We start from the raw sequence: 141931 nt of genomic DNA on the forward strand, positions 1-141931 counted from the left end.
TCAACACAAGGAAGCTTCCGGGTTCACCATGACGCTCAAGAGCTTGGGTCAGGCCTGAAGTCCCTGTAGGGACCCTGCACACTCCCAGACCCCCACACTTCTCCCTAGAGGGCTGCCCAATGTCACAGTGAAGGGCAGTGCTGACAGGGGACGCCGTGTCCCAGAAAAATGTGACTCTGGACACACACCTCAGATTTCACAATGTTTTTATTCACAAACACAAACAAAAAGCCTTACGTTATACTCAAAGCAGTGCGCCTAAGGGCCATGAGGTCAGGGGGGGACACTGGGATGGACAGACGCCGCAGGAAAACACCGGGCCAGACATCAGGACACCGGGACACAGGCAGCCCCCACCTACCCACTCCAGGGCTTTGGGCAAACTTCCCCTCGGCGGCCCTCTGTTTCTCCGTCAGGAAAATGATGGCCTGTCCCAGGGGAGCTTTATTTTTTTAATTATTATTTACTAATTACGTGTTCTTTTTAAAAAAAATGTAAAATGGATTTAAGTGATGTTAAAATTTCCCCATCACTTTGCCGCTTAGATATTACCGATGCTACTATTTCTACGAATCTCTCTCTGGACCTGTGTGTGTGGGGGGGGGGTGTATGTCTGTGTGTGCACACACCATGTGTATGTGTAATTTTTAAAATGAGATCATACCCCACCGCCTGCTCTATAGCATTTTCCATTTAATACATCACGAACGTGCTGCCTGTCGTGCGTATTTACACACACGTGCATACCCGCGTGAATGTATGCGCACCTGTTTACACCGATTACCGGGTGCAGAGTTTACCTGTCCTTAGATGTGTGTGCATTTCTATCGGGCTATCAGAGGTAGTGCCCAGTAAGTAACAGGGAAGGAGTGACAGCCGGTCTGATTGTCCCCTGGAGCTCCTGAAAACGGAAGTGCCCTTTGAAGGCCTTGCATGCTCTCAAGTGTCTCCCACTGAAGGCTGCACCACCCTCCCAAAGGCAGTGCCCACGGAGGGCCCCAGAGTCCCTTCCACCGCCTGAGGCACTGGAGCCCAGAGAGCTTCCCCCGCTGCGATGATGGGGCCCCTGGAGGACACCTGTCTCTGACAATAGCCTTCAGCACCCCAGAATCTAGAGCTGTCAAAGCATTAATTAGGCCATGCCCTCAGATGCTGCCTCAATGTATAGACGAAAGAGAACAGGGACAAAAGCCATCTGCTCCAAATCACGCAGTGGCCGGGGGGCAAAGTTCGGATGGGTAATACTTTCTAATACCAGAAGAGGGGCAAGGGCAACGAGCACTGATTTTGGAGTCAGACTGTGTGGGGTTCTCATCTATTTTCCCCTCATTTTGAAGGTATTCTTAGTCCCTTACACCTGAGAGTGACAGAGTTTATCAGCTTTTTCCTGAGAACAGGGTTTTCAGAGAGGGCGAGGGTTCAGCGGTTCTGCGAGGCACCCCTGAATGATGCCAGCAGCTACCCCCGCTCCCAGGGCTCAGTCCTCCCCTCACTGAAGGGGGATCAGCAACCCGCTGCTTTGGGCTCTTGCGACACTGACATCGTGTCTCAGAGCAAACCCTCGTGGGCAGCGGGTTCAAGGCCACAGCTGTCCCTCTTCGCTGCTGCCTCCTCCCTGCAGCCCTCTCCCCCCAGAGGCTTAAGGCCAGGTGGGAGCCAGGAGGTTGGCGGGTCAGGTTACCTGTCCTCTGCGGTGAGAGAGAGAGAGAGAGCATTCATTTGCTCAGCATCCCCCGGGAGACCAGAGAAACGCCAGTTATGGGTCCCCACGGGGTCCTCAGCGGCTGGGCCCAAGCCAGGACTCTAATGGGCCCGCAGGGTCCCATCACTGAATGGAGGCTGCTGAGGGGTTCACCCAGCCCAAGGGACTCTGGAGTCTGATGGTGGTCACCTCGGCCAGCCTACCTTTCAACTCGCGCTTCAGTCGCCACGGGGACTGGTCTCGGTTGCCTCGGGGGCTAAGCGGAGGGATGGGCTCCTCTCCTTTAGGATGTCGTGGCCTTGTTGGCAAACCGCTTGGCACAGAGCGAGGGCACCATGCTTGGCTCATTGTCTGGGGGTCCCCCAGGCCCCCATTGTCCCTGACTTCCTGAAGGCCCAGACACACAACCCAGGCACACACAGAGGAGCCGGCCAGGTGGAACCCATCAAGGCTTCCCCAGCCCGATGCCGCCCTGCGCCTGCGCCAGGGGTGTCATCAGTGGGAGACAGGGCACAGGTGGGCTCCCGCACACCTGCGTGGGCCTGCCGGGCAGACGCCGCGGGTATTTCAGGGCAGGGGCTCGCCACAGCTGCAGCAGTCCGAGGCGTCCAGTCTCTGCAGGGAAGCAGGATGGAGCTTGAGGCACAGGTAGGACGGGACAGGATGGCGGTCAGGATGGGGAGGGTGAGGCAGGGGGGGACATGGGGCAGCCGGGAGGGTGGAAGTGGGGCGGTGGAGGGGGAGGCATCCAGGTTTGCCCAAGGCACAGGTGGGCCAGGGCAGGATGGGGCATGGAGCGGGGTGGGGGGATGCTGGGGGGACGAGGTTTGGTGGGGGGGCTGAGGATGCAGGTAGGAGGAGAGGAAGGCAGGGGAGGTGGAGAGGCCCTGCTCCTGCAGCCCAGGGGTCCTGCCTGAGCTTCCAGGCAGACAGGCCCCGTGTTGGCATAGGCAGTGGGGAGGGCCTCCTGGTCCTGGTCCTGGTCCCGGTCACAACTCCCCTCGTCCAGAGCCCCAGGCCCACTCCCCAGCCCCACCCCCTGCCAGCCCCCTGTGCTCCAAGGCCCCGCTTTCCCCAGCACCAAGCCCCAGGTGACATCCCCGGAGACCTCAGAGGGGAGTCCCCTGTTCTGCCGCCCTCCCCCCTCATCAGGGGAGGCCTCTGTCCTGGGTCTTGGCCTTTCTGGGGAAAGCCCGGAGGCCCAGGGAACGAGGGGCGGCAGAGGAGAACCTATGCGATGCCCTGCTCGGCGTGAGGACTGAAAAGCAAGGCAGCTTTCTGTAGCCTCGGCACTGGGAAGACAGTATGAGCCAAAGAAAGATGACCGTATGTGGATGACTGTACAGCAGAAATTGGCACCACACTGTAAATCAGCTATACTTTAAAAGGTTTTTTTTTTTTAATTTAGAAAGAGAAAAATAGCAAAAAAAAAAAAAAAGCCAGGCTGCAGAATTAGGTAACAGGCCTCAGGTGAAGACCAAAACCGGACCTTCAGAAGCCTGCATTTTGGCTCCAGTGGCAGCAGCTGGCTTGGGACCCCTCGCCCACTTCCCACCAAGCAGGGGCGCCGGGGGTTTCTAGGTCTCTCCATCAGACCAGCAGGGATTCCTTTGCCCATTCTCATTTGTAAATAGGTACTGCGTTCCCATGGTTTCAAAATAAAAAAGCACAAATAGGTACGCACTGACCCCTGTCACCCTCTGTCCAGCCCCCAGCGCAAGTAAACATCATGTTTTTAACCTTTTCTAGAACTTCTTCAGATTCTTTTTTTCCCCTCAATTTGCACACTCAACCTAAAACAAAGACATCTTTCCTTATCAGCATATATTTTTTTAATTTGTAAATAAAACACTCTTAAGGGTCCTTGTCCATTTATCCATTAGGTTGTTAGTTTTTTCCCTAGCCTCTAGGAAGATTAACCCCTTATTTGTCTTTTCTAGAACTTGTGGTTTATCTTTTTCCACATAGTATATCATCTTTGAAAAATATATATATTTTAAATTATTACGGCTTTCTGAACTGTGAGTTATCATTAGAAAGCCTTGCTTCTGACAGATTTACAGAGGAATATTCACCCCAATTTCCTTCTGATACATTTACAGCTTTTCTTTTTTTACATTTACATCTCATAAGCATTTGGAATTTATCGCTGCGAATGATGTGAATAAGAATCCAACTTTGAGATTTTTTTTAATGTATTGTTTTTTCCTAATAATCTATGGATTTTTTAAAGAGTATAATATTCAACCCTTGGTGATTTATTTAAGGCATGAGGCGGAGCCAAGATTTTACTACCGTTCGCTTTTGCTTTGTTTTTCTCCAAATGACCAACCAGTTAGAACAACATGTAATGAGAGAAAACAAACTCTCTTTCCCACTCCCTTAAAGCCTTTATCTTTTCCCGTCTAATGTTCCCACATGTGTGTTTAGATGAAAAACAAATTATTTTTTATCTGTAAGCTTATCTGTACGCTTTTACATACATACATAATTTATAAAGATATAAAAACATTTTAAATAATTGTAAAACAGTGCTAAATTGTTTTATCTGTAAGCCTTCAATATGTTACCATACCATTGGCTTTAAAAACCGTATCACATTTCCAAAATGGAATTATTCATCCCTTCTTTACGTGCAGAAAGAGGTTCGTCCAAAGGCGCTCCCGTTAATAAGAAAATCCATTCCCCTGAAGGGTCTTTTTTGCCAGGGTCCCAGTCTTCCCCGCCGCACATCTTTATTCCGAGAACTTGGCCCTCGTTTAGCGTAGAAAGACGGAGGCCCCTGTGACAAGGGCTGATGATCTGCCCTAGGATTGGGAGCACTTCCTTTTCTCCTTGATCCCGCAAAGGCTTAAAAAAGGGGGGGGGGGTGGTCCTCACTTCCTGCGTGAGTTCTGTTTCTCCTACTTCTCCTTGGATTGTGCCCTGTGATAGGACAGCTCTATCGATGCTGTACTATCTGGCGCCAAATAATTATAACAGCAAAGCATCTGGGCTTTTATTTCTACCACGCTGTGCTTTCGTTCCGTGGTCTGGCTGTGTTCCGCCGTGAATCCAGCCTTTTCCGACCCGGTGATGTCCCAGCACTTCCTCAGCTGTACTTCCCTGGGTGACTCCGTCATCCCGAGACCCGGAAACCCTCTCTGAGCCCCTAGTCCTCAGGGCGTCCTACTCCACACAGGGTGGAGCTGGATTTGTTTTCTGATCCAACCCGAGAGTCTTATTCTGTGAGTCTATTCTGTCTGCCTCTAGTGTGGCAGCGGTTTGACCTTCACCAAACAAGACATGAAGATGGTAAACAGATGGTAGATAAATGAAAAGATGCTCAATATCGTTAGTCTTTACAGGAATGCAAATACAAACCACTATGCAAATGAGATACCACTACTCACTATAAAACTGAAATTCAAAAAAATAAAAACCAACAATATTGTAGTTCCCGTCATGACTCAGCTGTAACGAACCTGACCAGGATACATGAGGCCACAGGTTCAGGCCTCGCTCAGTGGGTCAAGGATCCGGCGTTGCCATGAGCTGTGCTGTGGGTCGCAGATGCAGCTCGGATCCTGTGTTGCTGTGGCTGTGGTGTAGGCCAGCAGCTGTTGCTCCAATTCGATCCCTAGACTGAGACCTTCCATATACTGTGGGTGAGGCCCTAAAAAGACAGAGGAAAAAAAAACAACAAAAAAAAGCAATACCAACTGCTGGTGAAGATGCGGAGGAACGGGAACTCTCCCGCACCATTGGGAGGGCAGGATGGCCCTGACACTCCAGGAGACAGCTGGGCAGTGTGTGATGCCAACTCATTCTCTGGAATAAAATTTACTGTTCAGGATATTTAGAGTTACTTTTAATTCATTTCCAGGGATTTTTGCTAAAGGAAACAAGGTTCAAAAGGCCCCCAAGGGTTACACGGTGGATGCTGTGCAGACAGCAGGATCAGCTCATCCTCCCAGGAGGAGGGCATTCTATCCTTGCTTTTTCCAGCCAAGCTGGAGGCGTCTCAGTGCGTGAAGCCAGACCACCACAGACGTGGGCTCCGCCAGCTCCAGGCCGCAGCTTGTCCCTTCTCGCCTGCTTCTGGCCACTCGCCGCCCCTGGCCTTGAACACCCTTCGTTCCTGGGTGATGATCACACCCACTCCCTAGGAATGCCGTGAGAAATCAAGGAGAACAGAGTTTGAACCTTCCAGAACACTCCATCGAATAATGTTTCCATGGGAAACCCTCCCTAGACTGTATTTTCAGCACCTCTGATGCTTTCATCAAGGATTCATGTTGGAAGAAGCAGAAAAGTGGCCATGATGGACTTGCTACCGTCAGTCATGGGGCTGAAATTAGGACATCAGGGAGCATCTCAAAAGTGTCCCCCCCCCCCCCCCGCAAGCCCACCTGCCCAACGGGATTTCACTTATGTGCAAAAACTGCAGTTTTGCTTCCTCAGGCTGAGGTTCAATGTTAAGATGATTTCATTGACAATTCAAACTCTTTTTTCCCCAAGTAATAATACCTGAAACTCATCCGTTTCTCCTTAAAAAAAAAAAAAAAATCTTTTCGACTAATGCTTAAAATTTTAACAAACGAAAAGTCTAGTGAAAGGCCGGCAGAGCATGGGTGTGGCCTTGTCCTGAGCTGGTTGCATCTCACGCTGCAGGCAGGCTCCCTTCTCTGGAACAGAACCGCAGAACCGGCGGGTGGTCGTACCTCGGGAGTGTGCCCTGCCGGCCGGGTCTCTGCTGGCTGTGACCTTCTAGGAGGCTGACCTCTCTGCTTTGCTTTGACAGTTTCCTGGGTGGAGCTCCCCTGAGGAGGAGGCCCTTGGCTCAGGGACCAGCCAGCCGGGCCCGAGAAGGCTCCTAAAGCACAGCACCCCGGAGGGAGCCGCCGTCAGCTGGCGCTCGGGGCTGCTGGGCGATGTCCCCTCCCCGCAGGAAGCGGGCCCTGCAGGTGCATCCCCGCTGCCTGCACCCTCCTCGCAGGGCCTCCCGTCGCCCCGGGCAGGGCTCAGCCCCACGGCCCCCGTCAGAAAGAGGCGGCTCTCCACCATCCGGGCCTCTGGGGTGTCCAGTGGGCAGCTAGGGTCCGACGCAGACCCCTGGGCTTTCGAGGAAGATCCGCCCGTGCCGGCCTCCTTCACGCCACGGCGGCGGCAGCGGCGGCAGCAGCAGCAGGACGCGTCCCCCCAAGCAAGGAGAGGGCCACCACACTTAGGGTTGCCGGGGATCCCAAACAAGACCAGCAGGAGGCGCCGGGACCTGAAGAAGCTGGCGGCTGCGGTAGGACCTGACCCCGCCCCGCCCCCGTCCGCCCCGCCCCCGCCCTGGGTCCCCGCCCATGGCCCCGCCCACCGGGAAGCCGCCAGCTGGAGGCAGAGAGGGAGGGCTGCCCTTTCCCCAGGGATGCGCCCTTGGCCTGGGCATCACGAGGTCATCCGGGCTGGAGGAGACCATCCAGCTCAGGGCCCTGCCTGTACCCCGCCCTTTCCCCTCCCTGGGGGTCCCCATGACCCCATGAGAAGGACCTTGGCTTGTGCCTAAACTAGGGGCCTCCCCCAGTTCCCACGTGCTCCCCAGACCCCTCAGTCCCTGTAACCTTCCTGCGCCCAGGGTGGGACTCCCCGAAAGCTATTTGCTTGGTCCTCATCTCAGCTGCAAACCCCGCCGCCCCGATCCTGCTCTCTGTTCTGGCGGAGCCCTGGGGTCTCCTGCTCTTCCTGCTGCGAGCTCTGCTTCCCAGCCCCTCAGCGGGTCCTTCTAGTGACCTCATGTTCTAGGAGTTTCTCGGGAAGGAGCCATGGACGCTTCTGCCTTGTCGTTCACGTGGGTTTACTTACAGCCTCTGCCCCTTTTCAAATTGGGTTATTCGCCTTCTGGCTATAGAGTTATCTATTTCGGATATTAATCCCACGTCAGGCATATGATTTGCAAATATTTTCTCTCCTCTCACAGGTCCCCTTTGCATTTCGTGGTTTCCTTTGCTGAGCAGAAGCTTTTTAGTTGGATAGCGTCTTGCTTTCGTCTGGGTTCCTTTCGTTGTCTTTGCTTTGGTGTTGAGGGACGTCAGGGCCAAGACCATGGCCAAGGATCTCACCCCGATGTTTTCTTCTAGTTTTCTGGTTTCAGGTCTGACATCCAAGTCTCTAATCCACTTGGAGTAGGTCTGTGTGTGTGTCAGGGGGTGCTCCAGACTCGCCGTTTTCACACGTGGCAGCCCAGGCTCCCCAGGGCCGTTTACTGAAGAGGCCGTCCTCTCCTCACTGTGTGTTCTTGGCTCTTTTGTCATAAATTGACCACGTACCCACGAGTTTATTTCTGGGTTCTGTATTCTGTCCCTTTGATCGATGTGTCTGTGTGTCAGTGCCATATTGCTTCTAGTACAATAGGTTTGTAATTCAGTTTGAAACCAGGAAGCCTGAGGCCTCCAGCTTTGTTCTTTCTCAAGATTGTTTTGGCTGTTTGGGGTCTTTTGTGATTCCATATGAATTTGAAGATTGTTTGTAATTTTAGGATCTATTTTTGTAAAAAAAAAAAAATGCCCTTGGAATGTTGATAGGGATTGCGTTGAATCTGTAGATGGCTTTGGGTAGCATGGGCATTTCAACAGTGTTCTTCCAACCCATGAGCACAGGCTGTCTTTCCATTTATTTGTGTCATCTCCCATGTCTAGTGAAGACACCCTGTCTCAATTTTTTTTAGCCAGCTGCTTCAGCCGTCATTGGGTTCTACCTTCCAGAGTTACCTACTGCAGGATGACTTGACTTACCAGGAACTCCCTTGTTCCCATAAGCCCCTCTTCTTGGCCCTCCCCCTTGCACCCAGCCCTCTGCTTGGCTTCACTTGCCTTTCTGGGGCCGTTGCTGGTTGAGTGGGTTTTTCTGATGCCACCCTCCACACCCTGCCAAGCTCCGAGGCATGGCGGTTGTGGTTATAGGAGCAAGGACTTACCAGCTGATCAGAAGCTCCATATGTGTTGCTGGGCTGCCTAACCGTTGCAGGACAGCTGCTTCCTCTCACTGGTCAATTTCCCTGCAAGCTAATGTCCCCACCTGCTCCCAGGAGAGGCCTGAGCCTGGCTGGAATATTCTGGAGCTAAAGAGGGGAAGGGGCCTGCTGATTTTTGGTGGGGGGAGATTGCCCCAAACCTACCTGCCCTGGGTCCCCAGAGGAGCTGGGCAGCTCCGTGCCGTCAGAGGCCATCTCGGTCCAGCTCTGGGACAGAGGCGTGAATCCACCACAGGGCCACGCCCTCCCATTCTGCATCTTGCCCCAGGGGCTTGCTTCTCCTTTATAGTCCTGGGGTGTGTGGAGGACCGGGTCCACAGTGGGCCTGCCATCGATGGCCGGCGGCCCCCAGCCTTCTTCCTTCCACTTCCACGCTTCTCCTCTGAGGTTGTCCAGTCCCCACATCACATGCCACTGGATGTGGCTGCGTCACCTGAACCCCACCCACTCCAGTTTCTACTCCGCCTTGTTCTGCAGCCTGAATCATGCTGTCCTGGGGGCCTTCCTCCTCGGGGGCCCTGAGTGGCCCTGGACAAGCCCCACAGCCCTCATGTTCCTGGCTCACACCTGGCTGGCCCCTCCCTATCCTGTCCCCGCCCCCCAGCAACCTCTCCATACCCTTGTCAGACCCAGATCCTGGGGTCCTGCCCACATATCTGTCCTCAAACCAGGATCCGGCACTCTGGGTGCTCGCCGGCTCTGTCATGGGGTCACGGTGCCCGGCACGCAGAGGCAGAGCCGTGGAGGCCGGCCAGGCCAGCTCTCACTGGCGAGGCCTGGATGGTGCCCGTGCAGGGGTCCACAGCCCTGGGTGGCATCTGCTTTTCCTACCCAGCTGGTCTCTAGCAAAGACCAGTGCTCCCGCAGAGCGCACCTCAGAGGCGCCTTCTCCTACACAGTTGGAGCGAGCGAGGCAGTGGGAAATCCGCCTGCTTCAGAGCATCGAGGAGGCCACCCAGCATGAGCTCACCGTCCAGGAGGAGTGAACTCTCCGCCCCGGGACCAGGACGCAGCTGTGCTCAGGAGCTCCTGCTGTGGCCTGATCTGCTCAAGTGTCCGTCCGTCTGCCCATCTGTCTGTAAACCCTGCACCTTCCTCGGGGCTTGCCCTGGGTCCACCCTTCACCTCTATTGTGCCTCCTGGTGGCAGCGGGAGAGGGGGTGCAAGGAACTGGCTGAGGCTGTCACATCCCACATGTGGCCCTCGGGCCCCATCTGAGAGGAAGGGCTGCAGAGCGCAGGTGCAGACAGGGGCGGTGGATGCCCACTGCCACCCTGGGCAAACCACTCCCCCACTCCCCGACTCTGCCTTCTTCCCCAACACAGCTGGGTGAGCCTTCAATGCTGGGATGACACAAGGTGGGAACAGGACCAAGTTTTGCAGGTAATCACCAGGGAGGCAGGCACCCCACCGGCTGCTGAGGATGGGGCTTCACACCCAGCAGGCTTAGAATGCCACTCCAGGAAAAAATGCCACTCCAGCCAAAGCGGTGGCTCTCCACTGGAGGGCATGCTGGGGGTTTGCAGGTGCTGGTTCGGTTCGCAGGGGACGGGAGAGCTTTGAACCTCGCCCCCTTCAGTGTCACCGGCTGTCTCCTGTCCCCGCCTCCCTCGCTCTAAAGTGGAGATCACTGCCTCACTGCTTAAAATAAGAATCCCGCCAGGAGTTCTCTGATGGCCTGGAGGGTTAAGGCTCTGCAGTTTCACCTCTGTGTCTCTGGTTGCTGCTGCGTGGCGAAGGTTCAGTCCCTGGCCCAAACCCACCACCGCCAGCCTCCCAGGTCCAGACATGTTATGGTTATAAATACAGAGCTAGGTTTTATTCTTGGAAATGCTTTCATTCCTCACTTTACCTAAAAATTGCTTAATTTCTTTCCTTCTAAAAACCAAAGAATGCTTTTGTTTCTAGAGCCACCCTGGGCTATAGATGTGACCTGGCTCTCCGCTGGGGTGCAGATAAAGCCTATGGCCAGGGCAGACTCAAACGGGCCCTCCGCAGTCTCAGGCTGGCCTGGAACAACAGGACAGGGCAGATTCCAAGGGCAGGCAAGGTTGGGGTAGGGGTGGCTCAGGGTGCAGGGAGGCTTATTCTGGAGCTCGGGATGGGTGGAGGCATTCGGGTCAGGAACTGGATGGTCCTGGAAGAGCCTGCCTTTGTGTGGTGGATTCGAATAAAGGGCATCATGAGATTCCTCACGAGAGGGGTTAGATGCAGGCTGGGGGCTGCAGTTATTGGAGTCGTTGCTTCAAATTTCACCTGCTGATGCCCTTATAGACATAAGAATGTATTTACTGTGTAGTGTGGAAAACATTTAAGTTTTATGAGCTAATTCCCCCTTTAGAAGCTGACTATTTAACTTGTTCGCTTTTTCCTTTTTTTATGATAATTATTAGATTTAAAAAAGTTGATCTTTTTGTTTTAGTTGAACAATTAAGCAGCAGAAAAACTGCATACAGTTACACAATGTGAAGATAAATGCTTCGGTGTAATTCCTTCCCAACTTTATTATCAAAAATAAACTGTTTTCATGAGAACTGTTTCCAAAATCTGTGTCTGAGGCAAAGTGATTCAGATGTGTCATCAAGGGACTTCTATCTCTGCTTTTCATCCTTAGAAAAATTCCAGTTCAAAATGAGTTCAGGGAGGAAGAAAAACAATGTAGGGCCTTTGGGGAAGCCTGTTCTTGAAAGATGGGGAATTAGAGGGTCTCATGCAAAATTACTTTATGCATGAGAACACTTCCTAGATACTTTTGCTGCTTTTTCTTCTCAACTGAAAAACATATACAACCCGCGGTTCCCGTCATGGCTCGGCAGAAACGAACCTGACCAGCATCCATGAGGACGCAGGTTCAATCCCTGGCCTCACTCAGCGGGTTAAGGATTCAGCACTGCTGCGAGCTGTGGTGTAGGTCGCAGACACGGCTCGAATCCTGCATTGCTGTGGCTGTGGTGCAGGCCGGCGGCTACAGCTCTGATTTGACCCCTGGCCTGGGAACCTCCATAGGCTGCAGGTGTGGCCCTAAAAAAGCAAAAAGAAAAAAAAGGAAAATGACGGTCTCACTGCAGGGTAAGTGAAACAGGCAGGACTGTCTTTAAACTACCCACACCACCATTTGTTTTTCCACTTAAAAGGGCCACGGAGCTTAGTCAAGCAATTTTTTCTTCTTTATTTTTGTTAAATAAGATTCCAGAAAGTATAGTGCAAACACTCAGTAGAAAAGTTGCAATTAAGAAATGTACATTCACATTTAACATTTCAGTCCATTCACTGGTTTTTGCTTTTTAAATAAAAATAGGACAAATTATTCAATTACTTGTCTCAATTTAACAATCTTGGAAAAGACTGGAAGGTGCTCTACAGTGTTCAGTTGACGTAAAAATAGACCCGTATTGATTATACAAATCTATCACGAGAGGTTCCCCAGTGATATTGAGTTGGTGTCCTTCTGGAACAGACATCTGGTTTCCGCGTCTAAAGAAGCATTCTCAGCAAGGTCTACTGATGGGAGAACGTGTCACCCAGGCCCACTCTGTGCTCCCGGGCGGGACACGGAGGGACACAGGGGTTCACACAAACCCTTCTCAGACAATCAAGAAAGTCCAAGCGGGGGCTTTGGGTTTACCTTAAATGAGAGATGGTTGTAATTGTTACATTATCTCTGCTTGTGCAAGGCGGTGTGCAATCAGTGTGAAGGAGAGATGGGGGGGGGGCTCTGCAGGTGTGCAGGAGATGCAAGGCTCAGGGTCCAGGATCCGCCGTGGCGGGACGCTCTGCGGCCAGCCGGCAGACGACCCGTGGTGGCCTGGGCCTGTCCCTTTGCACATGCTGCATGTGTTGGAATCCAAACGAAGTTTCACACACTTGGGAATCTCACAGCATGCGATGCTGAGTGCGTGTGGCTTGCGGGGCCGCAGTTTCCAACGGGGAGGAAGGCAGGACTGCAAGCCTCTCTGGGGCTGATGCCCGGGGAGCGCCCTACGGGCAGGTGCAAGAGGCCGTGGAGGCTTCCTCGGGACTCCCGGAACATGGGAGTGGTCCCCTGAGACGTATGCTTTGTGCCTGGGCCCAGGGTGGCGTGGGGGTTGCTGGTGGGAGGCAAGAAACAGGTTCTGGCGGCCAGCGGGCTCGCTGCCCACCGCGTGTGCGTGCGGCGGGGAGTGAGGGCCCGCAGACTCGGCCCTCTGACTGCTGGTCCTGCCCGCTGCCTGGCACACGCTTCTGACGCCCAAGAGGTGGCCAGACCTCCCAGGGTGAGTCTAGGGATTCCTCTCTGCTTAAACGTCGATTCTCCGTAAGTGACTGCCATCGGTTTCGGAACCGCCACCCTTCTGAAAATGAGCTGCTCGGAACCACAGCTCCTGGAGGGGCAGGGGACACCTGGGCTCGGGGGCTGTCGGCATCTCCCCATCATCGTGATCCCCACCACACCCTCTGCACATTCTCAGTGAGATCTGCCCCTGGGTGTCCTCCTGTCCCCAGGAAGGGACACTACACCACGTGATGAGGACATTGGCCGGCTCTGGCCAGGAGTTGGGGGCTGGCTTGGCTCCTTGTGAGGGGAGAGGCGTGTGCAGCTTGGGGGTTCCAGGGGGCCTGGCTCTCCCCCTGGCTGATGTCAGAGAGGCCTTACAGGAAGAGACAGGACGACTGTGCTCCTGGCCGAGGGAGAGGCTGTTTACTAAGACACGATGGCAGGTGGTACTGCGGACATGGCTTCAGGACAGAAAGTGTAACAAGACAGGGCGAGGTGGGCTCCTTTGGGCCCCCACTGTGTCTCTGCTGGGGATCAGCTGTTCAAGCAGAGGCAGGGCTCAGCCGCGAGCACATGCCCTGTTCTCATCTCGCCACGTGAGGCCTGGGTGAGGATGACCTTGTGCCTGGGCACATCCCTGGATGGGCTGTGGGGCAAGCCCCCGGCCTGAGGACCCACCTGGCTGCTCAGAACCAACCTGCCAGGCACCCCCGCCACTTGTGCATGCACGGGCTAAGGGCTCCATCAACACCAACACTTCACTGAGTTCATGGTTAGCTACGAGGCGCCCAAGAGAACGGACACCCAGGGGCTTGGGATGGATGGGACCCGGATGCCTCCTGGTCCTGCGCTCAGTGCTGTGCAACTTTGTCCAAGTCTGTCACCTCTCTGAGCCTCTGATTCCTCACGGACAACGTGGGGCGTGTAAGCAGGCCTCCCTCTGCAGACTGTCTGGAGGAGAGCGGGCTCGAGGCCGGGAAGGCGCTCCTTGCGGTCACAGGCAAAGCCCATCAGAGTCATCTGCTCACCAAAGCCCCCACAGGCCTCCCCTGTGCGTCTCAGCTACTACTGAACCCAGGGGTTTCACAAAGGAAGGAAGAACTGTGTCTACACGGACTGTCACCGGGGGGCTGAAGAAACAGAGCCGTAACAGCGAGAGGCCAGGGGCGGCCCCAGGTCGGTTTTCTGACTCCCAAGGTGTTTTTTCCAGCCAGCTGTGAACCACCCCCCGGAAGACACTGTCTGTTGTTTTGTCTTCACACCGCACAGCGCAGACTGAACCCCGACCACCAAGTGGCTCCCCAGGGAACTGGGAGGGAGATGGAGGGCCCGTGGGCTCCTCCCTTCAGAATCCCTGCACCCACACCCACCTGCAGCTCTCCCCACAGGCCTCCGTGTACCCAAACCCAAACCCAACCACAAAACCACCACGCGAGCTACTCAAAATGGGGCCAGTTCGGTGCCGATAGCCACCCGGGACTTCAGTACTGAGACTGCAGAGATTCGAGGAAGGAAGAGAAGGAAAAGAAGACGGAAAAGAGACTTTCTTACTCGGGACTTCAGTACTGAGACTGCAGAGATTCGAGGAAGGCGGGGGGGGGGAGGGGAGGAAGAGAAGAAAAGAAGACGGAAAAGAGACTTTCTTACTCCCCAGTAGCCGCTGGAGCCAGAGGCCCAAACACCACATGGACCCAGTGGGGGCCAGGCCACCTCTGTGTCCCGCCGCTGCTGGGTAGCTGCTGCCCTGCCCCTACCCCCACCTCCTCCCTCCAAGGTCAAGATTTCTGGGGGAAACAGAGTCAGGGCATCAGGGACGGTCTCACCCAATGCCCTGGGGGGCAGTCATCTCTGCCCAGTTAATTTATTCCCAATATGAATCGACCCTAATCCCAGGAACAAATAATTGATTTTAATTTTGCTTAAACCACGCGCACGCGTGCGTGCACACACACACACACACACACATATACCCCGATTCAGATTAATCATGGCCCCTCTGGCAGAATAATTATATTTTATCTTCGGGAACAGACATCTTTTCAGGGATATTAAGGAAGACGAGAGTCTGAGTCGTGACGGGGAGTCCGATTGTTTAGGAAGGTCTAGGAGGTCTAGGCCCCAGACGGGGCCGGAAATTGGGTTTGCTAACTTTGTGAGATGGAAGGGGGAGAGGACAGATTTCCTCACCATCACAGGACCTGCCTCTAGTCCGCATAAGCACGAGTGGGAGACAAAGGAAACTTCCCGAATCATTTCCAAAGCATCCCGTGGCTTCCCGGGGTGACGATCCCCAGGAGCTCCCCTGTGTACCCTCTGCCTGGGCTGTGCCCACACGGCCTCTGACCTGAGGGAAGATCTACGTCGGGTTCCAGCCGCTGGGGCCCATGGCTGCTTTGACTGCCAACCTGCTTTGACACCCACCCCTGCCCCAAGACCCCCCGGGCCCACTCTCCTGTGCTCCTGCATTCAGCGGCTTCCGCCCACCGTCTCCTGCGCCCGGGGCCTGCCTTTGGCTCCCGGCCATCAGTGCACACAGAATCGGGGATGCCCATCTCACTGTGCAGGACCGGAGGGTGGGGGACCACTGGCTGTCAGCATCCCTGGGGAGGCCACCCCCCCAGGCCTCAGACGGGACCACCCTCAAGGTCCCGAATCCACCCTAGAAAGACCTAACAGCTCCATCCCGCACCCGGCCAGGGCAGTGGGTGTCTAGCCTGGCCCTGTCTCAGGACACACGTCATGGGACAAGGGGTACTGCGTCTAACAGGAGTTCCGTGGGTAATATCTATCTCTTTGTTGCCCCCCAGACTCAATTTGGAGGCCTCCCAACCCTCAGGCCTGGGCCCCCGGGCCCTGCCTGCTGAGCTCTGGGCCTGGCAGCCCCCAGAAGACCTTGAATCTGATTTAGACCAAGCCCCAGCCTAAAGTCTAGTGTAGACAGATGCAAATTCAAGACACCACAGGAAGAAACGTCCCGCCTTCCAGCATCCACAACAGAACCAGGGGTATCCGGCGACACGAGGGACAGCGAGCACAGACTGCCAACTTGCAAAGCAAACGGCAGCTGGGGAGGCCGGAGGTCAGGGCCCAGGGACACTGCCCTGTCTTCCAGCTGCCACGGGCCACAGCTCACCTCTCATTTATTTCACCAAGCCAAGTGTTTTGAAACCAGCTGCCTCTATGGCGTTAGGATTTGGGGGCCTTGTTTTGTTGTCGTTTTTTTCATTGACGCCGTTATAAAACCAGGGGCAAGTCAGGTTCTGGAGGGCGAGTTACACACAACCAACGGGTCTGCAGCCTTCAGAGTGGCAAGCGTGACTGCAGAGCTGTGACCCTCCCGTAAGAGCACTGCTCGGGGCAGGTCACATGAACTTGCATTTCCTGGGCCGTGGGCACACGGGCAGGGCCTGCCACGTGAGGTCCCAGTGCCTGCCGCGGGGAAGGGCCCAGACGGGGGTCCACTGCCGGGAGGAAACCTAGCCGCACAGCCGATCGGCCAAGCCAGCCCTTCCTTCCCAAGTGGCGGTCAAAGCAGCGACGGGGAGGACATCAAGGTCACTGCTGGGACGACAATGCAGTGTTCCTACCAGGTGGAGACAAAGCACGGCGTCTCGGAGGCTGGCTGGATCCTGCCTCAGCCTGCACATCCGCCAGGGATGAGGGTGTCAGCGCCCCCCCCCGGTGCCCTTCAATTTGGGGAAACTTGGACACCTGGCTTGTCTGCTTTGGACCAGACCTGCCTCTACAGTTTAGTTAGTGTTATTGCTTCTAATGATAGAAGGTATCGGAAGCCCCGGTGGCTTTGGAGTCTGATAAACACGGCAGGCTCGGGGTGGGGGTCAGGGGCCCGGGTCTGGGGAGCGGGGTCCTAGAGACCCCGGAGCCGACCAGCCCAGGGCAGGGGCCACGGAATCACGGGGACATTCGGGGCTGCGTGCGAATCTACTGAGGTTGGGTCCAAAAGGCGTGCGAGGGTCGGAAGGGGACACACGGACAGGGTCATTCCAGAGGGGTGCAGCCCCGCCAGGCAGGGCGTGATGCATCTGGAAGCTCACACATCAGCTGATGTGAGCTGTTCACACGGCGTGTCGGGCTCACCTTCCTTTGGTCAGAAGGGAAGGGCAGCCCCTGTAACCGGTGCGCTATTTACACAGCATCTTAAAATAAAGAATTTAGAGAGAATTCTACGCGGAAGGCTCTAACATTTGTACACGAATATTGTACACGGTTAAAAATAAATAAGGCAAATATCATACAGTCTTATCACAAATAAAAAGGACGTCGTTGGCCAAACCCCAAGGAACGCTATGGCTGACGGGCCCCTGTGCCCACAGGAAGCAGGTAGGGTTTGGAACTGCTGATGATGGAAGAGGTGCTGCTTGTCAAAGGGGAGGCCTCGCCGCCGTCTCAGAGCAGCTGAGGCCCCGATGGCTTCCCGCGGCCACGGGGACAGCGGGCCACATGTCCCACGGCTTTGCCAGCGCACACGGAGGGTCCCGTGGCTCTGTGGACCCGAGCACGGCGGGGCTGGGCTCTCACCCCAGGGCTCAGGTCCATCCGGCTCTGGTTGGTGTGAATTCAGCGCCCGTGGCCGTGGGAGTGGCGACCCGCCGCCTCGCTGGCTGATGGTTAGGGCGTCCTCCCTTCCACCGGCCGCAGCCCCTCATCTTTAAACAGCAACTTCGTGCTTTGAATCTTCCTGAAGGCCCTGCCTGCCCCGTCCACTTCTAAGGGGCCACGTGGTCACACTGAGCCCACATAGCTGGCCCAGAATCCAGTCCCCAGCTCACAGCCCCGGCCCTGACTGGCCCCAGCAGAGCTGCCCTGGCCGTGTGACACAGCATCCATGTGACACAGCATGTTCACAGGGTCGTGGGCCACCGCGCTGTCCACCCCCTCCTGCTCCGCCCTGGGGTGGAAGCTCGGCCGTGACAAGCAGGCGGGGCGGCAAGGCCCTGGCCCGGGTCTCAGCCCCCAGGAGCAGGTGGGCACAGACATGGGCACCTGCACGGGCCACCTGTCCACTGGGCGCTGGAGATGACCCAGTTTCCTTCCCCGGAGGGAATGGCTCCCCGTCTATAAGGGAGAAGGGCAATTCGGCTGCTCATTCAGGGCCCGTCAGAGGAAAGACACAGTCCACCTGCCCAACTCCATCACTGGCCTGTCCACACACAGCCAGGTGGCCAACTCTGCTGGCTGTACACACACAGCAACAAGTCACACACCCACACTAGGGGTGGCCCCGGGGACACCGCCAGCCACTCCCATGGGGCTCAGTCCAGAGTGAGCCCCTGTTCTAATCCTGAAAAATCAGGACCCTCAGTGGCGGGGGGGTGGGGGGAGCCCTTGAGGAGCAGTGACACCTGGGACCCCCAGGGCTCTGGCTCGACAGAGCAGATCCCCTGCAACCCTAGGCACCCCGCAATCAGCTGCTGTGGGACCTGTGGGTCTGGGGACAGCATCCCCCTACTGACTGGCCCATCCAGAACCTTCCTTCCAGTTTCAAGCTGCTCTCCTTCCTGGAGTCAAGAGCTGAGGTCTCCACGTCCAGCTATGTCTGGCCAGTCCTCTCCCACTGGCCCTCCCGGACCCCTGCCCGCCAACAGCTCATCCCAGTCTCACCCTTCATCGCCATGGCGACCACGGAGAAGCACAGGCAGGAGATACCCAGACTTGTACAGAATGACTTGCAGTCACTTTCCCTGCAAACTGGAGCAGGGACATCTGTCTTATAGCCAGAAACTAACACCAAGATTCCATGTCCAGGGGACCGGCTCTGCCAGAGAAACACCTTTCATCCAGGAAGCTTCTCACGCTGTGAGGTTCCCTGGTCTTCAAAATCAACCAAGCCTTGCACTGTTGTTCAAGAACCCAAGATGCCACAGCAGAGAGGTGAGAAATAACAGCAACTGCCGTCTCTGCTTTGAACAAACACAGTGACTTGGGCAGAAAAGGGAATGTCCAGGTTTCACGGAGCCGATACCCTCGGGTGGGGCAGGTGGAGGACACACAGGCAGAAAAGGATCTATGCTGGTTCAGAGATGTGGCTGCAGAGCCTCCAAGAATTCCAGAAGACCTGCCTCTGGCTCTTAGCGAAAAAACAGTCTTGAAGAAAGCCAGTGGCCACCATCATCCCTGCTATGGAACAGGAGCGTCTCAATTCTTCCCAAACTGTCTGTCTAAGGCCTGTCCAGCTCTGGCCCTGCCGAGAGAGTCCTGACTCCCACTCCAGCTCCACAGGCCACTGCCCAGAGCTGGAGCCGCCTCCACAGGACCCCTGCTGGGCTGACGCCAATCCGTCTTAGGGCACACTCGAGGGGGGGTGCCCCGGTCCCTCTGCCAGCCAGATTCCAGGGCTCTTGCTGTAGCCTGCAGCCCTGGCAGATGTCCTGAAGGTCCGGCCTCCTGATGCTGACCCAGGCAGCCTCCTTCTGCCGCCCAGGAGAGGCGGGAGCAAGCAGAGTCGCCGTGAAAGCCTCGGCATCCACACAATTAGGTTCTCCCCTCACCCGAGTCACTGCCAAAGGCTTTGGCCCATGCTTGGACAGTGCCCCTTCCCTAGCCTGGCCACTGGCTCCCGGCCCTGCTCTGCTGGTGGGGCTGGTCCCTGGGGGAGCTCCCCAGGGCCCCCCACACCCCAAGCATTCATGCCTTGTGCCCCCAGTGGCCCATGGGAGCTCCGCTAAGCCTCCTTCCCAGCCACTCTGGGGGGCAGGTGCTGGCCTGGGGGGCAGGGGACGACCCCCGTGCCCTGCACAGCCCCCAGCCCGGCTCTGACGGGGAGGCCGGCTGCTGGGGGCACTGGGGGGTGGCCCGTGGCCGGTCTGGCCTGGAGGCCGGCTCTTCCGTAGGGACACATTTTCCGCTCTGAGTTCAGGGACCTAGCTTGGGAGCCGTTTCCATCGGTCCTGCCTTCCAGGAAGTATGTCAGCATCTCACCCTTGCCCTTGACGCTGACTTTGCCTCGGCACACAAAACGGTACGTGCCCCGTCGCAGCAGCCGGTGAACTTCCTCGGTCACCTGCAGCAGAGAAACACGGCATCACGCTTGGTCAGGGGGGCGCCCAAGGAAGGGCCCCTCCTCTCCCCACACTGCCCCCCAGACCAGGACCTGCCCCCCGATGGCCTGGCCTCCGGCCTCCCTAGCTTAGCCTGGAAGCGGAGTCCTCTGCTCCGCCGATGGTCACTCTGGTGTCATCCTGCAAACAGAGCAGGGGACTCGGAGGGGCCCTAACGGGGTCCTGGACAAGCAGGAGAGGAGTGTCTGCCATGAGAAGTGCCCAGAGTGGACAGGAAGCTGGACAGGGCCCATGCGGAGCCAGCTCCAGGAGCTGGGGTGTGAGTTCCATGGTCACCCCACGCTCTAGCCAGATGCCTGGACATGGAGCTCCAGCTGTGGACAGAGAGAGGCAGGGCCAGTCCCCTGGGCCAGGGCTCTCGGCGCCCATGGTAGCCTCAGGTGTCTTTGAGAAGCCGGGAGGGACCAGCAGGTAGCCCTCGGGGCCCAGGTGAGGTGACTGTGGGCCTGCCAGGGCCCCCTGGGGCTTCCGTGGGCCAAATCGTGGGAGCCACTAGCCCAGAAAGGGCGGTGGTGACAACAGGGACAAGACTTAACAGCCCTGATTCTCAGGTTCTCAGCCAATAGCTGAGCCGGAAGACTTCCTGCCTCACGAAGTTATAGAAACGGTGAGAGAGGAGCAGTGCTGCAAATCGAAGAGGACGTGACGGTTGGGCGTCTCCGGGTCTCACGCTGAAGGCCTCTGTCCTCCCGGCCTCCCAGCTGCTGCTCCTCCGCAACCCGCCCCTCCTCGCCGTCACCCATCACTGGCATCTTTAGTTAAAATGACGCAGCCCATTCCCAGAGCCCCAGGTCTCGTTCCGGGGTGTCAGCCCCCGGCAGCACTGGGCAGATGGCTCTCTTTCCCACTGCCTGGGCTGGAACCCGCCTTTGGCCCGCGTGGCTCCACACTTGCTAGGCATCAGCCTGCCTCGCGCAGGCCCACCACCCAGCGCCCTCTCTGGACAGTAAGGGCCCCACACGAGGGACCTGGTCGGCCTTGCCACGCCTCATCAGGGCGTCTGGTACCCTCCTAAGTGCTCACTGAACTGAAGGAGGAAGGGAGGAAGGGAAGGAGAGACCCAAGCGCTGCCTTAACCCCGCCTGGGGCAGCTCAGGAAGCAAAAATAAGCACAGACTATCAGCACCTGCCCAGCTCCAGGGACAGGGAAATCCGCCAAGGGTTCAAAAGCACTGGGATGGGGCCCTCGGCTCCCCTCATAGGAAAAACACCACCACTGCCTGATCCAGTGTAGACAGGAGGGGTTGGAACCAAGAATGCCCAATCCACAGAAATGGTCAAGGAGGTAGCATCCCCCTTAGTTAATTAATTCCGACAATGTCTGTTCATCGACAAGGAAGCGGCTGGTGCGCACACAGGGGGGCTGGGGGCTGGGGGCTGCTCGGCGTTCTGGAGAAGGTTCCGTGGCTCCTTGCCAGGGCTGCTGCCACCCACCCACCGGGACGGAGAAGGACCCTCACCAAGTCCACCCCATCTCTCGGCCTCGGGAGCCGGTCAGGTGGCCCCTCTCAGACCTTGGAAATGAGAAGAATGCCATCCGCTTACAAGAAGCGTATCTAGACCGCGACTGCTACCTTCACAAAAACTCAGCAGTCAAGAAACAGGGCCAGTGCCGCAACTCCCAGGGCGCTGGCCGGTTGGTGGCCCCAAAGCTGCCAAAGACCCCGACCCAAGGCCGCACTGGGGCCAGGGCCACATGGCCTCACTCGGGTCCCCAGCAGGACTCAGAGCACCCCCAAAGGCCCTTGAGGAAGTGAGCCACAGACTGGCCGGTGACACAGAGGAGACGCCATTGCCACAAAGGTCACCACTCAGATGCCAGGTGGCGAAATGCAGGGTGATGAAAGCTCCACTTTGCGCTGTCCTTTCACAGCTGAAGCCGTAACTCATCTGTCCCAAGAGTCCTGGGCTCCTGAGAACCTGACGTCCAGCTGGAGCCTCGAGACACACACTGACACAGCCTCTGCGTCCCAGTCGCGTGGTGAGCTAGCTCCTTCCACTGCTTTCCTCTGCTTCGGGAAGAGTCAGAGGTCATAAAACACCCATTCGTTGCACAAAGAAACGCTGGAGGTCACGTTGACCCCCCACCCCCACACACACACGGCCCCACACTCAGGAAAGCCAGGGCCCGGGTGTCCTTCGGGGCCGCCTAGGAGCTGGGGGTGCATGCCCCCCGCCCCATGCGCCCCTCAGCCCTGAGATTCGAGCCAGGAAGTCCCAGGCTGGGACTCAATCAGGACGGTGCAGGATGCTACCACAGTGGGTCCTGGAGAGGGTCCAGGTCAGGTGATCAGAGACACGTGGTCCCCAAGAAGCCCGATTCCTGGCCCTCCGCCTGGGGACCCCTGTGTCCCCGCAGAGGCGAGCTGGGAACCCTTCCTGGAGGTCTCGGTGAGGCCCTGCCAGCGGGGAGGACACGCCCTGCAGCCACGTCAACCTCAGTGTCCACGAGAGAGAGGGCTGGGCCCCACGGAGGCATTTCCAGGGATGCACCTGCTTGGCCCCCACATGGATGGCCAAGGTGGAATCTGGGTATTGGGACAGTCAAGCTGCCCTTGGCCACCTTGCTCCTCAAAAGACGGGGCCCTGGACCTCCCGGGGCTTCGGTCTGCACAGAGCCCTCTGGTCTGCCTCTCCTGGGACTTCAGGGGAGGCTCTTTTTTTGGAATTTTGACATAGAAGCAAGAAGGCTCCCAGCAGAGCACCGACAAAAGAGAATTCCATTCCGGCAGGTGATAGCTGATTAGATATTATCCTCAGGAAAAAGGGACCGCTTTTTTTTTTTTTTTTTTTTTTTTCCTTTTTAGGGCTGCATCTGCAGATATGGAAGTTCTCAGGCCAAGGGTGGAATCGGAGCTGTCGCTGCCGGCCTTCACCGCAGCCACAGCAATGCGGGATCTGAGCCACATCTGCGACCTACGCTGCAGCTCACGGCAACGCCCACTGAGCGAGGCCAGGGATCGAACCCGCATTCTCACAGAGACAGTGCTGGGTTCTTCACGGGCGGAACCACAGTGGGAACTCCAGGACACCTCTTCACAAAACGCTGTCATTAACATCTGAGTCTCTCGGTCACTTCTTCAAGGAAAGCACCCCAGGTCTCACTAGGACCGGCAAAGGGAAGGGTCCTCTCCTGAGCCGTGACCAAGAACCCCTAAAAGGACCACCCAACAGTGGGGCATAACTGTTTCTCCCTTAAAACAGGGAAGAGGAGCGCGACGGGCTGGAGGGGAAGCTCCTCTGGCCAAGGGGGGGTCGCGTGGCCAGGCCAGGTCACGTGGGCTGCCCCACGGAGGGAAGGCTGCTATTACCAGGCTGGCAAACACGAGCAGAGCCCCGCTTTTGCCCTGCCCTGTCCCAAGGGTATGGGTGCGGACACCAAGTGGAAAGGAGGGGCCTGGGCTGCAAAGACCTCCCTTGAGGAGGGAGCTCGCGGGAGGTCCATGCGGGGCCGGGGGTGCAGAGCCAAGGGAGGGCACTCGGCCCGTGAGGAGTCCAGACGCAGACGGGCCGGGTAGCCCAGCAGCTGGGAGGGGCTCGACGGGGTGGTGGAGGCCCTGCCGAGGCAGAAAGCGCTCAGAGGAGGCTGGGGGAGCAAGACGGTTCTGAGCAGAAGAGTGGCGGACTCAGATCCGATTTCAGAATCTCAGAAATGGATGTTGGTGCCATTCAGCAGCTGGGCTGGAGAGTGGAGGGGGCTCCTGCCAGGCCCCCCAGGGGCAGGACCAACTCCTCGGGAAGGCTCTGAGAAACCTGCTGAAAGATCCCATTAGAAAAGGAACAGTGGGAGTTCCCATTGTGGCTCAGCCGGTGAAAAACCTGACTAGTACCCATGAGGACACAGGTTCGACCCCCGGCCTCGCTCAGGGGGCTAATGATCTGCCGAGTCTGCAGCATAGGTCGCAGACTCGGCTCAGATCTGGTGTTGCTGTGGCTGTGGTGTTGGCTCCAGCCGCAGCTCCTATTCCACCCCTGGCCTGGGAACTTTCATATGCTGCAGGTGTGGCCCTAAAAACTAGAGCAGTGTCCTGGGTTCTGGGATGGACAATGTGGACACACTTGGCATCACGGAGCAGTGCACTTAAAAACAGCTAAGACAGGAGCTCCCTGGTAGCTCAGTAGGTTAACTGGCATTGTCCCTGCTGTGGCGCAGGTTTGATCCCTGGCCCAGGGACTTCTGCAAGCTGCAGATGCAGCCAAAAGGGGGAAAAAGGAGAGAGGAGAGCGAAGACGGTCCATTTTCCATTATGTGTATTTCACCACAAGAGAGGTTTCTCCCCAGGTCTGCTGGGTGGAGAGCCCACCTGTGTTCTAAGCAGCAGGAGAGCTCCAGGAAGATTCTGGGCTGCCTGTCTTTTAAGCAGGTGCTAAAGGACCCACCAAGGTACCTGACCCAGTGTTAGTGCCCAATGAACGCCGGGCAGGGGCTGCGGGAACGAAACAGGCATGACAAGGGAGGGACCCAGGCTGACAACCTCCTCCAGGACCGCGCCTGCAGGGGCCGCACCCTGGCGCCTCCCTCAAAACCTGCGGTGAATGCACGTGTCTGACAGGGTCTACGGAGGATGCAGTGAGCCTCTGGGACGGGGCACAAAGGCTGGCACTGTCTGAAAGGTAGTGAGCCACTGCTGGGCGCCCAGTCATCAGATGCCACTGCCCCAAGGCCAGGCCGCAGCAGGCCCTGCTCACCCAGCGCCGCCTTCGCTGCCCTGTGCCCCCTGCCCCCCGGGTCCCCAGGGGTCCGCCACGTCCAGGTTCCAGCTAAGCACCCTTGCACGTTTGTTCCAGGAGCAGAACCACACTCCCGCAGCCCAGGGAGAGTCGGCCACTGTCTTCTAAACCTTCGGTGCCAGCTGGTGTCATGGCACCAGCTCTCATCCCAAGTGAGCCACCCACAAGTGTACAAGTCAGGTGGTCGCACAGCACCCACCCTTCGAATGGCGAGGAAGCGCCTTCCCCTCTAGGGAGCTGTCACTCACCATCCCCAGCTGTCACTGCCACTCAGCAGCCTGACTCTGCACAGGGCCACCTGGGGGCCAAGCCCCAAGCCTGCAGACACACTGAGCCACACGGCTCGGTGTCCCCACCCGGAAGAGGCAGACAGGGCAGGAAGGACACAGCGCTTGCCTCTTCCGCCTCCATCTCCCGCCTGCAGGATGGGCACCTGTGCCTTGGGGACCCGGCAGCGCACTGACCTGGATTCTGCCCTGGACGCCGGTGCTGTCCATCCGACTGGCCACGTTGACGGTGTTTCCCCAAATGTCGTACTGCGGCCTGCGGGCCCCGATCACCCCGGCCACCACGGGGCCAACGTTAATGCCTAGGAAACAGTCCCAGCGCGGTGTTAGTGGGGCGGCTTCTGAGGGAGGAGCTGCCCTTGGTGAGGTCAGGGATTTCTGGGTCCCTGAGCACAGTCCCCTCCCTAAAGCAGGGACTCCCCCCACTCCCCCAACCTCAGCTCCCAGCCTCTGCTGGCACATCACCCAGTCAGGAAGCAGTCCTGATCTGGGGAAAAAAATCCTACTCCTGGAATAGCGACCCATTGCTGAGTCCTGCTGCTAAGAAGGCTGACCTCTCAGTCTGTGGGGCCACAGTGTGTGACCCCACCCCCAGCTCCCTCTTCCAGAAAGGGCAGTAGGTCCCATAATCCCAGGCAGGGATCCTTCAGCTCTTTGGGGTGTGAGGCCCAGAACTAAGGATTTCAGGATGCTTGGAAGGAGCGTGGAGGTCCCTTTCCCTTCCCTTTATGTGGCTCAGGGTCCAAGTGGCCTGCAAGTGACACAGGCCCAGGGGCCCCGTGTTGGCCCTGCGGCCGTGCCTGGGCTGGCACCACATCCGACCTTCTGCCTCCGTACCGGAGCATCAGTTGTGCTGAGCTCAGCCAAGCACGTTAGTTATGTTCCAGACACGGGCCCAGTCAATCCCCCCGAAGCCTGGGCAGCGGGCACCAGGGTCTTTAGGAGGAGCGTGGGGGGCAGAACTGGACGGGGAGACCTGGGAGCCTCCCCAGGCTAAGGGGATGTGGGGACGCAGGAGGGCCCTTGAGAGCTGGGGGAACACAGAGAGCCCCCCCACCACCAAGAATACCGCAGTCCACGTGGACCAAACTGAGTCAGTGTCCAGCCTCCGAGTGACCAGGCACCCAGGCCCAGAGGCCCAACTGGCCTATGGGCTCTCAGTGGGGGGGGGGGGGGGTAAGAAACCGCATCTCCCTGGGGTCCATCTATACCGCTCCACATCTATTAATCCGAGCCCACAGCCCCAGAGGAGAAGGGAACGCTGGGGGTGAGATGCAGAGGGCACCCAGCACCGCCTGCAGCCTGGGCACCAGGGCTGAGTTAGCGCTGGTGTTTAAGGGTATCTGAACTCCACATGCTCTGGCAGACACCTGCAGCCACCCTCACACTCACTCAGCTTCTCTTCCTAGGGCCGCCAGACGTTTGAATTATGAAACAAGCATGTGTCCAGATGAACTGCATTCCAGACTAGGAGGAGAGGGGTGGAGGAGGGAGGGAGGGAGGAGGAAAGAAGGAAAGGAGGAACTCAGACGTCTCTAGGGAGTTCGCTCTTGGCCCAGCAGGTTAAGGATCCCGCATTGTCACTGCAGCAGCTTGGGTCGCTGCTGTGGCGCAGGTTCAATCCCTGGCCCAGGAACCTTTGCATGCCACGAGCACGGCCAAAAAAAGAAGAAAAAAAATAGACTGTGGAGATGGTGAGGGGGAAAAGGGCAGCTGCTTGTGGGACTGAAGATCTAAAACGGCAAATATTTCAAGAGGAGACAAAAAAATTTAGATTTTTTTCTGTGGACACTAATTTTAAAATATTGATAGCTAAAATTAAAAAAAAAAAAAACCCTCATAAATCTCTAGTCTATATCCTGAACTAGTAAAGAATTTTCTGGTAAACTATCTTTATCCCAGAAAAAAAGTGAGTTTAGGAGTGCCTGCTGTGGCTCAGCTGATTAAGAACCTGACATAGTATCCGTGAGGATGCAAGTTCAATCCCTGGCCTCGCTCAGTGGGTTGGGGACCCAGCGTTGCCGTGAGCTATGGTGGAGGTCGCAGATGTGGCTCAGATCCTGCGTTGCTGCGGCTGTGGCGTAGGCCGGAAGTGGCAGCTCTGATTCAATCCCTACCCTGGGAATTTCCATATGCTGCGGTTGCGGCCCTGAAAAAAAAGGGGGAGTTTAAGACCTAAAAAAACCCCCCAAAACCCTGCAGTTTGAAAAGTTAGGGAGGAACTTAGACCCCAGATGGTTCCCCTCCCCACTGACAGGCGACGGGAGGGAGCCCAGGAGGACAAAGCCTTAGTCCGTACAGCTGGCCTCCTGCACAGCCAGGGCCCCCGTGTTTCAGGCCTGCAAACGAGGACATGGGGCCTCTCCCCCCAGCTAAGTGTGGGCCCAGAGCACACTCATCAAGATTAGATCAAGATTCCTCATGCATTTCATGAATCAGACAACTCGTCAGGTCCTAAGTCACTGGTTGGCACACTCAGCTAGCTGCCCCTAAGCTGGTAGGCACGCCCAGCTCTCCCTGCATCCCAGGGTCTCCTCTGGGTGGCGCCATCCTCCTTCTGGTGAGACAAGGGAGCTTGGATCCCCGCTTCTAGGGGGAGGGGGAGGGCCTCCAGCTCCCGGCAGGTGCGGGAAGAGGGCACGGACCCAAGGGATGGGACGGCTGGCAGTCACGTACCCACACGGAGCACGAAGTCGTTGTAAGACTGGTAGTTGATCTCATCCAAGACATCAAACATCTCAATGGCAAAGTCCGCCAACGTGCTGAGATGGGAGGAGATGCATTTCTTAGCCTGGAAGGGAGCAGACACGGTTTATTAGGCTGGAGGGGTGCAAGGGCAGAGGGGGCCAGGACACGCAGCCAGTGACCTGCAGAGGGGAAGAGTCTGTACCCCTGCTGGGATCAGGGACTTGACCCCCACATCAACCATGCAGCAGCCTGCTGGCTGGGACTGGGGCTGGGGGCTGGCTGGGTGGTTTTCATCAGGGACTGCCTGGCACCCTACAGCTGCCCTGGGCGGTGCTTGGCATCCCATTCTATGGGCAGCAAACCAAGACAGAGGTGGAATATTACCGCCCAAGGCGGAGACTGAGGCCGCTGGAGCCCAGGCAGAGCCCTTCCGCATGAATGGCGTGGGAGGAACCCCTGCAGTGGTAGACCAGATGTCCTACTCCAGTTCCAACAGTGTTGTCGTTCGTTTGCTCCAAGTGAGCAAAGCAGGGTGAGCGTCGTGGGTGTGAGTGTGCGCTCACTGCGGGAAGGAGGTGCTGCCCCCCTCCTCACACAGGTCCATCTCTTCCCCTGCGTTGTGCGGAAAGATGCCCTCTTTTGTGAAACAACAACAGTAATTTTTTTTTCTTTTTTTTCATGATTCAAGCTTTCCCATTTTTCTCTTTTTAGAGATATTTTCACAGTTCCCAAAGTTATGGAACTAATGCTTAAAAAACTTAACTGATGATTTTTTTAAATAATCGTTTTAGATTTACTTGTAAATGAACAGCTTAGAGAGGTCCCATGTTCTAGCCCGTGGCCCCCCCCCCCCCCCCCCCCGCCCACAGAAAGTTTGTCCTCTTGTTAGTATCTTGCTTGGGGTATGGAGCGCTTGTGACCACTGCTGAAGCTACAGTGATTCATCATTAACTAAAATCCAGTTTACAGGAGGGTTCACTCTATGTGCTATATGGTCTCTGGGCTTTGACAAAGGGAGAATTTCATGTGTCTGCAGTTTCAGCAGCATATAGAATCATTTCACTGTCCTCCAAACCCCTAGTAGTTTTCTGTTTCGGAAGGTTATTAATTACTGATTCAATTACTTCAATGGACATAAGCCTATCCAGAGCATCTACTTCTTATACAAATTTTGGCAGATTATGTCTTTTAAAGAATCGGTCCAGGAGTTCCCGTCGTGGCGCAGTGGTTAACGAATCCAACTAGGAACCATGAGGTTGCGGGTTCGGTCCCTGCCCTTGCTCAGTGGGTTAACGATCCGGCGTTGCCGTGAGCTGTGGTGTAGGTTGCAGATGCGGCTCGGATCCAGCGTTGCTGTGGCTCTGGCGTAGGCTGGTGGCTACAGCTCCGATTCGACCCCTAGCCTGGGAACCTCCATATGCCGCGGGAGCGGCCCAAGAAATAGCAAAAAGACAAAAAAAAAAAAAAAAAGAATCGGTCCATTCCACCTAAGCTATCAAATTGGGGGGCATATTGTTGTATTTTTTAAATACAAATTGAAAAGAGTAACTTCTAAATATTTTATTTTCTCATCGCCCATAATTAATATACAGAGATAAAACAGAAATTTGTATGCCGATTTTGTATCCAGCAAGTTTGGTAAAGGCACTTAAAAATTCTAGTAGTTTTCATATTTTAGCACTGAGTATCCTTAGGACACAAGCAAAATATGAAAATGATGGTTTCGTTCCTACTTTTGAAAAATACATAAAATCTTCCATTTACTTTTCTTCTCTTATTCGACTGGCTAGGACCAGTATCATGGAGTTGTCTAAAATAGACTTTAGTATTTTTTAATGTCCATTGGTTTAGTGAAATGACCCCTCCTTCATTTCTAATATTAATAACTGGTGACTCTTCCCTTTTTTCTTAGCTAGTAATGGCTAGAGATTATCAATTTTATTGATCTTTTCAAAAAGTCTACTTTTGGTTTTATCGATTTTCTTAGTTTTCTCGTCTCTGATTTCATTGATTTGGGCTCCGACTTTTATTATTTTTTCTTCTCTTGCTTCAGGTTTGCATTACTCCTTTTTCTCTACTTTCCTAAGGTGGAAGCTTGGATTATTTATTGTGAATTGGTCTTTTTCAATGTACAAATTCAATGATGTTAATTTCTCTAAGCACTGTTTTTTTGTATCCCCCAAATTTTGATAAGTTGTATTTTCATTTTCATTTAGTTCAAAATATTTTTCAACTTCTCTTGAGATTTCTTCTTTGTCCCGTGTGTCATTTAGAAGTGTTTCGTGGGAGTTCCTGTGGTGGCACAGTGGTCATGAACCCGACTAGCATCCATGAGGATGTGGGTTCAATCCCTGGCTTTGCTCAATGGGTTAAGGATCCAGAGTGGCCATGAGCTCTGCTGTAGGTTGCAGGCAGGTCTTGGATCCGGTGTTGCTGTTGCTGTGGCATAGGCCAGGAGCCAGAGCTCTGATTCGACCCCTGGCCTGGGAACTTCCATATGTGGTGGGTGTGGCCCTAAAAAGATTGGGAAAAAAAAAAAAAAGAAGAAGAAGAAGAAGCCTTTTGCTTCATCTCCAAATACTTTGGAATTTTCCAACTGTTTCCTAGCAATAGATTTCTACTCTGGTCTGAGAATACAGTTTATATGATTTCAATTCTTTTGCACGTGTTGTGTTTGACGGCCTAGAATGTGGTCTATCTTGGTAAATGTTCCATGTGAGCTTCAAAAGAAGCTTCTGCTATTGCTGGATGAAGTAGTCGACAGAGGTCAATTACATCCAGGCGATGGATGATGTTCAGTTCAGATCTTTATAGATTTTCAGCCCACTGCATCTACCCGTTACTGAGGGTGGGGCACCGACATCTCCAACTAAGTACTGGATCCATCTATGTCTCCTTGTGGTTTTCTCCAGCTGTTACGTGCATAAATATTAAAGATTGTTAGGTCTTCTTGAAGAATTAACTCCTTTTTTACTACACAATGTCCCTATTTTATTTTGTTTGTTTGTGTTTTTGTTTTTGCCTTTTTCAGGGCTGCTCCCACAGCATATGGAGGTTCCCAGGCTAGGGATCTAATCCAAGCTGTAGCTACCAGCTTACACCAGAGCCACAGCAACATGGGATCCGAGCTGCGTCTGTGACCTACACCACAGCTCAGGGCAACGCTGGATCCTGAACTCACTGAGCAAGGCCAGGGATCGAACCCGCAACCTCATGGTTCCTAGTCGGATTCATTAACCACTGAGCCACGACCAGATCTCCCCAGTGTCCCTCTTTATCCCTGATAAGTTTCCTTGATCTGCAGTTTACTTCATCTGAAATTACGATATCATGCAGCTGTTTGAGTTTTTAATAGTGCTAATATGGGTATTTCTTTTTATTTTGAATGCACCTGAGACTTTAAAACATGTTTCCTGCAGAAAACCTAGTGGCGTCTTGTTTGTTAGCCACTCTGTCGGTTGCTGGGTTTTAATTGCCATGTTTAAACCATGCACATTTAAGGTGCTTATTGTTATATTTAGCTCAGTACCTGCCATATGTATAACTGCTTCCTATTCATGGCACCTTTTTTTTTTAACACCTTCCTCTCTTTGTCTGTCTTTCGTGTAGGGGCAACCTGAAGACTCTAGTCACAATCCTGCACCAGGAAAGGGGGACACTCAGTGGTGCCAGGCTGCCTGGGTGGGCGTGGGGCTGGTGGGGAGGGGGCAGGGCGGGAGGATGTCCCTGAGACCAGCCTTTGGTGTGGACTTTCCACGGAAGGTTGTGTCTAGAAAGAGCCAGCCACGGACAAGATAGCCTGCAGGCAGCTGCCCTAATCCAATGCAGAGGGCAAGCCGAGGCCCAAGGCGAGGAGCCTGGCCGTGGTCTGTGGGCAGCTGGGGCAGAGCTGGGACCCAGTCCCTGAGCGGGCACGCCTGACAGCCGGCACCCACCTTGGCCCCGGCCGTGGGCGCCAGCCCCACAGCAGCCATGTAGGTGCTTCCGATGGTCTTGATCTTCTCCAGGTCCTTGTAAAAGTCCTTGTCCATGAGCTTTGTTTGAAACACAAAACTGTTAAACGTTACATAACATTTTAGAGACGCCACGGCAGTGTACAGCCGCCAGGAGCAACCGCAGAGCAGATGGGCACGTTCTGGAAAGCAACGGTGTCTTCTTCGTGTGGGCACGAGAGACGTTCTGGGGCTGAACGAAGAAACGCAGGGCCTCGGGGGCGCCAGCAAAGGCATTTAAAAGAGGAGCCAAAGGTGGGGGGGGGCCCAGGCAAACACACCCCAGTCCTCCAGCAGCTGAGCTTGCGACCACCCAGGAGGAGGGCAGGGTCCATGGTGAGGGAAGCTGGACTCACACAGATGAGACCCGGATGTGGCAGGTGCAGAGGTGTCTGCCCGCCCATCCTGCAGGTGAGGCTGCCCACCTGAGCCCAGCATTTACAAGGCAGAGCGTGGGTGCCAGGACTGCCCCCCGCATCCCAAGGCAAAGCCCCTTCCTCCACAGTCACGGTCCTATGGGATTCCCAAGGACCCAGAATGCATGCGCTCCTCCCTGTGCCAGCGCCGCGCGCGGGCTACACAGGTGGACGCACTTCTGCCCTCGGCTGGAGGAGGGCCCCCGGGGGTCAGGACCGTGGGGGGGCCCTTACCTCGTCGAAGTCGGCAATGATCTCGTTGAGGAGGCGCAGGCACTCCACCCCCATGTTGTTACCGTCCAGCTCGATGTAGAAGTCGTTGAAGTTGGGGATGGAGGCAAACATGACCCCCACCTGCGAGTAGGACTGGTAGTACAGGTCCTGGGGGTCAAAGGCTGGGTCAGCCACTGGCACCCACAGGGCGGCCGGAGCGGCATGCAGGGCTGGCCCTGGGGACGGATGGACGGGCCCCGCGGGCCAGGTCCCGAGACATGGCTGGAACCCATGGCTGCCGGACACTCTGGGACCCCGAGCCACACAAGGAGGGGCTCGGAGGATCTAGGACGACCCAGTGTTTTTCAGCTCACAGGTGCGTGTGGAGCCCCCTGTGGGGGTGGGGGAGCAGCAAAGCGATGGGCTCTGGACCCCTGGGCCCAGAGGGATGAGATAACGAGGCCTGGAGCTATTTCCGGCCAAAGCCGGTCAAACTGAGCCTGGCGTTTACACCTCTAAGACCTAAAAACCCAGCCCGAGCTTCTTTATGTCTGAGCCAGCTCTTGCGAGCTCTGCTCTGTGCTGTTTGGGTCGTCCCAGGGCTTTCCTGCAGCGGGTCGTGGCCACCAGGATGTTCGGACCAACCCAGACCGCACGGACCACGCAGAGAACCACCCACTAGCCCTGCAGCCGGGCATGCGCGGCCAGGCCAACCACGCGGGGCACAGTTTCTACGGCACATGCAGACGACTCAGCCAGGAGGGGGCCCCCCAGACGGAGGAGCCAGGCCTGACAGGCGCTTCTCCCCCTTGTGGGAGGTCTGCCGAAGCCCTCGCCCTTCCTGGTGGGGGAAGGGGATGCTGTGCCGTCCTGAGATCAAAGAGGAGGACACGATCATTCTGGCCACGTGTCAACCCCACGTCCCGGGAGCCTCCTGATGGCCCAGCCTCATCCTGTCCTTAGGGCTGCGCAGAGGGGGCCCCTTGACCTCCGTGCCGCCGAGGGCTTGGAAAGGGCCACCCTTCGCAATCTGAGGCAGAGGTAACAGGAGGCGCCCTCTGGGTCAGACCCCCAGCTGGGCCCTGCAGCCACGCCACCTCCCCCCCGAAACCCAGCCGGGCTAGTGACAGAAAGCAGGTGCCGCCCGGGCCGCAGGCTCACCATGTTGCGGGGGTTGGACATGAGGAAGTGCTGGGCCACGTGGGCCGGCAGGAGGTTGAAAAGGATCCTCTTGTTGTCCAGCTTCACCCTCTCCATGTCGTCCCGCTCCTCCTCGGCCTGCGGCGGGGACCTCCGTTAGTCACCGCCCGTCCGTTCACACGCTTCCTTCGCTCACTCCACCACCGGCCACGTGACCAGAGTCCCTCCTGGACCAGACCCTGAACCTGTGTCCCACCCGGGCCCTGACTCGGGGCCTCTGCGCAGTCTCAGCAAGAACCCTGCCCGGTCAGTTTAACCCGTCACCCCATCCTTGACATCCAACCACCCCAGACGTCTGATGGGGCTCCTCATCTTCGACCTCCTCCAGGCGATGCCAGGTCACCTTGGCCTGCCCTCAGCACGACTCCCGTTAGATCAGTTTAGCCACAACCCCCCTCACCACTGATGTCTCCTCTTTTTTTTTTTTTTTTTTTTGCCTATTCTAGGGCTGCACCCGAGGCACATGGACGTTCCCAGGCCAGGGGTCGAATCGGAGCTGTGGCCGCCAGCCTACACCACAGCCACAGCAACTCAGGATCCGAGCCAAGTCTGTGACCTACACCACAGCTCATGGCAATGCCGGATCCTTAATCCACGGAGCCAGGCCAGGGATCGAACCTGCAACCTCATGGTTCCTAGTCGGGTTCATTAACCCCTGAGCCATAATGGGAACTCCTGATGTCTCCTCTTAATAATTTCCTATCCCCTGGCCCCACCCTGTTCCTGGGCTATAAACCCCCGCTCGCCCACACGGTCTTTGAGGCTGAGCCTCATCTCCCCGCCCCCTGCGAGAGGCCCGGCAGGGGTCCCTACACCTGAGGCCATGATCCGGAAGAACACCTGCCTGACCCTCTTTCACGAGAGGGTCATTACTCATCACACCTTTAACACCGGCTTCCTTCTAACCGTCCAGACTAAACACCAAGAGCGCCAGTGGTCTACGCCAGGCTCGTCTCTGCACCCTCACCAGAGTGACTAGATCAATGCTATGGGTCCTGATCTGGCTCAGACCAGGGTGAGCTCTGCCAGGGACGTGGGCATGCACAGAGTCCGAGATTAGGGTCAGCGGACACAGCCATGTGGGAAAGAAAAGCTCCAGGAGGGAGCTGGGAACCTCTCCTAAGACACGTACAATTAATTTCCTATTAAAGAGAACTACCACATGATCCAGCAATCCCACTCCTGAGCATCTATCCAGAGAAAACCATAATTCCAAAAGACACATGCACCCCAATGTTCACTGCAGCACTATTTACAACAGCCAAGCCCTGGAAGCCACCTGTATGTCCGTCAATGGAGGAATGGATAAAGAAGATGTGGTACATACACACAGGGGAACATTACTCAGCCATGAAAAAGAATGAAATAATGCCATTTGTAGCAAGACAGATGGACCCAGAAACTGTGACACTAAGTGCAGTTAGACAGTGAAAGACAAACATCATATGATATCACCTATATGTGGACTCTTTAAACAAGGATACAGGAGTTCCCGTCATGGCTCAGTGGTTAACAAACCCAACTAGTATCCCTGAGGACACATGTTCCCTCCCTGGCCTCGCTCAGTGGGTTCAGGACCCGGCGTTGCCATGAGCTGTGGTGTAGGTCGCAGACATGCCTCGGATCCCACATTGCTGTGGCTGTGGTGTAGGCCGGCGGCTACAGCTCCTTTTGGACCCCTAGCCTGGGAACTTCCATATGCTGCAGGTGAAGCCCTAAAAAAGACAAAAAAGAAGAAGAATGGATATGTGTCTATATATGACTGAATCACTTTGTTGTTCAGCAGAAATTATTACAACCTTGTAAATCAACTATACTTCAATAAAACTTTTTAAAAATAAAAAAAACTCCAAAAAAATTTCCTATTAACATGTGTTCACTGATGTACACAAAAGAAAGTCTTTGTTAAAGTTCTTATACTATATGTGAGGTAACATACCACTCGAAGACAGACTATGATAATATCCATTAAAATAATACAACAGGAGTTCCCGTCGTGGTGCAGCGGAAACGAATCCAACTAGGAACCATGAGGTTGCGGGTTTGATCCCTGGCCTCGCTCAGTGGGTTAAGGATCCGGTGTTGCTGTGAGCTGAGGTGTAGGTCACAGACACAGCTCAGATCCTGCATTGCTGTGGCTGTGGTGCAGGCTGGCAGCTGCAGCTCCGATTCAAACCCTAGCCTTGAACTTCTATATGCTGCGGGTATGGCCCTAAAAAGACAAAAAGAAAACAAAAAGAAAAAAGAAACAGGCAAATCCACAGAAACAGAAAGTAGATTAGTGGTGGCTCAGGGCTGTGGGATGGCTAGAAATGGGGAGTGACTGCTAATGACTATGGGAGTTCTTTGGGGGGGGGCCCTAAAAATGTACTAAAGTTGACTGTGGTGTCAGTTGCACAACCCTGAGAATATACTGAAAACCACTGATTTGTAGGGGTTTTTTCATTTTTATTTTTTATGGCCACACCCACAGCATGTGGAAGTTCCTGGGCCAGGGACTGAATCCCAGCCATGGCTGTGGCAACACCGGATCCTTTACCCCACTGCAGCAGACTGGGGATCAAACCCGCACCTCTGCAGTGACCGGAGCCACTGCAGTCGGATTCTTAACCTGGTGTGCCACAGCAGGAGCTCCTGAACCCTACACTTTCTATGGGCGGGTGAGTCCTGTGGGATGTGAATTACATCTGAATTTACTACAAGTCTAGGGTGCGCCAGGTGAGATCTGGCATCTTCGGGAGTTTCCCACACGCCTCCCAAGGGCTTCCTGGCCACCCCCCACCCCACCCCAAGGAAGCAGAGGGGCTCCTCTTGCCTGAGCTGCCCAGAGGTAGTCCAGCCGCAGCTTGATATCCACCTGCCGGGCGTGCAAGGCCAGCGCACATGAGAACAGCAGGATGGCCAAGATGGGCTCGAAGCTGCGCCCAGAGACGGCGCCGCCCCTGGGGAAATAAGCCCCCATCAGTGCCAAGAACACAAGACCCGTCCCCAGCGGGCCCCTCAGACATGACCCCCCTGGCGGCGCCCAGGACGAACCCCGGCTGAGGGCTGCATCTCCCAGGAAACCCGACGTGATGCTTTCGCACTAACAGGCTTCTCGTCAGCCAATCAGAGCACAGGGCACCCCTCGGCGTACCTACCCCACGGCCTTCGTGTACCCGCTGAGCTCCAGGACCAGGATGTAGGACGTGGTGAGCACGGCAAGCAGGATCATTTTCGGCAGGGAGGAGACGCGCAGGAACGTGACCAGCGGGAGGGTGCCCACGAGGCCGCAGAGCAGGGCGTGCGGCGCAGACTCGCAGGGCGGGGCGGGCAGCATGGGGGCCCGGCCCCCCGATGACAGGACCACCAGGGACCCGTTGGGGCTGGAGCTCCAGGTCCAAGGCAGGCAGCCCACCTGGAGGGGGATGGAGGGACCAGGCGCGTGGGAGGGGGCCCTCCTCCCCAGCCCCGGGCGAGCTCCCTCTCTGACCCACTCCTTGAGGGCCACCAGCAGGACCTCAGACACTCCCACCCCCTGAGAGCCTTTCTAGACTCCTGACCAGAGGGGCAGCCGGATTCCCAGGGCCTGGCCCAGCAGGCACGAGACCCCCTACCATCCTCTGAAAGCACTCAACTCCATCCCGCACCCCCCACCCCCCCACCGCCTCCTTCCTGTTTCTCTGCCCCAGCTCCTGGGCTCTGCCCTCTGAAGGGCAGGGTCTCCCATTTCCAGATCACATGTCCTCCACTGGCTAGCCCCCCCCCCAGCTCATCTCCAAAGCCCCTGTTTCCCTCCCCAACCCCGGGGCCGGCCCTCTATGCGGCCCCTGAAGATGCCCCACCTCCCGGCAGCTCTCACTACACCGGGCCCGCGGCCAGGCGGAGATGCTCACCACGCATCCTTGGGCCACGGAGTAGATCAGGACCACTATGAAGATACATAAGACTGTGCGGATCTGGATCGTCAGGCACCCTGGAAAACACTGAACACCACGATACTTGTTGCGGCATACGGAGGTTCCCAGGCTAGGGGTGGACTCAGAGCTGCAGACGCCGGCCTGCACCACAGCCACAGCAACTCGGGATCTGAGCCACGTCTGTGACCTACACCACAGCTCATGGAAGACGGGATCCTTAACCCACTGAGCGAGGCCAGGGACCGAACCCACATCCTCACGAATGCTAGTCAGGTTCATTACCACCGAGCCACAGCGGGAACTCCCTGTGACGGGATTTTTAAAACAACTCTGGTGACCAAGTCGCTCATGGCCACGGTAAATCATTCACAATAACGACGTCCAGAGCCGCGAGAACACAGCTGGAGTCTCTCCCACTATTCCCCCTCCACACCCATTTCTTGGCTGTTTTCAGGTAATTAATTTCCCAGGTGGGAAAACTGCAAAACCAAAAGAAGGAAAACTGATGTGTCTTTAAATGAAAAAGCAGCAGCTCCCACCCCTCCCCCACGCTGTGACATTGATCGGCCTGAAGTTCACTGAATAGACCAACGCCACATCATCATAATCTGGCCTCTTTCTGTCTCAGAAATGGCAAGCCTTCCCAGCTATTTGTGTCTTCTTTTACATGCCTTAACTAAGTTTTATATCGTTACAGATATATACAAATATGTATTTTTATGGGATTTATATACTTTTTGTCAAGTTATTAGAAATTCCATTTCCAGCCTATTAACTTTGCATGCATTTTGCAATACCCAACAAATGATTCAGGAATGAAAGAAGTTCTTGGACTCATAGGTCTGAAATTAGAAATGAAAACAAAAGCAGAGACCGCAGGGACCTTACAGAAAACCGTGAGCAGCCAGGGAGCCCAGGGCCATCCGCGCAGTTAGACCTCCCCTCCCACCCTTGAAGCCAGGATCATCACGGCCCCTGCCCTACGGAGGAGGAAATGCAGCCCAGCACCTCCAGCCAAGCTCACTCATTCTCCAGCCCAGGACCAGAGCGGTCTGCCCCAGCTCACACGGCAGAGGGCACGGATCTGGGTACCTGATTCAGGTTCTAATACCGTTGTATTGTCCTCGAAACCCACGTCTCCTCTGTGCTTGCTAGAAGAGCTGTTCTGCGGTGGTGCCAGGCCCTGTTGCCTGCCTGACCCAGCTTCCTCACTCCCCTGACAAGTCTCATCTCCCACTGAGCCCCTGGGCAAGACCAGAGCTGCACTGGGGAACCTATGCCCCCAGCCAGACAAAGCACTGGACAAACACTGGAGATGCTCCTTCTGTCCAGGTGGGCCTTGGGAGTCCCCAGGGCACCAGTGGGAGTGAAGCCTGGCCCCTGGTCCCTTGGGAGAGGGGGAAACGCCCTGGACCTCATGGCTGGCAGGGGTTCAGAGCCTGAGCCAAACTTCACAAAGGACCCAATGGTGTGATGAGGCCACGAGGCAAGGGGATGCCCAGCAAGACCCTGTGCCCTGCAGAGAAGAGAAGGTGTGCAGTGTGCCGTGAGCAGGGCACAGCACAGGGAGGCGCCTCCCACGTGGCGGCGGGAGGCGGGGTAACCGTGGATGGATGGTCAGTCTCCATGCGAGTGACACTCTGCCACTGACCCCGCTGTGCCTGAGCCATGTGGCTGCAGAGTCTAAATGACCCAGGCAAATGGGACAACTACACAACCCCAACCTCTCTGCTCAGCCACGCCGCACCCCTGGCTTCTCAGAGCTGGTGTGTGTTAAGGGCCAGAGAAGCACAGTCCAGCGTGGCCCCCAGGACCGTGTGCTCCCGCGAGGGGGTGCGGGGCAGGACCTTCAGAAGCTTCCAACCCAGCGTCAAATTAAGAACCACGATTTACACTGGGGCGCACAGACACCCGCAACTGAAACAAATCAACTTCCAGGAAGCCCTGACTCCAGCAGATGCAGGGTGACGTCTTCACTCATTCCATCCCTTTTGTTCACACCTCACAAAAAAATAGACTCCACAGCACCCCCCAAACCCCCCCCACCCCCAACCACCACCACCCCCAACCACCACCACCCCGGGGAGCTGAAATTTGAAGTTTAAAACTACTGACTTAATCTCTGCTACATAAATGAACTCAAACCCACACAGACGCACTGGGGAGCCAGTGGGGCTGAGGTAGAAAATGCTGTGACACGGGCACTGGGACACTGGGCGGGAGCAGGTGGAGAGGGCAGGACACTCGGAGGGCTCGCGGGAGCCCTTGGTTAGTTTCCAGGGGCCATGTCCTCGGTAGAGGCTCCCTCGCCCCCGCACAGGCTTTCTAACTTTCCACCAAAGATGTCCAGTTTATTTTTATTTATTTTTGTTATTTTTTGCCTTTTCTAGGGCCGCTCCTAGAGGTTCCCAGGCTAGGGATCAAATTGGAGCTGCAGCTGCCGGCCTAAGCCAGAGCCACAGCAACACGGGATCTGAGCCACATCTTCAACCTTCACCACAGCCACGGCAACGCCATATCCTTTAACCCACTGAATGAAGCCAGGGATCGAACCCACGTCTTCATGGACACTAGTCAGGTTTGTTCACGTTGAGCCCAACGGGAACTCCAAGGCTGTCCAGTTTAAGCAGGAATCTCACCACCACTGCGAACCTCCTCCCTGCCTCCCCGCACCCTCGGGCGGCTTCAGGGTCTAGGGTGGGCTGGGGTGGGGGGCCTCTCTTCCTCCCCCGAGGCCAGCCCTGCCAGGGCAGCAGAGAGGGAAGGAAGCCCGAGGCAGGATCCCCGCCCTCCCAAGCGGGCATCTCTGCTTTGCTTGGAGGGCCAGGAAGGGGTGACTGGGGCGGTGGATGGGGAAACAAAGCTGAAATATGACCATCTGCACCAGGCTGGGGTGGGAAAGCCAAGAGGGAGGTGCCCAAGGCACACCCCAGCCACCCTCCAGCCACGCCATGCTCACGTCCCCAGGAGCTGGCGCGCCCCAGAGAGCAAAGGGCACCTGAACCTGCCGTGGCCCCTCCTCCCTCCCGGCCTGGTCAGCCCTGCCCACCCCCCACCTCCCACCCAGGGCCAGCAACGCTGCAGGAACACCCTCAGCCACAGCCCAGCCTCAGCTGGGTCCTCACATCCAGGCCGTCTAGCGCTGCTCCTTTCCAGCCCTCAGGGGGACCCGGGCACCTGCTCCCTGCCCTCCACCCACAGCCCTGCAGAGCTCCTCCCCCAGGTCCCCGTCCCCTTGCCTCCAGAAGTGACAGGACGGGTCCCCTCCCTTTGTTTCACCAGCTCCTCTTCGAGTTTTAAGAATGTTTAGGAAGGAGTTCCCATTGTGGCTCAGTATCCATGAGGATGCAGGTTCGATCCCTGGCCTCGATTAGAGGGTTAAGGATCCAGCGTTACCGTGAGCTGTGATGTAGGTTGAACTTACGGCTCAGATCCCACATTGCTGTGGCTATGGTGTAGGCGTGCAGCTGCAGCTCAGATTCGACCCCCAGCCTGGGAACTTCTATATGCCATGGGTGCGGCCCTAAAAATTTTTTTTAAAAAGTTCAGCTGAGCCCATCGTGTGCCAGGCCCTCCTTCCTGAACAGCTGCTCCAAGTTCCTATCCCTTTCATGGAGGGAGACACTGAGACGCAGCCCCTAGCAATGGGGCAGCCAAGTAGCTGGGCGAAGACCCCGGGTGGCCCCAGGGCTGCTACACCGGCCGGATGCCTCCATGTCACAGAGGAAGGCACTCTGCCCAGCTGACTCCCAGGCTCTTTCAAAGGCACAACAGACTGCAGCCCGCCTGCAGCGCTGGGCTAAAATCACACACTTGGGAAAAATGGTCAGGCCCACCGGGGAGGGTGAGGAAAGAAAGGTGGCTGGTGATCACCTCTGCCAGGGAAACTGTCCACCCGGCACACGAGTTCCCAACCTTAAGGACAAATGGGACAGGTCTTGGAAATGAGGTGAATAAAGCAATCTTATTTGAAGTGGGAAATTTCGGTTTACCAAACCAGACACTCATCTATGAAAACAAAGAACTGAGGATGCGGTTCAAATAAAGAGCATTTTTTTCTTAAATCAAGAAGTTGGAGTTCCCGTCGTGGCTCAGTGGTTTACAAATCTGACTAGGAGCCATGAGGTTGCGGGTTTGATCCCTGGCCTTGCTCAGTGGGTTAAGGATCCGGCGTTGCCGTGAGCTGTGGTGTAGGTCACAGACGCGGCTCGGATCCCTCATTGCTGTGGCTCTGGCATAGGCTGGTGCCTACAGCTCCGATTAGACCCCTAGCCTGGGAACCTCCATATGCCGTGGGAGCAGCCCAAGAAATGGAAAAAAAAAAAAAAAAAAAACCAACAACAGAAGAAGTTAAAGGATAACAAAGAATGAAGAATTTAAATAAATAAAACTAGGTCCAGTCATCTCAACAAGCAGCTGTTTTCAATGACTGTGCGAAATAACCCTGCATCTGCCAGATGTGACGAGTGCGGGTCTGATGGGGACCTGGGATGTTTGAAAATGCAGCTCAGGATGCGAGAAAGGTGTATAGGACCAGGACAGAGCCCTTTCCCAGGAGTCATGGATGGCACAGGGCCATGAGCTCAGCCCCGGCTCCCAGCTAAGCATCTTCCAGAGTGTAGACGCCCAGTGTATGATGGAAACACACAAGCTCCAAGACTCTCCATCTGGAGAGCACGGCATCACAAGTCACCCCCTGTGTTCCTTCACTCACTCATTCTGTGTCCGCAGGGCAGGATCCCAGGGTGCCAAGCAGCGCCTGGCATGTGACAGGCTTGATGAGCTCCTGCTACTTGGACAACCCTTTCCACCTGCCAGGAAGGCGAGGGGATGAACTGTCTCTTTCCCTCCACTGGTCCTGCAAGAAGGCAGGCAGAGGCCACCCACCTACCAGTCCAGGTGATGCGCAGGTACAAGACACACATACACCTGTACCTGGACCGGGTAATATGCAGGTACAGAACACGGGCACACATACACCTGGACCAGGTGAAGGGCAGGTACAGGACACACCCTGCACGTACCTGGACACGGGTGATGTGTAGATACAGGACACAGGCTACCAGGAAGCAGACGCAGAACACCAGCAGGAGCAGGACAGCCACGCTCCTGGGAGAGAAGACACGCAGTCACTGCAGGCTGGGCTGGCAAGGCGTGCCCGAGAGATGCCCAGGAACCTGCCCTTCCTCTGCTACCCACCACGTCCCCGGCCCCCAGGAAGAACCAGTGGTCCCTGGGGACCTATCCACCCTGACATCTAAGCCAGGGTCTCTCCAGTCCTGAGGGCCTGAGAGGCGCTTTCCTCCTGCAGGAAAGACTGGGTTTGCACACACTTGGCTGCTGGGCTTCACCTGAGAAGGGTTTTTCTAACAAAAGCTGGATCCCCAGACCGGGCCATTCAGATGGCCACTGTGGGTCCATGGTATCGTGGGGTGGGGGGACTGCTTCCTTGGGTTTTCTGGAAACTCAGAGGAGGATTGCTCTACTTGGGAGGTTTATTAAGAAAAGTGGAGATTTTTACGGATCTTTCTGCCCCCCCCGAAAAAAAACCCAAAATTACCACTCACTTTGACTTATGATAATGAAATGCTATAAAAATGACTATATTTTTGCTTCTTTCCAGAGGCCCCTTTTTCTCATTTTAGTGTTTCTGAAAACGACAAGGACCTAGAAGTCAGGGTGCCCACGTGCTGCCCGTTCTCTCCCACAGACGCGGTCATGCCGTCGATGGCACACCGTGTGGACAGCGATGCTGAAGACACATGATGACGGAGAACGGAGCACACGGGACATGAAAACCCGAGTGAGCAGCCCACCCGTGTGCCGTCGAGTGCCCTCAACAAGCCCCACAAGCACACGGAGAGCGGGTGTGGGGCTCCGGCCATCCCCAAAGGCTGGGGCACCAGGGGAGAGCGACCGCAGGCGTCGAACCTGAACGTGAAAAGGAAAGGACGCCTGGTGACCTTCTCCTTTGACGGATGGGCCCAGAACGGCACTTACTGCGGGATGATTAGAAGGTAGACAAGGCCGAATAAGGCGGCCAGGATGAGGGCCAGAACCACGGCGCTGGTGAAATACTCGTCCTGCAGCTGGTGGTACTGGAAGACACAGAAAGCCACCGTCAGCTGCCCGCTTCCCGGACACACCAAGGTCATCCCAAGGGCGCCAGGGCCGCCTAGAACCCCCGCAGCGGGAAGGGCAGCAGCCACGTTCACAGACAGCTCAGCGCCTCGGACCCCCGCCTCCTCGACCCTGCAGCACCCACCTTCCGCTCTCGCTCAGCCTGCTTGTACTTGAGGGTGAAGAAGTGCAGGTCTGCCATCTCCAGCTCCATCTGGCGGGCTTCCAGGAGGCGGCCGATGTACCTGTTGACGCGTGTCCCGGGGGTGGCGTGGACGACATTGGTGGAGAAAGACGAGCGGTTTCTGAGTTTCTCCGAGGCTGTTCTCAGCGCCCTCCGCTGCCCGTCGCGGAAAGAAAGGAAGGGAGAGCATCACAGCCTCCGCTTGGCAAAGCAAACAGCTCTCACGCCCCCTCCTCCTGGGTCCTGGCCCGCTGCGAGGTCTCGGGGGACGGGGTTTGGAGGTCTGAGATGCGACTCTGGCTCCACCACCTGCTGGTGGGGAGAACCCAGGTGAGTCATCTCATCCGTGGTGTTGGGGTTCCTGTGTCTGAAAGTGTGGTTACAGGGCACCTGTGTGGTGGCACCGCCTGAAGGGTGATGGGTCCCCATCCATGTGCAGTGGAAAGTGTGTCCAGCACAAAGTAATAAAGAGGTTTTTCGAAAATATCAGTAAAATCAACAGATCTCCAGCAAGCATGACAACAAAAAAGAGAGAAAGACGCTAACAAATTCAGGAAAGAAATGTAATTTTACTGCAGTTCCTGTAGACATCAAAAGGATAATAAGGTACTATGAACAAGAGTACACATGTCCATTTGACAGCCTAGCTCACTGGCCTACCCTTTGAAACAAACTACCACAACTCACCAGGATAATTAGAATAGCCTTATAATGGCTAAGGAAAATTAATTCATAATTTTAAAATTCATGACAAAGTCATCTCCAGGCTGCGAAGGTTTCACCAGAGAATTCTACCAAGCATTTAAATAAGAATTAACACCAATTCTATGCCATGTTTTCCAGAAAATAGAAGAGTCAACACTTACCAACTCGCCTTATACTGCCAATTTTATCCTGATACCAAAACCAGACTAAGAGCATAAAAACGGGAAAAATACCTTTGAGACTGTATCCCTCATGAATACTGATGTAAAAATCCTTAGCAACACATTAGCAAATAGGATGGTACGATATATAAAGAGAAGCATATACCACGGCCATTTCTAGAAATGCAAGATTGTTAAAATATTTGAATATCAGTGCAATGCATCATGTTAGCACCAAGTTAGCCACTACATGGAAAACCATACAGTCACAGCATTTGATACAGAAAAAGCACTTGACAAAATTCAGTACCCGTTCATGATACAAATGACCAGAAAACTAGGAGTGGAAGAGAACGGCCCCAGCTCGATGAAGAACATCCTGAGAATACCCACAGCTAACATGACCCTCAACGGTAAAGGATGAATGCTTTCTCTCTACAATCTGCAGCAATGCAGAGATGTCTGCCTCACCCTCCTATTCAATATAGTGCTAGAACTACCCCCCAACACACACAACCAATTCAATAAGGCAAGAAAAGGAAATAAAAGGCAAATAGATCAGAAAGAAAGAAATGAAATGGTCCCCATTTGCAGAAGACATGCTAGTCTACAGAGAAAATCCCAACAGGAAGAAAAAAAAAATCCTAGAGCAAATAAGTGAGCTCCACAAGGTCACAGGATACAAGATAAACATAAAAAAGCAGTCTTATTTCTTTACACTGGCTATGAGCATGTGAATACCAAACATAAAACAGTACACCATTCACAGTCACTGAGGAAGTTAAATACTAGGTGTAAATCTAACAAAACGTGTACAGAATTTGTACGAAGACAGTACAATGACAATGAAAGAAATCGAGACTCAGTAGATGGGCAGGCATACAATGTTCATGGATTAGAAGACTCAGCACAGGGAAGTGGTCAATGCCCCCCACACTGAAGTACACAGGTTTAACATAATTCCCAGAAAATCCTAGCCAGATTTTTTTTTCTTTTGTAGATAGGCAGGCTTATTCTAAACATTAAACAGAATGGCAAAAGGCTAATTTTTCTTAAAAAAATAAAGAGGGATCACTCTACTGAGTTTAAGTCTTACTATATAACTATATCAGTCAAAACACTGCGGTGTTGGCCGAGGGACAGACACACAGATCAGTGGGACAGAACAGAGAGCCCAGAAATAACCTCGAACAACTGATGGTCAACTGCTTTTTGACAAAAGTGCAAAAAGCGAGTCAGTGGAAGAAACACAGCTTTTCTTTTTTCTTTTCTTTTCTTTTAACAGATATGTCTTTAAACAGAAAAAAATGCTTTTCAACATTTTTTACTATAGTTGATTTACAATGTCATGTCAATTTCTGCCGTACAGTAAAGTGACAAAAATACATACATATATATATATATATATATATATATATATAGAGAGAGAGAGAGAGAGAGAGATGCATTCTTTTTCTCACATTATCCTCCATCATGTCCCATCACAAGTGATTAGATATAGTTCCCCGTGCTATACAGCAGGATCTCACTGCTTACTCAAGAAACACAGCTTTTCAACAAATGGCACTGGAGCCATTGGAGATCCATTAACAAAAAAAAAAAAAAAAAAAAAACCTTGACTCAAATCTCACCCTTAACTCAGAATGGATCATCAGTTTAACTATAAAATATGAAAAATAAAATCCAATTGGAAAGCAGGCAGAGGCATGAGAGGCAGTTCACCAAAGAGGAGGAGCATATAGACAGAAACTAAGCATCTGAAAGATAGTGACACCACTAAGCATCAGGGAAATACAAAATAAAATCTCAGTTAAGGTATCCCCACATACTCACTAGAACAATATTTTTTAATTAGATTTTTTTTAAAAAGACTGACAGGACCAAGTGCTGGCAAGGACACAGAGACACTGGATCATGTCTACATTGCTGATGGGAATGTGAGATGGTACAGTCACTCCGGAAACCCGTTTGGCAGTTTCTTAAAAGAAGAGCAACCACGACCCATCAATGGCATACATGGACATCGATACAAAACATGAAAATGTATGTCCACCTCAAAATCTGCACCTAAATGTTTAATAGCCATTTTAATTGTAACAGTCAACATTAGAAATAATCAAAAGGTCCTTCAACAGGTGCGTGGTTAAGCAAAGGTGGTTCATCCCAACCCCGCCACCAGCCGGCCACGGAAAGGAAGGCGCTATTGACCCCAGAAACATCCTGGAAGGACCCAAGGGCATAGAGCTGAGTGCAGAAAAGGCCAAGTTCAGAAGGTCACACACTGTGCGATTCCATTCCTGCCACATTCTCCAGTGACAAAGTTACAGGATGGAGAACAGTTTAGCGGGGTCCCGGGTTGAGGAGGGCTGCCAGGAGGAAGCAGGTATGACCATGAGGGGACAGAGAGACCTCAGCGGCGAAGGAAATATTCGGTATCACGGGGTGCAGAGGGCGACCTGAACCCACCGTGCGATCAAGCAGCACAACCTAAGCACACACGGCGCCCCAGTGTCGGTTTCCTACTCTGGGTATCAGACTGCAGTTACGGAGGATGCAGCTGGGCGAGGGTACCAGAACCTCCCTGTACAGGATGGTGGACTCCATGCTCACCTGTGCGCCATGGGCAGCATGTCAACTCTACCTCCAGAAAGCTGTAAAAATATGTTAAGTAAATAAACAAAACCCAAGTCCCTCGCAATCTCTGCTTGGAAATAAATCATGGCTCTTGGGCAGTACCTGTCTCCAGTCTTTTCCCTACGCAGATGCCTGCCTGGAATGTGTATTTTTACAATCACATTTCCTACTCCACAGGTCCTCCTACCTCCCCTGGTCGTGCAAGAAGGGGTACAAGCAGGAGCGGAAAGGAACTGTGAGGTCCGCCTTCAGCTCTCGCCTGCTCCTGGGCACCCTCTCTCCCTCTGGCACCTGACACACTTGTAAACATTAAAGAAAACAGTTGTGGAGGTCCCGTCATGGTTAAAAACCCATCTAGTATCCATGAGGACGCAGGTTCGATCCCTGGCCCCACTCAATGGGTTAAGGATCCAGTAGGCAGAAGACGTGGCTCAGATGGGGCGTTGCCGTGAGCTGCAGCGGGGGCTGGCAGCGACATCTCCAATTTAACCCCTAGGCTGGGAACTTCCATATGCCACAGGTGTGACCCTAAAAAAAAAGAAAACAGCTGATGTGGTGTCTGTGAGCCGGCTGGAGGCACAGGCAGGCAGGGATCACAGTGGCCAGATTTCAGGGCTTGGTGCTGCTTTGGTGTGGGCGGGACTGACTTCTGGGGGCCAGCGTTGTCCTCAGCCCTCAGGCAGCTGGACAGTGGGACCCAGAGCTGTGCTCTCTCACCAGGTCCTACAGGGCACCTGGATGCAGGGGCCACCTGCATTCACCCCCCTCCCACGATACTTTTCTGATTATTAAACTGTGGCTCCTTCCATGAGACAGAATGTTAACCATGGCCACCTCTTGGCAGTGGAATTACAGATCCCCCCCCCCCCCACCATCATGCTTTTCTCTTCTTTGCCACAACAGCAAAATCAAGTTAAAGGAAAATGTGACTCATTTTGAAGTGGAAATTGGCTCTCTGAGGCTCTTTCTTGACCCGCCAGAGGGAAGGATAGTGGTTTAAGCACAAGGACTTGAGAGCCAGGGGCTGTGCAACCTTGAGTGAGCAGCTTAACCTCTCTGTGCTCCATCTTCCTGGTCTGTAAAATGGAAGCAACAGTGGCCACCGCATGAGCTCTCACGAGGATTCAGACTGTTCACACTCCGAGGAGGGATGTCTGGCCCAGAGCGCGTCCTCCAGCTGCCAGTACTGTCCTCAGGGGCGACTATAGGAGGGCTCTCCCACTATCGCCACGGAGTCAAAGTCAGTGGCAAGGGCTGCAGAGAGCACACTCTCTGGCCTCCTGAGCCCCGGGCCACGATGGAGGCCCCAGAGAGGCAGAGACTCAGGGAACTTCGGGCTCCTCATGGGAAATGGGGCGGGGCGGCAGAGGAGGATCCTGGGAGAATCCCAGCAGATGTCAGCTGTCAGCTCCGCCCGGCCCCCGAGGGCAGGAGATGTGAATACCTCTGTTTGTTGCAGGGAGGGCTGATGGCGAGGACGTGGAGAAGTGGGCACAGAGCCGGGCAGGGCAGAGCTGACTTCTCCTCCTCCCACACTCCTCTCTCAGCGCATCTCATACCCCTGAGGTCAGGGTGTTCCAGTCCCCTCTCGTGTCTGGGGGCCACTCCTCCAAGGCGGAGTCCCTCATGGCCACGGGTCTCCAGGGGGGTCTCCAGACACTGGGAACCCGTCGGGGGTGCACTCTGCTGCCTCAAGCCCTCCAGGGTCCCTGATTTAAGCCTGAGTTTGAGAAGCTCTGCTTTTACCAGTACCTTTCCTGTTTTTCACAAACCAGGTAGGTCACATCCACAAAAACTAAGTTAGGAGCTGACTTAAACCAAAGCCACTGGGTTGCAAACCACATCGGGCCATTTCCATGAACGCCCTGATGCCAGGGCCTCAGGTGCAAGCGTGGAGAGAGACCACTGGCAGCACACGCCCCCCCCCCGCCCCCCACATTCATGCTCCCCTCAGTCACAGAACCCAAGCTCTGTAAAGGCAGTGACCTTGGCCACCGCCCTGCCTTCTTCTCCATCCCATCAACGAGGGGTGGCCAGGGGCCCGAGTCTCAGCCAATGAACTACATGCGGAAGTGCTGCTCGGGCGCATCCTCGGGGGGATGGAGCTAGGCCTTGGGCCAGCTCTGCTTTCTCCCTGCTGGCCGGAATGCACATGCGATGACTGGAGCCCCAGCATTCATTTCGGGCCACACCAGGCAAGTCAGAATAATGAAATAGAAGGCGTCGGGTCAGGTGCCTGTGAAGCCATCACATTAGCCTCCAGCTGCCTGCTCTCTGGCATCACATGAGAAAACTAACCTCGACTTGCTCAAACCACCATGACTGGGGTTTTCTTCACACGCCATGAAATCCGCTGCCGGTTAGTACCAGCCCCCAAGAACACACATCCCTGAAGTGGCTTTGTTGGATGCCATGGCCAGTCTGCTGCTCCAGACCCAATCAGCCCTCTACCTGCCATGGATGCGGCTGTTTCAAGAACACGGGTGGCAAACTGGGGGACTGGAAAGTGGGCATTGCCCCAGCATGGGGCTGAATCCTGGCCTGGGGTAGATGGGGCAGCCGTGTGCGTCCTGGAGCGGAGCTGGGGCGCCCAACTTCCTGAAGCAGATCAGCAGCCAAGATCAGCGGACATGTCCCCAAGCCTGCAAAGCACAGAGCTGTGTCTCATGCTTCCTCTCGTGCCTGACACCCCAGAAGGCCATGTTCTGAGAAATGGCCTCTGCTCAGCATCGGCCCCTCTGGGGAGCTGGTGGCAGGAGGCTGCCCCCTCCCAGGTCTTGCCCAGCAGCCCCCCATGTATGCCGCTCCCCACGGGGCCCACTGAGCAGCCCTGCCATCCACCCTCACCCTCCAATGAGACAGGGACATCCCAGGGCCTTGATGCCACCACGGCACTTCCTAGGAAAGACTCATCCGTCTAAGAAAAGACAGCTCCTCTCCACCCTCTTCCACAAAGAAGCCCTTGTATGAACCTCTCCCGGAACAGAGGGAGCAGAGGCCAGGCTGGGCCGCCCGGGGGCAGGGGCCAGGCTCATGCCTCCCAAGGGGCGTCTTGTTGGGCGGTGGCCAGGGCCTCAGCAAGGCAGCCACAAGGAGTTCTCTCCCTCTTCTCTGCAAGAGCCTGTGTAAGTAGTGGCACGGCGCCTCCTTCAGTGACTGGCGAGAGGCACCGTCAGAGACACCCGGGCTGGGAGTTTCTCCCTGGGAAGCTGTTGGTAAGACCTAAGTTCCTAACAGAGGAGTATTCAGATTCCACTTCTGCCTGGGTCTGTTTGCTTTTTTTTTATTTTATTTTTTTTTAGGGCTGCACCTGCGGCATATGGAGGTTCCCAGGCTAGGGGTCGAATTGGAGCTGGAGCTACAGCTGCCAGCCTATGCCACAGCCACAGCAGGCCAGGTCCAAGCCGCTCATGAGACCTATGCTACAGCTTTCAACCTTCGTCACAGGATGCGCAAAGACACGAAGGGCAGGGAACCCATACCACTGGTTCCACCGCTTCCTGGGCTCCATCCTAGGCCACCTCTATCAGCTGCCAGGCTCAGAGGTGAGGACAAAGTACACAGAAGACAGAATGGGAGTGAAGAGGCAGACCTCCTCCTAAAGCAGATGCAAGACTGACACCTTCAGGGGAGAACGGCTGCAGGGGAAGGGGCTGCTCTGGGTGGGGTCACCCGAGGGGTCGCTCACGGCGTCCTTTCCAGATGCCCCTGATGGTAGCTGGCCCTGCCTGTGCATGGCCTCCCTTCCAGAAGCACCATGGACCCCACCACCACTATCCACTTGTCACTGCCCTGTCTTCACCCTCCGATGCCCTCCCTCGGTGCCAGCACTGCCACCCTCCCTATTCTAGACCTATTTTCACTAATCACAAGGGGCGACAGGGCACAGAGCAGAGCAGCAGAGGCCCAGGCTCTGGTTCAGCCCCCAGACCGCGTAGCACCTGCCCATGTGGGCTGTGCTGCCTCCTGTCTCCCCAGCCGGGGGCCTGCCAGGCCCACAGAGGCTGCCCAGGGCAAGGGGTCAGAGATGGAGACCGAGGCCCGAGGACACAGATTACACAGCTTTCAGCTGGGATGTACTGGTGGCTGCTGACCGGAGGCAGGGGGACCCTCCCAGTGCAGGGAGCTCTGTGCAAATAGGAAGCCTCAAAACCGCACAGCGAAGGTGGGCTCTGGCTTGGATCCTGGAATGGGGGCACAAGGGGACAGAAACGGCAGTAGAGGGTGCAGACCCTGAGAGACAGGTGCACCCAACACTCTGCAGCTCCCTGGGAAGCTTCGTCCAAGGCGGGAAGGGGCAGGCACCAGGACGAGGCTCATCTGCACGGGGCCAGAGGGGTCAGGGCCTGAGTTCGGCCCGGCAGATGCAGGGACAGGACCAGAGTCTGACGGAGGCGGTGTAATGGGGAGAGAAGCCCACTCGGTGCGGGAGGGCCCTTGAGAGCAGAGCACAGGCCTGGGCGGTAGTGTCCTCAGTCTGAGGCCAGCCAGACAGGGGCAGAGGTGTCCCGGGCATCAGAGACTGTCAGGGCTGTCAGAGCAGGGGTCTGGAGACCCTTAGTATACAGGGGAGATGCTGTAGGGATGGTGGGGACAGAGGACGAAACGGGTCACCACCGCACCTGCTCCCAGGGAAGGAGACAGGGCCACAAGGCCAGGGCGGTGAGAAGCTTGGACGCAGAGTTATCCAGGAATCCAAAGGTGACTCCTGATGCTGGCATGAAAGGAGGGAGGGCAGGGCCCTGCACACAGCCAGTCTGCCTGCTGGCCAGAGCTGGGGTGAGGCAGGATGCGGGTGACTGATGGAGCTGCGGGCTCCTGCAGTTCCTGGGGGAGCCAGGAGAGGGGGCTGCAGACACCAGCCAGAGAAGGAATCATGAGATTCCTTCCCAGCGTAAGGGAGCCCCCTCAAAGGGAAGGAGGGGGGCTGCTGGTGGTGCTCTGAGGTCCCAGCGGGGACACAAGGAGGCTGCCAGGTAGAGAGACAGACACTAACTGTGTGGGTTCGTCAAGCAGAGTTTGAATCCAGGGGTCACAGTCTCCTTAGGTCAGCAGGCTCTGCCCAGGAGAGCCTGGACTCCCGGGCCTTCGGAACCCCCCTCCTCGGGGAATAAAATGGGAATGATTTGCTCCCACCCCCTCTGCACCCCAGCTCCTCGAGGCCTGGGGAGATGGGCCCTGGCCGCAGGCTCCTTGACGAGGGCTCTGCAGGGCCCTGGCTTCATCTCAAATGTGATTTTTGGTTCACTGTGGATTCTCTTTGAATACCTTTGATTTCTTAAAATATTGCACTAGTATGTACCCTTGATGCTGAGTTTTAGACTCGTTTATATTGTGCAAACCACAACCCCCTCCCCCGTCCCATCCCTGGGGGGTCAGGTCAGTCCGGGGGTCGGGGAGCGGGGACACTGCAGATAGAAGACATCAATGAAATCACTGTTTCCACTCCGGCAGGCTGGCAAACAGGAGCGCCTGAGCCTTCTCCTGGTACAAATTCTGGGTAAATGTACTCACGCACACATACTCTGAAATGCCACTGCTGAGCTGGCAAGAAAGTAAGGAGAATGACCAGAGGTCAAAAAAAAAAAAAACGTCAAGACAGCACCATCTAGGCCAGGGCATGGCGTCATCACCCTTTCCTGGGGCTCACAGAAAAGCTGGGACCCGGGCAAGGTGGGCGGTGAGGCCAAAGCCCTCAGGCTGAACCCTAGGCCCCAAGAGGCTCCATCGGCCAACACAGACCAGCGAGATGCAGAAGGAGCTGGCCTGGCTGAGACCCCGCTCGGCACTGGGGGCTCCAGGAGTGAGCATGCAGGCAGCTCCTGACCCAGGCCAGCATCTGCCACCCGGGAGTCTACAGCCCCTAAGGCAGACACTTAGTCCAAAGCCTCCTGCGGGGCTGGCAGAGGAAAGGCCAAGCTTCTTGAAGGAGTTCACCATCAACAGAGCTCTTCAGAAATTTCCAGATCAAGTTTTCCCAAAGAGGAACTCACAACCAAAAAAAAAATCCCTCTAGAATAAGGCACCATGAGAGAGAGTCCGCAGGATTTTGCCTTTTCCTGAAAAGCTGCTAAAGCTGAGGTGAGGGAATTCCTTTCAAAGGCACAAAACCCACCTGGCAGAGAAAACAAGCATGCAGAAGGCAGCAAGGCACCCTCAGGGTCCCAGGAACACAGGTGACAACGAAAGCGAGAACATTCAGGAGGTGCAGCCAAGGCTGCCAGGGCAGGGGCTGGAGGGACCGGGGAAGGATGCTCAAAGCCACCCACGAAGTGGTGGAGTGTGGGCTTCACCCGGGGTCCGGGGACACGGCCCTCCTGCCTCAAAGGACCACGGTCGTACCTGGAGGGGATGGGATTGGGGTCTCTGGCTCAGGGTTAGAGACCCCATGGATGCAGCAGTCACTGAGGAGCTCCCTGCCCCCACTCGGCTCCAGGCACTCACCCCAGGCCCGGCCCCACCCCAGCGGCAGACTAAAGACATGGGAAGGCGACACTGAGCGACCAGGAAGAAAGACAGAAAATACACAGGACTGCCCACAAAAGGAACCTCGGTCAAGTGCTAGAGGCCATGGGCCATCAACCAGAGGGACTAAACCAAGCAAAAGGGGCAGCTGATATGGGATCCAGGAGGCCCACCACCAAGGGACGGCCAGAGGCGCTCTCCACGGAGGTGAAGGGCAAGGCTTGGGTGATGCCACCCCGAGGCGCTCCAGGGCATGGAAGAGGGAGGTCAGAGGCTCCAGAACCCGCAACAGAACATGTGACCCCCACGCCTATCCTGAGAGCGGAACTAAAAGCAGCTGGGAGATTTCTGCTTGAATTCACCAATAAATCGAAGGGATGCCACGTTGGAAAAAAAAAAAAAAAAGATAATAAAAAGATTTTTGCAGGAAAGCAAAAGCAGCCCAGCTCCGAAGAGCATCTGCAAGACTATGAAAGGGGAAGGGCTGACGGAGCAAACTGCAGCAGGACGGTCTGGGGAGGACAGACGGACGAGGACTCAGGGTGAGGTGGACAAGCGGCGCTGGGGCCACCTACCTTGTCGTCGTCCTCGCAGGTCATGACGTTGGAGAAAGGGATCTCCGCCTTGAACATCTTCCGGCAGTGCATCAGCTGCACCAGCAGGTAGCACACGGTCTTGAACTTCATCCTCTTGGCTGGTTTTATGTCTGAGAGAATCAGCCCCGGAAATATCTGCGTAGACGTGCGGCAAAGAGAAACTGGGTGAGTAGACACACACACACACACACACACACACACACACACGCACACACATGTCCTACCTCTCTGTAGGAAGCATGAATGTGATGGAGCAGGGAGATCAGGGCTCGCTTGCTCAAGGCCTCCCCCTCCCCAGACACAGCAGGGAACAGAACCAGCACCCCTGCTCCAAAACAGGCAGCCCTCAACTGCACCCGACACCTCTGAAAACCTGAGAGGTGCCCACATCCTGGGCCAGATTCATGGACATCGCCCAGCTGGGTCAGCCCTGCACTGATGAGTGTCACCCACTGTCCCGCAAGGTCCCTCCTGCAGACCTCCCTGTGTGCCTTTCCCTTTTTTTCCTCTCCTTCTCATCCCCAACTTCTCCAGAGGAGCTGCTCGCTATGGAGACCTGGTCATCACGCCCCCGCCTCCACCCACAGCCACGCCCAATGCTGTGGTTTGATTCTGCAGGATGGGTGGGGTGGCATCCACGCAGGTCACTGCGGCTCCCACGCCTGGTTGAGGACCTCCCGCACCCGGGCTGTGCCTCGCAGGCCTCCCTTCTCAGCCCTCACCCTCCGCTCCCAGGCTCCCAGGTTGACTCCGGCTGGTCACCCAAACCCCCTCCTCCAGGCCACGTTCACACCTGCCCTTCCCCTGCACCCCCACTCCCTTTCTCCAGTGCCTCCCTGAGCCCCATCTCTCACCCCTGGCCAGTGCCACTCTTGCCCATAGTCCCCAGGTCACATGGGAGCCACTGTACCCCTAGGCCTGGAGAGCACTGGCCCATGGATGCACCAGGACAATGAAATTCGACTCTCCCTCGTATCTGACCTGCTTGTGTCCTGAAGGAGCATTGTGGCCGCCTGTGTCTTAAGGCCTTCACATGAACCCTGCACCCCTCACCGGAGCCCTGAACCCCTCACCAGAGCCCTGCCCCCCTCACCTGGGCCTTGCATCCCCCATCCGTGTGCACCCCCCATCTGAGCCCTGTACCCCCCCCATCTGAGCCCTGGAAGTGGCTTAGCCATCCTCAGTCATGTCCAGATCACCTTTCCTGAGCAGACTGACCTTGAACGCCCCACACAGGACAGTCACAAGCCTCCTGTGTGGGAGTCACAGCACCCCTCAATCCATAGCGCACCCCACCCCTGACCTCCTGCAGAAGGTTCTCCAACTGATTTGCAGGAGAAGCAGCAAAGGCCCAGGGAGGTGCGGGGGGGACTCAGGTCGGCCCAGCCCTTGAGGACCCCCGGGCCCGACTCTAGGCTGTGCCCTCTCCCCCCGCCCCCCGACGGCCCTCCCCACAGGTGCAAAAGGCCGGGCCCGGGGCACAGATTAGTGGGGACACCCTCCGTGTCTGCAGAGCTCAAGGCCTGAGGAGAAAGGAGCCATTCGTCCCTGAGCAGCTCCTCCCGTGCCGGGGCAGTGGTGGGGGGCGGTCTGGAGCCCACCTTTCGCCGATGGGAGGGCACGATGAAAAAAGTCTCGATGTTGTGAGTTTTCAGAAAACTGTTCCTCTCGTGGCCGTGGCCGGGCTCCACCTCGTAGTCCCCGTTCAGACACGCCAGGGTGCTCTTGGTGATGTGAACCTTCCTGCAAGAAGGAGGCGGAGACTTGGAAAAGAGCCTTGGCGCCCCGCTCTGGGTCAAGGCCGGGGCCCCCCTCGGGGCCGCAGCTGGTTGACCCCCAGCCTGGGAAGCTCCATATGCTGAGGGTGTGGCCCTCAAAAGACAAAAAAAAAAAAAAAAAAGAAAGAAAGAAAGAAAGAAAGAGAGAGCAAGAGAGACAGAAAGAAAGCAAGCAAGCAAGCAAGCAAGCAAGCACTAGAAATCCATGGACTGGAGTTCCCGCTGCAGTTCAGCAGTTAACAATCCCAACGAGTATCCATGAGGATGGGGATTCGATCCCTGGCCTCGCTCAGTGGGTTAAGCATCCGGTGGGCTTTGCCGTGAACTGTGGTGTAGGCACAGAGGCAGCTCGGATCTGGCGTTGCTGTGGCTGTGGCGTAGGCTTGGCAGCTACAGCTCTGATTGGACCCCTAGCCTGGGAACCTCCATGTGCCGAGGGTGTGGCCCCCAAAAGACCAAACAACAAAAAACAAAAAAGAAATCCACGGACCAGTGAGAAACCCACCCCCGTTCTAGAGGGAAGCCTCTATCTTCCCTAGTGCAGCTCTGAAGCCGCAGCTCTTTGCACTGTTAAGTCTAAGAAAGCAAAATGAGAAGCCACCGTCAGCACCGGGGACAGCTCCTCGTCAGCCTTCCCGAACTTTCACTCTCCTCCAGGCTCTCCACGGCTGCACGGAGGTTGGGAGGCTTATGGGGCCAGGGGTCTGAGCCAGCCCTCAGGAAGCCCCTCCCGTGTTGGTGGGGGGCTGAGATGGCCAGGCTGCCCTGGGTCCCCACACAGAAGGTCGGATTAGCATCCCTCACGCCTGCCCTCGGGGTCCCCGACTTACCCAGGCAGCCCGGCGGCTTCCATGACGTTGGCCAGGGTCACGTCGTTGGACCACACGTCGTACTGCCACTTGCGCAGGCCCAGGACCCCACAGAGGACCCTCCCGGTGTGCAGCCCCACACGCATGTTCAGATCCACCTCAGTGGCCTCAGCCACGGACCTGCAGCAAATATGGATACAGGGCGCAGGGCTGGGCCCGTGGTCCACTCCCGAGAGGTCAGGGCACAGGGGAGCAGGAGCTTCTCGTCAGCCTGACCCTGGAGCCGTGACCCCTGATGGCTCCCCCAGCTCCCTGGCCCCCGGCCATCTCACGAGTCATCATGCTTCCCCTCCCCCCTCCCCACCCAGGGCAGGCCCAGGAGGGAAATGGGCCCTAAGGCCACCCGGTGAGGCCACCCTCGAAGTGGGTGCAGCATCACAGGAAGCACTCATGCAAGGAAACGGGAGGTGGGTTTAAAAGCTCCTTGGAAGTTCTATGATCCAGCAATGCTCTCCCCTGGGCATCTATCCAGAGAAAACTGCAATTGGAAAAGACACCTGCACCTCAATGTTCACTGCAGCACTATTCACAGTAGCCGAGACACAAAAGCCACCCACGTGTCCATCAACAGAGGAATGGATAATGGAATATATATACATGTGTGTATGTGTGTGTATATACATATACGTACATACACACACAATGGAATATTATTCAGCCATAAAAAAGAATGAAATAACGCCATTGGCAGCAACATGGACGGATCTAGAGATTATCAAACCAAGTGAAGTGAGACGATAAAAGACAAATATCATATGATATCGCTTATATGTAGAATCTAATAAAAATAATGCAAAAAAAACTTATTTTAAAAAATTTCACAGATTTCAAAACCAATATTATGGTTACCATAGGTGAAACTGTTGAGGGCAGGGAAGAATTGAGAGGGTGGGAATGACACATACACACAACTCTATAAAAACAGATGACTAATAAGAACCTACTGTCTAGCACCAGGAAATCTGCTCAGTAGTTTGTAATAATCTACACGGGAAGAAAGAACGGATACAGCTGTGTGTTTGACTGATTCACTTTGCTGTACGCCTGGAACTAATACAACATTGCAAATCAACTATGCATACTCCAATAAAATTAAATTTTTAAAAAATTCTTTATTAAAAAAATAAGCTCCTTGGAAAGAGATTCGCCGCAGTCCTGTAGGCGGGCCATGCTCAGAAGTCCCCTCGGGGCCCATGAGAACGCCCTGCACGGTTCCTCCAACCCCAAGATGCCCACAATGAAATGAGACGCAGGAGGCGCAGGATTGGCCTGGGACTGCCCAGTCAGAGCGCAGGGGACGCACCGCAGCCACAGGGAGACCCTTTGATGCTGTTTGTCTTTATTTTCCACTTTTCCCCAAAAGGCAAAATTATTTTATTTTTTAAAAGTCTAACATGGAGTTCCCGTCGTGGCGCAGTGGTTAACGAATCCGACTAGGAACCATGAGGTTGTGGGTTCAGTCCCTGCCCTTGCTCAGTGGGTTAACGATCCGGCATTGCCGTGAGCTGTGGTGTAGGTTGCAGACGCGGCTCGGATCGCGTGTTGCTGTGGCTCTGGCGTAGGCCAGCGGCTACAGCTCCGATTCGACCCCTAGCCTGGGAACCTCCATATGCCGCGGGAGCGGCCCAAGAAATAGCAACAACAAAAAAAAAAAGTCTAACATGCATGTTGTCTGGAGTTCCCGTCATGGTGCAGTGGAAATGAATCCGACTAGCATCCATGAGGATGCAGGTTCAATCCCTGGCCTCGCTCAGTGGGCTAAGGATCCTGCATTGCTGTGGCTATGGTGTAGGCCAGCAGCTGTCGCTCCGATTAGGCCACTAGCCTGGGAACCTCCATATGCTATGGGTGTGGCCCTAAAACAAGACAAAAAGAAATAAAATTAAAAATAAAATAAAATGTTTTTAAAGAAGCAACGTGGGGCCCAGCTGGTGTGCTCCAGGGGACAGAACTGCAGCGAAGCCCTGAATGAGGGGAGGGCCCTCCATTGTGCCCCCAATCCCAGCCCCAGCGGGTCCAAAGGCGGCCCAAGGGCAGGCGTGTCCACAGGGCTCTCCGCCAACCGTGGGCTTCCTAGCAAGCCGGGCAGGGAGGCTGAGAAGAGGCTCGGGGACAGCGCGGCCCCACGATCAGGACACGGGCCAGGAGTGGTAAGAGGCTAGGAATCTTCATCAGAACAAAATGCCTGTTACCAGGACACAACTCGAGTCCACAAGACCGCAAAGGGGCTGGTGAGGGGCTGGTGACGAGAGAGAAGGAAGGTCCCAAAGCCTGAGCGCCACCCCGCTGACAGGGAAGAGAAAACAGCCGGGAACCAGCAGCAAGGCCAGATGCAAACAGCCTAAAATCCCCAAAGACTCCGAAACGAACCCATGATCTCTTCACAGGGGGTTACTAAGGCCCCCTGATCATTCACCATCGTCGCAGGAGCAGCAGCGTGAATGTGAAGCCGACACCCACTGGCACTGTGGACGCCGGAGCCCCCTCCCCAGCCCTGGGAGGCGGGGGGCGCTGAGAGAAATGTAACTAAGTAAACCTGCAAAAGGTATTTTTGTGCGTTTTAAGCATCTACTTCTGCAATCACGAAAGGGCAAAGGGCACGGGGCCTCCTGGGGCCCAGGGCCCCGTTCCTCCCGCAGGCCTTCCTGTCCCGGCGTACAGTGTCCGGGCCCACGTTCAGCCCCACGTGGCCCAGGACACTCCTCCAGCTCCCTCCATCTGTCACCCCTTCCCGCAGGCTCGCAACTGGGGGGACAGCAGATGTTCAGTTAACTGGACAAACAAGGTTTCCCCATCTCACAGCAAAGGAACCCAGGGATGTGAGGACACAGAAGCACCCCCTCAGGGATGGGGAGCCAGGCATCCAGGGGGTCTGTCTGCCGCCTCGGGCGGGAAGCCCCCAGCCCCCTCAGGAACAGCTGCGCCTGGAGACTGACAGCTTGAACCCTCGGACATGTTGCTCCTGTACCAGACCTGACTGCACAGGAGCCGTGTCCTCCGGGGTGACCTAATATTCGAGGCCAGACAGAGGGAGGCTGGCACTGGGTGCGGGAAACAGGGCAGGCACAGGTGTCACGTGGCACAGCATACCCACTGGTGGCGGAAGGTGGGCTCGGGCCTGGGTACCCTGGGGAGGGGCCATGGGACTTAGGAGACCCGGGGTGCAGGGCCTGGTAGGACCAGGCTCAGCAGCTGAAATGCCAGGAGATAGAGCTGAGGGGACCCCCTTTCGAGGAGCAAATGCACCTCGGAGCAGAGCAAGGCCAGCAGGTCAGCACAGCCCCACACGGTCAGCGCCAGACGCAGGGCTCCCTGGCAGAAACCTCTCCTAATCCGCAGACGTGCAGCCGGGCAAGGTGAAAATGGGAAGGAAGGAGCGGGCAGCACCAAGGAAGGCCCAGAGCCCCGCAAGAGAAATGTCACTGCAGAGGGACCCGACAGGCACAGAGGCTCGAGAACGGATGGGGCACCAGGCACCCCCAGGAGGACCGGAGCCAGTGTCACCCACCTTCAGGGACAGAGTCCAGCTGGTTCAGCTTCACAAGCCACCTGCTTCTGCTCAGTCAGGCCCACGTCAGGGACTCAGAGCTCCTACGTGACCCATCCAACTGTCACCTCCACCTGGGCCCACAGAAGCAGGAGCCTCCCGAATACTAACGAGGGAGCTGACATCCGTCTCCTTATAATTTCCAGCTACAGAACCTCGTTTTACCCCTAAGGAGGTCACACCAAACCAGAGGAGGGGATACACAACATATGCTGTGTTTATAATGTGCTGTATGAAATGACGTAAGATACGGGATATGATATGACGTGATATAGGAAATAAATAAGGTGCAACGTGATGCATGATGTATGCCATGAACTGATGCAGCATATATGTGATATGTGATATGCCATGCGATTAGGACGTGATGTGACATATGTGATATATGAAACGATGTGTGAGAGGTGATATGCTGTAATGTGGTATGTGTGATATATGGTGAAATGTGATACATATGATGTGATGTATGATATGATGTGATATGAAGTGATACAGCATAAACACACGTGATGTGCTATTTGATTATAATGTGACGTCATATGATAATGATGTGACACAAGACACAACATGACACGCTTTCCGACCACAGACGCTACTGCCAGGTTTCTAAGTCTCCTTGAAGCCAGGCCTCTTCCCTTGCTCCCCTGGCTCTGACCAGCCCCTCCTCCAGTCCCGCTTGGCTTCTTTTCTCCAGAGCAGGGGCTGCATGACCTGGCGGGGCCTGTCTACCTCCAATCCTAGACCGCAGCCAGACCAGCTACCACGGGCTCTCCAGGCAGAGCAGGCGCCAGGGGTTCGATTTGCCCCAGTGATGCCGACACGCAGCTGCTGTCTCCCGGGAAGCGGGTACCAGGCTGAGCAGGCTGGTGAGGTGCTGAACACTCGGCTTCGACACAGCGCGTGCAGACGTGTGGACCCTGCCATCACCCTCGCAAGGACGGTACAGTCAGCCAGCTGTTCAGCTCCATCTCCTGCCCTTCTGGTGCTATCACGTCTCTGCTCCTGAGTGGGAAACTACACCAGGCCCTGGGCCCCCACCTCGCTGAGCCGAACTCATCTCTCCGTGCAGTCTCCATGTCGGAATGTGGGTCTGTGCTCCGTCCACCAGCTCAACCTCCCAGCTGCACACCCTCCTTGACCAGATGGAAGGCTCCCTGCCTCGCCCTCCGGTCACTGACAGGGACAGTGAGGACAGAGGCTGCCTAAGAAACGGGCAGCCAGCCCCAGGGTTCCAGAAATACTCACCTGCCCCCTCAAACCCTCTCTCCACAGAGAGCATCTGACACCTGGTCCCCTGCCCGCATGGACAAGCACACGTGATGCCTTTCCGACTGGAACTCAGCTGGGTTCGAGCCAATCCTTTCCCTCAGTTGGCTCCCTAAACATCTTATTGGGCTAAGCTAGAAAGGTCACTTCTTCTGGTCTGACTAAGGCACACCTGACAAGACCCGCGATCACCACGGACAAAGAAAAGCAACGCCGCCAAAAGGCCAAGGAGCCACAGCTCCCCAGAGCAGGTGGGTTCCTCCACCCAGCGCCTTGCCAGGTGGCGCTGGTTCTCTGCAGCCACAGCACCCGTGACCCACGCGGCACAGTCGGGCCGGCCCCGCCCCCAGGGCCCCGCCCCCAGGGCCCCGCCCCCAGCGCTCACGTGATGGTGTCGATCATGTCCAGGCCCATCTCCACGCAGCAGTGGGCGTGGTCGGTCTTGGGCTGAGTGAGGCCCGACACGCAGTAGTAGCAGTCTCCCAGGATCTTGATGCGGCGGCAGTGGTTCTCCTTTGGATGAGAGGACAAACGACATGTCAGTGACACACCTGGGCTGCAGGTGCACCTGCACCTCTGCCACTGCTAATACACTGACCATCAAGCTTGAGGCATGACCAACGCAAGGGCACAGGTGACACCCCACAGTCAGGATGCCTTGGGAGGGCAGGTGGCCCCTATGGCTAGGATTAGAGTTTCCTTGGGGACCCCGCACTGCCCCTACCCCTGCACTCAGGCCTCTTCCCATGCACGGATCCACCCCTCCTGCCCTTCAGTTCACCCTACAGATCTTTCAAGGTCAGGAGGCCACCCCACAACCGGGGAGCCAGCTTCTCTCTCTGAGGAGGCGACCTGTCTCCCAAGAGGGGCTGGCACAGCACCCCTCTTGACTGTCAATGTAGATCACCTTGCGATGGCCCTTCTGGAACATGCTAGACTCCTCTCCCACCCTGGGAAGAGCAGCTGCACCCATCTCAGGGTCCCTGTGACTTTTAACCCAGAGTCAAGGTCCACAGGACGTGTGAACTGCGATTCCGAAAGACTCTCCTTCCCAGGCCTGAGCCCTGACCTCACGCCCACAGGGAACACCCCACGCCCACTCTGGGAAGGCATCCAACAACAAAAAGATCCATTCTCACACTTACACAGCAGTAAGAATGCCAGCACCCATGCCCCATCATGTTAAGGACAGAGAGAAACCTCAGACGCTGATACACCTGCCCGGTGCTAATCCGTCAGGATGACTGATGATTACAATGGGGAGTGTCAGTTTTATTTCAAGGACAGCATTTAAATGGCAGTTCTAGAACCTTTCATTTAAAGCATCCCTTTACGCTCTTAAATAACTGAGAATCTCACAAAAAGTCTTCATGCAAGTGGGTTATAGATACGGATATTTGCCCTATAAGAAGTTTCAGTTGATTTTTTTTAATGTATTAATGCATTTAAAGTAACAATAGCTCCTGGGCATATAGCCAGACAAAACTACAATTCAAAAAAATACATGCACCCCTATGTTCATAGCAGCGCTATTCACAATAGCCAAGACATGGAAACAACCTAAATGTCCATCGACAGATGAAAGGATAAAGAACCTGTGGTACATATTCACAATGGAATACAACTCAGCCATAAAAAAGAACAAAGTAATGCCATGTGCAGCAACATGGGTGCAACTAGAGATTCTCATACCAAGTGACGTAAGTCAGAAAGAGAAAGACCATATAATATCACTTATATGTGGAATCTAAAATATGGCACAAACGAACCTATCTAGAGAACAGATACAGACTCACAGACGTGGAGAACTGACTTGTGGTTGCCAAGTGGCAGGAGTAGCAGGGGAACGGGATGGACTGAGAGGGTGGGGTTGGTAGATGCAAACTATTACTTTTAAAATGGATAAGCTTGAGGACCTACTGTACAGCCCTGGGAATCATATCCAATCTCCTGGGATAGACCATGATGGAAGATAACATGAGAAAAAGTACACACACACACACACCTGTATATATACATACACGTATATGTGTGTGTGTGTATATATATGTATACGTATATACACACTTTGCTGTACGGCAGAAGTTGACACAACACTGGAAATCAACTGTATCTTCATTTAAAAACCTTTAAAAATAAATAACAATAGCAAATCCATTACTGAGTAACATAAGCAACATTTTATGGAAAATTATGCATTTCCCCAGACAAAACCATTGGTCACAAGGAGGCACTGTTCTCACGTTTGCAAGTCCGCAGGACCCATCTCCATAGGAGACGGCTGGCTTCTCGGATCTGCCACTCCCAACAGGCTGCTGCTGAGCTTGCGGCCGTCTGAGAAGGAGCCGGCTTCGCGCAGCCTGTCCTTGGATGAGACGGACCTCGCCCTGGAGACGGACAGCCCCCGGAAAGGGCCCTTAAAGCCCAGAAGGCTGACCCGCCCCTGAGAACACATTCTAGCTTAGATTTAAGTTTTTTAGGCTGCTCTTTGGTTCCTTACAGAGGAGCCGGCTCCTGCAGGTTTTCTCGAATGCCAAGAATTAATGCAGTGCCCGGAGAGAGGAGAGTTCTCAGCCCTCACTATCCACGTGCTCACACAAGCCCTGCACTTCTGCAGGACACTCTCCACGGGGCAGGGCAGGAACCAGGGCCAGTGACCCCGCTGCTCTCCAGTGAGATGGCCCGGCCACCACCCCGTATCAGGGGAGAGGGCCCAGATGGCTTGGTGCCCAGCTCCTCCCAGCCCCGGGCCTCCCTTAATCCAGAGACACTTGGTCAAAGGGGAGGACGAGAGTGGACACTTCCACCTGTCGGGAGGGCTCAGGGGAAGCCCAGTGACTGGGTCTGCTCTGTCCTGAGCCCCGAAGGCTCCCCCTGTGGACAGGGCACTGGCCTCCAGGAGGTCCAGGGTCTGGCCCCTCAGCTCCATGTGACCAGGAGCAGCCACTTAGCCATCAGGACGCCAGCCTCCAGGTCTGCAGAAAGGGTTTTCCCAGCATCCCACGGGCAGGCCGTCCTGGGGCTGACTTGTCCTGTGACGGCATCTGGGAGCCCGGGGCCAGACGGCTGGTGTGGATATTCACCCTCTGGAGCCCAGGGCTGGGCTTCGGCTTCTCTAGGCCAGCAGGCAGCACCGGGCTCTCCTGACTCCTCCAGGATCTGCCCCACCTGTCCCCACTGTCCCTGCCAGGACACACTGTGCAGGCAGCTCCTCCCCCCTCTGCTCCCCGTCTTCACACTCAGGCTGCCTTCCCTGGACCCAAGGGCCCAGGTTGAGATGTGGGGGGACTCCCAGGGCCCAACCTCACCCCCGGCCCCCGGAACAGAGACCCTCGGCAGAGCTCACAACCCCCGACTCACTGGGCTCTTCTCGGCACCCGCCCCAGTTTGGCTCCACAGTGTCCCTGGCCGACTCCAGGGTCCGTAACCCCGGCCTCCTGTTCATCTCTGCGCGTCCCCAACAGGCCTGTGTCTGGGACCGCGAGGTGCTTGGTACGAGGCCACTGAGCAGGCAGGTGCGCGTGATTGATCAGGTCACACATCCAAGGGGCAGGTCGTAAGAGGCAGCAGTGCCATCAGACTCGAAGGCAGATCAGAGGTGGAGCTGCGGCCAACAGCCACCCTGTGAGCCTGCCTATCACATCTGACACAGAGACTCAGAGTAGCCGCCACAGAGAAGGAAGTCACTGGGGGGCTGGATGGGATCGCCGATGGCGGGCCCCTTGGGACAGGAGGCATTGGAAGCACAAGGGGTCAGCTGTGATGAAGGCAGGTGGGACCCCGGAGAGCCTCGCGAAGGACCTCACTGCTCTGCGTGGCCGCTCCCTGAGTCAGGACGGGGGCGTCCAGCAGGTGACCTCCAGGCCACGGGTGTCCGGCAGGCTCACAGGTGGACAAGGGGCCACTGCATTGAGGACAGCTTCCTAAAGCACAGCCGTCCTCAGCTGGACCCGTCAACACACACAGGCCTGGGCGCATAATCACAGCCCGGCAGCGACAGAGGTGTCCTTGGCGACCATCCTGAGAGGGTCCGTCCTGGACCCGGCTCCCCCGCAGGGCGGCCGACATGGCCCCGAACAGACAGGGGACGTGAGATGCTAACCCATCGCCTGATTTGCTCATCTCAACGGTCCTGGCTTTTGTTAGCAAGTTTAAGAGACCAAAAAAAAAGTGTTTTCCATTGCTCTGGGCGTTGGTTACAAAGCTGTTCCCTGTGAATAGAGAGAGCCAGCACCTGGCGTTGCCCTGGGGGAGCGTTTGTGACACCCGAACAGCTGTTTCCCAGCCAAAGCAATGAAAGAAAACAGAGGAGGAGGTCAGCCCGGGCGGGCTGGCTCGGGAGGGACAGGAGGGACAGGACATAATGACAGAGCGCCCTGAGAGCGCCAGAGGGGCTGCAGAAGGATCCAGGTGTTGTCTGCACACTCATAGGTGAATTCTGGACCTGCCTGGTCCCGCCCGAGAGGACAGCAGAGACCCTCACGCTCAAGGGCTCTGTGATGCTGCCCACCCGGCCCCAGGCCCCAAGAAGGCACAGAGAGTTCAAGGAATCAGAAGGACCCCCCGCAAGTCCTGAACCCAAAGATGCCCAAAGCCCTCTGAGGCCGGCTCTGAAACAGGGGAGTCCAGAGAGGCCAGAAGCCAGCACGTGGACCCCACAAGACACCTGGATTCTGGGAAGGCAGCCCCAGGGGGAGGGGAGGGGCAGAGGGAGATCTGGAAACGTCCCAGTGATTGCACCTGATCCCCAGGTGGCAGCACCCAAAACCCAACTAACTGCGTGGTAGGGGGCATCAGTGGGAAAACAAGAGAATTAAGAAAATGTGATTTCTCGGTGGCTGTCTCGTGTCCTGAAGCAGCATGTCTTTACCCTGCTGTGTCCACACAAAGCTGAAAAGAAAGGCACCAAAATGTAACCCATGGCTATTGCTAGAAGGAAGGAAACATACCCATTTCTACTTCAATTTTCATAAATCCCTCCTGCTCGGTTCCTTTTACACACGCGCCAGCCCCTGTGATAAGCACCGAGGAGCTGAGAAAAGGGAAGGGTGAGAGTCTGGGGCTCCGGGGAGGGACCACCCAGGAGCCACAGAGCTGGGGTCCAAGAAGCCGCAGACATCTGTGGGCAGCAGGGACCAGCCGACTCAGCACCAGAAGTCTCTCCAGCCTCATTCACGCCCAAGAGACTCAACAGGCCCCACTGAGGCGAGTTCTCCAGTAATAAAAAGTCACGCATACGCATCTGGTCCTGGTACCCAACAGGAAAATGCAGGGGCAACCCCAAGCCAAGCACAGATGCCTAACTGCACGGGGCAGGGGATACGGAGACCGTGAGGCAGGCCAGCCTTCTCCACGTGTCTTGCCTCCAGCTCGGCTCTGCACGCGGGACGGAGCCATGCACATATTTCATGTACCAAAAAGAAAAATTACAAGTTCCCACTGCGGCTCAGCAGGTTAAGAATCTGACTAGTAGCCATGAGGATACCGGTTTGATCCTTGGCCTCGCTCAGTGGGTTAAGGATCCAGTGTGGCCATGAGCTGTGACATGTGTAGGTCACAGATGTGGCTCAGATCCCGCGTTGCTGTGGCTGTGGTGTAGGCTGGCAGCTGCAGCTCCACTTAGACCCCTAGCCTGAGAACTTCCATTTGTCGCAGGTGCAGCCCTAAAAGGAAAAAAAAAAAAAATTAGGTGTCAAACAATGATGCCTAAAAATCCCAACCAAAATGAAATAAATCTAACTGCGACCACACTGGTAGCACGATCACATGGCAGAGGGCTATTCAAGGCACGTGAAAGCACAGCCAGCGGGATATAATTCAAGGACAAGATAACCAAAGGAAGCACGAAGGAAATCTGAAAGTGCCTCTGATGGTCTTCTTACAGGTAATAACACTGGCGATGCTATTTTGGATCAACTGTATATAAAAAGATGAAAGGAAAAATTATTTTACTGCCATTAGGGTTTCCAGCATCAAAGGAAAAGAGACACAAATACAAAAATCACAGGAGCGAAGTTAAGTGAATTGGAAATATCAATATGCACGCAGACTTTCTTTTACTTTTTCTAAAAAATATCTTCCATCTCTGTCTCCTGTGAAATTCCAGGGCCAGCAACAACCCAGATTATGGGCTGCAAAAACCATTTCCCCCTGAAAGAAACCAAGGGCTTCTCTGAGACAAGAACGTGGTCAGAGGGAGCAGGAGGCAACCTCATGGCTCACCCCTCTGGAGGGTTCGAGTCCTGGAACGTGACAAAGACATGGAAAGAATCAACATTTCCTGTTTTTGAGGAAAAACCAAGTAGCTGATGGGCGAATGTGCATGTGTAAAGAATCACTAGCTAATGAATGTACAAGAGACAACAGGATCGGAAACCCGCCACTGCATAAACCCAGGGAATTCAGATCCACTCTGAGCTTTCGAGGAGCGGCTGTGACCCTCGGGTGTGACATCCCGGGAAGTGGAGGAGAACATGAGAACCTCAGATCCACGTGCCCTGGAGCCAGGGGGCCAGCGGGGCACACGGGCCGCCAGCCGGTGCTTTGGGAAGGATCACTGCTCTGGGTAAAGGGCCCTTAACACAAACGAGCGAGGAGGGGCAGAGAGGTCGGGGAGAGAAGGTCAGCCGGTTCAGGGGCCTGATAGGGCGGGAGAAGCCCAGGGCACACCCGGCCCGGGGTGAGCCGCCGCAAAGAGCAGGAGGGCTGCGCAAGCTTAACAAGGAAGAGGCAAAAACCAGAAACTCTTGACACATCCCCCAAGTGCAACGTGTGTGTTCATCTAGTTTCGTTTTCTTTTGTCTTTTTAGGGCCGCACCTGCAGCATACGGAAGTCCCTGGGCTCTCGGGATCGAATCGGAGCTGCAGGCCTATGCCCAGCCACAGCAACGCCAGATCTGAAGTGCATCTGCCACCTACGTTTCCGGCTATGCCGGATCCTTAACCCGCTGAGCAAGGCCAGGGATCAAACCCACATCCTCAGGGACACTATGTCAGGTTCTTAACCTGTGAGCCACAGTGGGAACTCCTAGGTTTTGTTTTCTGCATCCTATCATGGTCTGACGTCTTGGGGGTCTTGCTGGCGGGGAAGGACACTCCATCCCCCCAGGGCTGGCGTATTCCTCGAGAGAATAAAGAATTTGTTCCTATTCCACCCCTGGATCAGAGCCCACACCTCCTCTGCAGGCTCTCACACTCCGGCCACTACCCCCACCCTAATCACCAGGGCAGGGAACAGACAGCAGGGGACACCCTGCAGCCTGGAGCCCTCACTTCCACACTGTCCAGCCCCACGTCTGCCTCATCTCTAATTCCTACGGAAACCCCCATAAAGCCCAGCCACCCTCTCCCAGCCCCTCTGCCTCCTGGGTGCCTGGTGGCCCTGAACAGCCTGGCGTGTCCCCTCCTTTAGGGACCGTGACTGATAAAACTTCCTCCAGTGACTTTAGCCTCCGTCTCATCACTCCGTCCCCTCCGTATGTGAGAACCACCCCAAGGGCACAATCCAGACACAGGTCCATCTCAGTTGAGTCCCGAAAGGAACAAGCCAGCTCTGAAGAAGAGAGATGAGTGAGACAAGCAGTGTCGGAGCCCAGAGGGGGCGTTAGGAATCTGGAACTGTGGTCAGCGCGGGTGGGTACGATGGGGGCGCTGAGGTAGCACTGGCTGAAACGTGCTTGATGGAAGGGCCACTCACCAAGGATGCACGGATGCGGTGCGGTGATGGGTGGGATAGGGGCGGGAGGGGGTGGACCAAAGGAGACTGACCGGACCTTAGTTACCGTCCAGGGGGGACTGCGGGCGCCTGGGGAGGGGGTGTTATGTTACTACTTCTATCTCTGTGCGTGTGTGAATTTTCCAAAACCTCTGAGGTCAGGGTTTATGTCTGACTTGTTCATGTTGCGTTCCCATCACCTATGACAATTCTGGCACACAGTAGGGACCCGGCAGCTGCTTCCTGACGGCTGAACCCAACTATGAACATCTGCCTCCTTGGTGACACAGGAAGGGACCCCACCCTCTGTACCTGCACGCACTCCAGGCCCCCCTCCTGGCCACCCTGCCCCTCCCTCCACCTCTCCACTCAGGCCTCCAGTGAGCCTTGCTCCCCACACCCCACTCCCCCCTCAGCCTAGGGTGCACCTGCCCACGAAGGGGCCATGGCACAGCTCTGAGCCACTGCAGCTGCTGGAGGGAGGTTTCCTCCCAGCGTTCCTGCAGGTGGCCTGATACAGATGCCAGCCAAACTCATGAGAGTTCCAAACATCGACTGGTTTCTCCAGAAACTATGCTTATTCCCCGCTAATCAAGGGATAATGAAAGATGTCCAGGTTCATAACAAAGGATGCAAGAGGTTCAGAAAACTGTAACTCACAACCCAGCAAGAACCACGTTTATTCTGGAAGATTCCATTCCAACCTTTTCTCTCTGGAGCTCACCTAAGTGTGAGCACACACCGTGTGAAAACTGAGATGCTACTCTAGATGCTAATTCACAGCCTGCTTTGATCTCCTGGAATCGTACCCTTGGGTCAGTTTTCCAAGCTGAGCAGCCGTCCGCCTACAGCCGTGCTCACCATGTCTGGTTCCCATCTCGACCACACTCTAGCAAACAGCTTGTGCAGCGAAACCGGCTCAGGGTCTCCCCTCCTGAACTGAGCTCTGCCCCCTCCCCAGAGAGGTCCTCTTATGTCGTCGAGGACAGCAGCAGGGGCACAGGTGGCTTTGCTGGAGGAAGACCCTCCAGCAGTCACAGCTGACCCGCCAGCACTTGCTCGGCCTGAATGCAGCCAGTTCTGTGCGGCTTCGCAGGACCAGAGTGTCGGAGCAGGAAGGCTGGACCCTGTGAGGTGAGTCCAAGAAACATCTCCAGAGGAGGAGAAAGGATGAGGGGAGTGGACAGGAAGGATGGACGTGACCGCACACCGAGTCAGCTCAGAACTGGTGGGGAGCCCGACCCTCTAACCGGCTTCCCTGGGTCCCTTTCAGAAACATCCAGAGTCACACAAATAACTGAAGAGTCGTGCCCTCCCCAGTACAGGTCCCGGGAGTCAGCCTTCAGGAACTGAAGCAACATGGCCAGGCGGTCCACACAGCCATGCGAGTGGTCCTGGCGTCTGCGGCCAGGGGCCCGGCTAGAGGATTCCTACACGAGGCGCCCAAACCGTGCAGTTCTGCCCTCACCATCCTAAGCCAAACGCCGCCTACACTGCTGCCTGAGTGGTGCTGGGTCCTCATGGCTGGAAAGGCTCCCACAGTATCCAAGTTCAGGGATGGCACAGACCATCAGAGCCCGAGGGCAGGCGTGCCCAGAGCCCCTCGGGGGCTCAGCACACCCCCAGGACTGCCCAGACCGGAGGGGTGCCCCCGCACCTGTCCGAGCTCACTAACCGCCCATAACATGTGCGGATCAGCCTCCTGATCCCGGGGCACTGCCTGCACTGGCCTAAACCCAATGCATCCCTTCTCCCATGCTGGGTGATGGGGCTGAGAAGTGACAGCCATGTGACAAGCTCTTGCTGGGACAGCCATGTGATAGCCCCTGAAGGACTTCTGGAGTCACGACCAGAGCTGAGAACTGGGGCCATGACCAGCTCGGGTGGCCTGGCTGAGAAGAGGCCAACTGGGCCTCAGGCTCATCTCTACAGCTGGCACACCGAAAACCCGCTGTACTGCTCCACGCTGCCCCTGGAACCAGCCAGAGGGACATCCGCTCCGGGTGGCCTGTTCATGTTCCCACTGACAAAACCGACATCCAGGAGTTCCCATTGTGGTTCCAGGGGTTAAGACCCTGACACAGGGTCCATGAGGAGACAGGTTTGATCCCCGGCCTTGCTCAGTAGGTTAAGAATCAGTTTGGTGTTGCCACAAGCTGTGGCATAGGTCACAGATGTGGCTCGGATCCCACCTTGCTGTGGCTGTGGTGTAGGCCAGCAGCTGCAGTTCCAATATGACCCCTCGCCTGGGAACTTCCCTATGCTGCAGGTGCGGCCCTAAAAAGAAAAAACAAAAAAAACAGAAAAACAAACCCTGACATTCAGAGAAGGACCCTGCCCCCGACAGGTGGTGGTGAAGCAGGACTAAGCCTGGGACAGGTGTTTCTCTACAAATTCCCAGGGTGTGGCCAGCTCCCCAAATACACACACGGACGTCAGAGTAAACACAAGCCTAAAAGGGATCCAATAAATGGGGCAAAGGTCAAGAACAAGCTGCCCATCTGTGTGCATCGGCCGAGCATCGGGATAAATCGACCGTCAGCTCCCGTGGAGACAAAGACAAACATGCCGTGTTTGTCTGACTGCCCGGCAGGGACCTTGGTAAAGGAAGATGTGTTTGCATCCCTGGGGTCCCCACTCCCTCCCTACCGGCCACTCGGACACAGGACAGGCACACACACGAGGGAAACGCGGCCAGGTGCTCCTCGGCACAGGATGCAAACAGATGAGAGTGAAAATGTATTTACGACACCCAATGTCAAGGCGCAAAAGAACAGAGGCTAAAAGCAAACAAATGAGAAGGGAAGGAGGCCACTTTCCTGTTGAGCTTCCTCACAGGCAGATCAACAAGAAGGACAGAAGATCCGGCCCAGCACAGTGGGTTAAAGGATCCAGCGCTGCTGCAGCTGAGCCCACATCAAAGCTGCGGCTCAGATTCAGTCCCTTGCCTGGGAACGTCCTTATGCCACAGGTACGATCGTTAAAAAAAAAAAAAATCTCAAATCAATGGCCTCAGGTTTTACCTTTGGAAACTACAAAAATAAGAGCAAATGAAACCCAAAATAAGCAAATAATACATAGAAAATAAAGGAAATCAATAAAATAGAAATAGAGAAACATGAAACCAAAAGCAAATTCTTTTTAAAAGTTAGTAAGATTGACAAATCTGTATCCAGAATGGTGAGTAAAAAGAGAAGACACAAATTACCAAAATTAGGAATGGGAGAGATGCTATCACAACGGATGCTACAAATAGTAAAAGGATAACAAGGAAATATTGTGAAGAGTCTAATAATTTTTACAATTTAGACTAAAATGTTCGTTTCCTTGGAAGATTAAAAAAACGCCAACCTCATTTGGGGGAAAAAAAAAAGTCACTTGATTAGTCCTACTGAAAGTAATTGAATTTGGAGTTAAAGACATCCACAAAGAAAATTCCATGCACCAGTAAATTCTATCACACATTTAAGAAAGAAATACTACCAATTCTACACAAACTCTTCCAGAAAACTGAAGTGGAGGAAATACTCCCAAACATTTCCATGAAACAGCATTGATACCACATAAAACAACATAAGAAAAAAAGGGCAGCCCTAAAAAGAAAAGAAAGGAAAGAAAGTGATCACTGGACCACATAAAGACCAAAACCTCTGCCGTCCATACAACACTGCTGGGAAAATGATCGAACACGCCCCATGCTGCAGCCGGGAAAATATCTCCACATCGGGTGAGCGACGAAGGACGGGTGGAAAACCTCCAGACTCCTGGGCCTTCCTGGGGGGCTGGGAGCAGGTGCCATCCTGAGAGACCTGGAGCGGCGGTGGCAGGGACCTCCCGGGGCAATGGACGGGCAGGTGGCACTGGTCTCCACCCAGTCACTGACCCTCAGGCACCAGGATGCCAACCTCAAGCTGCTGGGGAGACAGAGTCCGGCGACAGGGCAAAGAGGCCAGGCCCTCTGGTGGGCAGCCTTATGCTCAGAGAGGGGCCCTGGTGGGCGAGGGCGAGGAAGGAGCAGGCATGGGAAAGCTCCCCAGCAGCATGTGAGAGCCCCCGGGCCGCCGACCCCCCACCCCTTGCCCGCACTGCACGAATCGCGCGTCATGACCCAAATGCAAACGGCACCGGAGGCACCGCGCGACAGCCGGTGGCACGCGTGGGCACAGACAGCACTCAGGCCCGCCCCTCTCCCACGCTTCCCGAAACCACAAGCAACCCTGTCGGTGGGGAGGACGCCCAGGATCCCTCTCCCAGAAGGCGAACGGCACTTGCTGGCACCAACCACAGCCTGGCTCCCGGGGGCAAGCCCAGGGTCCCCCGGATAAAGGCCCCCAGGTACTGCAGACAGACAGCTCTGTGCCCAGCAAACGACACGACCGCTCTGCCTGCAGGTCAGGGGCAAAGGCTGGGGCCTGTGTTCCGTGCCCTGCCCAGGGGCCAGCCCAAGTCTGTGGCCCACATCGTCCCGGTCCCCCAGCCTCACACACACACCCCTACGATGTCCCGCGTGACTCCCGGCGCCATGTGAGCCTGGCCTCACTGGGTCCACTCCTCACCCTGCTCGTTGAGGGAACGTCACTCTTCCTTCCAAGACCTTTGCTCCTCCTCTGAGAAGGATTCTGACCCTGACAGAATTGGCCGCCCGCCCCCACCCCACAACCGCCCACTGAGGGCCCCTCCTTGTCCACCTCGAACAAGGCTAGACGTGACAGTGAACTTGTCTGTGCCCTTGTGCCCCTGCCCCGGTCCTCACGCGGCAGGGAAGGCGGGTGTTGGGACCCCAGGAAGCCCAGGCCATCAGCCCAAACACTGGCCAGCCCGGCCTTGGCTTGACCTCTACGGAACTTAGATGGGACCTGTTCCAGGAAAGCCTCAAACGCCTGGCACTCAGCTGGCAGCGGGCAAGCAGGCCAGACCTGGAGAGAGATCATCAAGTGGCCCCCAGCAGGCAAGTTTCAAATCCAAGCAACGGGCACAGAGAAGGGCAGTGCCGACTGGCCCCATAGAGCCCTCGGCCAAGGCCGGCCACAGGGCAGAGGGTGTGGGGGCCCAGGCCATCCACAGCCACCACGACCTCCATCCAGCACAGCCCGCGCCTCCTCCCGCCTGGAGCCCTTTTCCGGAGGTGCCCGGGCTGTGCAGGTGTTTTCCTATCTGCAAAGGTAGCAATCGGGTCGGAGGGGAGGAACCAACGATGAGTGAGGCTGAAATCACAGGTGAACAGGGTGTCACCACCAGCCGTGGTCACACCTCCAACAGGGGCATCCACCCGGCACACCGTCCCCCCCGCCCCGCAGCAGGTCAAATGGTACCCAAGCAAAGGGAGCGGCTGCGCTTACCGCGGCGGCTGCGCTTACCGTGGCCAGTTCATCAAACTTGCCGAAGAGCTCGTTGAGGAGTTTCACCAGCTCCTGGGCCGTGCACTGCGACGCCAAGCCCGTGAAGCCCACGATGTCTGCAAAGAGGATGCTGCAAGACAAAGGGTGCAGGCTGCCCTCCTGCCCGGACGGACAGTCTCGGCCCCTGAGACAGGCGGTGACCTGCACTCTTCCCCTTCAGCTAGAGCCCTGCTTCTTCCCCGGAGCCACCGGCCACGAAGGCTCTGCTGTTCTCATTTCACAGGCGAGAAGGCTGAGTGGCACGCTGCACGGTCCCATCGGCCACTCGGAGCTCCCGCTGACCCTTCCCAGGACACAGGCAGCAGCTGTGACCCCCACATGCTATCTAGTTACTGGGCGTCCCCCAGACAAAGGGCTCAACAGCCACTACACCGGTACCTCCTTCCCCGGGTGGCCCTGTGACAGCGTCTGGCCAGTGGCAGGTGAGCAGAAGTGACATGCTCTTAGGGCACGAGCAGCCCTCCGCACCCTCTCTCCCCTCTTACAGCTGATGCCGGGGACACGAGGCCTGGGCCTTGCCGGAGCCCCACGCGGGTGACTGGGCTGCCTGGACAGGGAGCAAACCTCTCTCTGCTGGGCAGATGTTAGGCATCCATTTACTGCAGAACCCGGGGCAGTCTAAACAACAGCATCCCCCCACAGCACACAGACCATGTCCCGGATGCCACGAAGACTTTAAAAGTCTAAAGTGAGGAAACAGCACGGGGGGACCGAGGTAGGACAGAGAACCTGCAGGACAGCAGAGAGCTGTGTTCACTCCAGGACGAGTCTAACGGCCCATCAAAATCCTCCAACGGCTGGACGGCGTCCCCTGCCGAGACCGAGGGGAGCTGAAGGATGCAGACCCCGACTTGAACCTCCCACGGCCCCAAACACAGAGCGAGGCCGAGGCGTCTTTGGGTTGTGAATGAATGAATGAGTGACAACAGAGGGTCTGGGATGGAGACGTGTCACTGATGCGGGGAAGCTGGGACACGTGGGCGGAGAAAGACAACATGGGGTTTTTTTCCCTTCTGTTTTGGTATAAAATTCAGGCATATGCACATCTCTGAGGAGCCCCCGTGTTGTCTTCTCCCCACCCCGCCGTGTCACTACCCACGCAGTCGTACGCTTCGTCTATCCATGGGCTTCGCAGCCTCTGTTCATTCATTTAGTTCCACGGACACTGACTGAGCACAGCCACTGCCAACCCCCCCCCCCCCCCGTGCTAGCAAAGCCCCCAGGGTTTCCCTGCCTGTCCTCGGCCACCCTGTGGGAAACCTCCACCCCGAAGCACCCGGACATCCTCCACGCAGACAGGCAGACACGCGTGGAGGACCGCACACACCCCACGCCTCTGTCCTCAGGAACTCGGCATCTGGGGAAGAGGCTCCGAGCAGGGAGGGGCAGAGCCCAGGGACGCTCTGACACGGGCAGCCCCGAATTCTGCAGGAAGGCATAACACCCACTTCGCCGAAGCAGCCAGGCTGCAGCAGGGTCTGGAGCCTGCCCAGGGATGATCCAGACAAAGAAAGCAGGAGGGAGGGAAGGAGGGAAGAGGAAAGGAAGAGGGGATTGATTCAGAAGGGCCAATAACACGCAGAAACGAGTGCATGCAAAGATGGTGAGAAACCAGATCGAGAGCTAGGAGATGGTGACGGGTGAGAACGCACGTACAGGCAGTAAGCAGCGGAGCACAAGTCTCCAGGATGAGGGCTTCCTGAGGGTCTGCCCAGAGCGGCAAGAGGAGGGCAGCAGTTAGAGCTTGGACCCCAGTAGGACCGCCCAGCTCCACCATTGCCAGCAACAGGGCCCCAGGCAGCGTATCCAATACTTTCAGGTGTCAGTCCTGCCATCTTCAAAAGGGGAAGAAGACTAGAGTCAAATCATAGGGCATAGGGTTAAAGAGATTAACCAAGCACTTAGAGTAATACCTTGCCCCTAATAAGATCTCAACAATCCCTTAGTGATAACGACTTGTGTTGCAGTGTAACAAATATTTACTGAAGGATCTACGTGTTAGGCAAGATGCTACGAGCTTGGGACTTAGCCATGGACAAGAGATTCTAAGGCCTGAGCCCTCCAGAAGCTTCCACTCTGGTCGGTGCTGGTAGACGCAGTATTTCCAAGGTGACAAGTATATAACTATGAAGAACAATGAAGGAGGGAAGATGGGTGTGGAACTCTGAGCAGGCCAGGTGACACTTGGGTCCTAAAGGGAAGAAACCCCCTGGAGGAGTCATGAAGACACTGGGAGAAAGTTCTAGCCAGAGGGGATAGCAGGTGCTACTGCTGTGATTTTTGCTTGATATGGAATTCCTGTCTTTTTTTAGTTCAGGTTTTGAATATGCCATTCCATTGCCTTGTGGCCTCCATGGTTTCAGATGAGAAATCTGCTAACAACTTTATGAAGGTGCCCTTTTGTATAACAAGTTGATTCCCTCTTCCTGCTTCCAAGATTCTCTTCTTGGCTTTGGCTTTTGATGTGTCTAGGTGTGGTTCTCTTTGAGTTTATCCTAACTGAGTTTCTTCAATGTGAGGGTTCGTGTTTTTCATTAAGTTCGGGATATTTGATTTTCCACTGTTTTTTCCAGTATTTTTTCTTCCCCCTTTTCTCTTTCCTCATTTCCAGGACTCTCCTTATGAGTGTGTTACTGTCTGATGGTGTCCCTCAGGTGTCTGAGGATCTGTTCACTTGTCTTCATCCTTTTTGCATTCTGTTCTTCAGATTGGATGACCTGAATGGACCTATCTTGAATTTCACTCATTCTTTCTTCAGTCTGCTTAAATTTACTGTTAAGCCCCAGGTGAATTTTCCATTTTAGTTGTTTCATTTTTCAAATTTGGAATTTCTATTTGGGTTTTTAAAATAATTTCTATCTCTTTATTGGTCTTCTTTATTTGATGAAAAAATCACTCTCATACTTTCCTTTAGTTACTCAGATATGGTTTCTTCTTTGAACATATTTAATAGCTGATTTTAAAGGTATTATCAAATAAATCCAATATCTGGGCTTCCTCTGGCATAGTTTCTTTTGACTGCTTTTCTTATTCATGTGAAAGCCATGCATTTTTTTTTCATGTCTTATATATTTTTATTGAAAAGTGGATAATATACTGTGGCAACTCTGAAAATCATACCCCCCAAACTCAGATTTTGTTGTTGTTGCTGATTGTTTATGTTGTTAATTATTCAGTTTATTATTATTTATTTATGAACTAATTCTGTAAAATCTGTATTCTTTGTCATATGAAGCCACTCAAATCTCTGCTTCATTAATTTGGTGCTCAGCTAATGACTAGACAGAAATTCCCCGAGATGTCTGAAGCCAGTAAGTCTCTTTGTCTTTGATGACAAGGTGTGCATGCATGTTGGGGCATGCTTTCAACATTTAGTCAAGCAAATTACAACTCTTCCTTAGCCTTCACTTCCTGCTTGCATAAAAACCTCAAGGTCAATCAGAGGTGACAGTATAGGGCCTTCTCAGGTCTTTCCTGAGCATGTGCACTGCCCCATGCTTGTACATGATCTTCTTCCTCTTTTTTTTTTAGTTTTTTTTTTTATTATAGTTGATTTACAGTGTTCTGTCAATTTCTGCTGTACAGAAAAGTGACCCAGTTTTATATATATATTCTTTTTCTCATATTATCTTCTACCATGTACATGGTCTTCTGATTCCCAGAAATACTCCCTTTCAAATCACCTAATGGACATCTCATCCCTCAGTTTTTTCCTTCCAGTCTTTTGATTACCTTGCTATTTGCCTCATCTGCTGTCACTGCCTAAGGCAGCTATGACATTAAACAAATGCCATTGATTGTTTTCAACAAATGTTCTGGGCAAAATCTGTTCACACTAAGTTTGAGTCAAGTCAAATAAAGATAAACCCATGAGTGGGGCTTCCTAGGGAATTTTCAGACAGCCAAATAATGGTAATTCTCTCAGAATGGGGCTTTGAAAGAGTGCCAACCTAGTTTTGCACCTTCCAGTGGCTGCCAGGCTGCACGTTTTCATCATGATTGCAGCCATTGGTTTTCAAAACTATTGTGGACCTGGGAGAGGGAGGGTGGAAATTAAAACTGCACACAGCTCACTGTTGCTCCAAGATTTAGCTATTTTTCTTAAAAATAAGCATTCCTGAATTCTTGCAAGACTGATTATTTCCAGAGTTCTGTCAATGTTGTTTCTGACCATTCTCTCCCATGTTATTGCTTCTATGGAGGAGAAGATTTTCATGGTACTCTACCACTTCCAGTGGCATCAGCCTGTTATGAACTATGAATGCCATACTGAGTTTGGACATAATGAAGATAAGAGAAGAGAAGGCAATGAGATGTTTGTATCTGGGCTTTAGAAATAATCCTGCTGGAGAGTGGCCAGAGGGGCCAGGGAGCAGCTGACACCATCTGTGACAGGGAGCCTCAGCTTCCTCTCCTATCACAGGGCTGTCACACCTGCACCCAGAATACTGGCCCACCAGGGGATGTGGATGGAGATTTTTCAGCAGCAAAGGGAAGTAGCAACTCGCTATTATCCATATTTGTTGTCACAGGTAGAGGAGAGGGAGGGAAAGGCAGGTGGGTGCACATGTACTGTGCTCACCTCCACCCACAACTCCAGAAGATGCTTGATGGCCTCCCCTGCTGTGTGCAGATGCTCTGCCCTGGCAAAGTGCTCCTTGCATGGTTCCAGTGATCTGGTCTTCTCAGCAGGGGTCTTGGCCACTAAATCATGTCCTTACCCAGTAATGAGAGGTAGTATGCAAAGGGGAAAAGTCTAGGCAGATGTCAGCATCAGCCAATCCTAGGTCCAGCCCCAGCCCCATCGCTCATGGGCTGGGAAGTCCTGCATATTCATCTCACTTTGCTGAACCTCAATGTCCTCATCTATAAAACAGAGGTGACGGTGCCCATGGATATTAGGGGTATGGTTACATAACACAGAACCAAGTGTCTAGTGGAGAAGTTTGTCTTGCCTGGGCGTGAATGCTGGCCCCACATACTGGGCCTTAACCCCGCGCAGCTTTAGTGTCCTCTGTAGGAGGACAAAACTTGTCCTCATCAAGAGGCACAGCAGTGGGAGTGAGTGCACCCACCAGACAGCTGTTAGGCACTCTGGCCCATGCCCCAGGCAGCTTGGACCCTGCTCGGGAGGGGTTGGCAGCGTCAGGCCTTGGCTCATTTCGGAAGCACAAGCACCAGCTCGCAGGGACCCAGGCTGCAGAGTACGACACAGACAGAACGAGGATTTTCTTATCCTTTCGTGTCTGCAGGGGCCCAGTGGACAAGAAGCCCTGACATGGACACTCAGGAGAGCCAGCAAAGAACAGCAGAAAGGGAGAGCACTTGGTCCTCAAAGCACCATCTCCTACCTGAATGACACTTAAGTCAAGCATTACTCCCACACAGACAACACTTGGCTATTTCAAGTACCTTAAAAGGGACACACAATTTAATACAACAAACTGCTTTTTTAACAGTAGCTTTAAAAACAAACAAGCAAACCTCAGCATATCCATGGAAAGCTGGCTCATTCTGAGGACTCAGTTTCTTCATCAATAAGATGGTAACACCAATCCCTACCTCCTGGGGCTGCCATGAGATGAACAGAGTGAGAAAGGGAATGGCTACCCCAGAGCCTGGCACCAACTAGAACAATGCTCAGCAATCAACCCAAGGCAGGCAAATTTCCAGCCCAAAGGTCATTGCCCAAACCTGGCTTAGGGACAGAGTTTGGACCCTCTCTAGCCAACACAGGAAGTAAAAAGAGCAAAAATAAGAAAATGGGAAAGAGCAGCTGTGAAACACATCACCCAAGAAGCCAACACACCACTCGCCTTGTGAGACCTGCTTCCCTGTCAGGCAAGTTTGCCTTCTAACTCACACTTGCCCCCTCCTTCCCTCAAACCAGGGCCCTCTGCCCACCCCCACCATCACCTCCATCTCCTCCATGAGCTCCTACCTCTGCCATCACCTCCACCTCCTCCAATCCACCTCCCTCCATCACCTCCACCTCCTCCATCACCTCCACCTCCCTCCATCACCTCCACCTCCTCCATCACCTCCACCTCCTCCATCACCTCCACCTCCCTCCATCACCTCCACCTCCCTCCATCACCTCCACCTCCCTCCATCACCTCCACCTCCTCCATCACCTCCCGCCTTTGCTTTCACCTCCACCTCCTCCATCACCTCCACCTCCTCCATCACCTCCCGCCTTTGCTTTCACCTCCACCTCCTCCATCACCTCCCACGCCCACCATCAGCACTCCCCTCCAGACCTCCCACCTCCATCACCTCCCACCTCCGCTCCCCAGGCCCACTGTAGAGCCAGGGCAGCGCCACCCCTACCTCACATTGTCATGCCGCTGAATGTAAATCTTGTGGAAAATCCTCTCGGGGGGCTTCAGGAAGTCTTCCTTCATCTCCATGGCAACATTCCGGGGCAGGAGACTCATGAGCAGCCGCTCCTGGACAAGAGAGACGGGCCCACGTGATGCAGCAGCTCCTCCCCCCACCAAGGACTGTGATGCTGAGGACCTGCCCTCCCCGCGGGGCTGCAGACCCTCCTCATGCACAGCCGACATGCGGTCCAGGCCTGCGGGTTCTGCCCAGCCCCAGAGCCCCATTAGGTCATGCCCAGGCCTGGACTGTCACTGCACGGGGGACTCACTCCCAGAGCACTGGGCAAGCACCAGCATTCCCTCTGGAACACCCTGCCTGCCCACACAACCCACTACTGAGCAGGGGGTCACAGGGAGGAAACACCGCTGCCTCCAACCAGGGGGGTCCAGGCTCGCTCCCCACGTCACTGCCCAACGTGGCCCCAAGAGGGCCCTCGAGGTGGGCTACGAAAGCACCTGTCCCTGGACAGATAGGGGCCCCTTGTGCCCAGAAAGAAGGGGCTTTGGACACGGTGGCATTTTCTCCCAGTCTCGTCTTCCGAGTTCTCCCCGATCTCAACGTTTCCTCCCCCCAGAGGACGAACTAAACATCCGGGCTTCTCCAAAGGCGCCCTGCCGCTCTGGGGACTCTGCTGCCTTTTCTCAGTTTCCTCCTCCAGCCTCTGCCTCTCCTCCGCTTGGTGGATCCTTCCCTGGCCTCAAGGCCGCTGGCCCTTGACCAGCTGGCTACACGGTGTCTCCGTGACACCTGACCTCAGGCCACACGGGAAGAGGACCCGCTGAGACATAAGTGCCACTCTGAGTACATGTGTGGGGACAGCCTCAGGGACAGAAAGCCTCACTGTGCAGGGCACCGGAGCTGGTTTGCAACTCGAGCCTGGACAGGACAACGCTGTTGGCCCCTTCCTTAGCAGAGGGGCCTCTGGGGACACACCTGAGCATGACCCACAGAAAGGAGCCTCTGCAGGTGGCCAGCTGCTCCACAGGTGGAGGGAACTGGGCTCCCTCAGGCCACCACCAAGGGACCATCTGGTAGCTTCCAGAGACTGTTACCACCCCGAGGCGGAAGGTGGGAAGAGAGGCAGCTGGACGACAAGGCAGGTGCCAGGAAAGGCCCTGGAACACGCAGGGCAGCATGCCCTCTCCAGCAGCCCCAGCGAGGCGGGTATCTGCCACCCTGGGCCCCTCGGGCTGCCAGCTGTTCTAGGGCCCTGCACCCCGAGCCCCGCTCACACGGAGAGTGTCGCAAGAAGGAGAGTCGCTGTGCCTCACATCCAGGCTCCGTCTCTATGGAGCAGTTAGTTAAGCTCGGTCTCAACTCCATCTCTTCCAACAGGCTGATAATCACACCAACCCTGCTAGCAGGGTGTCTGAGAAGGGGACGAATCCCAGGCCCCCGCTGAGCCAAGGGGGCCCCTCCTGGGTATCACGCCTCCCAGCACCTCCCACGACAGCCCTTCACAGCTGCGCTCTCTCGTCTCCTGTGTCTTTTAAACCCGTCACCTGCACCGAGAAAAACCCTCAGGCATCCCCAGCCAAATCCAACAAGTGGAAGCATCCTCCCCCTTCCCGTTTCACACCTTCCACCACCCTCTGTGATCGGTGATCTCCTAACGCCTCAGTTTTGCAGCCCCAGGACTCCCCCTGTGCACCGCCCCCTGGGGACCCCTGCTGAGGGAGCCTTCTGGACTCCTGGTCTCTCCCTCACCTCGGCTGCCCTGCACGATGTGGAGCTGGAACAGAGAAACAGTTCCAGCCACAGGAGGGAAGGAAGAACTGCAAAGGTGGAGGGACAATGACAAGCCCCAGACCTGAGAGGTGATGGGAGACGATGGGCGGGCGGGGCCAATCCCAGAGGATGCGGAGAAGGCTGCTGGCCGCCCAGGTGTGGACACCCAGCCCAGCAGGGGGTGCCAGGACAGATGGCTGCAGCAGAGTCAGTGCTGCCCCTGGATCCCTTCTCCACAGCTCATACCACAATCAAGTCCCTTGGTCTCACCAAGGACTTGGCGACCTGGACTAAAGACTACATTGTCCAGCGTCCTGTGCAGCTTAGATGTGGCCAAGGAGAAAGGAGTTAAAGGGGCATGTGGCAGTTTCTGGAATATTCCCTAAAGACAGCTCATTCTTCCCTCCCTGGTGTTGCTGTGGACACAGTCGTGATGGCTGGATCTGCATCTACCATCTTAGTTCAGGAGGAAGAAGGTTCCGCATTAGTGATGGCAGACCATTTAACTAGAGGGAGACAGGGCTGTGATGGCTGCGTGGATGAGATCTGCCACATCGACCATAAACTGCCTGCCCTGGACTACATGTGTAAGGGAAAAAGAGTTATCCCCCTTGGATGAGCCACTGTCATGTGAAGTTCCCACGAGCAGGCTGTATTTCCCACCAAGGGCTCAGCATTAACTCTACCTACAGGATTAGTGACAGTGCCTAAAGCAAATACACATTAATCACCAGGACTGAAAGGACACAAGCTCTCCACAGGGAGCCAAACGGCCATCTGAAAAGATCAAGCACCCATCCCTGATTAAAAACAAAAACCAGCAAATAACCCGAGACAAAGTACCTCACTGGCATCCTAAAGATAATACCTGAAATCCACATGCAGTTCCAAACCTAGCCCTAGAGGCTCAGGCCACAATAAACACGACTTTAGGAGCAGACAGCTTCGTGGATGAGTCCCAACCAGTGAAAAGAAATACAAAGCCGGAAATCAAAGGGAAAAATTTAAGAATATGGCTAAAGAAGTCTTCCACACAAAAGAAAAGAAGAAGAAAAGGAATCTTTGGACACCGGGAAGAAAAAAAACAAACAGTAAGATGAATACATGTGTCAACACAACCGGTTTCCTTCTCCACTGACGACTGAAGCAAAATTATAACACTGCTTGATGTGGCTCCAAATATATGTAAAAGAAACATTTAAGGCAATTTTATCACAAATCGGGTTGTGGGACAAAGATGAAGGTGGGGTTTCTACCTTTCCCTCCGTCTGATAAAACGCTGACAACAGTAGGATGTGGTAAGTTATGACTATAAAATATACAACCTAGAGCAAACACTAAAAGAGCTATACAAAAAGACACACTCTGATAAACAACAAAGCCCTTCTGTTAGCACAAGGAACTGCAGTCAGCATCTTGTAATAATAAACTATAATAGAAAAGAATATGAAAAAGAATATGTGTGCATATATACATATATAAATATGTATGAATTCTTTTGCGATACACCAGAAATTAACACAACATTGTAAATTAACTATTCTTCAATTTAAAAAAATGTTTAAAGATACACTCAAGGACATAATAAATAAATCAAAATTGAATTCCGAAAAAATGTTCAAGGAGCCCACATGAAGGTAGGCAAAAGAAAACAGAGAGAGCCACCAGAAAACAAAAATTAAATGACAAGCTGTAAAAATTAAATAACAGTAATCACATAAAATACAAATGTTCTAAATATACAAATTAAAAGAGATTGGCCAAGTGGATAAAAAAAAGTATGACTCAACTGTATGGTGTCACCAAGAAACCATCTTCAAACATAATATAAGCAGGTTAACAGGAAAAGGATGGAAAAATTATATCTTGCAAACATTAATCAAAAGAAAATACGAGTGGCTACATCATTATCAGGTACACCAGACCTCAAAGGAAAAAATTACAAGTCAAGGAGAGCATCACACAGTGATAAAAAAGTCAGTCCACCAAAAAGACAAAGCAAAGCCTAAAGGTGTGTGCACCAGACGACAGAGCTGTGAAACCAAAAACCAACAGGACCAAAAGGAGAAAATGACAAATTTAATCATTGACTTAAACACCCACAGCAGTAAATGATAAAAAAACTCACAAGACTGAAATGTCAGAAATGATACAGAAGAAATCAAAAATACTGTTAGCCAACTGTACCTAATCAACATTTATAGAACACCTGACTCGAGAGGTACCAAATACACCTTTTTTTTGGGGGGGGGGGTGTCTTTTTAAGGCCGCACTCTTGGCATATGAAGGTTCCCAGGCTAGGGGTTGAATCAGAGCTGTAGCCACTGGCCTACACCACAGCCACAGCAACGCAGAATCCAAGCTGCATCTGCGACCTGTACAACAGCTCATGGCAACACCAGATCCTTAACCCACTGAGTGAGGCTAGTCATCGAACCTGCGTCCTCACTAGTCAGATTTGTTTCTGCTGAGCCACGACGGGAACTGCAGAATACACGTCTTTTTCAAGCACCCACAGAACAAATACCAAGATAGGCCATATTCTGGATCATCAAAAAAACCTCAACATATTTAAAAGAATTCAAATAATGGAGTATGTTCCCTGAAAATAATGGTCTCAAAGTAAAAATCAACAGCAGAAAACAGAAAAATCTCCAAACATTAGGAAATTAAGCAAAATACTTTCAAACAATCCAAGAGTTGAAAGGATATCCCAAAGGAAATTTTAAAAATACATAAAAGTGAATGAAAGTGAAAATACAATATAAAACTTGTGTCATGCAGTACTAAAAGAGAAATTAATAAGATTGTATGCTTACATTAAAAAAGAGAAAAGTCTCAAATAAATAATCTAGTCTTCCATCTAAAGAAACTAAAAAAAGAAGACCAAAAGAAACCAAAACCAGAGAAGGGAATAAAATAATAAGAAATCAGTGGAACTGAAAACAGAAAAAAAAGGGGGGGGAGAGAAAATCAATGAAATTTTAAAATGGTTCTTTAACTATATGAATAAAATTTACAAACCTCAAGCAAAACCAGCAAGATCGGGGTGGGGGGGGAGGGAGAGGGAGGGAGATGTGACACAAATTAATAAAATCAGGAATGAAATGAGATATCACTATAATCTCTGCAGGATAAAGAGAATAGTTACAACTCTTCACACGTACATTTGACAATTTAGAAGAAATGGATCAATTTCTTAAAAAGCACAGGCTACCACAACTCATCAATATGAAATACATACTATGGATAAAATATTCAAAGAGTTGTATATCTATTAAAGGCACTGAATTCTTATAAAAACTCAGGAGTTCCCACTGTGGCACAATAGGATCAGAGGCATCTCTGCAGTGCCAGGACACAGGTTCAATCCCCACCCTGCAAAGTGGGTTAAAGGATTCGGCATTGCCGCAGCTGTGGCATAGGTTGCAACTGTGGTTTGGATCTGACCCCTGACCAGGGAATGCCATACACAGCAGGGTGGCCAAAAAAGAAAAAAAAAAAAAAAAAAAAAAAAAAAAAAAAAAAACTCGTTAAAAAAAAAAAATCTCCAGATCCAGGTAATTTTACTGGATATGTCTTCCAAGCTTAAAGAATTAACGCTAATACTACATAAAATCTTCCATAAGGTAGAAGAGAGGCAAACACATCCCAATTCATTTCGTAAAGTTAATATTATCTAACACCAATGGAGAACACTATGGGTGTCCCTTTAAAAACTAAAAATAGAGTTACCATATGATCCAGCAATCCCACTTCTGGACATATATCCAGAAAAGACGGAAACTCTAATTAGAAAAGATACTTGCTCCCCAGTGCTCACTGCAGCACTATTTACAATAGCCAAGACATGGAAGCAACTTAACTGTCCTTTGACAGATAAATGGGTAAGGAAGATATGGTACATATATATAATGGAATATTACTCAGCCATAAAAAAGAATGAAATAAAGCCTTTTGCAGCAACATGGATGGACCTAGAGATTATCATACTAAGTGAAGTAAGCCAGACTGAAAGACAAATAATATATCACTTATATTAAAAAATTATACAAATGAACTTATTTAAAAAACAGAAATAGACTTACAGACATAGAAAACAAATTTATAGTTACCAAACAGGAAAGTGTGGGGGGGGTACATTAAGAGTCTGGGATTAAAATATACACACTACTATATGTAAAACAGATAACCAGCAAGGACCTACTGTATAGTACAGGGAACTATACTCAATACTTTGTAATAATCTATAATGGAAAATAATCTACAAAAGAATATATGTTCTATAAATGTACATAGAGAATAATCCCCAAAAGAATATATATGCAAAACTGAATTACTTCGCTGCACACCCAAAACTAATATAACATTGTAACTCAACTGTAATTCAAGAAAAAGACAAGAGCATAAAACAAAATAAACAGCAAGGACATACTGTATGGCACAGGAAATTACAATTAATGTCTTGTAATAGATTATTGTGAAGGTTATACACTCAAAATACGAGAAAAAAAACCTTTAGTTGTCTTGAACTTTACACCAAACTTAACAGTATGCGAACTATGGATCAACAGGCTTTTTAAATTTAAAATAGGGAGTTCCCATCGTGGCTGGCTCGGCAGAAATGAATCTGACTGGTATCCATGAGGACACAGGTTCAATCCCTGGCCTCACATGTGGGTTAAGGATCCAGCATTGCTGTGGCTGGGGTGTAGGTCGCAGACACGGCTCGGATCTGGCGTGGCTGTAGCTGTGGTGTAGGCTGGCAGCTGCAGCTCCGAGTGGACCCCTAGCCTGGGAACCTCCATATGCTGAGGGTACGGCCCCCCTCCTCCCAAAAAAAGACCCAAAAAATTGAAATAAATAACAACTATAGTGGTTTCAAAAGGTGCTGTGAATAAGCCAGAGTTCGTAAAAAAAAAAAAAAAAAAAAAAAAAATCAGTCCTATATCACTTAAAAGGAAATTTGCTTTCTCTGGGTAATTTTCCTCATACAAGGTAAACTGTCCCCTTTACCTTGTTAGGATGACAAGTATGTGACAAATAAGCATGTGCTGTGTAAACAGCTGTCTGTAATTTCAGAATTCCGACTTAATAACAGCACTGAGGAGTATCAGAGCCTTTGGTGCAGTGGCCTCTGCAGTCAGCAAGGAAGCTGATCTCAGGAGTAGGGGCTTTGCAAGCCCAGGCCTCCTGGCGAGGCTGTGAGGGCCCCCAAGAGATAAGGCTGACCTTCAGAGGCCTCTCACCCCCCTCCCTATGCTCTCGAGCTGTGAGCACTCAGGGACCCCAGGTGCTCTCTGCACCCCACTAAGGCAGCCCTTCCAGCTCGAGCCCAGCCCTCTCCAAGCTGAAGGAAGACAGAGCTGCAGCTTACCAACCTGCCTGCCCATACATAATACCTGTGCCCCCCCATCGGCTGCTTGCATGCCACCCCAGTGCTCATCTCCCAGCCTCCACCTGGAAAACTCCTACACATCCTTCAAAGCCCCAACCAAATATTTCTTCCTCTGGCATCCATCCCCAATGCACGGCCTCCTCCACAGAGCCTGCCCGTGGGGGCCAGCTGCTGCCTCCCATCCGCTTACACCAGGTCTTGTTGAGACCAGGTTCCCCTTGTCCCAGGGTCTTCAGAGCCCTGGGCCAAGCATTCAGTGGCCTGCGGTCATAGATGAGCACCCTCCCCACAGACGTTCAAGCTGGGCCTCTCCCAACCCACTCAGGCACCAAGAGGCAAAGGGTCTCGGGGCTGACACGGCTCATGACGCAGAACTGGGGGGAGAGGGGCCGCTCCCTGGCCTGCCTTTCTGAGATTCTGGAATCCTAGCTCCGTCCTCCATAATCACAAGCAAGGCCATCCTGCATTCACAGAAGGAGTTTCCATCCTCTGGATGATCAGACTGGAAAAATGTGTTCCCTGGAAGTTTGTATGACTCAGCTGTCAAACCACCGCGGCCTGGCAATAACTTTTTGGCAAGCTCTTCAATAGAGTCCATCATTTTCATCCTCATAGGATGGCCCAGGCTTTCTTTTTCTTCTCGAATCAGTTTCAGTAACTGACACCTTTCTGGGAATGTGTCCACCTTGTCTGAGTTTTCAAATATTCTGGCAAATGAAAAAAATGTCTTAGTATCTCCCTCACATCTATTTTTAAGCTGGCTTCATCCTGGAGGCCATGCACCTTCCCGACCTGGTCACCGCGGCCCACTCCTTCTTGTCGGGCAGCCCCTCTCAGGCTTTTCTACTTCAAAGAACCAACTTTGACATGTTTGTTCTGAAACTGAGAGAGTCCTGTTACAAGACCTCTCGGAGCCCTTTGGTGTGTGTTAACCTGCCCAGCTATCAACCCCAAACCTCGCTGTCAACCTTTTCACGTGGAGTAAAAAGGAAGAAAATGGGCCACGGCTGGGCTGGGGGGCAGTGGCTCTGGGCTTTGGCCTCTGCTGTCCTCACCACCAACTACTTTGTCACTCTTTTTTTTTTTTTTTTTTTTTTTTTTTTTTTTTTTTGGCTGCCCCTGTGGCACATGGAACTTCCTGGGCCAGGGATTGAACCTGAGCCTCTGCAGCAACCTGAGCTACTGCAGTCAGATTCTAACCCGCTGTGCCACAGCAGGAACTCCTGCCACTCACCTTACTGTCCTTCCCAAAGAACTTCTTTTTTTCTTTTTTCTTTTTTTTTTTTTTTTTTTTGTTTTTTTAGGGCCACACCTGCAGCATATGGAAGTTCCCAGGCTAGGGGTCAAACTGGAGCTATAGCTGCCGGCCTACCCCACAGCCACAGCAACGCCAGATCCAAGCCACGTCTGCAACCTACACCACAGCTCACAGCAATGCCAGATCCTTAACCCACTGAGCGAGGCCAGGGATCAAAGCTCATGGATCCTAGTTGGGAACTCCCCCACAGCATTTAAATTCTCCGAGCCAACAGTTCTCAGATTTATAAAACCGAAGGAAGTTCTTGCATGCTTAACGATGACGCAGAGGCCTGAAATTAGTTCCAAAGAGGACAGAATGCCTTCAGATGGAGTACCTTCTTCTGTTCTGCCAAGACCCCTGACGGACAGGACAGAGTCAGACGGTCCTGCTTAGGGGCCCGTTCTGTTCTGACTTGGTGGAAGGAGGGGTCGCTTCAGCACATCCAAGTCCCTCTCAGAGGAGTCAGCCTCGGGGACAATGACAACTCAGGTAGCTTTTTCAACGTAGAGCGGAGAACCTTCCAGAAGTAAAGTGTGTCCAACAAAACAGACATGCCCCTGCCCAGCCTCTCCCATCCCCTCTGGTGCTGCAGGCTGCCCGAGGAGGCCAGACCAATCCTCACATTCCCCTGTGCAGACACGCTGAAGGAGGCGTTGCTCTTGGAGGCTGGTCTGGGGAGACCAGTCTTGCCCACTCCTGCAGGGAGCAGGGCAGGAGATAAATAAAAACCCAGATCTCAGAGCCAAAGCAGCTGGACTTTCTTTTAAAGGAGCAACTGCAGGGCTATTAGTTCTCAACAATATGCGGTGTGGGGTTGGGGGGGGGCTCCTGATTCCTGGAGCTCTTATCACCTTTCTTCACAGGGTTGTCGCAAAGTCAGCGATTCCAGGAACAGAATGGCCACAGGTCCTTCCTGGCTGCGGGCGGACTCCGGGCACACAGAGGCACCCTGGTCTCTGCCCAAGGTTTGAGGCGAAGCGCACCCTAAAACCTACATAGCTGAATCACCCGCTGGACACCTGAAGCTAACCCAGCACTGGAATTCAATGACACAATCCTACCCCACAAAGTCACACTCAGCCCCAGCGAGGCCAATGTTGGCGTCAGATCTGGAGAGCACGGGGAAGGGCCTGCGGTCTCCACGTCGCTGCCCAGGATTCTGCAGCGGGAGCATCTCAACAGTGCCCATCTGCTGACTCCTGTCCAGAACCACAATGGTCCAGCAGCCGGAAGAGGCCAAGGTTCTGAGATTGGGTGTCTGCATTTCAGAGCCAGTCCCATTATGGCTCAGCGGTTATGAACCCAACTAGCATCCATGAGGATACAGGTTCAATCCCTGGCCTCGCTCAGTGGGTTAAGGATCCGGCGTTGCCATGCACTGTGGTGTAGGTCGCAGACACGGCTCGGATCTGGTGTTGCTGAGGCTGTGGCCTAGGCCGGTAGCTGCAGCGCCAATTCCACCCCTAGCCTGGGAACTTCCATATGCTGTGGATGCGGCCCTTAAAAGGACAAAAAGACAAAAAACAAAACAAAACAAACAAAAGAAAAAAACCAGCAACAAAAACCCAGGGTAGGCCTGAGAATCTGCATTTCCGGCAGGCCCGCTGCAAGGCTGACACTGCTGGCTCCAGGATCCCACTCACAGACCCACTGCCTCCGAGGTAACCATGACTTATAAAGAGAAAATGAAGCCCCGCATGTCTGGGGAAAAAACCAGGACCCGGGAGAGAAATGACATGGTACCCACATTCCTGAGAACGTAGCCAAGGCATAATTCGAGTCTCAGTAAAGATGCTCGTGAGTTACTTCACTTGGTAAGAGAGGCTCTGGTTGCATCCCGTACAGCACAGGCAACCCTGTCCAGCGCCTTGTGATAGAACACGGTGGAAGGTAACGTGAGCAGAGGACCACGTATACCTGTGTGACTGCGTCACTTTGCAGTAGAGCAGAAGTGGGCACAACACTGTACATCAACTGTAATAAAAAACAGATGCTCAGGAGGAAGAAACACTTTTAAAGCCACGGTATCTATCGGTGTCAGACGCGGAGAGGAAGCAGGAGCCGTCTTAAGTGACCTTTAGAGCACCGGTGGATACACCTGTGGGAAGTGGTCAAAATGCAGAGAATAAAATGATGTCTACACTGAAATGATGATGTAGCAGGAAGGGGCGGGGAGAGAATCCCCCTGGGGAGAAAACTTGAAAGCGCAGAGCTTCGGTCGGGCTGATGGGATTGGAGCCATCTACCATTTTGCTGATTTCCTGCTTGTGAACCTCAGGTCTGTGGTTAGACCTCAGATGCCATCTCTGAGCCTCCTCAGCTGTGGGACCGAGAAAAGACACCCTGGCTCTTGGAATGCAGTGAAATGACACACGTACAGCGGCAGACGCTGAGCTTGCAGCTGCTCAGAGCACGAGTGCTTCCTCGGCCCCCGTCCCCAGGGCGGGCAGCGGGGAGATGCACGCTTGCGGGCAGCAAGAGCGGCCGTGCCACAGCCCGCACCCTCGCCATCGACAGACAGAACCCACTGGCAGGACAGGGGGCACAGCAAGCTGGAAAACTGGGTAGTCAATAGGAGAGGCAGCAAACGTAAGAAAAGAAATGAAAGCCGAAATCAGAGCCAGTGGGAAAGGAAGAGATTCGAAAGGAGATGGAGAGGCGCGAAAAACAGGGAGCAAAGGAAGATTCAGACACGCACAAGAACGGCCCCCAGACCCCCTCTGGGGTCTCGCGGAGGCGGTGAAGGCTCAAGGCCTCTCAGCCACACGGACGCCACGGGTGCTGACGACGCTGATCTGGGACAGCGCTCAGGGCGCAGCCCCAGAAGACACGCTCTTCATACTGGTGCATGTGTGTGCGTGCACACTCATACACACCCGTCCACGCGAGGACATACGCGCACACATCCACCAGCACACAGACATATAGGCAGGCACACACACAGTCCACATGAAGGCAAACACATACGTGCACACACGTGCCCACAGACACGTTTGCACACGTGCCCCACATATCCACAAACATACAATGGGTACGTGTACGTATTCACACTTGCAGGGGCACACATGACGCACACTTGGCACATCACATGTGTGCACATACACACACCGACACAAATCCTGCACACACATATGCCACCCACAGATCCAAACACGTGAGCAAAATACACACACACCACCTATTTCTAAGTGATATTCAGCTTTTACTATAAGCACGAGGTTCGTTCTAACGCCTATACGTGGACATGTGAACATTTTTTAATGTACAGTCTGCACTTAATGCCTTGGATTTACAATAAAAATAGCACCTCATTTATAAACCAATCCCACGCCCCCCACCCCACCCCCACCCAGGGAAACAAGCCTCCACCTTCAGCACTTTGGTGCAGCGCAGGAGCCTGGGTGCTCCCAGGTAACGCCCCACCCAGAGGTCTCAGACCATCTTCGAGGCCCCAGAACAGCAGCAGAGGCGACATCACTGACCAGAGTTGGGGGAGCAGGGCAGCGGGGGGTGGGGGACGTTTGCTGGAAACCCAGCCCAGCTCCTCCAAGCCTGCACCCTTTAGACTGGAGGGGACAGTGCTGGAGTCCCAGCAGGCCTGGCGGGCAGGGTGCTCGGCAGGCTCAGGCCAAGCTGCCGGTGTGTGTGCGTCTAGGGGGACCGTCCTTTCCTAGCAGCTCAGCCGCCTCGAGCGGCACCAAAGGCAGCCCTTCTCCGCCCCCACCTGAGTCCTTCAAAGCTGCCTGGACGCCTCCTCCACAGCCCGGTTCCTCAGGTCACCCGCAGGTAAATCGAGGCCAAAGGATGACAGGGGGCGGCATTTCTTCCACCTCCGCCCCCATCTCTGACCGGATGCGGGGTGGCCCACAAAGGCAGAGGGGCCGGCAGGGCCTGAGGCCCCCACCCGCCCCCAGGCAGGCCAGGTTGGGCCCCACACCCAGGGACCGTGTGAGAAGGCCATGCCGCCCCGTGCTCCCCACCCTGCATCCCCCCGTGTCCCTCCGGCAGGACCCCAGGCACTGACCTGCTTCTCGTTCTCATCCTCCAGCCGCAGCCGGTCCTCGATGCAGTTCCGGGCCTGCAGGAAGGCCTTCCTCTGGGAGCGCTCGGCCAGGAGCCTCACAAAGACCCCGTACATGTTCACGCTCAGGAAGAGCAGGGCGTTGGCACCGAGCTGGAGGGGAGAGAACACACAGGGGGCTGCACCCGGGGCCTAAATGTCCCCCGAGCAGCAGCCCGTGGAACGACCACACCGGCCAGATGCCAGTGCAAAGCCGGTTTCACGCGGTCACGAGCCAGGACAGCAGCCTCAGCCCTCAGCCCGCACGGGGGCCTCCCATGCTCTACACGTGTCACATCATGCGACAGCACACGAGGATGCAAGGTGTGTCCCCCAAAACTCACGTGAACGTCCTGCCCCCCAATACCCCGGAGTGCACCTGTGAGCGGAGACGGTCTTTCAACAGGGGATGGAGTGAGAGGGAGGCCAGGAGGGTGGGGTCCGAATCCAGCATGACCGGCGTCTTTACGGGAGATCAGGCCACAGACACGCTCAGAGCAATGACCGCGCGAGGACACGGGGACAAGACGGCCATCGACGCGCCAAGGGGAGAGGCCTCTGGAGAAACCAGCCTCCAGGACTCTGGGGAGCAATGTCTGCTGTTCGAGCCACCCAGTCTGGGCCCTTTGTTACAATAGCCCGAGGAAACCCTTACACCTAGAAGGTTCGGACACGAAGACAGTGGTTGCTCCCCCAGAGGCCCCATGGAAAGCGCTAGAGAGAAGCAGCGAAGGAGAGCCGATTGAAAGCAAAAGGGAGCTCCCACTGAGGCTCAGTAGTAATGAACCCGACTAACATCCTTGAGGATGCGAGTTCGATCCCTGGCCTCGCTCAGTGGGTGAAGGATCTGGCGTTGCCATGAGCTGTGGCGTAGGTTGCAGAGGTGGCTTGGATCCCGCATGGCTGTGCCCGTGGCGTAGACCAGCAGCTGTAGCTCCGATTCGACTCCTAGCCTGGGAACCTCCATATGCCATGGGTGTGGCCCTAAAAAGCAAGCAATCCAACAATCAATATAAAAACAAAAGGAAGAAAGAATGGCATTTGTGCATAAAGTGAACACCTGTGATGCACGTATGAGGATGAAGAGAACACAGCATCCGGAGCCTCTGATGTCCCCGGGCTGTCACTCCACATCGAGAGACAAGAAGTGAGCAAGGGGCCCAGCCGAGAAGAGCCCCTCCAGCACAGCCACAGCCCAGACTCGGGGATGGGACCTGCTCAACCAGGAAAGACACCGCGTAGGGAAGTTCGGGTAGGCCGTCCAAGGGCCGCAGCGTGTCACGGCTTCCCGCTTTCACCTGCCTGGACTCACATCTGGTCCAGACAGCCCAGGACTGAGCTCGGGGGACGTCGCAGGAGCCCACAAGGGGCGAAGGACTCCCTTGCCCCAGGTCGCTGTTCACAGAGTGGCAGGCCTGGGGGAGGATCAGACCCCGCTTCCCCTCCTCGGCCTCCTCAGCGGGTCTGCCTCTCATGGCCGCAGGTCCCAGGACCAGACCCGGGTGCCTCTCAGGGACCAGCAGGACCCCAGCACATTCCCCTGAGACCCCCAGGCCACCCACAGAGACAATGCCCACCCGCCTCCCCTTGGGACAGCAGTGTATATAAGCATTGCACCAACCGCTGCCCCTCGGTTGCTGCAAAGTGGATGCTTTTGTGCCTGATGAAAGTCTGGCACCTCCTGCAGGTTCCAGGGGACCCCTCTCCTCATGGATTACCCAGAAATCCTCCCCACCCAGGACTGACCGCCACACTCGGTTACACGGGACAAAGAAACACCGTAGCGGCGGGACAGTTGTCCTTGGTCAGAGAGCTCCCGTCAGAGCCCCGGCAGTGACGGGCAAGGCGTCCCGAGCAGGACGAGCTGTGGGATGAGGACAGGCGGGACCCAGGAGGTCGCGGTCGGCAACAATGTCACCTAGAGACACGAGAGCTGTTCACAGGAGGTGACAGGAAGCAGGCCGAGGGACTTGACTCTGCAGGACCCCAGCAAACAATGGCCATCTCCCTAGACACCCCCCACTGGGGGAGTGAGCTCCCAACAAACACGTCTCACACATGCCCGACGGAGAGGACGGGCCTGTGCTCAGAGCCCACAGATCGTGTGCAGACACTGGCCTGCAATCACCTCCCGGACCCTACCTCTGCCACCCAGAGAGGGACGGCTGTCCCGAGCGGGGTCCAGGAGAGCGGCCGAAAGTCCTACAAAAATGGTGCCCACTGTCACCCTGAACATCTCACTGCGACCTAGGCATCTCCATGTGACCCTGGACAGCTCCATGTGACCTCATCATCACCAGGTCTCCTGACCATCTCCAGGCGATGTCATCACCTCCAGGTGACCTCGTCATCTCAGTGTGACCTGACTGTCTGCATGTGACCCTGGACACCTCCGTGTGGCCCTGATCTCCTTCACGGCGACTTGAAACATCTCCAGGCCTGAGGCTGCCCCGAGCTGGGGCATCCGTGCTTTAACCAGGTGTAGGGCTAAACACAAACACTTCCTCGGAGCCCGTCAATCTCTCACCCGGCGTGGGTGACCAGCATTGGCTGTACCAAGGGAGGCTGTGCTGGGGCCCCCGTATCAGGCAGTGTTTGCTGTGTCTAAAGGGCCATCTGCTCTGTTTAGGGATCAGCTCATGCCAGTCTGTTGATGCAGGCACATGTCTGGTGGCACCAGGAAGACCAGTATACAGGAAACAAGAAATGACAGTTGGCCAGAGTCAATATTTAAATGTGTACTGAGTGTGTTTAAAATGCCCGCAGCCACAGGAGTGAACACCACATTTCCAAAAATGCAAACGATAATGCGTCTTTGCACAAAACGCACTTCTCTCCCCGTAGACGCTGAATCGCCCGTGGCTTCCACCTGCCGCCTCCCAGCCTCCCCGAAGGTTTGGTACAGAACACACGGCACCCTTTCGGGAGATGCCCCACCAGCCCGGCGCCCCCACAGCTTCTGCAGGTCACCCACGGGCCCGGCAGAGCTTTGCCAGACAGCAAGGCCTCCGCCGGCCTGGACAGAAGTAGGGGAAGGTGGGGGTCCCCCCTGAGGTCTGGGCAGAGAAGTGAGGCACAGGCTGGGGGAGAAGAACCAGCAGAGGCTGGACGGAGGGTCAGGGGTAAAATCAGTAGCAGGGTGGGCTGGGTCACCAGGAGCCCCACCCTGTCACCGCCTCTACACCCACCCTCGTCACTCCTTCCCTTAGCTCCAGCCGTGGTGATCCCCCAGGGACACCGAGGCCCAGCTGGGTGGTCACTGGTACCTGGCTGCCTCATCAACGCCGCTGAGCTGCTCACACGGAGAAAAGCCCCACGGCCCGGCCAACAGCTGGAGCTGAGATGCGGGGAGGGCTCCCCTGCCTGGCACTCTGCATTCATAGTCATACCCCCCCAGGAAAACAAGACGGCAAAGCTGCGGCACACCTGCCCCCTCTTCATTCACACACAGCCCATGATCAGGAGCCATGGTGACAGGCACACGGCAGTGACAGGAGGCGCAGCCCCTGCCCCCTGGGACAGAGAGGTTTCTGGACCAGCTACCGAATCGGGGATCAGTGATGAGGGTGACAAGGCAGAGGAAGATGGGCCCAGAGGTCACCTGCTGGCAGGTGTGGCCTGGAGGGGGCGTGGGTTCACTCTGGCAGCAGGAGTCGTGTTGGCGCGGAAACAGGTGGGGGGTTCTGAGCTCGGGGAGGGTGCGTGTGGGGTGGAGGCTGAGCACCACACACCCAGAGCTTCCTGGGAGTGACAAGCCCCCACCCCACCCCCACCCGCGTCCTCGCTCTACACATCCTGAGCCCAGGCTCAAGTCCCAGTGACCAGCGCCCCCTGCTCAGGGCCATCAGCTCCCCTCCCCGGAGCCCCCTCCCCAGCCTCCTCTGGTCCACGCCTCACACCCGGATCCCTCTCCACCGCAAACACCCACCCCTCCTGCTGTCTCATCCACACTCAACTTGGGACCCCAACCCTGTGCCAAAGGCCCCAAACCAACACCTTCAGCTTGGCCCAGCCAGTCGTGCCCTCCCCAGTGCAGGCACGTCTCCAGCTGGGTGTCTGCTCGGCCCTTCCTGTGTAGACATCACCCTGTCGCTTCTTGAACCTGCCCAGAACACACTGGAGGTGGTCGTGGCCGTGGGAGGTGGGGAAGGGCTCAGCTCTGCTCAGGGAACCAGCCTCGCCGACTAACCAGACCTCTTAAGGCCATCACACCAAGGAGCGTGCCTGCCTCGGAAAGGCAGCCTAGGGCAATTCACACAGTAATTGCCACCCTCGTCCAACCTGACTGCAAAAAACAGAAACCGCAGGACAGGAAGTGGGTGATCTCTGCACGGGGCGCTGACCCCGCAGAAAGTCCTGTGCCCCGTGCATCAGCTCTGCAGAGCGCTGGCTCGGAGGCGCAAACCTAGCACCACAGCAGGTGGGCAGCACCCACAGCCAGCGCAGGGGAGCGGGGGGGACATGCTCAGATCCCCTCCTGGGCCGCCAGGAGCGGGGCCAATGCTTCAAAGCAGACCCCCGCCCTGTGACCTGGGCAGACAGCCAGCAGGGGAAGCACAGCGGGGAAACAGGTGAGGTGACCTGGAGACAGGTGTGTCTGGCCACAGCAGCTCATCCGCCCTCTGCCCGCGGGCAGGCAGCCAGCCCCACCCCACAATGGGCACCTGGTGTCCATCGGCCCCTTGGGGAGGCAGCTGTGGAGCAGAGAGAAGCTGGCACCGCGTATTGGGCAGGCGCCCGGGGGCGGGGGGGGGGACTGGTCAGCAGCCCGCATGAACGGTCCAGATCCCCTGTGTCAGGCAGGGCCCTCCCACCCCGGGCACTCCAGGTCCCAGGGGGCCAGGCGGGCCTTGCCGGGGCTGGAGGAGGTGCGCTCTGAGTGCGGTCCGAGGCTGGACTGCAAATAAACAGGCCTGGTCTGGCCCCTGGAAATGAGGCCTCTTCCGAGTCCGCAGTGACCACAAAGCTACAGACCCAGCCAGGAGGGCAAAGCGGGGAGGGCGACGAGTTGTGCAAAAACATAAAACCCCCTTATATCTGTATCCCCTCCCCCAAGCGGACCCCCCAGGGCTTCCCGGGCACCCACGCTGGGGGCAGGACACACGTTCAGAATCACTGAGTACAGTGAACGGTGTCTTTCTCACACCCATGACCTTTCAAGGGCATTCTCTGCAATTCCCAATACGCTGTTCCTCTTGCGACACAGGAGCAAAGACTTCTGCAGGAAAATGCCTCTTGGAGAGTCCTTACATCCCCGCCCTGCGCTCAGGTCACACACCACCTCCCTGGGGTTTTCTCAGCATCGGAGCTTCCCTTCTCCCATCCTTGAGGTTAGATCACAGACAGGAATGGGGCGTCCTGGGGGCGGGAGGGCGGGGGGTGTACAGGAGCCAGTGTCCTCACCTGCCAGAGTCCCAGGCCATGCGCGCGCGTGCACACACACACACACACACACACACACACACACACACACACACCCCTTTGCCAAGTGTGTGGTCGAGGCCCCTCCCAAGAGCAGAGGCTGGGCGGAGAGCTGCTGGCGGCCCTCACTGCTGCACGTGGGGGGGGGCTCCCCAAGCCCCCAGAGCCGCGGCCCCCGCCAGCTCCCCACCCTCGCTGGGCTCGACGCCTCCAGGACCCACCCAGAGGGAGCAGCTCTTCTTCCTTGCTCCCTCCCACTAACTCTCCTCCCCCATTTCTTTTTTTTTTTCTTTTTTCTTTTTTGCTTTTTTGGGCTGCACCTGGGGCATATGGAGGTTCCCAAGCTAGGGGTCCAATCAGAGCTGCAGCTGCCGGCCAACACCACAGCCACAGCCACAGCCACACGGGATCCGAGCCACGTCTGCAACTTACACCACAGCTCACAGCAATGCTGGATCCTTCACCCACTGAGCAAGGCCAGGGATCAAACCTGCAACCTCGTGGACACTAGTCGGGCCTGTCACCCCTGAACCACAGGGGAACCTCCTCACCTCCCCACTTCGATCAGCTGCAAAACTGTCTTGCGAGCAGGACCACCACCAACCGCAGTTAGGAAACCTGAGCGGCTCCCTCGCAAAGCCCGAACTCCCACTCCACCCCACCTTCCAACCACCTTCGGGCCCTTCACACAGTAGGAAACTGCCCCCACTCCTCCCCGCCCAGTGGGCTGGGAGCTGCCCCCTACTCCAGGAGACCCCATCAAAGTGATATCTTGAAACGGGGTCACTGGCGGAAAGGGAGGCTTCAGGAAGACTGGGTGGGGCATCCGCCAACCACCTGTCACTCCCACCTGGAGCCCTCTTGATGTCAAGCACGGGGACCGGGCGTGCCCCCACATCTTCCCAGACCAGAGCTTCCCCACACGCCCACTGCAGCTCCTGATCCAAACCAGCCACCCCCAAGGTTCTCCCCAGGGGTCAGGACTTTTCATTCTTCCCATGAAGTTCTCTGAACTCATCACCTGGCCAGAGGTGCAGAGAACAGGCACATGGCTTAGCGCCTGCTGTGCAGAAACAGCTGGGGTCACCGTGAGCTTCTCAGAGACGGAGGTGACCACAGGCTGCAGGGGGGGAGTGGGGAGAGAGGTGGCATCAGGAAGCCTCACCCGCCACAGCTGGAGCAGGAGTTCGATCCCAGGCCCTCCTCAGGGGAGGCCCAGTCCAGGCCAGCCTTGCTCCTGGCAGGTCCCTGGGGATCCTGACGTCACTCGCTGCTCAGTGCAAGGAGGCAACAGCAGCAGGTCAACGTGGGCTCTCCAGGAAGTTCCCCAGAACGGCACCTGGACCAGGTGAGTAAGAAGCCAGGCCAGGCAAGGTAACCTGGAGCAGGGGAGTAGGGGCGGGGTCACCAAAGGCGGCGCTCATCTCGCCAGGCCAGGTGAGCTGGAGGCTTCCTGCCCCATCAGCAGATGGTACGCAGGGGAACTGTGCCCAGGCATCTGTGGGGGCCACGTGGGAAAGGCTCGTGGCCCATCTCAACGCCCCTCTGTGGACTGCCTCCCTGGGGGATCTCCAAGTGCCCCCACTCCTGGGGGACCCTCTGGCAGCAGACACTGGCCAAACAGATGCCTCTTCAGTGTGGCAAGGCAGCCCATCCTCTGGGCTCCGAGGCCAGGCTGGGGCTGGCACACAGCTGCCCATAAACTATGACCAGGGATCAGCAGGACCACACCCTGCCTGGGGCAGCTCTCCCCAGGGGTGATGGCACCAGGACCACTGGGGCTACTGTGGTCCCAGCCAAGGGGCTGCTCAGGGCCCTGGTCCCCATGGGGACCCAGGGGCGGGGTCTGCCCTGCACCGCTTCCGGGGTGAGACCCAGGCTCGCGCCAATCCCACAGGGCTCAGGCAGGCGGGGCCTGATCCCACCTGGCCAAGAGTTCTCCCCCCAGCACGGTGACACGTCCAGGTAGACACAGGGCCAGAGCCTCGACCCTGAGCCCCTCACCCCTGAAACTCCTCCCTTTCCTCCAGGGGGAAGGGTCCACCTCAGAACAGGGCTGGGGGCGGGGGGGCTGAGAGATGGAGCCAAGCCCCCTTTAGGTGCTGAAGCACATGTGACCTGAGTTTCACACATTCACGTCCCCGGCCCTCTGTCCTGCAGTGAAATTCTTCTGGGCTCGCCCCAAAGGCATGTGGTCAGCCCCAAGTACATGACGAGAAGCCAGACGGGGAAAGAACTAAGCACCAGGTCAGACCTGGACCCAGCGGACCCCAGCCCATCCCCGAGGGGCTTCAGGAAGGACCACACACACACACACACACATACACACCCCGGCACCTCAGGAATGAAGGGCACTTAGGATTTACACACTGGACAGTTAAACAGGAAAAGCAGTGGCCTGATGTGTGTTCTTCTCAGAGGGACCCTTCTAAGGGGAAATAACACACACGGCAAAGAAAAAACCAGTTTACAAGGTTCGTGGCAATTAAGAAAACAGTTCAAATGTTAGCGGAAGAATATCTGCTGGGACCAGCATCATCCATGGTCACTGCACCCACACCCCCTGGCCAGGGCTCTCAAAATCCCACTGCACCTGCACCCTCTGTCACTGCTCTCGCAACCCCATGGTCTCCAGGACAGGGTCCCACCTCCACAGCAAATTTCTGTAATAAAAATAAGACTCTGTGCTCTGCCCACTCTCCCAGGAGGGTCTCTCTGTCCCCTTCCCCCACCCGGTGTGCCAGGCGGGGTGCACGCAGTGTGAAGCTCTGGGGAGACCACACTCTCCCAGGCACCACACTCTCTCACTGGTGCCTCTGCCTGCAAGGGCTTCCTTCCCTTTACTCTGCAGCCTTCTGACCCCCCAATCCTGAGGCACCCCATCTAGTATTCAAATTTCTCCACTAAATTTGTTCCCTTGTCATCCTGCCTCCGCCCAGATGGTCCCAGCACAGGACTCGGAGCCTTTCCTGCTGAGAGCCAGCGGTGTGGACGAGAGGTCCCTCGCAGCGCCTCCCTGCAGGCGCTCTGACTGGGACCCCTTCCTGCCTCTGCCCTGTCACCAGGCTGGGTGGTGCTCCTGTCATTTTTTAAAAGCCTGGCTGGCTTTTCAACATCACTCACAAGTGTTTTGTCAAATTAACATAATTGCCTATTAGCTCTCTGTTTTCAAATTAATAAAAATGTTTCAGGATTACTGTCTCTTGAAAGAAGAAGGGTAGAATGTTGACAGCTTGTTGGAGTTCAGGGCTTGTACCCAAGAAATGGCCCTGCTGGTCCCTCTACTCCATGTACCTTTGAAGTTTCAATCATAAAAATAAAATAAGAACAAGTTATAAAGTAAAGATTCTTTTTTGTTGTTTTTTAAGGGCCATGTCTGCGGCACATGAGGTTCCCGGGCTAGAGGTAGAACCAGAGCTACAGCTGCCAGCCTACACCACAGCCACAGCAACACAGGAGCCGCATCTGCAACCTAAACCACACTCACGGCAACACCGGATCCTTAACCCACTGAGCGAGGCCAGGGATCGAACCTGCATCCTCATGGATGCTAGTCGGATTCATTTCCACTGAGCCATGACAGGAACTCCAAGGAGAAGATTCTGGTGCGCTCCTCTGAGCTCCAGCCACTGGGGATTCCAAGCGCTGAAGCTGAGTCCGGCCAGGCTGTGGTTGCCACACCCAGGTAGGGGCAGGGGGGGACCAGGGTGCAGTGCTATGTCACCCTCAGCCTCTTCATTAAGGGCACTTCCTGGTGCTGGCCCCGGCTCGCCACCTTCTGGGGCACAGCCCTGGTTCAAGCAAGCTGGGTGCCCCCAAGTCCCCACCCACCTATCCATAGCACCTGCACTCTTTCAGCAGCTCCATTCACCGTCAGACACCTGGACACCGACTCTAGCCACAAAGAGGCTCTTAGCTCACGCCTCATCTCTGACCCTTGAACAAGTAACTTCAGAAATGGGTCCCACTGCAGGGTCCCCCGGGGACACAGTGAGTACCTGTCAACCCCTTGGAACTTCTGGAAGTGAAGATTGGCTTTAAAATAACGTATCAGATGGGTTCTCTTATGGTGGGTGAAGGATCCAGTGTTATCACTACAGCGGCTCAGGTGGCTGCTGTGGCTCTGCTTCAATCTTTGGCCCGAGAACTTTCACATGCAGGCGTGGCCAAAAAAGAAGATCACGTAACAGAGATAGTTCCAAACCCTTAGGCTAAACCAGTGACTCCCCAGATGTGCTCACCAAGCATCTTACCCACGCGGCAGGCCTCGTGGTATCTGGGGAAGCAGCCACCTTGGAAAAGAAGCTCCAGCGGGTGCCCTGCAGATCCCTTCGGCCACCGTGGCTTCGGGAAGGCACCGTGTTCTCGTAACAAGGAACTGTTTCTCCCATAAGGAAACCAGGCAAGGGCGCCAAGGAGAAGGCACTACTTCAGAGCAGGTCCTCACGCCTCTCCAGCGCGAGGCTGCAAGGAAGCCCGCTGCCCTCCCAGTGCTCACGGCCAAGTTCGCCCAGCGGGGACAGAGTGTCCCAGAGCAGACGCCCCACCCAGCTGTACAGATGTGGGTGCAGATGTGGCAGGTGCATCTCACACGGGCTCGCTGGCAGCCGCCGAGAAGGGCGCCAGGAGGACGGCGCAGGGGACAAGGGGCCAAGCAGCAGGGCCGGCCGAAGGGCCAGGGTCCCAGGGTCCTCAGAGGGCCTCCATTCTTGTCTGGAGTGTGGCATCTGACCTCCCCCAACCTGGGCACGTGGTGCCATGGGCCCCCAAGGGCCGCTGCGTGTGCAGCAAGGCCCACTCGTCCATTGGAGGCGGCTCTGCTCCCGGAAAGCCTCCTTCAGCAAAGGAAACCTGACAGTTACTCTGAACCGCAGCGTCAAGACAGAAAGCTGCCTTCACACTGGGGATGTGCCCACGGGTGAGGATGGCCCCTCTGCCCGGCATGCACGGAGGGAGAAGGTCCCAGCATGTCTGGTGATCCTGACACGCCACAGGCGGGAGTCCCAACCCTGGGGTCCCTCGGTGGCCTCCTGTCCCCCTGCACCCAGGCCCCTCCCCGGGCATCCTCTCTTCCTGCACAAGGGGACCCTCGCCTGGGATCCCCGGTTCTCGGCCTGCAGCAGCCCCACAGCCCACACAATCGCCCACCATGCCAAGTGCCCCACCTCCAGACCTAGACACACGATGGCCCTGCCTGCTGTCCCTGTGCCCAGGCTGTGGGCCCTCTCAGACCACAGGCGCTGCACCAAGCCTGGCACAAGGCGGGTGCTGGGTTCTGAGGGGAGTGGGCGACCTCCAACCCAGATACCCAGACTCTGCAGGTCTGGCTGGGGTGGGACTCAGGCCTCTGAATGCTACCGATGTGTGCACGCACACGGGCACACACTCACACCCATGCACATGAGGGTCCGTGCACACGTGGACATCCTGGCACCCACTGTGAACAGAGAGATGCACATGCACTACACATCCACATGCACACATATTCACACGCGTGTACACACGCATGGCCCCACACCCGCAGCTGCAGCCACGCTCCGCACGGCCCCGCCCAGAGCCCTAGGCAGCAGGGAAGCTCTTCTGCGTCAGCTGGGCCCTGGGCTGAGGGCAGCTCAGATATCAAAGCAGATCTTCCACCCCCCAGTCCAGAAAGCCAGGGTCCGGGGTTGAAGGGGACAGAGCACGACCCAGGGAGGACGAGGACATGAGGGACACAGACATGGGCAGTAGGGGGGGCTATAGAGGATGGGAAGGCAGAGTCAGCCCTGTGCCATGCCCCGCACCTGGAAATGAACCTGACAAAGCACAGAGGGGAGAGGGACCCAGCCAGTGGGGGTCCCGGCCCTTGTCACCCGTCCCCCCGACGGTTCTGAGTCCCATGTGTACAGCCCCCCCACAATCTCCCCATCTGGACACAGCCTGGGGCCGGGACTCACTTCTAGGGCTGGCGTCTGAGGTCGGGAGCTGGTGGAACCCAGCGCCTAAGGGTAGGGAGGGTCTCCCCCGCCCGCCTGGCTTAGCCTCTGTGCAAACTGAGGTGCCTGCCATTGGCAGGAACAGGATCTCCCTCGGGGGCGTTGCCCAGGCCACCTGGACTGCCATGCTGGCCTCCCTGCCCCAGCCCCAGCCCCTGCCCAGCCTGGCACATACACGAGCGAAGCCATGGACCTGGGGAGGCCACTCCCTGCAGACACGGGCCTCTGGTGGTAGCTGTCAGGGACCCAGGCTGGGCTGGGCTCTAGAAGTGCTCCGGACAGCACAGCTGGCCAGAAGCAATGGAAACAGCCAGAAGACATTCAATCTGGACAGACGGCCTGCCACCAGCATCCCGGGCATCTCTTCAAACGTTTGAAACCAGGCCAAACGCGGATCACTGAGGCAGAGAAAAGCATAGATCCCTACAATCGAGTGATGGCCAGAGGGGCTCCCACCTCCCTGGGCACCAGCCCCGCCCTGCAGGGATGGGACCCGAGGGTGCACCTGCTCTGACAAAACCATGGGCCTGACCTCAGAAGTCACCGAAGCACAGAGTGAGTCCTGTGCCTGAGGCTCTCCTGCTCCAAGCGCAGCCCAGAGGTGCCAGGCGTTCCACCCCACCCGAGTCAGGAGACGGTCTAAAGACATTTCTGGGCTCCAAGCCTGCGGGAACACAGCACAGGTGGCTCGTCAACCCAGGAGCTGGGCCCCGGCCCTCTGGATCTCAGACACGTGACAGGAAAAGGGCCCTAGAACCACTGGGAGCCCCTGGAAAGGGCGGGCCGCAGCTCCGACAGTGAGTGGGGACAGTGGCAGACAGCCACTTCCCCACAGGTCCGGCTCGGGGGAGGCCTCCAAATATTTCCTGTGGCCTGCAGCCCCAGGGCCAGCTGGCCTGCCTGCCCCTCCCTCCATGGTCCCACGGCAACCAGCCAGTCCCTCAGTCAGCCAGCACGGCCCAGCAGCCCCTCCGCCTCATCCACCCAGGATCTGGGCCCGAGCGCTCTGTCCCCAGGAAGTCACTCGGAGCCCTCAGTCTGCCTTGTCCCCTCCATATGCGCCAAAGGCCACACACACTCCCCCAGCACAGACTGCAGTCCCCAAGACTAACGTCCTGAAGGGCGGGCGGTGTTCCTGTGCCCCCAGCCCCCAGCTCCCCCAGATGTGGAGCACCGCTGTCCAGCCAGTGCTGCAGCCAGACTCAGAACAGGGGCTCCTTCCTGGCCCATCCCAGGGAAGCACATAGAAGCCTGAGGCTCACAGGACCGCCTGGAGGGGAGCAGGTAGAACCCTCACCCGATGCCAGGATGCAGGATGCCTCCCCTCCCCCTCTGGGCCCCCCTTCCCTAAGTTCCCGTGGTCGTGGGTGTGGGCGACTCCAGCTGCTTCTTACAGCCAGAGCTGGCTGCGCAAGGGCAGATTGACACAAGCTGCGACGGAGACTGGTTCTAGGGAGGGGACCGCCCATCAGACAAGGGGGCTGGAGGCGCAGGGTCCACAGACATGAACCTGGAACCCTGGAGGAGGCACTGGACACCGGCGGGATGGGAGACCAGGGGCAGTAAGAGCAGAAGCTGTGGGGCTGAGCCCTGCCCAGCGACCGGAGGCCTAGGGGAGCGTGTCCAGCCAAGGACAAGCCTGGGCCACGGGAGCCACCTGCCCCTCTCCCTGCTTCAGCCCTGCCCGGGCAGCCCTGTCAGCCAAGGTAGGCGGCCACACGGGCTAGTGAGCAAACAGGTGACAGGACCCAGCCAGAGTGGGAGAGGGGGAGGCCTGGTGAGGGGCGGAAGCCGGGGAGTCAGGGAGTCAGGAAGGGGGTGCAGCAGGAGAGGGCCACCTGGGAGAGAGCCAGGCCACAGGAGACGGGCCCCACGGGGAGCGGGGCAGCAGAGGCCACTGGTCAGACGGTCCAGGGAGGCCGGGAGGACGGGGGATGCAGAGAACCAGAGGGGAGGAGGTCCAGCCAGAGGAGGGGCTGGGCTCAGGAGGGGCACAGGTCCCAACAGACATGCCCCTCCCAGGCCTGCCTGGAAGAGGAGTAGTTGGGGTGGAGAGGGGAGCCAAGGGTCAAAGCCCCTGTGAGCAGCTGGCACACGCTGGCCCAGGGGTACCAGTGATGGTGAGAGAGGTCACCTACCAGTTTTCCTCAGGGGCTCAAATGGGAAGGGCCGGGGTAGGGGACACTAGCCAGCCCCCACTTCTCCAGGACGGCTGTGATTTTTTTTTTTTTTTTTTTTTTATTTGCTTTTTAGGGCCCTACCTGTGGCATATGGAGGTTCCCAGGCTAGGGGCTGAATCACAGCTACAACCGCGGGCCTGCACCACAGCCACAGCAAGGCGGGGTCTTAGCCACATCTGTGACCTGCCCGAGAGGTCACGGCAATGCCACATCCTTAACCCGCCGAGCGGGGCCAGGGATCGAACCCGCATCCTTGGATACTCGTCAGGTTTGTGACCCATGAGTCACGACAGGAACTCCCCGGAGAGCTGTGATTTCTGTGATCCTTGCTGTGGTTCAGAACTCATCAGGCACTAAACCTATTTCCTTTACATTGACAGGCAACCAAACGGTGCTGCCAGCTGCACACTGCCGTGGACCCCCATCCCCCACTCTGAGAAACGGCAGCGATGCCCGCCCCCTGGGCACGACACTGTGAGGAGAGAGCCAGCACGAGGAGGACACAGCCAAGGCATCCAAGGGGCCAGGGCGGGCACCCTCTGCCAGCAACCTTTCTCCCGAGATACCCGCCTCCCCATCTCCCCCACCGTCACTCCCTGGCAATGACCTTCGCAGGCACCCCACGGACTCCACTCCCCAGCCCTGTCCCTGAGCAGTCACCTCCCCCAGCCTCGCCCCTCCAGGCTCTGTGAGTCAGAGAGAACGTGTCTGATGTCTGGTCTCCCCCCTCCCCTCCTCCCCACACCCTCAAAGCCCCAGGACCCTCAGCGGCTGCACCCATCCCCCAGGCCCGGCTCTCCAGCCCACCCACCACTGCCAGCTCTGAGTGGGCCTTTAGTTCTGCCGCTCAGTGGCTCAGTTAAATCAAAGTGAGTGACTGGGTGTAGGTACAAGCAGAGGGGCCAGAGGAGGGAGGGACCCGGTCTGATCCACATTTATGGGGCTCATCGCTGGTGCTGGGCTAGGCGGGAATAGGGCCATTTCTTTTCTCTCTCGAGGAAGGCAGCAGCAGGCACACCCTCTGGGGGAGGGTGGAGCCCCAGCCCCCCGAATTTCAGCTGAGCAGTCACACGCAGGCTTTCTGCACACCATCCGCCTCCCAGCATCTGGGCTGGCCTGGGCTCTCCTGAGCCCAGCAGAGGGCTGCCTCTCCAGAACCCCAGACACCAGGGTGGCACAGGATTGCTGCAGGGAAACCCCAGAGCCTCCCGTGAGGGGCAGGGATTCTGGGAGCCCGCTTTGGAACCCAGGTCTCAATCCCCAGCGCAGGCTCCCTCCTACTGGGGCATACATGCAGCAAAGGCAGCACCCCTGCAGGCTGCCTGCCCCTCCCAGCCCCTTTTTCCCTTCTTTTGAGCCTCCACCCCCTGCCCAGCAGGGCTCCCGCCCCCGAAATTCCATCCCCAAGGAGGGAGCAGTGCCGCTGGCAGGTGAGAGCACTGCCGGATGGCAGGGGGGCCAGTGAACTGGGAATTGGCAACGGGCAGGCTTCATCAATGCGGGGCCATTTTCTTCTCCGATCTCAAGTACCAAGTGGCAGAGCTCACGAAAGACAGATTTCACAGGTTCCCCGAATTTCCTAATTGGGAGGGAGACCCCAGAAGCATCCTGCGGTCTGATCACCATATGCTTTCTCGAATCCAACCCCATCTATCTGTCAATATCACCACCACCTACATGGACTCGTGGACTTGAATGCCAACATTGTAAAGAACCAGAACGGTTGAGAGGTGGCACAAGATTTCAAATATGTGCTTTTCCAGAACCAACTTTACACTCTCGCCACAGCCCCCCAGGGGCAATGTGATGCCCTTTAGGCAGGTGGGGAAACTGAGGCTCGGTGAGGAAAGGGCCTGCGTGGCCCAGGGAGTCCCAGCCAGGAGCAGGGAACCCCAGATGTCTGCTCCCTAAAAAGCTGCTCCTGGGATGGGCTCCCCTCCCCTCCAGATTCCAGGAGCTCACCCTATCCTGGGGGAGGGGCAGGGCTCTCAATGCCCAGGGCACCTTTACCCTCTCCACCTGCTCTCTCCCTTTTAATCTTTTAATTCTCTAAAAGGAATGACTATAGGCTACACAGAACATGCGCTATTGCAAAAGGATGAGACACCGGGAGAGCCTTTCCCTGAAGCAGCTACCAAACCCCACCTCGGGCTCCAGAACTCAGCCTGGAGGCTGCAGCCTGGGCCTGTCCGGGTTCCCCCTCCCCACCTGGAGCGGACCTGGCCTCTGGGCTGACCTTCGGGTCCTGATAGAAAGGTTGTCCGTTGTACCTCCTGGGGCGGGGCGGGGGGGGGGTGGGGGTGGGGCAAACATACAGCACATGGAAGGGTTGCGGGGGAGAGGAGGGAGAGGAGGGAGAGGCAGAGGAGTCCCCCCCCCAGAACATCCAGCAAGCCCCGCGGGACACCCATAGGATGCGAGGCGGGAGGCCTGCTGGAGAACCAACCGTCCAGAACACTCCCTGTCCCCTCCCTGGGGACATGCAGCCTCTGGCCCCTTTCCCTTTTTTCCTCCCCCTCCCTTCCCTTTTTTCCGCCTTTATCTCTGCCTCCTCTCTGGCTTCACCCCTGCTTTCTTCCCCCCCCACACACACAGGCTGTCCTCTAGCAGCCCTGAAATGGAGGTCCAGCATTGTCTCTCCGTGTCCCATGGCCCCTCTGATGGCATGCAACCTGGCCAGCACCGTCTGGGGGCACCTTCCTTGGTCCCTGGGTGGTGGGCTCCTGGCGGGGCCCAGGCTCCAGCCGTCTGACTCCCATCACGCCCCCACCCCAGCTGTTCTTCCCAAAGGCAGCCCTGTCCAGCTTCCTCCCCTCACCCCCTGTCTCCCCACCTCCTCCATCGGCCACCTTCTCTCCTTGGATGGGCTCCTCCAATCCAGTTCCCAGCACCCTCCTGCCAAAATGCAGCCAGAGGCACAAATAAAACCCTCTCTCAGGGCCCCCGAGCCCAGATGGGATAGTCTGGCTGCACAGAGAAGCTGCAAAAGCCCTGCCAGACATCTGCCTCAGATCCCTGGGGTCCTTGGGCTCCGGAGGAGCCCGCAGGAAGTGGCCAGCATTGGCGTCCTCCCCGTGGTCCTGCCAGACCCTGAAAGACAGTGACAAAGTTCAGGAGCTGAGAGCCCGGGTCCCAGCTGCGGCAGAGCGAGGCAGTAGGGACCAGAGCCCCGGACGACCTTGGCAAACTGTGTCCTTCTGGACCCCAAATGGGTCCACAACTGGACGCCAGGGCAGCTGGAGGGGGCCAAAGTCCTTGTCCCCTTTTCACAGCCCGCGTGGCCGCCTGGCTGGGAAGGGGACTGTGAGAGCCTGGCACTCGCCCCAGGTGCACCGGAGAGGAGCAGGGGGCTGCGCGCACAGCCGGCTGCAGGAACCCTGCCTGCCTGGGCGCTCCAGAGCCGACTCTTCTTCCCTCCTGCGGAGATGGGTGCAGCCAGAGAGCGGCAGACCCCGCTTGGACGTTCACCAGCTGCCTGACCTTGGGCCAATCCTGGCTCTCCCCACGCTTGCCTCCCGTCTCCACACTCCACCACACCCAGGGGCGCTTTGTGGACTGTAACTCAGAAGAGTCCGGCCCCAGGATGCGAGTCTCTACTGTCCCCAATTCTCTGAGTGACCTTGAACGTCCCCCCTCCAATTCGGGGCCTCAGTTTCCCCATCTGCCCAATCGGCACCTGCGCGCCCTTCTCTCAGCGTCCCCATCCCTCCCGGGCAGGTGCGTCCCGGGGCCGATCAGGCGCGCGGCGGCGGCACTCACCGTCCTCCAGAGACGTGGGCGCTTGGCGGGGACCAGGGTAGCCGTGACCAGCAAGTGCGAGGCGGCCACCACGAGCCCAAAACCGATGGCCAGCAGGCTGCGCACGGGCAGCAGGGCATAGGACACGAAGGTGACCAAAAGAAGCTGCCAGACGCCCTGCTCGGCTGCCGCCGGCACCGCTGCCACCCCGGCGTGGGCCCCGGCGGGGCCGCCGAGCGCGAAGGGACAGCAGAGCAGCGCGAAGGTGAGGCTGAAAAGCAGCGCCAGCTGGCCGACCTGCTGCAGCTGGGGCACCTGCAGCGAGCGGACGTTGGTGACCACGAGCAGCGCCAAGAAGAGCACGCAGTGCACGGGGTGCGAGCCCTTGGCCAGGCCGGGCGCGGGCCCAGGCGCGCCCAGCAGCTCGGCCACAGCCAGCGCGCCCGCCAGCAGGCTGAGCACCGCCAGTGCCTTCAGCGTGGCCGCCTGCTCCAGCCGCAGCGTGTAGCCGCGGAACAGCGCCTCCAGCTCGGGGCACGCGAACTCCTCTTCGCACGCCCGCAGCCCGCGCCGGCCAGCCGGCCCTGCCGCCCGCTCGGCGCCCCCAGACTCGCCCGCGCCGCCTCCGCCTCCGCCTCCGCCGCCGCCTCGGCCGCGCGGCGCCCCCGCCATCCCAGCGCCATGCAGCGGGCGCGCCCCTCGCCGGCCGGGGCGCCGGGCGGGCGGGCGGGCGGGCGGCGAGGCGCCGGGGCGCGGCGGGCCGAGTTGGGGCGCCGGCTGCCCCGCGCGCGCGCCCCGAGCGCGTCCCCTCCCGCCCGCCGCGCCTGCGCACTGGCGCCGCCCGCGCCTCGGCCGCGGCTCTCCGGCGGCCGCGCTGCGACAGCCGAGCTCGGAGCCGCGGGCCCGGGCGCGCGAGGCCCACGCGCGCGCCCCGGCCCGCACCCCAACTCCGCAAGGCGCGCCCCCCGCCGCCCGAGGGGCCGCGCGATCTCGGCCGCCCACCCCGCCCCTCCCCGCCTCAGTTTCCCCGCGGGGGCGCAGGGCCCCCAGCCGTGCAGGCTCTCTCCGGGCGTGAAAGAGGCTGCTGATATTTTGCGCTCTTCCCCTGGGAGGGGGGTTACCCTCTCCAATGTGCCGCCCTCCAGATAAGACCAGGTCCTTCTATTCTAGGGGAACTCAAAGTGGGATCCGCGCTCGACTGCAGATCCGTAGCCAGGGCCCTGCGAAGGGAAGAGATGCCCAAGGACCCCCCCCCGGGGGGGGGGCAGGGAGGAAGGTGGTGGACCGCGAAGTCTCCCTCCCCCGGCCCCGCTGCACGCCAGCCCCTCCGCCTGGCGGGGCAGTGGGCGAGTCCTGCCCTGGTTCCTGCAACCCCCGAGAGCGAGAGCGAGGGCTGCGGGGGCGCAGGAGCAGGGGTCAAGCGGTGAGGCCAGACACGCAGAGCGCCCAGCCCGAGTTGGGGGCTGCGGCTGAAGCCTGGGTGAGGAAGGAGCCAGGTCAGAGTCCTGGCGATGAAGCGTCGGGTGTGAGGCTCTTGGTGCAGGGAGACAAAGGGACGCTGCCGTTTGCCCTGAGAGGAAGCTGGAAACCCAGGCGGTGGGAAGCTGACAAATGCGGGGACTGTTGTCATGGTGCGTGTGGGGCGCGCTGCCGACACTCAGACACCCATTCACTAGAGGAAGGGGCCTCGTGCCGGCCGTCACCTTCACACGCGTTATGTCCTTTGGGGCTCACAACGGCCCCTGGGGGTCCTTCTGTCCCCCTTTGCCCGTGAGGATCCCAGCTGGCTCCGGGAGGCAGTGGAGAGATATCAACTCTCACGGCAGAACCCCTGTCCCCTCGTCATCACTCTTCTCCTGAGTGGACCCCCACATGTAAGGTCGGGGAACTGGAGGTCCCAGGATATCACAGAGACCGGGAGGCTAGCCCCCTGCAGGAGGTCCCCCCCAGGGCCCACTTCCAGACAGAAAGATTTAATTCATGTGGCCCAGGCTGGGGTCTGTCTTCACCGTACTTCATGGTTTCCAGGGGTTCTAGAACCATGCAGCGTTTCGTGGGCACAAAGATGAGACTGTGGGGAGAGTTTCGTGTCTTTCTGGAATCAGTGTTAATCGAGCCACAGGTGTAAAAGGTCCAAAGTGATCCCTTATCAGCTCTGATCATTGTCACGACAGCACCTCCCAGTCTTAGCACTTCCACTCCGTGTCCCCAGCAGTTCACACCAGCACATGTTTGTGGCCCTCCGGTCTCTCCTTCTGGCATGTTCTGCCCACACATGGCACCTCTTCTGGCAAGGCTTCCCAACTCCCCCACCCCCAGGTTAATTGCTTCCCACCCCCACCCCCATCCCTAAAAAGGGGGGGGGTTGATTCTCTTGGTGAATGGTGGGGTGTATTTTTATATTCCAACGATTGTATGAAAAGAAAGCTGAATAATATCCAAAAATGGATCAAACGACACAAGAATGAAAGCAGTAAGATAAAGTGCTCTGAGTGCCAAGTTCACAAGTCAGTAGCAAGCTCTTCCCTCGCCCAACAAATGTAAGAGGTTAGTTTGGGCTTGTGAGGCTGTCTATCGGACATGATGGGAAGAGGTTCCCAAGTGGGTACCATGCCCTCTGCTTGCTGCCACCCGTGCCCCTCCTGGCAAAGCTCCCAGAGCCTGCAGGTCATTGTCACATCCATCATCCCGTTTGTGCCTCACAGCAGCCTGGAGAAAAGGTTTCACTGACCAAGAAGCCGAGGACTGGAGGTGCTTGTACATTGCCAGAGATGGGACATGCGAGAGCTCCTAACTCCAGTCGGCGGTAGGGGTGGGTCCTGTCGGTGTGGACCCGTACTGCTGGTGGCTTCATCTTCTCTCATCCCATCTGCTGGGTGGAAATGAGAAGGCCTCCCATGGGCCGTTTGCAGCCAAGGCTGAACACCGGGGACGTTGTCTGCGAGACAGTCAGGTACACACACGCTGCACGCTCACTCTGTCGTGGCTTGACTTGTGTCCTCTCCACACTCACATGCTGACGTCCTAACACCCCTAGTAGCTCCGAACGTGACCTTATTTGGAAATGAGGTTGAGGCTGATGTCATTCAGTTGAGGCCATTCTTGAGTAAGGTGGGTCCTAGTGTAGTGTGACCGGTGTCCTTATGCACAGGGGGCATTTGGACACACACACACACACACACACACACACACACACACACACACATACACGGAGGATACCCTGAAGACGGGAGTGATGCTGCCACAAGTCAGGGCGGAACCGGGAGTCAGGAGAGAGGCCGTGAACACATCCTCCCCTGGTACCTTCAGCAGGAGCCTTCCCCCCACCCCACCCCCCGCCCCCGACACACACCCCTTGACCTTGGACTTCTGGCCTCCACAGCTGTGGGAGAATACAGCTTTGTCGTTCAAGCCGCTAGTCTGCCGTCCTTTGCTATAGGGCCCAGCGAACTAACCCATCACGCATGTGCTCTGTCCTGAGTGAAGGTCGTGTCACATGGAGGAAATGTGGACCCCCAGCCGAAGGGGCTGCAAAGGTCCCAAGGGGACCTTGTGCTCTTCCGGGGAGCTCCCCCTCCCATCAGAGGTGAGCAGATGGACACATCATGGGCCACCTGTGTCCTGCTGGTCTGGGAGGACCAGCTTTTGATAACCTCCTTGTAAACAAACAAAAGCTTCCCCCCCCCAAAAAAAAAAATAGTATGATGCCTTTGGCTCCCTTGTTCCCCTGGAGGGCGGTGGGGGGAGTTTAGCATCCTCTTCCCATTTTCTTAAGGAGGGTAGGCACCTCATGTGAGAACCAAAGGCAGCGCCTCTGGCAGCAGTTATGCCACTAGGTTGTCCCTCGGACATTTTCATCATTCACAAATCTCATGCGTATCTTTGCATTTGAGCCTCACAACTGCCGAGACCCTGGCCTTCAGGGAAACTCACCCAGTTTCAATGGATCATGCATGGTGGGCATGGTTCCGGGTGGTCCAGCCTGGAGGCAGGTCCAGGATTGTGGATGCCATGAGAGTGGTAAGACCCTGAGTCACATTGCCCAGCACCAGCCATCCCAGCTGTGTGACTTTGGGGAGGTTACTCAACCTCTCTGTGCCTCATGTCCTCTTTAGACTGGGTAAGTAACAGCCCCTGGCTGATAGGGCTATCATGGGAAGAGATGCCCAAATGCACACAGAGCCTGCACCTCATAAACACAAAATGGACAGGTTTTATTTCTCGTGTGCAGTGTTGCGTGCACTGAACAGGATGGGCGGGTGTCATGCAAACTCTTTGAGGTAAATGTGTGAGTTTCAGGCATTCTGAACAGAGACTAAAATTTCGGGGAAGATGGCTGTTGAGTTCCTCAGGCTTTGGCCAGAAACGTGGCTTCCAGCTGAGTGTTTCTTATTGCACCCCCGCTCTGTACTGGGGACAAAGTTCCCCTGTCGGGTTGCAGGGAAGACTCCCACCTCTGGTGGCGTGACCCTGGGCCACTGTGGAAGTGCAGGCTGGTCCAGAAGAAGGTGGCGAAGTTCAACAGGGAGTTACATTCGGCGGAAGTTCATTTCGTCAAAGCCATTGCCAGGAAATCAAATGACCCACATGACATGTTGGATGGGCCATTAAACTGGAGAAAGACTGTAGCCCAGTGACTTTCAGGGGCTCCGCCTCCAGGACTCTCAGACGCATGATCCTCTAGCCCCCAAGGTAGGCACCCTGCCCAGGCCTTCCTTAGCTCCCTCCTAGCGGACTTGTGTGGGGCTCGTGAGGCCCGTGAACAGGATTTGTGGAAGGTGAGAGAAAAGGTCCTGGGATCTCTGCAGGAAAGGAGCAGAGAGGAGTTCCTGCTGTGGCTCAGCGGGTTAGGAACCCGACTCGTATCCACAAGGTTGCGGGTTCGATCCCTGGCCTCGCTCAGTGGGTTAAGGATCCGGTGTCACCGTGAGCTGTGGCATAGGTCACAGACACAGCTCGGATGTGGCATGGCTGTGGCTGTGGCGTAGGCTGGCAGCTCCGATTTGACCCATAATCTGGGAACTTCCATGTGCTCCACAAATGGCCCTAAAAAGACAAAAAAATAAAAAGAAATTAAATAAAAGCCAAGAACTCCAACCCCAACTACCTTCCTCTCCAAATGCTAGGAAGCTGCGCTGCTCTCCCAACTGAAAGCCTGGACGGCTGACCCGAAACCACAGCTCGGAGCCTCCGGGAGGTTTCTGGAGGAGGTGGGCTGCTCCTGGAACTGAGGGCAAGAGGGTCATGAGCCCAAGCAGATGACCGGTGGGCAGAGAAGCAGCAGTGGAGGGGGTCAAACTGGCCAATTTGGCCCCTTCACACACTGCTGTCCCCTGCCGGGGCTGGCAGGAAGAAGACTATCTGGGACATCGGAGCCACAGCTCTGCCTTTGCCTCCCTCGGGTGCCAGACTGTCAGGTGCTGGGGTGACTCGGCGTCCTCACGTCTGTGCCAGGGTCTCTGGCTGGCTTAGGGGCACCAGATATCAGGCAGCATCTGACTATACACTCCTCTGCAGGGAGAGCCTGGTGGCAGGAAGGGCTTTGTGTGACAGGTACTTTTGCCAATCACTCTCATCACTTAGGATTTGGCATCAGGCAGAGCAGGACCCCTGGCTGGTGGGAGAGGCCGGCGCCAGCCCACCAATTACACGATAAATATGTGGTCACAAAAGTGGCAGGTCCCTCCCAAGAAAGCAGCCGCAGGGCGTGTCCTCGGGCCAGCTCCTGGGAGAGGTGGGTGGGGCCACACGGGGCTCCGTAGATGGCACTCGAGCCCCAGAAGGGGGGGCTTGGTGGCAGCAGGGAGACCCAGCGCCCCGCTCTCTTGATGCCCAGAGATGCCATGGGGCCCGGACACTTAATCCAGACTCGGGGTGGGCGGGCGGCAGACCTCCTCTCTGCAGGGGGCCCTGTGAGGTTTCTGTGACATCCTAATGAGACAAGTGTCTTCAAGAGGGAGGGCACCAGCCACGGGCAGGATGAAAGGGTCCGGATGATGACAGGAGGGTGGCCACAGCAGACACGCTCAGATACAGACGGCTGCTCATTCAAGCGCATCCACGCCCTCTCAGGTGTTCTAAGGACAAGCGGCCTCCCCCGAGGGAACACGTCTCCCTCATTGAGCCAAAGCAAGTGTGTCCCCGCCTGCTTTCTCTAAATGGCAGGGTTTTTTTCCTCCTTAATGCAAAAGGAATTAGATTCTGGGCAGGTATGCTGGGGTGTTTTCCAAGGGGGGTGCTCTCCGCCCTGTGGGTGAGCGGGCAGGAGCCAAGCCCCCTGCTCAAGAGTGTGGCTCTGGCCTTGCCGGACCCCCCGGGGTCCTGCATGCATCCCGTGCCACCAGGATGTCACTCTCACACAGGGACTTCAGGGGTCCCTGAGTTACGCTGCAGAGGACACAGCTCTCCGTCAGGAAGGTGGGCCCCCCAGCAGTTTCCCTGGACGGCTTTTCACGGGTTCCTGGCCATTTCGGGGATGACAAGTGACTTCACAAAGGGTGCCGGCAGTTCCCATTGTGGCTCAGCCAGTTAAGAACCTGACCGTATCCATGAGGAGGCGGTGTGTTCCCTGGCCTCGCTCAGTGGGTTAAAGACCTGGCGTTGCTATGAGCTGTGGTGTAGGCCGGCAGCTGTAGCTCCAGTTCAGCCCCCGAGCCTGGGAACCTCCACGTGCCATGGGTGCAGACCTAAAAAAAAAAGGTGCCAGGCCTCACCGCTTGTCCTCACCTGGGTGTGTCTTCAAGGCACAGCCATCCTCGGCCGCTGTGGCCAGTCTGCTGGAAGGGTCAGGGGATGTGAGGCGGGAGATGGCAGCGCTGGTTCCAGGCCCCTCGCCCTGAGCATCACCCAGAGCACATTTAGGAGGTAGCTGCAGCTCCAAGGCTCCTTCGAGCACCTTCTCGGGTGACTTCACCACGACTGTCTCAGGAAGGAGGCCGTGGTCGTGTTTGGAATCTGCTGGCCTGGGAGGGGGGCTTGGACTGAAAGGAACCAGAAAGGGTGACCAGGCTGAGGTCCGTCAATGGGAAATCCTTTGAGGTTAGAAACGACCTCCCCATCCATACTGGAGGCTGCTAGGAGAGGGTGGGTGTGGGCTCACCAGTGTTCCTGGGAGGGCAGGCAGGGGGTAGAACCGCCTAGAAGATGCCCAGAGAGAGATGTCTGCTGGACAGAGATTGCTGAGAAGTAGAGAGCGGGGGATGGACGCAGCGTAAGAATCCAGAGGTGCTGTGCCCCTCTCCCAGCATCCCAGCTGTTCAGGATGTGGGGTGAGGGCTTTCCTGGCCCTGGGTGTCCCCGTGACAACCTGCTGAGGTGGATGGACTCCAGAAGGACATACACCCACACCAGACGCGGCTGGGCCTCTCTTGTCGGGGCGGCGACTCCCTGGCCCCACACACCGGAGACACCTGCACTTCAACCAGGGGCTCTGGTCAGGCCCCTCAAAGGCAGGGCCCCTCAAAGGCAGGTCAAAGAGGGGACCTCAGGAGACACAAGGTGCTGGGTTCTGAGGATGCACTAGTGACAAAGGCTTCACCCTGTCAGGAGCTCACAGTCCGACAGGGAGAAAGGAGGGGTCACCTCTGCTATTAGAGAGAACAGGGCAGTCAGCACAGACGAGGGCCTCCCACTCTGGAGGCAGTGCCCCACGTGTGCCCTGAAGCCAAGCAGGGTCCCCCAGCTGAGAAGGACAAGGACAGGATTCTCCAGGAATTCCCCAGTGACATTTGGGGTCCTCACAGGTGGTGAAACAGTGCTCTTAGTACTCCATCTCCTGGTGGACCAGCCACCACGGGGACAGACGGCGACAAGAGAGGCACCCGCTCTGCGCTGCCCCAAAGCCGGCTGCCAACAGTTATTTATAGTGACCCAAGGGACCTAAGCTGACGCGCGCTAAATGGATTTGGATAAACCATCCCAGGGCGTCGGGCTGAGGAGCGGGGGAGGGAGGCAGGAGAGGGGACCTTTGGGTGCACCCTGAAACGTGCCAGGGGCTGGGGGGGTGCAGATTTTAAAATAAGCGCTGCCGGGGAGCTGGCGTGGCGGAGAGTCAGCTCTGACAGCTGCACCGAAAGGCAGGGAAGCTTCAGCCCGAGGATTTGAACTAAAAATAGAATCGCTGGCTTGTGGGTAGAGAATTTGACCCAATTAGAGATTACCAGTTTCAGGAATTACTGGAAAAGAAATCTCATTAAATAGGTTAAATATAGGAGCCAGAGGCTCAAAAGGCCATCTGGGACGAAAAGGAAAACCAAAACTCCGAAAGGATTTTTAAATGCATTTGGCATCTCCTGCAAAGGAAAGGGACTTAACACGCTGTAAATGCAGCCCAAGGCACCTGAGATGAGAGGAGCGCCCAGCCCCGTGCATTTTGCACTTTGCATTTTGCGGAGGGTGGGGCTGAAGCAGAGCCACACTCACCGCTGTGGGGTCTGGCTAAGCTGGCCCTTCCCCATGCTGAAAAGCTGCAGCTCAGTGTTGGTGACAGGGCTCGGGTGTGCCCATGGGAAATGCGAGCAGGACCCCACCCTAGCCCACTCCGGATTCCCTGCATCTCCAGGCACCACCTTCCCCCCAGGCCAGGAGCCCAGCAGCGTCCTTCCACACCTCCCCTCCTCGCCCCACGTCCAAGTCCTTAAGTCTCCAAGTCCTATGAATCCGGTCCCCGAAATAGCTTCCTCCATTCACACCCACTGCAGCCGCCTTCATCCGGGTCTTCGCCGCTTCCTGCTGGGACCACTGGAACCACCCTCCCTCCCATCACTCAGTCACCGGCACCTCTCCCCTAAAATGCAGACAGCGTTTTCTTCATTCCAAGCTCTAAAAAAAGATACTTCCTAGTGCCTCAGAGCCTCCCCCAAGCGTGTTCTTACAGCAGACACACGTCCTGGGGAAACCCGAAGAACAGAAACACTGTGTCTGAGAGCTTTCAAAAGATGCTGCAGGCAGGAACCCCGCTTACCTTGGTTTAACACAGGCAGCCTTTCCACTGACTTGACCACAGGACACCTAAGGGCACAGAACACCTGGGGGCAAGTGTGAATTCAGCACCCAGCCAGACCCCTCCCCTGCACACCCGCGTGCTGGCGCCCCCATCTCCAACTGGGGATTCTAACCTGTTCCCTGCCCCCCACTGCGTGGCCAGCTCCCGTCCTCTCCTATGTTTTGCAGAGTATCACCTGCTGCAGCCACCAGAAACCTTCCAGCTCAACCGGAGGGTGTGGGAACCGGAGTCGCAGGTTGGTTTCCGAACATCTTTGACAGGTCCAGACACCAGGGGAAGCAGCACAAGAGCAGGAAGGTGCCCCTGCGCCTGGGGTCGTTCCAGGTCAACTCTGTCCTCACAGGCGGGTGGCCCCCAGCTGGCCTACTCAGGGTTCACTGTTGAGAGTGGGAGAGGCCCCTTTGCATTTACTCAGAATCTCTGCCTAGAGCTTTCCTGGCCCAGCCAGCCCATGCACTCACTGCTGGGACAGTCACTGTGCCAGGGGCCCGAGGTCTCCGATCACCAGCCCCAGAGTCAGTCCTGTGTCCTCTCTAGGCAACGGGGTGCGTGGCACCCCACTAGAGCCGTGCCAGCTGGGGAGAGCAGGGACGCTGGTAAGATAAAACTCCTCACATTCCGTTTAAGGGCCCTTCATCACAGGAGCCCCACCATCGCCCCATGTGGGTCCCTCTATGCGCCCTCGCCCTCTGCCTCCCAGACTCACCCGTGTGTCTTTGCAGCAGGTTGAGTGGGGGCCCCCCAGAACTCATGTCCACTTGGAACCTCAGACTATAACTTTATTTCGAAAGCAGGGCTTTGCAGATACGATTAGCCAAATCATCTGCGTTTAGAATGGGCCCCAAATTCATCCGCTGGAGTCCTCATAACGGCAGAAGAAGGTCACGTAGGGACGGAGGCAGAGCGTGAGTGATGCTGTCTCCCCGGCCAGCCACCCCGCAGCTGGATTACTCCGTCGCAGGTTTCAGAGAGAGCCTGCGGACGCCTTGATTTTGAACGTCTGGCATCCAGGTGGGGAAAGGATTAATTTCCAGTGGGAAACAACTACCCAGCTTTGTGTCACAGCAGCCCTAGGAAACAACTACCCAAAGACAGTCTCGAAGGGCACATACGTAACTACCTCCTTCTCCCACTCATGTCCACTTATGAACTCCTGGACCCCATGGCCACTTCGTAATCATTTTCGTCCCCACACCTCCAACCCCAGGGCTTAGCTCCCCTCAGCGGTGCCAGCAAATGGTCCTGGATTCAGGTTCATTAAGTCTCATGGCACCAAGGGTCTGGTGTTTCAGAGCAGTGATGGGCACGAGGCAGGGAGAGCCACTCAATCATGCGTGGTCCCTGGTGTGCCCAGCACCGGGGCCCTGCACCTCCGTGCCACCCACACTGCCATGAACAGCAAAGGTGCGTAAGGCCTGGGGTCCTCATGCCTCTTCTGGGTGAGAATATGGATGTCTGTTTCCTCTCCTATGCATGTTTCTGTGCAGAATTTTTTATAAAATTTTGATGACAAATTTTTATAATCAGAAAAATGTAATTTAACATGATGAGGTTGGATTGAAGTCTAACACATTACAGGCTTGCTGTGAGGACAAATGAATAAATTAGAATAGATATGGCAGGATTTTGGCCACTTAAGCAGAGGCAAAATATATGTTATGACTGTGTAATACTTTTTTTTTTCTTTTTTATGTCCGCAGGTACAGCATATACAAATTCCCAGGCTTGGGGTAGACTCAGAGCTGCCCCTGCCGGCCTACGCCACAGCCACAGCAACACGAGATTGGAACCAAATATACAAACTACACCACAGCTCAGGGCAACAAGGGATCCTTAACCCACTGATCGAGGCCAGGGGTCGAACCCACATCTTCATGGAGAATAGTCGGGATCATAACCCACTGAGCAACAACGGGAACTCCAACGTAATACTTCTTTTACAAGTCAAGACAAATTATGAACAATGAGAACAAAGCAAGCCAGTGTATGTTTTCAGAACCCAATTATTAAGCTCGTGCTCACGGCGTGCTGGGGGACGAAGAGGCGCCTGCCTCCAGGGTCTGGCCAGGAAGGACAGCACACCAGACCTTTGGCTGCCCTGCTCGCGTCTGGTTGATGCACATTCTCTTTGGTCAGATGTTGAAAAAGAAAGAGCTGGAATGTACTGCAGGCAAGACTTCCTTCTCCCCACAGACTGTCACAATCAGAGGGTGAATGAGTACTTATCATGTAGTAATTGAAGTTTCCAGGGGAAAAATATTAAATAAATATTGTGATTATTGGCAAAAAAATAATAAAAAAATTAAGTGCCCAGGAAGAAACAGAGAGTTGGGATGCTAAGAGGTTATGGAGGAGAAGCAACGTTCCAAAGAGGTTCCACTGCACCCCAGCGGATGGGCAAATCAGGATGCTGGTCAGGATGTGGCAGCATCAGAGCCCACAGCAAAGGGGTGTGGCCTGGGTCCCCACAGGTGGCAATGTGCAGCCCCCAGCCCTGCGCATACCTGGGCAGGTTGGGTGCTCCTGGGCACTGCACCTGGGTTTGGCAGGAGTATCTGGAGGAAGGGGCACAGTTCACTTTGCAAAACACTCAGAGCTCAGCTCCAGCCTTGCACGAGTTCGCTGCTGCCATTGACCCCTTTCCAGAGCGAACCCTCCATGAGCCCCGTTACTCTCAGCCTCACCATTTTTATCTGGTAAAAGGAACGCGACACTGGAGGTCCTGCTGTGGCACAGTGGGTTAAGCTTGGATTCGATCCCTGGCCGGGGAACTTTCATCTGCTGCAAGTGCAGCCATTAAAAAAAAAAAAAAAGGGGGAAAGTGACTCTGATGATCCCCTCTCTGCTGTGAGGATGGGTGACCTGCCCGTTGCGGAGGTGCTGGGGAGAGCCCCCCTCAAGTGCCCCGAGAGACTGTGGGAAGGGAGAGCCGGGTCACCGCACCTGCAGAGGAGAGGGCCAGCCCCACGGGCAGGGGGACGGAAGAGTGGGGGGTGAGGAAAGGGCTGGTGGGGGCTGTCTTCTCCTTCTTTCTCCCTTCTCGATGGCAGAGAGAAAGGGGCCGCCCAGAGTTCTCACCGTGGGCTCGGGCTGGAAGTCACTGGCGGGAATGGTAAAGCCATTCCCAGGCTCCTCTTTGGGAAATTATATGTGGTGGGGGAATGTTTTTCTGTAAAAAACATAGTGGGGGGAGTTCCCGTCGTGGCTCAGTGGTTGACGAATCCGACTAGGAACCATGGGGTTGCGGGTTCAATCCCTGGCCTTGCTCAGTGGGTTAAGGATCCAGCGTTGCCCTGAGCTGTGGTGTAGGTTGCAGACGCAGCTCAGATCCTGCGTTGCTGTGGCTCTGGCGTAGGCCAGCGGCTACAGCTCCGATTCCACCCCTAGCCTGGAAACCTCCATATGCTGTGGGAGAGGCCCAAGAAATGGCAAAAAGACAAAAACAAAACAAAACAAAACCACCATAGTGGGGGATTTCCTGTCGTGGATCCAGGGCAACGAAACCGACTAATATCCACAAGGACTCAGCTTCAATCCCAGGCTTTGCTCAGTGGGTTAAGGATCTGGCATTGCCATGAGCTGTGGTGTAGGTCACAGACATGGCTCAGATCCCACCTTGCTGCGGCTATGGCGTAGGCTGACATCTGCAGCTCCAATGAGACCCCTAGCCTTAGGAACTTGCATATGCTGCAGGTGCAGCCTTGAAGAGACAAAAAAATAAAAAGCACATAGGGGGACTATTATAGAATAAAAGAGACAGAATAACTGATTGCAATACGTGAACCTTGGGAGTTCCCACTGTGACAGAGTGGGTTAAAGATTCAGCATTGCTGTATCTGTGGCAGAGGTTGCTGGCCTGGGAAGTTCCAAATGCCATGGTTGGGGCCATAAGAAAAAAAAAAAAGGAGTTCCTGTTGTGGTTCAGTGGGTTAAGAATCCAACTAATATTCAAGAAGATGCAGGTTAGATCCCTGGCCTCACTCAGTGGGTTAAGGAGCCGGTATTGCCACAAGTGTGGGTCACAGATGTGGCTCAGATCTGGTGTTGCTGTGGCTGTGACATAGGCCTGCCCCTACAGTTCCAGTTAGATCCCTAGCCTGAGAACTTCCGTATGCCACAGATGCAGCCCTAAAAAGAAAAAGAAAACAAAATTAAATAAATACATGCATCTTGAATGAATTTTAGGGTTTTTTTTAATTGAACTATAGTTGATGTACAACATTGTATTAGTTTCAGAAGTACAACAAGGTGATTCAGATATACAGATATAGATTCTTTTCAGATTCTTACATCTATATACTTATTCAGATTCTTTCCCATATAGACCATTACACGATATTGAATATAGTTCCTTGTACTATGCTGCAAATCCTTATTTCTCTATGTTACATATAGTTGTGTGTATCTGTTAATCTCATCATTGAATTCATCCCTTCTCCGCCTTTTCCACAGCCATAAGCTTGTCTTCTATGTCTATGAGTCTGTTTCTATTTTGCAAATGAGCTCATTTGTATTATTTTTTAAATTCCACATGTAAGTGACATCATTTGTCTTTCTCTGTCTGACCTCACTTATACAATAATCGCCAGAATCCTAGTTTTTAATCTATAAAAGACCCTTTGGGGACAGTGAGGAGAAAGTGAAAATGATCTGGGGAATTTCTTCGTGGCCAGCTGACTCGATTTCCTTAAGAGCGATAATGACGGTGCTGTGACAAGCCAGAGCATCCATGATATTCAAGGATGAAGTTTCACCATGTCTATAACTTTCGTTGAATTGGTTCAATCAAAGAAAACTCCTCTGGGGAGTTGCCCTGGTGCCCTGGTGGTTAGGACTCAGTGCTTTCTTTGCTGAGGCCCGAGGTCATTCCCTGGTCTGGGAACAGGGATGTCACAGTGAGACACTGCGGGCTGGAGCCAAAAAAAAAAAAAAAGAACACTCTTTCCACTTTCCCTTTTGTTTGAAAGTTTTATGTTGACAGTTAGATATGGGAAGAGGGAGGAAAGAATGAACGAAACCTACAGAGAATTCAGCCCAGAAGGGCCCCTTGCTCCCAGCAGCTTCACGAGTGTTTCCTGTAGGAAAGCACCTTGGTTCGGGCCCCTGGTTCTTCTCAGACGAAGATAAACTGAGCCCAACTTCATGCTCAAAGATCTTCAAAGACATAAGGAAGCAAACTACTGAGAGTGACAGTCAACAGAAAACAAGAAGCCATAGACTTAGACCCTCAGAGACCGCAGACGTTGCAAGGATCATATACGGAGTATAAACCGACAGCGAATCCATTTCTAAGGCATTAAAGGTGCAATTACAAAAGCGAGCGAGCAACAGACTATAGCAAACACAGGGACTTAAAAGCAGCCAGAAGGGAAGGATCTGCCACCTACAAAAGAACAACAGGCGGCCTGAGAATAGACTTTTCAAACAGCAACAAAGAGAGGCCCTCAAAAGAGGGGGAACAATTTGAAAGGACTGAGGACAAGTAATTCTCAACTGAGAATGATGCGAGTTGGAGAATAAACTTTCGCGAATGAGGTTGCAGACCAAGAGAACTGTACCAATATTACCGGCAATAATGAAATGTCTAAAGGAGTGCTCCTGGGAGGGAAAGAAAATGAACCCAGAAAAATGATCTGAAGTGTGTGGGGAATGAAAAGACGAATATTGGGCACACAAACAAAATGAAGTAATTTCTTGTTTGTAAGAGGAACGAGTTAACAACGCCCGAAAAAGGACAATCAAGAAACAGGAAAGAGATGCAAGCACTGAGCAAAAGATGGCTGGGTGACAAGGCTAACACCAGGCAGGATGAGCTTTAATACAGAAAGCGTCCCTAAGGACAGAGAAGGTCACCACATAATGACCACAGTTCACTGGGAAGATATAAGTTGTGGTCAGCTCAGCTGGCTATAGCAAAGCACCACGATAACAGGGGTTTTTTTCAAACTGCTGTGGAAGCTGGAAGTCCACGGTCAAGGGGGCAGTATGGTCAGGTTCTGGTGAGACCATTCTTCGAGGTTGCAGACAGCTGACTTCTCCTCTCCCGTGGCAGGACTAGGTCAGACCAGGTCTCTGGGACCCCTTCTTAGAAGGGCACTAACCCCATTCATGAGGGCACCACTCTCAGGACCTAGTCACTTCCCAAAGGACCCACCTTCTCATGCCGTGGCATTGGGGACTGGATTTCAACATATGAATTTGGGGGAGAGACACAAAATTCAATCCATGCAGTGTAATAATTCTAAATTGGCATGCAAAAAAAATGGACCCCAAATATATAAATTGAGAATCGGTAGAACCACAAGAAGAAATTCATGGACATATCAACAGTGTGGCTGATTTCAGTCCACCTCTTTCAATTATTAATAATTCAAGCTTGAGTTCCCGTTGTGGTTCAGTGGTAACAAACCCAACTAGTATCCATGAGGACGCCTCATCCAGGGGGTTAAGGATCCAGCGTTGCCGTGAGCTGTGGTGTAGGTCGCAGACACAGCTCAGATCTGGTGTTGCTGGGGCTGTGGTGCAGGCCGGAGGCTACAGCCTGGATTTGGCCCTTATCCTGGGAACCTCCATATGCCATGGGTGTGGCCCTAAAAAGACAAACAAAAAAAAAAAGGAATCCCACTCTTTTATTTACAATTTACTGAAGGTCCTTGCATAGCATAATAAATAGTATACAACTCTAAAAATCAAAAAGCTTTAAGAATTGGAAAATTATAAGGAAACACTATTATTAATTTAAGTATTATATGATATTCTACATCAAAAGTTCAACAAAATCTTGGAGTTCCCATTGCAGCTCAGCAGTAACAAACCCGACTGGTAACCATGAGGACTCTGGTTCAATCCCTAGCCTTGCTCAGTGGGTTAAGGATCTGGCGTTGCCTTGAGCTGCAGGGTTCGTCGCAGACTCTGCTGGGATCTGGGCATTGCTGTGGCTGTGGTGCAGGCTGACCCCTAGCCGGGGAACTTCTGCATGCTGCGGGTGCGGCCCTAAAAGACAAAAGAAAAAAAGTTCAACAAAATCTCTGCCTAAAATATCAGAAGTGATACGCATTTAGCAATACGACTGGCTGTAAGATCAACATCAAAAATTGAGCACATACTTACACATCTGAAACAGAGACAGAACTTTCCAAAAAGTCCCATTTATAACGATCGCCAAACTCATAGGTTACCTAAGAATAAATGTGACGAAACAGGTGCGAGTCCCATAGAGAGAAAATTATGAAACTTTACGGAAACTTTAGGGATGCACATGCTTTTTTTTGGAAAAAAAAGAAAAGAAAAACCTGTTTTCAAGATCAGAGGGAAAATGAGCTGCAGAGACATTCTAGGTGTCTTTCACAGACAGAACCTGCTCACTGCTCGTTCATTGCTCTTTTCTGTGAAAGTCAGAGAGAGCCTTAAGCTGTTTCGGTAGGTGTGGATATGGGTCTGTGTATGTATACGTGTGTGCGTATCGTCTGCTGAATTATATAACCAGGAATATTATCCCAAATTCCATGCTGTTAATCAGCGGTTCTTTAACCTGAGCCTGGATTCGAAGCCTGAGGAGGGCTGCCCTCCCTCCTCCAGGTTCCGGTTTAGGGGGTCTGGACCGGAGCCAAAGAATATGCATTTTAAACAGTTTCCCAGGCGATGCGATGCTAGTCAAGCGACCGTCCTGTATCTATTCCTAAGTATTACCAATAAATGATTCTTTCTGCCTAAAGAGCCTATGTTACTCTCTTTCTTCCATCAGTTTATAAAAGGCTTCCAATCTGACTGAAAAATTAGGAAACTTTTTTAATTGTTAAAATTTTCATTTCCCATTATCAGAACAGGAATAGAAATTAACAATTATATTTGACAGACATAATCTGTTCTATATATAACTCCGTAATTATAGAAGCAGGGACTCTTCCCATGAAACTTTTAAGGCTCTGTGTCTCTCTCCACGTGGCTCAGGCAGGCAGAGCGAACCAAGAAGCATCACCGCTGCGGCCCCATCCACGGGCAGGAGACACCAGGGGACCAAGAACTCTAATTCGTATCGCCGGACCCAGCACAGCAGGATTCAAGCGCAAAAGGAAAATTTTCACACTCACCTAAGTGTTTTCCATCCCTTTAAAGATTCATGTAGAGACTTCGTGAGTTTTATTTGGACGAGGGCCGGGGTGAGTAGGTTCAGTGGGAAAGCAGGTGGTCTCCCCACAGCTTCTCGTTCATATATTCATACAAATGAACACAGAAAGCTCTTAGTGCATCTAGAGTCCTAAAATTATTCATGACACACGGGCTTTCGTGCACTCATGACGCACGTGGATAAAGTAAAGTCAACCCAATGATGCCTTCAACCTGATCCCAAGAAGGTGAAAACACTCAATGTGCAGAAGACACGGTTTCCTATATACACTTTCGTATTTTCTACAGTGAGTATAAACAGCAGGGGCTGGTATTTAGTGCCCTCGCTGTGTGCCAGGCCCTGCCATCAGCATTTTATGTATCTTACCTCCCACAGTTCCCCAGCGATTCTTGATATGAGGACAGGTGGGGACACTGAGGCACAGAGCTGCAGATGGCTTGCCCGTGGTCCCAGGGCAGAAATCTGGGGCTCCGCCCAGCAGGACCCTGGCTCTCCCTCCTGCACTGGCCTCAGGGAGCTGGAAAGAAGCAAGTGTGAGAACCCCCAGCACTGGGGGCAGCAGACTGAGCTGAGGGGCACGGTGCTCAGCAGTGCCTGTGCTCCGGACCCATCAAGAGGGCCTTTCCCTGGGGCCAATCACAGGTCAGGGTCCTTCCCACGGGAACAGCACTTTGCAGGTGGTTCCTGCCCTGCGAGTCCCACTCAGTCATCTCAGGCTGGGGGGTTGGGAGCTTCACTTTGGGGTCGGAAGTTGAAGGTCAGGAGTGAGGTGGCCCCAGATACACACGCAGTGAGAGACCCGTGTTCCCACGCTTTGGAATTCACTGTGGGTTGGTGATAGCTCAGGAGGGCCGTCAGAAGGAGGCAGACTTGCTTGATGAGTGGAGACACGAGATATGCCTCAGGTCATTGGTGGGGGGTGGGCTGAGGCCTACATTCAAGGTCAGACCAAGGGCAGGAGTTTGAGGACCGCCCTTCTGCTGATTGGAAGAAGCGCTTGACAGGGTCAGATACTCTCTCACAGGATACCCAGGAGGAAGAGGCCGTCTTTACCACTTAAAGAGGAAGAGGTGGCCTTTTTCCACCCCCATCTCCCTTGGATTGTAGAGATGCAGCCCCCACCTCTTCCTCAGGACAGAGCCTCCTTGCCTGCCCGATTGCATCTCTGATGCCTGTCTTATCTTAATTTATCTATTTCTTGCCTATCACTTTGTCTTTCACTGAAGAGGCACAAAGAACCTGAACCTCAGTTAGTCCAGACACCCAGTGAGTAATTCTAATTTAAAAACCATGGGAGGAGTTCCCGTTGTGGCTTAGTGGAATCAAATCTAACATCCATGAGGACGCAGGTTCTATCCCTGGCCTTGCTCAGTGGGTTAAGGATCCAGCGTTGCCGTGAGCTGTAGTGTAGGTCACAGATGCGGCTTGGATCCTGCATGGCTTTGGCTGTGGTGTAGGCTGGCAGCTGCAGCTCCGATTCAGCCCTTAGCCTGGGAACCTCTGTATGCTGCGGCTTCAGGCCCAAAAAAGACTAAATAAATAAATCAATAAATAACATGGCTTCCCATCCCCATCTGGGTTCCGGGTGGGTTCAAGTCACAAGTGCTGTCAGTTTTCAAATGTGTAAAGTGGGGGGAACAGAGGGAGACGATTCATCTCCCTAACAGCTTATGTGCAATTAAATGTACAGAGGTTAAGAATACAGATTAAGAGTTCCCACTGTGCACAGTGGGTTAAGAATCCAGCTGCTTTGGCGCGGGTCGCTGCAGATGCCTGGGTTCAATCCCCAGCCCAGGGCCGTGGGTTAAAACATCCTGCATGGCCACAATTGTGGTGTAGGTCACGACGGTGGCTTGGATGCAGTCCCTAGCCTAGGAACTTCCATATGCCCCAGAAGCAGCTATTAAAACAGAAGAATACATATTAAATTTTACTTATCTATAAACCCATAGATTAACCACCCAAATCAAGATGGTAAACATTTCCAGCACCCCTGAATTCTCCCTTCAGATAAGAGTTTCTCTAAAAGCAATGGCTATTTTTGCAAGACTTTATTTTGAAACCAAAGCTCTGTTGCTACTTTCTAATATCTGTTTGAAGCTACGTTGTCCCAGGGGGGCCCTGGTATCGCCTGTCTCCGAGTTCTGACCTCTTCTAAGCACAAGGTCTCCTCCGTGCCTGTCTGTTCTGTGGCTCCAACCGGAGCAGACATCTGCTAAGGGCTTCAAATCAATCGGGGACGATCCTGCCCGGTTTCATTCCTGGCACCGATGCATCCTGTTCAATCACCCGTGTTCATCTGCTAAGTGTCCGAGTTAATAAAGGAGCCAGGCTTACTCGCTGGTCTTCCAGGGCTGACGTTCCTGTTAGATCCCCTGCTACTTCTCAGACCAGCTTCAAGCTGTAAAGTGACAGCCGGAGACAGCTACTTACCCCGCCATCCACCACGGGCCTCTGAGGGGCCAGATAACGGGACGCTCCACGAATGCGAGAGAATTTATTTATTGCCACTTATCCTGAAGGCTTACACGTTGGCCTTGCATCGTAGCTTTTGTCGCCTTTCCCCCCACCCCTAGTCTATTCATTCTTATGATGATTTTTTTCTTTTTTGGCCACCCTGAGGCACATGGAATTCCAGGACCAGGGATCAGATCCCAGCCTCAGTAGTGACCCACACCTGATGGGATCCCTAACCCACTGTGCTGGGCTGAGGATCGAACCTGCATCCAGAAACATCACAGATCCTATTGCATCACAGCAGGAACTTCTATTCTTGTGCTGGTTTTATAGATCCTCAGAGCTGCATCACCAGCAACACAGAATAAAATTCAGCAGCTGCAATGACAGCGTACTCTCAAGCTCCTTTTGCGGAAGTCTCGGCTCCACCCGTGCCCACAGATGCCTCCCTGAAGACCCTTGTCCGCTGATTGCAAAAGCATCTCAAGCTCAGTCTGCGAAACACTGAAATCCCCGCCCAGGCTTCTCCTGAAAATCATACTACTTTGCCCTTGCTGGGGATTCGTGTGCGTCATTACTGTTTGGGTCTTTGGTTTATTTTTGTTCTTAGGCTAGTGCATCAGTCCTCTGTCCACTCAGTCATCCAAGAAAAACTCCTGGGGATTATGCTAAATGCCAACATCCAACTGAGGCAGAGTAATAACTCAGGTGGTCCGTGTAGGAACGTGGGCTTCGATATATTCTTTGACATGGTCTTTGATTATCGTCCAAGACTTAAGGGTTCCAGGGAGTAACATCCCATAGGCCTTGTTTACTAGAGGGAGTGTATCTGTTTTATCCGTGGACCATTAATCTCTAACCCACTCCTCAACCAATAGAAAAGGAATGAGAGGAATGACGACTCCCAGTCTAGGGAAGAGAAGAACAAAGAAACCGTAAGACTCCTGGGATATATCCGCCTCTAAGACCCCTTTTGGACAAGGACAGATACAGGTAAACTGGGCGAGGCCAATGGGAAAAAGAACTAGTATCTGGACCACACACTTGTACTCCCATCTTTAAGAGATAAAACCTCTGTAGAACAATAGAGAGGGGTCCCTTCTTCCCCTTCCAGTGTCTGTGCTGGGAGCTGTTTGCTTTCCTGTAATAAAGACTTTGTTTGCTTGCTGCCTGTGTGTCTGAGAAGTTCATTCTTTGGTTCCGTGAACAAGAACTTGGATTCTGGTGACATCTTTCCAGTAACACATCACATAACGATCTCTGGACCTCCGCATCTCTCTCCCTCCCCATCCCCGCTGCCTGAGAGGCACCAGCCCTCCAGCTGTTTTTCCAGCCACTATCGCCCCTCCCTCTCTTCTACCCCACCCTCCAACCCACCCCCACCCCGTGTCATCAAGTTGAATTTTCTGCAGGGTGAGAATGCTGAACCCTAACCACTTGATGTAGGTCCCCAGAACTTTGTCCCTTTGGAGAAAGAATTTGGCAAAGGGACTGAGGGTAGTGAGGCAATTAAGTGTTTATTTAAAGAGAGAGAAGATAGGTGTGGGGAACATACAGGCACAGGCAGGCGGCGGTGGACAGGGGAGGAGAGCAACCTGTGCCTGGAAGTCATTGAAATCCCTGTAGGGTGGGCCTTCCGGGCTCCCTGTGGCCAATCATCTGGCTTCGTCTGGCTTTGGCTGGACTCAGGACGCTGGACTCAGGATGGGTTTTAGCACCAGCGTCTCCGGGAAGTTGACGGGATGTCCCGGGGTCTGTGCCCCTCCCTTCTCTGAACCCTGAGGAAGCTTTCTGCGAGTTGGTCGTTCCAGAGGTCTCCTTGACCCCAAGAATGAAAAATAGATGGTCTCTATCTTTTATCCAAGCAGGAGGCAGCTTTTATCTTGAAGTTATCTGTCCGCAGGGATCAGATTACTGTCGCTCAGGCTGGGATCCATCCAACCCCTGCTTCAGAAATATGGGTGTGTTTCTTCAAGCCTAACACGGTCCAGAGTCTCCTAATAACCTCTGGTCCAGACCATAGAGGTATCGCCAAACCTCGGCCTCTGTCTACCGGTGCCAAAGGAGAAAAAAATAGCTGTTATTGCATTGCTTTGCCAGGCAAAGGAGGCCGTAGCAGGCTAACGCCCTAAAGACCTTGCCCTCCTTTGGGAGAGAACGGAGGGTCCTAGAGTTTTGGGGTTTGGAAAATAGGGCCACAGACAAGGATCAGGGTGGATGCAAGCTTTTCCAAAGCTGGTGTTTAATGGCCTGAGACTGGTTTCAGGGGTCCTCCTTTTTGGAACGAAGGCTGCTTTATCAAGTGGTGAGCATCTGGGAGTTCCCACTGTGGTACAGTGGATTAAAAATCTGACTGCAGTGGCTAGGGCCACTACAGAGGGCGTGTTTGATCCCTCACCCAGCACAGCGGGTTAAAGGATCTTGTGTTGCCACAATTCAGTCCCGGCCTGGGAATTTCCATATGAACCAATAAGGCCATTACAAAAAAAAAAAAAAAAGTTAACTTCTTCCATTTGTTGGGGTTTTAGTTCTACAGAGGAGCTCAAAGCTATTGTTCTGTGTAACCTCTGAGGGGGAACCAGGACCTGCCCCCAGGCTGCACTGCTGTTTCTTGACGGCTCCTCCCTGAGCTCTGCATCCCCTCCCTTCCCTGATCAGCAGCTGTCTGAACTTGCCCTTTGGAGCTCAGGGAAGGTCCTGAGGCTGAACGAGGCCCATGTCCTAAAATCAAGAAATGGAGGGAGTTGTGTTGTGGCTCAGCGGCAACGAACGCGACTGGTATCCGTGAGGACCCCCAGCTCACAAAGTTCCGGCTTTGGCGTCCTAGCCCCGTGACCCTCCTCCCCCCGGCGAAGCGAGCCCCGTCCTCTGCACCCCAACTTGCAGGCACCCAAACTCTGCTCCCAGATTCGTTATGACTCCAGCAGCCAAGAGTGCGAGACCCTCTTCCAACACTTCAAACCAAATGACCTTGAACAAGTCTGTTGACCTCTCTGGGCCTTGATTTCCATCTGTAAAATGGGAGTCATGATAGCCTATCTCCAAGGCTGTTACAGGAGTGATGTTTTAACATTGCTACCTGGGAAATGGCCAGTTCTCAATAAATATTCCTTGTTCATCTTGCCCTTTGTGTCTTTCTATTAAACTGCTCCCACGGTGGAATAAGATCCATGAGCTCCCCGAGAGGGAGAACCACTGCTGACCATCCCTCTAGGCTCGGGCATGGCCCAGTGCCCTGTACAGAAGACAGATGGAGTCACAGCAAAGACGGCCACTTACTCCGTTTCTCCCCTAGGCTGGCCGGGCTGGCCGCCTCGCTTCCAGCACGTGCATGTTGCAGACGCTAAGGAAATGCAGTGCTTAGGACTTGCCCTTGGCCTTGTCCACCTTTCCTCTAGACTCTTCCCCAGAGATGGCCATCTGGTCACACTTTGGTACTGAATGACATTGAGTTGGTTGACGCCTTCAGCTCCCGGGCTTCTGGCTGCACCAGGGAATCAGACGGAAGGCATTTGGGGTTCGGGAACTACTGCTTTGCCTCCCGACTCCAGGGATGAGATTGGTCTGAACCTCTTGGTTACAATGCAGGTGACAAATCTGCTTGGGATCTGGGAAGCCAGGGCCCGGCCACACTCTGACACAGTCCCAAGACGCTGACAGGGTCTGTCACCGAGACCCTCTGCACATCCTCTCCATCCGCTGGAAAATGGGGAGATCACTGAGGCAGGCCTTGGTAAATATCACGTAAATATAACACAGAACGGAAATGCTTACTCAGAATAAAGGGAGAACCACGTAGAGCACAAAACGTGGTTCTGAGCAAATCTGCCCATGAAATAGTCTCTGGAGGTTACAGTGACGAGGGACTTTGTCCCTAAAGGTGGCCCCAAATAGCCTAGGGAGAGCTGAGAAGAGCAGCCCTGGAGCCAGACCCAGCCCCTTGTGGGTGGAGCCCCGGCAACCCCCACCCCTTCTGCAATCCGCCTTCGCTGGGCCGCAGTAGCCCAGAGCCCCCAGGCCTGAGGCCAGCAGCCTCATTGTCATCAGGAGGCTTCGCTGGACAGAACTCGCCTGTGACAGAGCCACTTCCTGGAGGAGGCCATCCAGCAGTGGGAGGAGGACTGTGTCCACTCGGGGGCCCAAGTCCACCCTCTCTCTGTCATGCGGGTTGGGAGCTCTCTGGGCTGGCCCTCCTCTGATGGGAGTGGTACTCTCTCAGAGAGTGATCTGATGACCAAGCCCTGCCCCCAAGCGAGGCATCTAGATCCTACCTTGAGCCCACGATGGCACTGGGGCTTCTAGTCCCAGCCCGGCCACATTCCCATTTACCGTCAGGTGTGTGTCTGCTCACTCTTCCACGTAGTACAAAACCAGTGACTGCCTACTTCCATCACCGACGTGGGACCCACGATCTCCGGAGGAGCTTAGAGTCTTAAATGGATGAAGACAGTAGCTTAACAGAGATAGGCTTCCTTGAGGAGGTGATTTTTTTTCAATTTAATTTAATTTTTATTTTATATTAGAGTATAAGTGATTTACAATGTTGTATTAGCTTCAGGTGTACTGCAAAATGATTCAGAGATATAGATATAGATATATCCATTTTTTCAGATTCTTTTCCTATATAGGTTATTACAGAATATTGAGTAGGGCTCCCTGGAGGAGGTGACATTTGACTTGGGTTTTGAACAATGAGTAGAACTCTTCCCAATTCATTTTGCTAGAGCAGAATGGCCCTGACTCCAATATCAGACAAACCAAAAGCTAACGATAAACCATATCTCTCATGGGTGTCGATGCAAAAGTCCTTGACTAAATATGAACAAACCAATTCATCAATAGATGTAATTTAAAAAAAAAAAAAACAACATATGTACCATGACCAAGTGGGGTTCAGTCCGGGTTCCCAAGGATGGTTCAATATTCAAGAAATCAATCAGTGGAACACCATCTTATAGCTAATGACGAAAAATCACGAGATCCTATTCTATCAACTGATGCAGAAAAAGCATTTGACACCATTCAAGAATCCTGATAAAAACCCAGAAACAAAAGAAAAAGAAAAAAAAAGACGAAACTGGGACTAGAGGGAAACTTCTTCAACTTGAAAAAAAGGATTTACCAAAGACCCACAGCTAACATTATATGCCACGGCAAAGTAAGGAATGCTTTTCTCCTAAGGTGGAAACCGAGTCCAGGATGTCAGCTCTCTTACCACCTGCGCTTGGCAAAGTGCCGGGAGGTCTGCCCAGTGCGATAGGGTAAGAGAAGGAAGTAAAAGGCATAGAAATTGTGAAGGGAGAAATAAACATGACCCTGTTTGTAGATGACACGATTGTCCATGCAGAAAATCCCAGGATTTCACAAGAAAATCACACACACACACAAATTCCTGGAACCAATCACACACACACACAAATTCCTGGAACCAATAAGTGAGTTTGACAAAGTCATGGGAGAAGATCAACACGCAAAATCCAAGTTTCTCTCTACTAGCGACATATGGAAACAAATTAAAAATACAGTGTGGAGTTCCCAAACCACATCGGTGGCATTTCTGGAGCACTGGGCATGGATGGGTTTGATCCCAGTCCCTGAACAGTGGGTTAAAGTTCTGGCGTTGTTGCAACCATGGTGTAGGTCCCAGCTGTGGCTTGGATCCGATCCCTGGCCTAGGAAGGTCATATACTGTCCAAAGAGATTTTTTTTTTTTTTTTTTTTTTGTCTTTTGTCTTTTTGTTGTTGTTGTTGTTGCTATTTCTTGGGCCACTCCCGCGGCATATGGAGGTTCCCAGGCTAGGGGTCGAATCGGAGCTGTAGCCACCGGCCTGCGCCAGAGCCACAGCAACGCGGGATCCGAGCCGCGTCTGCAACCTACACCACAGCTCACGGCAACGCCGGATCGTTAACCCACTGAGCAAGGGCAGGGACCGAACCCACAACCTCATGGTTCCTAGTCGGATTCGTTAACCACTGCGCCACGACGGAAACTCCCAAAGAGATTTTTTTAAATGCCATTTATAATTGCTCACAGCATGAACCCCTTATGTACAAATATAATAAGACATGTGCAGAACTTATACGCTGACCACTTCAAAATGCTGGTGAAAGAAAAGAAAGACACTACAAGTACATGGTGAGACATACGGTGTTTGTATTGAAAAACTCAATAGAGCAACGATGGTATTCCTCCCCAAATTGCTTTTCAGATTTCATATAATTCTATCAAAATCCCAACAGGAATTTGTATAAATGTGAACTCGATTATCCTCAAATTTGCATGGAAAGGCAAAGGAACCAGAACAGATGGAACAATTTCGATAAAGAAGAATCAAGTGTGAGCAATCACCCCAAGACATTGTACAACGACAATAATAAAGAGCATGGCTGAGGCCAAAAGAGATTCATGGACTAGAATAGAGAACCCAGAAATAGACCCACTCAAGTAGAGCCAAGCAATTTTTGAGAAAGAGGTAAAAGCAGTTCAATAGAGGGATGATATTGTTTTCAACAAACTCTGCTGGAGCGGTTGTACATCCATAGACAGAAAAATGAACCTTGACTTCAGTCTCACACCTCACATCTTATAAAAATTAATTCAACAAAGGAGTTTCTCTGTGTCTCAGCAGATTAAAGACCCAGTGTTGTTACCACTGGGGCGTGGGTTCAGTCTGGGCTTGGGAACTTCCACATGCTGTGGGCACTTCCAAAAAGAAAAAAAATAACAGCGGTTCAACAAAGGTCATGGACATAAATGTAAAATGTAAAACTCTAACACTTTTAGAAGAAAACGTAGGAGAAAATCCTCAGGATCTAGACTTTGTTGTAGGGTTTCTAAGGTTGGCATCAAAAACATAATTCATAACAGAAACTGAAGATTCAACTTAATCAAAATTAAAAATCTTAGCTCTTGCTGGGAAACCTGGACAGCTGCATGCAAAGCAATGAAACTAGAACCCACCCTCACACCATGCACAAAAATAAACTCAAAATGGCTGAAAGACTTAAATATACGACAGGACACCATCAAACTCCTAGAAGAAAACATAGGCAAAACACTCTCTGACATCAACATCATGAATATTTTCTCAGGTCAGTCTCCCAAAGCAATAGAAATTAGAGCAAAAATAAACCCATGGGACCTCATCAAATGGAAAAGCTTTTGCACAGCATAGGAAACCCAAAAGAAAACAAAAAGACAACTTTCAGAATGGGAGAAAATAGTTTCAAACAATGCAACGGACAAGGGCTTAATCTCTAGAATATATAAGCAACTTATACAACCCAACAGCAAAAAAGCCAATCAATCAATGGAAAAATGGGCAAAAGACCTGAATAGACTGTTCTCCAAGGAAGATATACAGATGGCCAGCAAACACATGAGAAAATGCTCAACATCGCTGATCATAAGAGAAATGCAAATCAAAACTACCACGAGATACCACCTCACACCAGTCAGAATGGCCATCATTAATAAGTCCACAAATAACAAGGGCTGGAGGGGCTGTGGAGAAAAGGGAACCCTCCTGCACTGCTGGTGGGAATGTAAGCTGGTACAGCCACTATGGAGAACAGTTTGGAGATACCTTAGAAATCTATACATAGAACTTCCATATGACGCCGCAATCCCACTCTTGGGCATCTATCCGGACAAAACTCTCCTTAAAAGAGACACGTGCACCCGCATGTCCATTGCAGCACTATTCACAATAGCCAGGACATGGAAACAACCCAAATGTCCATCGACAGATGACTGGATTCGGAAGACGTCGTGTATATACACAATGGAATACTACTCAGCCATAAAAAAGGATGACATCATGCCATTTGCAGCAACATGGATGGAACTAGAGAATCTCATCCTGAGTGAAATGAGCCAGAAAGACAAAGACAAATACCACATGATATCACTTATAACTGGAATCTAATAGCCAGCACAAATGAACATCTCCACAGAAAAGAAAATCATGGACTTGGAAAATAGACTTGTGGCTGCCTGAAGGGAGAGGGAGGGAGTGGGAGGGATCGGGAGCTTGGGCTTATCAGACACAACTTGGAATAGATTTACAAGGAGATCCTGTGAGTAGCATTGAGAACTATGTCTAGATACTCACATTGCAACAGAACAAAGGGTGGGGGGGGAATATATACATGTAAGGATAACTTGATCCCCTTGCTGTACAGTGGGAAAAAAATTATAAAAAAATAAAATAAAATAAAAAATAAAAATCTTAGCTCTGCAAAAGACCCCATCAAAAGGATTTACCAAAAAAAAAAAAAAAAAAAAACTATAAACTGAGGGGGAGAGGGAGTTTGCAAACACTAGTATCTAGAATATATAAAGAACTCTCAAAACTCAATAGCAAAAATTAAATGTTCCAATCAGAAAATGGGCAAAAGATGAATATGAAATCATGGAAGAGGATATTCAAAGGCCAAATGAGCACATGGAAAAAGGTTTTGTAACTGTGGCCATGAGAAGAAAGGCAAATAAAAAACACTCCTCACCTATTCGTATAACTAAAATTAAAATAGTGATAAAACCAAATGCTGGCAAGGATGCAGAGAAACTGGGTCTCTAATATTGCTGATGAGTCTGTATAATGATACAACCACTCTGAAAAATAGTATGATAGTTTCTCAAAAACTAAACGCTGAGGATACACAACCCAAAAACCTCACTTCCGGGGATTTACCGCAGAGAAATGACAACTCATATCCACACAAAAACCTGTAGGTGAATATCAACTTTATCTGTAATAGCCAAAACCTGAAATACCCACAATGTCCTTTAGCAGGTGAATGGCGAAATAAACTGCCAGTTCTCTTGTTGGAGCGCCGTGCTGGCAGCCCCAAGATACATGCCACTGCAGCATATTGACAATTTTGAATTCAATTGAGAAAGAGCCAGTGAGAAAAATGATATAACAAATACTCTAACTCCCCCTCTTTCCCTCTGAAAGCAGGAGATAAATCTCCCAGGCAAAGGACTCTCCCTGTACCAGGAGAAGAGAGAGCAACTTTATCACCAGTTAGGGAATTCAAAGCCAAGGAAGCTGTATAAGCAAATTTTACTTTCTGTTGTTGTTGTTATTTTATAGTCATTCCTGCAGCCTGGGGAAGCTCCCGGGCTAGGGGTCCAATCGGAGCTGCAGCAGCTGGCCTATGCCACAGCCACAGCAACGCGGGATCCCAGCCTTGTCTTCGATCCATACTGCAGCTTGAGGCGATGCCAGATCCTTAACCCACTAAAGGAAGCCAGGGATGGAATCCAGCATCCTCACAGAGACAATCTTGGGTCCTTAACCTGCAGAAGCACATCAGAAACTCCAGATTTTACTTCTTTACTGGTTTGCTACCTCAAGCCCGAGCCCCTTTGTTTTATTAAATCTTCACAAATAATTGCTTCTTTGGTCGTTTCCGGGGTGCCATCTCTATGAGAGCTCCATGCACACAAATTATTTTTTCTCCTGTTAATCTCTCTGTGTCAGTTTAATTATTAGGCCCCAAGAGAATTCAAGAGGGATAAGGAGGAAATGTCCCCCTTCCCAACAATCCAAATTGAGGAATACTACTCAGTCATGAAAAGGAAAGAGGTGTTGATACAGTTTGACAAGATCTCAAGGGTATTGTGCTCAGTGAAAAAGGCAACCTGATACTGCATTGTTCCATTTATGTAATATATAATTACAATTCTCCCAATAACAAGGTCATAGAGATGGGGGGGTTACCATGAGTCCTGGATGGTAGTGGGTGGCCAAAGTTGGTCATGACGGTAAGCAGATAAGGTTGGGAGTCCCTGGAGAAAGAGAACAGGCATGGGTTTCTCGACAGAAGAGAAGCCATTTTTGGCCTAAAAGCCATTTTATGGTCTAAGCCTGCCATAGTGCCTGCCCTTGAACAGGTCTCAGTAATTATTTACTTATTTACTTATTTTCATCTTTTTAGGGCTGCACCCACAGCATATAGAAGTTCCCAGGCTAGGGGTGGAATCAGAGCTGCATTTGTGACCCACACCACAGCTCACGGCAATGCCAGATCCTTAACCCACTGAGGGGGGCCAGGGATCGAACCCACATCCTCATTATACAAGTCGGGTTCAATAACCTGCTGAGCCACAATGGGAACTCAGTAATTAATAATCTTCAGGGAACAGAAGAAGGCAGTAACAAATGACAGTCATTGGCAAAGAAGTCACAATAGCAACGATAATGTATCTGTTTCCATGGTAAAGGTTAGCCTGAAGGTCAACCGCCAGATCACCTGGAACCCAAGGGATGATGATATTGACCTTTTCTGACTCTCGTGACTTCACCTGAAGCTTGGACTCTGTCCACCTTTGCCCCAGTTCTGTGCTGAATTTTTTCTGCTCTAAGCCCCTTCATGAATATGCATGGACCCTTAGCTTAACACGTCCCCCATTTTGCTACCGGGGAGTCTCTGCTTTGGGAAAAATCACAGGTGTCCCCCTAACTTGCTGCAAGTAATAAATCCTTCCTTCTCCCGCTCTCGCTCGTTGGCTTGGGTGTGTCTTGGCGACACCAACCAAGAGTCAAACATGCCTACAGAGGGGCAGTGCGGGGAGGTCTTTGCCATAGCAGAGTCATTCTACAATTCGATGGCAGCAGTGTTACAGGCATCAACACACGTGATAAATGACACAGAACTATCCCCAGGTGCAACAGGAAGGGTGTCACCTTCCTGCTGTGCATGCTCTTCCACCGTTAGGCTGCATCCCGGAAGACCAGCTGCAGGAGACGGGGGACATGGCCACTGGTTTTGCAACTTCTTGTCACCCCGTAATTATTTCAAAGTAAAAAGGTTTTGAAAAGCCAAAGCCGCACACCTTCCAAAAAATTAAACTTCTGTATCAGAGGGTTATGAAGTCAGGCTCAGAGTGCTTGCCGCGTGCTTTTCATTTCTGCAAAGTTCGAGACCCATCACCCTGAAGACAGTGACCTCAATCAGACAGCAGCTTCCTCAGTTTGGGCGACAGAGGCTGGGAAAGAACATGACAAGATGCACGAGGCACTGAGAATGTTTAACAGCTCTTGGTTCATGGCGTGTCTAGGGTACACAGGTTTAAAAAATCAGTGAGCTGCACACTTCAGAAAATGTGTCCTACTGTCACAGCCCAGGGAACTATATCCACGCTCCTGGAATAGAATATGACGGAAGAGAATATGAGAAAAAGAATGTGTGTGTATATGTGTGTGTGTGTGTGACTGGATCGCTATGCTATGCAGCAAAAATTGGCA

At 54.5% G+C, this 141931-nt stretch overlaps 2 protein-coding genes and 1 long non-coding RNA gene across 7 annotated transcripts; 1 reads left to right on the forward strand and 2 right to left on the reverse strand.

The window, feature by feature from the left end:
* Nucleotides 1–2295: 2295 nt before the first annotated feature.
* On the forward strand, nucleotides 2296–11248 carry CCDC201 (coiled-coil domain containing 201). The gene is made up of 3 exons (XM_021078807.2): nucleotides 2296–2350; nucleotides 6486–6977; nucleotides 9602–11248. Exons 1-3 carry the CDS (start codon nucleotides 2333–2335, stop codon nucleotides 9686–9688), a joined length of 597 nt encoding a protein of 198 aa, XP_020934466.1. The 5' UTR covers nucleotides 2296–2332; the 3' UTR covers nucleotides 9689–11248.
* On the reverse strand, nucleotides 3520–6475 carry LOC106506857 (uncharacterized). The gene is made up of 2 exons (XR_001302468.3): nucleotides 6212–6475; nucleotides 3520–5846 (listed from the first exon to the last, which is right to left on the reverse strand). It is a non-coding gene; the product is annotated as an uncharacterized LOC106506857 (long non-coding RNA).
* Nucleotides 11249–11847: 599 nt separating the features above from the next.
* On the reverse strand, nucleotides 11848–111891 carry ADCY1 (adenylate cyclase 1). Of its 5 annotated transcripts, XR_014833224.1 has the most exons (21): nucleotides 111106–111891; nucleotides 93735–93884; nucleotides 81231–81349; nucleotides 74859–74970; nucleotides 62173–62300; nucleotides 56936–57094; nucleotides 55929–56070; nucleotides 54307–54462; nucleotides 43728–43922; nucleotides 43463–43560; nucleotides 42487–42571; nucleotides 37439–37528; nucleotides 36704–36960; nucleotides 36379–36505; nucleotides 33525–33641; nucleotides 32385–32531; nucleotides 31678–31776; nucleotides 27731–27845; nucleotides 25232–25356; nucleotides 14550–19978; nucleotides 11848–14499 (listed from the first exon to the last, which is right to left on the reverse strand). XR_014833224.1 is itself a non-coding variant. In XM_021078661.2 (20 exons), exons 1-20 carry the CDS (start codon nucleotides 111754–111756, stop codon nucleotides 19640–19642), a joined length of 3411 nt encoding a protein of 1136 aa, XP_020934320.1. In that variant the 5' UTR covers nucleotides 111757–111891; the 3' UTR covers nucleotides 11848–19639. The 5 variants fall into 5 exon arrangements, 1 of the variants encoding a protein (XP_020934320.1); XR_002340263.2 differs by having other exon boundaries at nucleotides 11848–19978; nucleotides 31678–31795; XM_021078661.2 differs by having other exon boundaries at nucleotides 11848–19978.
* Between the last annotated feature and the right edge of the window lie 30040 nt (nucleotides 111892–141931).

This window comes from Sus scrofa, chromosome 18, assembly GCF_054392235.1.
Source record: "Sus scrofa isolate SSC_HxYL_T2T_F1_AM1 chromosome 18, Sscrofa_HxYL_maternal_Yorkshire_Landrace_v2.0, whole genome shotgun sequence".
NCBI classification, from domain to species: Eukaryota; Metazoa; Chordata; class Mammalia; order Artiodactyla; family Suidae; genus Sus; species Sus scrofa.

What these genes read in the sequence shown, in the direction of transcription:
- ADCY1 (XM_021078661.2), bottom strand. Translation starts at nt 111,756, where the DNA reads ATGGCGGGGGCGCCGCGCGGCCGAGGCGGCGGCGGAGGCGGAGGCGGA. An exon ending in AGTTTGATGAACTGGCCACG is followed by an intron (nt 62,301 to 74,858) that starts GTAAGCGCAGCC and finishes TCTCATCCAAAG; the next exon opens with GAGAACCACTGCCGCCGCAT. An exon ending in TCATTGCCGACTTCGACGAG is followed by an intron (nt 31,777 to 32,384) that starts GTAAGGGCCCCC and finishes TTTCAAACAAAG; the next exon opens with CTCATGGACAAGGACTTTTA.
- CCDC201 (XM_021078807.2), top strand. An exon ending in TGAAGAAGCTGGCGGCTGCG is followed by an intron (nt 6,978 to 9,601) that starts GTAGGACCTGAC and finishes TCTCCTACACAG; the next exon opens with TTGGAGCGAGCGAGGCAGTG.